Raw genomic sequence first — 144,179 nt, forward strand, 5'->3', positions numbered from 1 at the left:
TCTGGGTGTTAGAATAGGATTGGCAACAAAGGGATTAACATTTACATTTATGTAACTTCATGAACTTATGAACTTCATGAAGGACCAAGTTTCTAGAGCGATTTCCACAAACTTAAGCATTGCAGGTCCAAACTTTCAGGAGTCAAATATTTTTTAAGGTTATGATTGAAAAAAACACAACCACCAAAACCTCTGAACATATACTTAATTTGAAGATTGTGAGTAATCTCTTTTAAATCTAAAAGTGCAGGGTTTGGTGACTCCTGTTATATCCTCAAGATGGTTCATGAGTCAGACTTAACTGTGGCTCAGCATCACAGCTGTACTATAGCCAAAACAAAAGATACTTCCACTTCACAACATTTAATCAACACCAAAGTTTTTGTATATAAGCATACATATGTACACACAATATTATGTATATTAATATTTATGATGTATATAATATGTATATAATGTATATTAATAAATTATCATAATGGCCTTTTAACAGAACATACTTCATCTGAGACATGCAGAGCCAGGCAGCATTCATTAATTGTACTTTTTGTTTTAACTTTTTCTTTTAAAGATTTACTTATGAATTGAAGTACCACACTCCTGTTGATATATGCAACAAGAGAGTTTCTTTCCTCTTTAAACTAGTAATATCATCACTAAAGTGGAAATCAGAGGAAATCTCAAGCCAGGAGCCACAGCAATGACAGATCAGGCAGGTATTTCTGCTGCAAATGTTGCCACAAAAGTCCCCAGGGATCTGAATGGACTGGTTACCCTTTGGCTGCTTGGCATCTGAGTTGGTATAAATTTCTTTTTTTATTCTTTGATCTGTGACTAGCAGGAACTTGCATTCCTTTTTTTCAGATACCAAACACCTGCTGACCTGGCACTTCAGGATTCAACTGAGACAATTTGATTTCAGTCAGCACTGGACCAAGGAAGGGGTGTCTCTTCTAATTAAACAATTAAGACTGATACTTCCACTGATAGACTCAAATTTGCATAGGCATTACAAATTCTTCCTGATTAATCGCAGTACAGTGTGGTTTATAAAACCTATGACCTAGAATTACACATACATTCTACATTTCCAATCATAAAGCTGTCAGATACAAACACTTCAAGTGATTTAAAAACTATGGTTTGATCTCTCTGTAGACTAATAAAGACAGTTAATAGTACAACAACATTATGATCTTGTTTATAAGCATTTCAAACCTTGCATGTCAATAAATAGGAAGCTGAATTCCTCCATTGGCAAAAGCCATAGACTTTTTATTGCACTAACAATTTATTTATTTATTCAAAATGAATTCTTAGTAAAAGGAACAAGCAGGAGGAATGTGAACTAAGTATGGACCTAGCTCATGGCCAGGAAATACATTGCATATTGGGTGCATGTAGGCACCATGAAAACAACCAGAGATCACATCCTAAAACTTTACAGCTTGTGACTCTACCTGGTCTCAGAACCCCTGAGACAAAGCTGTTTGGTAGATGTTTGTTAGTTTCCTCAAACATCCACCTCCCTTTTTTCTTAGACACCCCTTTTTTTAGCTCATCCTCAGGCTGGGTATGTAAAATGAACGGGTCTGAGCTCAGTTGGGACTGTGCTGCTGGTGCAGCCTCTTGTACAAGAGCCACATCTAAATGTCGCTGCTCTACCTGCACAGTGGCAACTCTGGAACCATTCATGTTCTGTTGCTTGGTGCTAACAGGAGTGTAACAGTTGACAGAGGAGTTTTTCTGAGCTTCCCTTTTTAACCAGGGGCTGCTTTTCTAGACCCCTGGAGTGCTTACACAGTGTCTGTTGAGTGTAATGATACATTACCTTTATTTGAAATTTATTTGTCCAAATTACTATGTTAGGACTTTTTATCCAGGCTGAAAAATTGAATTGCAGAGAGGAATAAGTAACCAAAAGGTAACAATATATTATGTTTGCTTTGGGCTTTTTTGCTGACAATTCACAAGACAAAAAAACCACAAAGAAAATATACATTTAAAATAGAAACCAGTCAGTTCTAGATGAACATATGGCCACAGATACTGTGACTAATATCTATGTATTTAAAAGGAAAAGATTTGCATTAAAAAATAAGCGAAGTTCAATTTTTTTTTCAGAAAAAACACCCAAAACTAGTGGATCAAATATTCTGTTTTTAAGAGCCTTTTGAACTTCTTTAGCTTTTTTTTTTAATGAGAAGCAAAGCTGTAGGATCACACAATAGCAGGATATTTAAGCTGTTCTGTCCAACTGACAAAGCTAATTTCATCCTCTGCTCTAGTGCAATGAAAGAAAAAAAAATCCCATTTTTCTAATGATTTAATGGCAGAAGACTTTATAAATTCCCAAAAGATAAATATTTTTAACTAATTGCCAGCTCTTGCCTTTGTTCTTTTACTTTCATTGTCCTTGCTGCCCCAGGTGAGTGTATCTGATATTGCCAAGAATGACCATATTCATATAAATAGTATCAATCTCTGGAGTGTCCCATTGATTTATTTTTCATCTGTTGATCTTAAACTGCTCTACTGGTGATACACAGAATATAACTATAAAAGTACTTGCCTATCCAGACACCTTTTCTGCCTCCATATGAGAGAGGGTGCCTGTTTTGTGCTTGCCTCTGGCACAGAACGAAGGCTGAAATATCTTCCATCCATAAAGTAGAATATATCTCATGTTATTAGGATGGTATCTGAAATTTGAAGGCACCTTGCCCATCCTGGCCTTGAATGGGGTCAGAAGATTTGATGCTAAAAGTTTACCCATGTTGGACCTCTAATTTCATGCTTGCCTCTACTGTCATGAAGGGTCCTGAATTGGGGAGTTTTGGAGAGGGAAACAGATTCAATATTACATGAAAAAAAAAAGAATCTGAAAAAACCCCAACCCTTTCAAAAACTGGAAGTATTTACATACTTAGGGAAGGTTTATATGAAACAGAAGCCTGTTAGAGTTATAGAGTTAGGATATACATAGGTATGGTGATAGAGCTCAGGTTCTGGGCTAAAAAGCTTTATGTGCCTCATCCCTGCTATTGCTGGTCATGTCGACCTCAAAGAGCAAACAAATCTTCTGAAATGCCTGCAGAGCCTCTGCAGTGCTGCAGCTCCCTCCCTCAGAGTAGCTTCACAGCTCTTTTGTCTAGCAAAGCTTCTCATGTAAGCCAAGTAGCCAGCCCTACTGCAGGCCTGATTCATCTCCTTGTTGTTTATTCAGCTTTCCAAGTGACCCTGTGTCCTCCACTCAGACTAATTAGTTAAGTCCAGCTCTGGCTACAAATGAAATAATTTCATTATTTCCCAAAAACTCTCCTGTCTGAAACGTTTGAATAATCTGTGTCCTGGTTTCAGCTGCAATAGAGTTAATTCCTCTGAAGAAAAAGAAAATAATTTACTGCATTAAATTTCACTAAGATTCTTCACTAAAATAAACTACTGTTGTAGCTCATTGTCCAGGGTATAGCTGTAGAACTGCCTCTGTGCTTTGAAATAGCTTTGTATCTGCTGGCTGGGTGACAATGAGGCTTTCACTCCCAATGCTAGAGTATCCTCTTCTGCTGGAGGTAGACGCAGGCTGCAAGCAGAAGGTCACAGATCTGTATTCCACACCCTGCTGAGCTATTCAGCTGAAAAACTGGCCACAGTGCAGAACGATTCCAGGTCAAACCCATGGGCGTGGAGACATCATTTACAAATACCAGAGTCTTTCTCTGAAAGAGCACTAATCCTGATTTATCAGAGCCAAGCCTCTCTTTAGATGGCTATAGCTGCTGTTCTGGATTTCTCAGAGCTGGGAACTGAGATAGTGTTGAAACATCTCCGAAGTGAATTTGTAAAAAATGTTTTTTTGTGGAATTTTATTGCAGTTTCTACAGCTACTAGAGACTGGTAAATGGGAAAGCTACAACCTGGCTCCAGAGAAGCAGCATCCAAGGAGAGCAGCCTCTATGGAGAGAACAACTAAGAAGTCGCTAAGGGTAAAACAGCTCCAGAGGAGCAGTTTAGAGTCGTGTGTCTGACTAGACAGTTTGGCAGTCATTTAACTCCTTTTGGTTTAGAAATACTAATCTGTAGATTTCCTTGCATTAAAGCAAGGAAGACAAAAGTATCATCCCATTCAGTGATAGAATTCTGGAACAGAGCTTCTCTAACAGCTAATATAAGAGGTTACATGAGCAATTATATTTCGTCCTGACCACAACAGAGGAGAAAGTAAGGGCACATCAGTCAACCAATACTGCAGCAGTGAACCTTGCTCCTGTGCTCTTTAAAAGACGTACATGAATGTGGCCCTCACATGTTCTGCTCCCATTCCTGCTCCTTTTTTTTTCCTTCTGCCCTTAGCAGTAGCCAAGTGTTTCATTTTGCACATTCCAAGCACTAGTGTGCACAGACTTGTTATCAGGAACAATTTTTAAACTGTCCATGTATCCCTAGCCAACAGGGTAGTGGTGAGGAATGCCCTAATTTGAAAGAATTTGGAATTTGTTTGGAACTTGTTGACTGTTTATCATTTGCTCTGCTTCCTTGCCAAGATTTTATCTGGCTGTGTATTGGTTCAATGTGGTCTTTGCTAACATATCAATACTGGATTGTTTTTACCAACCAGAGGTTTCCCCAAAGAAGTACAGACGGACTAACACCTAAAATGATGGTCATTAGCAATTGTTTTAGAAAACTTCATGTACTTACAAGCATGAGTGCCACACTGTTGGGTCACTACTACAAATTCCTTGTTGCTTTCTCCAATATGCTGCATGGATGAGTGTGGAATGAAGGAAAGCTGCATTGCTGCATTGTTCATTCAGGAATAAAAGCATCACACACATATGAGAAGAGTTGGATTTGTGCCTTAGCATGTGTAGGATTTGCGAAGCCTGCAATGTCTTGTAGCACACACTAAAACCAACAAAAAACAACAAAAAACCACAAACAAACAAACAAAACACCCCAAAAACCCAACCAAAGACCCAGAAGAGATTTCAGCAAAATCTACTTGTATTTCTGGTACTATCAAAATTTAGATTCCTGTTTGCTGGTTTTGGCCTTTATGATGTTTCATGTCAACATTTCCTGAAAATATTTTCTTTCCACTCCTAAGTTGCTAAAAATTATTAATAAAAAGCAGCTATATTAGAGTTTCAGATACACAGCCAGAAGAACATTTGAGTAAACAGATGCTCTAATATCTGTGAGAAAAGAAAAAAATGCAAGGAATATTGGAAAAAACTGGTAGGAGTAAACAGTTCCCAAAACACAGAAATTTAAGAAGCCAGCTTTTTAATAGGCTGGCTGTTTTTAATAGTCGCAGATGAGTATTAAAAAATGAATGACAGAAAAGCTGTGATGTAAATTCCCCAGAATTATACATGGAAATGGAGAATGAATTCAGCACCTGAGGCTAAAAACCCTTCAGCTGGAGTTTATGTCTCATCATGTAAACCCACAGAATCTCATTTTTGTTTGGGAGAAGTGGAACCCAACTCTCATGGGGATTCTCTGATATGTCACCAGAGCTAAACTTATATTACATTATCTGTTACCTCCTACCCAGCTATTTACTCTGTGTGCAAGAATGTCATGAATTTGCTACCACAACCTTCCTGCCCTCTTTAACTCATATTGGACCAAATCCAAGGGGAGTTCTGGCAGGACACACTGTACTCACATTTATGCATGCATGGGGTGTGTGAAGAAGTCTTGATTCCTTAGTGAGACAACTTAAAGTCTTAAGAAATTTCATGAGAATTAGCACATTATCCCTATTATGGTGTGGAGAAAAGAAGCCCCAGCTTTCAGTGTAGCTCAGTTTAGCCCTGTTCTGTATTACACACTTCATCAGGCCTGAAAAAAAATTGCCTGTAGTTTTGGACAATGAATTAAAACCTTGAATTATCTTTTGGTCTTATTGTGCAATAAATATAGATTTTACTGTCCTCTCCTCCATTTATACAGTATGATGGGAAAGAGGATTAATTGACTGGTGAGTGGACTAAAAAACTATCTTTTGGTCCTCTACAGAGAAAATTATATGGTGACAGACTGATTGGACAGGAATTTATGTGTGTTTGTGCTTGGAAGACAATAAAAAAATTATTTCCATAGTCTTGAGGAAACAATCCCTTTTATTGTAGAGAAGTTTGTATACACAGATGCAATGTATTTACAACCAGCTTTTCTCAAACAGATGACTGCTTAACATCTTTCACAAATCTGTCAAGAATGAAAGAAAATGAAGCTCAGAAGCCCAGCCAGCCAGCACAACCCCCAAATTCAGATTAATTCCCAAAGATACCTGTAACGATAGATGGAATTATTCAGAAAGGAAAAAAATAGGACTGTGACAAAGATCAGTGGATGGATTTCAGGATTGGTTCATTCAAATGCATTGCTTAGCCTAAAATTTCAACAAGCAGATGGGGACCTGCCTTTTGCCAGGGGTGTGGGAAAGACAGGGAGAAAGAGTCTGTCCTTTCCTTCCCTGGTTTCTGTAAGAACAGCTCACAGTTGCAATCTCTGTGAAAAGAATTTGTTGGTCCTGTGTTCCCCTGGAAAGCTCTTTTCCAGGAAAAGTTCCACATTTCTTCAGTTGGCAGAATGGAGTCAATGCACTAAGGGTGAGGAGAGGGGTCCTCCTCAGGAGGGTGTGCACTCCCATGCCAGCCCAGCCACAGGAGAGATGGCACCTTGGGGTCTTCTGGTGCCCCTCCCAAGTGTGACTCAGCTCTGCACTGCCCTTTACCTGGGGTGCTGTGCAATGGCACCAGCGGAGCTTCAGCCTGTACAATCACCCCAAATGCAGAGGAGACAATGCAGAGGGAAAAAAGGAGAGGTAGAGACACACATTATATTCCCTTTTCATGTTTCTTTTCAATTAAAAGCAGAAACTTCATCAAAACAAAAAGTTACATGTGCAGGAGGCACTTCTCTAGAGAAGAAATAAATACCTCACACAAACATTCATGGGTGGATGAGTCCCATGGGAAAGATTCTCAGTACAACCAGTTCAGTCATAACAGGAATCTATACCCTCACATTGATGTCTATGAGAAACAGACAAAACATATCTGCTGATGCTCAAGGAAATTACATGCTTAAGTTCCCCACAGGTTGGGAACATGTATCTTAGAATCTGCATAATTTAGTTTACACTCAGCAGAACACTGCGATATTTACAGGCACATTCAGATGGGAAAACATTTGCATGTTGAGTGTGAAAGACACAGCTTTGTCACCTAATCATGGGACTTTAAAGCAGGGCTTTTGTGACCTCAAAACACTATTTGTGAAGTTAGTGGAGAGGAAAAGGGTGGGTAGGCGGGAAAAGAAAGTAATCAGAATTTGCTAACTTTGTTTTTTTTTTTTTTTGAGCATTAGAATGGTTTCAGGCTGGGATAAAGTGAGTCCATGTAGACCACAGGTTCTGGCTTGTTACACATAGTGTTTTGTCTGTTCTCATTTCCCATACTTATCCTTCCCAATTAAATATGTTTCCCATAAGCCAAGTTGATGAGAACAGTACATAAGACTAATTCTTCTTCTTGCAACCATCATCATCACTCATAGCATAGTAACTTCAAAAATACTTGCAGAAGAGCAATGAACTGGAATGTCACTTTTTTTGACTTGGTCTGCATTCTGAAGTTGATTGTGGGCATCTGAGAAACATATTTGTAATGCTTTGGAAGTTTCACAAATTAAAAAAATGTAAGTTACACTCAGAACCTGATTGAGAATGCCAAGTTCTACGTTCTCTAGCACTTTATGTCAGATATGGTGGAAAAAGCTATTCAGTGACTACTGTAACCCTAGTGCTACCCAGAATTATTCTGAAACTAGCTCACTAGTTTCTGAAACACTACTGTAGTTGCAGCAAATTATTAAAACTATCTACAGAATATGAGTCATACAATTTAGGTTTCAATATGTCAGCAAAAACAGCAAAGTGTAACCCACAGAGGTTATATCCTGGAAGTGAAATTATCAAACTATTGCTTCAATGTCTGTAAAGTAAAGCTATCCTCCCTAGGGACACAGCACTCTCACTTATGCTGACACATAAGGTGGTGGTGGATCTTTAGCAGCTCCATTCACAGGATCATCATATGGTGGTAACAGGACCTGCAGGAAAGGAAAAAAGTTTTTATTTTTAAAAAAGAAGTCAGATGATAAAATTTATAGAAAAGAAAACCTCTAAGGCTTTGTCCACAACCAACCAATCAACCAAACAAACCCCAAAACAACACCAAAAAAAACCCCAAACAAACCAACAGAAAAAAAAAAAAAAAAAAAAAGACAAACTTCAAAACCAAAAAAGAGTAAATTATTAAGCAGGAACAGAAGAGTTAGGAAAAGAAATATTAGCTTGAAGTTCCTCCTTTTCAATTTGTATACTGTTTTCATTATGAAAGAAAACAGATTTCTTCTCATTTCATAATAACCCCTTGATTTCAAGTGACAGCTTGATTTCATCCATTCGCTGCTGGTACCTGAATTTGTTCAATCTGGCAGTGATGGTGGCTGCTTCTTCTGCAGCTCTCCTCTGTCAAGAGTGCTAAACCTTGTCTCCTGGAGGAGTGCTCAGACTGCCAGAGTGAGAAAAGTCCTGAAAACCTCTCCTTCTGAGCCCTCCCTGGAATAACTAATAATTATTTTGGAGTGAGGAAAAAGAAAGTAAATGGAGAACAAATTACCCAATGTCTAAATAAATCTCCAGTTTTATACTTCTGGAGTACTCAGCCATGAGAAAGAAGATCTATACTCCAAGAAGCATTTCAGTGAATCCTTCAAACATCTGAGAGCAATTAGGAAATTAGGACAGGTTTAGTCATATATCAACCCCATTCACTGGAGTCCAGGCAGCTTTCTAGGACATGGGAGATGCAAGTTCAGGCCACACAGGGCAGAGAGATTTGAACCAAGATTCCTACTTGTTTAGGCAATAATGCCTAAACAAGCAATTTTTAATGGCACCTGCACTGACATTAGTTAGCTTGCATGTAAAAAGACAGAGGAGGAGCTGGTCTGTGAACCCCAGCAGGGACTGAGGATAAAATAGATGTCTGAATGAAGAATGAGTGTACATGTCCTAAAATATCCCAATAACAAGTAAGAATGTCACAGAAGTGCACTGGCTGAGATACTTTATGCAGTTGATGATGCATTATTCATAATGGAATTTCCAGATTTCTTAGCATCATTAAAGCATGTAAAGCTGATTGTCTAAATGTACAAAGGGAATATCCATAGGGACTTCTGCCATGAGAGGATTTCACCAGTTCTTATAGAAGTTGATAACCTGCCTGCTGCAAAGAAGCATCCATAATCATTCCTTTTGAAGCTCAACCACAACATACCAAATCAGTAGGAATTGTTCTGTAGATTTAAATAGACTTTGGAACAGACTTTTGTGGGATAGTTCCAAGTGTGATTCACATTATACTCATGTGAGTTTACAAACAAGCATTGATGACCATGTGTTCAAGTACATCTGTGCATGTTGTTAAGATTACAGAATGGCTACCTTGGCATCCTCAGCCCTTAATCAGAAAAGTTTCATTACTTAGAAAAGGAAATTGTCAGAGCCATTGCTCTTCATTAATACCATATGTTTTTGCTTGCAAATGCAATATTTTATGCACTACACAATCTAAAAACCCTTGTATTTGGAAAGCATTTAATAAATTATATCACCCTTAAAGGCTGCAAGCATCTTGTGACTATTTATCTAGTGAAATTAGGACAACATTTAGAATTTCAAATATATATTATGATAAAAATCATAAATATATTTTGCAATGTAATCTCAGTAAATCACAATGTTAACTGTGAAAAGCACTACAGATGAAATCCCCTCCCTAGCACTGATTGCTAGTTTAATAACAGGATTTCTAGTAAAATCCTCATGTTACTAAAAAAAGTTTCTCAAATATACTGAAACATGTTCATTAGTTTATTATGACACACCATAATTAGTAATTAAAACTGACCTAGAGATTACTCTGAAAATGAATGAAGTTCCCTTTGTAAAAATTTAGCTCACTGCACTTTTGTAATGCTAAGCCCCAACCTCTGATCCATTTCTTTAGGTTCAGAGTCTGTTTCATCAGATGTGACAAGAAGTGACAGCAGGTGCTGTCATGTAAAGAGCTGTCCATCTTCCAGCTGATAAAGATGAGGAGATAAATAATGGACGGGACCTCTTCCTGTGCTCTGATCCTCTTTCAAATCCGTGTGTCCTAAGACTACTGTGTATACATCAATATTATTAGTTCAGCATTGAGGTTGCTGTCATATCCAGTAGGTCTCCTGGCCTGGAGAATTAATGATATGAGTGAACTTCTCCATTCCCTTTACTCTTGTATGAAACAAAATCTGTCTGGTAGGAAAAGAGCCTCCTGGTGAGGCTTTTACATCTTGGGAGGTAAGCACTCTTCTTCGTTCTGCAGACCCAAACCTCATATATGGGTCAATGGCCCTAAGGGCCCTCAGAAGACACTTTCTCACTTACCAACAGTTCAACAAGAAGTGAGAGGAGAGAGGAATGCCCATAGAAGTCTGGACAGCTGTAGGTACACAGTTTGTGGTAACTGGGGCTGTGGCAGAGCCTCATCCCCAGGGGGCTGCAGCTGTGAAAAGCAGGTGAGCAGCACTGAAAGCAATGAGACACGGAGTGCCCAGGTGCACTGAGCAGTCACCAAAGGGAACAGGGCACACAGGGGCAATGCATGTAAGGTGAAAAATATAAAATGTTGAGCTAAAGAACAAGAAGGGCAGATGCTTGCAGCCTTCTGAAGTGATATGATGTCACTCTGTATGGGTGAATGCTTGAAGCCTTCTGAAACTGTATGGTGACACTCTGTGTATCATGGCCATCTCAACTGTGACACGTGCTGTGACAGACAGCAAGGAGACAAAGCATTGCTATGCCTCAAACACTAATGGCCATTCAAGTGGGCAAGTTGAAACAGAACATTCCTGGAAAGGTGGGACCATACAAAGGTAGGGCAGTCCCTTTTGTGAAACACAAAGCTGTGTTTCATGTCAGGTACATACAGGCAACATGTGTATTTATGATTGTAATATGTGTGAAAACTGACCGTGAGACAGTTATAAAGATGAATTCTAATAATAACTGACAAAAGTAAGGCGTGGAAGAAGGCCTTTGAACCTATCCTTTGTTTGCAATTAACCTTTATAAGTCTTAAGTTGATTTAGGAGCATTTGAATTAAAGCTTTAAGGATGTTGCTTTTTGATAGGAACTTTCTGCTTGTAATTAACCCCTTAAGAGTTTTGCAATAATAACCTTTTGAAGTGTAATTTTAGAATATTGCATGTAGTCAGGATCTTTGAAACTATAGCTTTAGAATATATAAAAAGGAAACATGCAGCTTGAGAAAGGAAGATGGACATCAACTCAAGGACTAACAGGTTCAACCAAGGGAAGCTGGACATTGCTGTAAAGAGATTTATAGCCCTTGCAATCAAAAGGTGGGCGCACATCTGGAAACTGGACTTCACCAGATGAAATACTCCTTCCTTCTTTTGGGAACCGGACCCCCACCACCTGGGATACTCCTTTCGGGATGTACATCTGTCCGGGACGGCTGTTGTTTGTCTCTGCCCAGACACGGGTGAGATGGGTTCGCTCCCCGGGCTCCAGAGGACGAGGCTGGACTCTCAGGTTCGGTCTTCAAGGTTGTTTATTATTTCTTATCTACAAAGTTTTCTCTCTGCCCAGCTGGGGTCTGTCCAGCAAGGCAGCCAAAGGCACTCTGACTGCCCACAGGGCGGTCGCATCTTTTTATAACAAAGACTATGTAAACTATATTTATCTTTTGTCCCCAATACTTATCATTTTTATTACCAAGTGTACCTTTACTAAGAACCTATCAAAAATATCTACGTCACACAGAAAATGGAAGACATGAAGAAGGAGGAAGAACCATGTGGCAGGCCCTAACTCCCTCCATCTTGTTTTTCCAACCCCCCTGTACCAAAATCTTAAAATCTGTGCTTTGACCTGTAATTGTGCTATTTTTATATCCTTAAAACACCAGTGATTCTTATATCCCCATATACAGGTGGTACATCTCTTGTAGGTCAAAGTTGAGCCAGGTACTTTTGGCAACTTTCCAAGGCTCCCGAGCCCCCCAAGGGTTCTCTCAGTAGCTCTGGGCGTCAGGAGAGGTGCGCTGAGTTCCCACATACATCCTGAGAAAAACTTAATCACAATAGTGTATAGAATTGTGACATAAAAATTGGGAATAGAAACTGCTGATGAGTAAAAATTGGAAATAGAAACTGCTGAGAAAGCTCATGAGTACCCCTATAAATACCTGTAGGCCCCAACCATTGGTGTGCAGTTGGAAGGAAAACTTCCCCCACTGTACCCAGCGCTGTATTGCTCGTGCTTTACCATATTAATTAATAAATTGATTGTTGCTTGAATATTGGCCTAGTCAAGCTTCTTATGTATAACACTTTCTAGAGCCAATTTTCTTGTTCTGTGGTGACCACACAACACACAGCACAAGTGCAGAAGCAGGGTCAAACAGTGGTCATGTTCCTAGAGAGGACTGAGGACCACCAAGGACCCCAAACATCCCCCGACTCTTTTTGGGAACTCTCCATCAGAAAACTCTGCGTGCTCCATAGTGTTGCATCAGACACAAAGAAACCCCTCCCTGGAAGGGATCTGGGTGCTCCTCTGCTAACTTGCAGGTACATAACCTGACAAACTTTTCGGTTTGTGGGTCCCTACCCTCAATGGAACACAATTGTAACCATTATTTTGATCACAGACATCAAAATTACAACAGTCAAATCTTGTCACTGGATCCACAGGTGGTTATGTCTTTCCACTATCTGCTCTTAACCATTCATCCATCCATCCATAATGGTCCTTCAAACCTAACTGAAAACATTTTATGATGGCTAATGGAAGCAGATAAGTGCTGTGAATATAAATCAGCATAGATATTCAAGCAGTACATTATGCTCTCCAGAGACAGAAAATGGAAGCCAGTGACTGAGCCAAAGGATGAATTCAGAAACTGGAAAAATAGAAATTCCCTATTCAGTCTTATCTATGAATCTGATTAGAATAGATACAGTCTAAATTAATAGACAAAGTACAAAAAATATGTGTATATTTCAGGTACATGGAACCCCAAGGCAGAATCTCCACTCAGACAGCTGACACATTTCTTTTCCAGGGCACTTTTGCATTTCTTTGTTTCTTTGTTGTGAACTGAGAAAAATGTACTTTAGTTGTCTGAGTGCTGTGGGAATCATGTTTGCAGAGTGTTTGAGATTGTCACTCACAAGTTACTATAAAAATTATGAAGGACACCCTTTTTTTGGCACTTGATGATCCCTATGTGAAGACATTCTGGATTTTTTTCAGTAGATCAGCAAGCAAGTTTGGAAGATTAAATAGCTGTAGAGTTCAGTCCTATAGCATGCCTAAAATCTAAAGGACAGAAGTTCCTAATTTCTTTCACAAGCCCTATTACTGCATTAATTTTATTTAAGAAGCAAGTACCATTTTAACACCATCCTTTAAAATGCAGCCAGACGTAACATCACTCACAGTTTGTACAATAGTCTGCTGTAAAAGCATCACAGAGAGACCCTGAAATCAGAGCTGTAGGGGTCTCAAACCAAGAGGGTTCAAACCCACAGCTCCAATCTGCCATATGAATGCTCCAGATGTAAGGTTTTCAGTTGGGAAGGGAGGGAGGGAAACTGGGGCTATGTAGCCCTGTGCTCAAGAGGGACAGGGAATGCTGAGTGCTGGGCTTTGTTCCCAATAGCATTTAAGCATTTTGTGATAAGCAGTCTTGTATAATATGCAGAAGTAATCCATAACTGACCCAAAAGAAATCCTGTTCCTGACTTAGCTGGTGTCATCTGAGTGGTTTGGTAATTGTATTGCATAAGCATCTCTATTATAAAGCACATGATACAGGATGACCTTCTCTGAAAGAAATAATTACCAACTAAGTTTGCCAATGGCTATAACATATTCAGTTAATATTAGCATATGTCATTTCATATTTTTTACATTCTGGTTAATCTGGTTTTGGAGAAAAAGTTTTTTAAGGCATTGCTTAGAAATATATCTGAGAAGAAACACAGGTAAATACTTGTATATTCAAACAGTTTGTAGCTAATCTTGTCCCAACAGTGGTTTGTTTGTTTGTTTCTTTGTTTGCCTGCTTTGGGGGGCATATTGCATTATTTCAATAATCACTCCTTATCTTTGCTGCTGATTCCACATTTACTTGAACTTTCAGGAGAAAATTTTTTTTCTTCAGCACAAGTATAAGTTTTCTCATATTGCTGCAGTGATTCCTGTTTGAACTCAAGCTCTTAGATCTCTTTCTAAAGGAGAAAATGTGCTTGGTTCTGTATGAGTAAAATAAAATATTTGATCAATTGATTATTTCTGCATTCTTACCACAACCTCACTGAACTCAACAGAAAACTTTATGCATCTCCAGACAGCTTTGGATTGCTTTTTCCAACAGCCATTTTTATTCTCCACTGGATGGAAGGGTACTGTTGCTGCAAAGAATCTTTGAGTTTGAACAGCATTCTGTTTGGCTGCTGCATGAAACATTTGGGAGCTCCCATGACAAAAAACCTTACTGATGTCTTGTTAGAAACACACACAGCTCTATTATACTTTTATCCAACACCTTCTTAAATGCCAAAAAAAGGCAGTGGATTAAAAAGGTCTATGATAAGTACTGATAGTTATAGTGAGCATTCATGATGTTTTCTCAAACTTTAGCTTTTCAGTAAAAGCACCTTTGCTTTATGCTGAAAGACTTCACGTTACATCACACAGATGAAATAAATAGTTGTGTGGAATTAGGGTCATTACTACTGCAATTTCCTCCTGGTCCTCTCCTCTTGCTATTGTTTGGATCTCTGACAAATTGTTTAACTTTGCCTCAGAAGGATCTCACATTTGTAAAACAGGTGTATTATTTGTTACATCCTAAAAGATGTTGGAAACATCCAAGGGAGTCAAAACTCCCTTGGATGACACTTGGATATGATTGTATGGGACAGGTGCTAAATTGCGGAAATATTTACAAACTAAATATGTATTTGCAGAAATTTCAGCCTGTGCCTGACAATGTTTATCCCAAGCTCTTCACCACAGCTCTGTATGTGCTGCACATAATTATTGTGGAGAAGTGACCTTTACATTTTAGACACCTAAATCCTTAGGGAAGGCAAATGTGAGTATGTGGGGAGGAGAAGAAGAGAGGGCAAAAGGAGCCCCAGGTCAAATACAAAGTGTCAGCAGGCTCAGGCTGTATTCTCTGTTTATTAAAAAGAGGAGGGAGAGTATCCACAGGGTGAATAGTGTTAGACAGATGGGAAGAACATGCCAGAGCCAGTGCTGAATGCAGTGCTGAAATATAGTCACTGCATGCCTTTCCTAATGCAGGGCACATTTCCTCCCTGATACAGCACAAGGCTGATGCATCAGTTTCAGAGACAACCGAACTGAAAGAAGAGGTTTTAAGCAGCACCTGCCTAATTGCACCAGCTCTCTGCTTTGGGTTCATTTCATCTCAGTGATTCCAGCCATGACCAACAACCAACTTGCACCAATCTGACACTGCTGTGTGCTTTGGAGAGACTTTAATGGTATGCAATCACATTTACTAATTTCATGTTTACTCCCCTGCTGTCCTGTCATTTCCCCAGCCAAGAGCAGTGGAATTTCCTCCCACAGCTGTGCTGCTTTGAGGAGCCATTAACTGCAACCTAAAGCATGTTCAGCTGCAGTGAAGCAGCATCCAGCCTACAAACAGCTCTAGAGGGAAGGCTGCCATCAAGACCACCTGTCCCATTCAAGACAGTCCCAAATGTACTGTTGGGCTCTTGACTACACAGATGTTATGAAGATCACCTGGGGAAAACAGCAGACATCTGTGAGCATACACAGCTATAGCCAGCTGATTGCTTCACTCTGTAGGCAGGAAAGGCTTAGAATAATTCTGTCTTTGCAATGTTTCCCTGTCAAGTTTGACAATGTGTTTTTTTTTCTGAGCAGTCTGAGATTACAAAGGAAAATGTAAAATTAAGGTATATTTTTTTCTTACTTTCTGAAATCCAAATCTCCTCAATTTAAGCTCTGTTGTGGAGACTCGAGCCACAAGTGGTAGCTATTTCCTATCGTACTTGGTGTGACAATGAGGCCTGGACTATATGTAAATCTCACTGATTATTTAATCAATTCTGTATTTTATTTGAAAGTAAATAAGCCTATTTATGTAGCACTTGTTTTATTTCCTCTACAAGATTTACTGGAAGCTACTAAATATAGTGATTTTATTGAGGCCGACCTTCAAAAGTTTTCAATGTTTCTCTGTGTAGGGAGAAAAGAAGTAGCATTTATCAAGAGTGTCTGAGAAATATGTTTTTCCTATAATGAGCTTCCAAGAGTTCACAGAATCATAGAACATCCTGAGTTGTAAGGGGCTCACAAGGAACACTGAAGCCCAACTCCTTGCCCTGCACAGGACCATCCCCAAGAGTCACAGCATGTGCTTTAGAACATTGTCCAAATGTTTCTTGGGCTCTGTCAGGCTGATGCTGTGATCACTTCCCAGGGGAGCCTGTTCCAGTGCCCAAACACCCTCTGGGTGAAGAAACTTTTCCTGATATCCAATCTAAACTTCCCCTGACACAACTTCAGGCCATTCCCACCAGTCAGCAGAGAGAAGAGATCAATGTCTGCACTACACTTCCCCTTGTGAGCAAGCTGTAAAACCCTGTGAGGTGTCCCCTCAGTCTTGTCTCCTCCAAGCTGAGCAGACCAAGTGACCTCAGCCACTCCTCTTACAGCTTCTCCTCTCATCCCTTCACCATGCTCGTGGCCCTCCTTTGGACACTCCCTAACAGCTTTATATCTTTCTTATACTGTGGTGCCCAAAACTGCACACACCACCCACCACTGGGAGAAACAAGAAGTATTAAACTAAATCCACTGAGAATTCAGTTTTCTATTTAATCCCTTACCACCAATTCACATTTTACACTGACTGTACCAAAAGGCTGACAGCCTTCAGGAGAAGAGGGAGCCTTCTTCCAGGAGTGAAGAAAGAGGAATAAAAATAAGAATAATAATTCTCTGGTGAGATGCAGTCAGATGTGGCATGCAAGGCAAGCACTGGAGACAGAAATAGGGATTAGCTTTCAGAATGCTGCAGTTAAGCACTTGCATGTAGGAACAGCTCTCCTGGGTAAGTTTAAATGTGCATCCAGATACAGTAATAAGTGGTGGAGGATAAGGAAACAGAAGTGCAAGACAGAACAATGAAAGAAATTTAGAAAGAGCAGTGCAAGCATATGTAGTTACAACTTGCCCAGAATATTCTCTAAACTGTCAGAAATTTGATTGTCAAGGACTTGCTGGGCTACTGGTCATTAGAGGAATTTTTCTTTCATTGACTTTTCTAGCCTGCATTTCAATCCATGCTGATCTCTAGCACTGCAATTCCCCTGGTAAGCAGCCCCACAGCTCATTTAGGTGTTCTTTGGTTTGCTATGAAACCTACCAGTGGCTGTTTCACTGAGTGTCCCCTAGCTCTTTTCTAAGTCAGTGAGCACCTCCTCTGCCACTCCTGACTCCAAGGACCTCTATTAGGTCCTCTCTTGTTCTGCCCTCTTTCATCTCACTCAGGATCATCACTCCCCTACAGGGCAGTCCCCACTTACTTTCTTCATACTAAGAAACTCACTTGATAGTTTTGGGTCCAGGCTGAAGGAGAGCTCCAAGAAAAGGTATGTGAAAGGTGCTGGGGAGGCAGTTGACCTGCATTTGAGCTCAAGAAAGTGGCAGGCACTTTCACCCACCTAACCTGGTCAGATGACCTTCCAGATGAAATCAACTGCCCTTTAGAAGCAATTCTTATCAGTAAATACTTAAAAATACCTGCTTCCCATGTGCTTGTTTACAATGTAAATGGATGCTTTGGTCAAATGAGTCCAGTCAAAGCAAATGTTTCTGAGGAAGTAATAGAGCAGTGTCTAAAAAAATGTTCCCCTCTTTCTCTTTTGCTTCCTCCCTGTCCCCAGACAAGAAGAGCCCTGGGTATAGGGCCAAAACCAAAGCTTCCTATCTGAGTAAAATCTTATTTAATATTAAATGAGAAATTTTTGACTTTGCTTCATACACAGATGCTGTTATGGTTTCATTTGGATGCTTTTGCTTGAAAAATCTGTCCAAAGTATGCTACTTAATTACTGTTTAAGGATTTCATTACATGTTGTCTTTCAAATAAATCCCAAGAAATCTTCCTCTCAACGTGGACAGGAAGTATTTTCATGTTTATATGTATCTATTTCCTTTAGAAACCACACTAGAACGATTACAGATGGAGTAACTGGAAGCAGAATAGCTCAGAGATAATTTATAACCCCATTCAGCAAAGAAGTAGGGTTCAGTGCTCCAAAATCATCTGTGCAAAGTTAGAGCTGGTATGCCTTTTCTTTGGCAAAACTGCTTGTTTATTCCAAGCTCTCCAAGACACTATTTAGGAAACTTTACATGAGTTTATGAAATTCTCTAATGAAGCAGCACAATGTTTTCAGCACTCCAGATAGATGAATAAATGCATATATTTCTAGGCTACAACAATATTTAGGGACAGATTGTGATTACCCTTGCATGGGAAGAAAATTGAATTGAGGAAGCTGTTGTTTTGTTTCATCATGTGCAGCCTCACAAAAGTCATCCAGTATAATGGTGAAATTACCCTCTCCATTCAGAGGCATGGAGCAACAGCCCTCCCCAGGTCACAGACATCTTTGCTACATCTTGGTCAGCCTCATACTGCTGCATCTCCAGCTGTACATCATGATTTTGTACAGGCAGGACAGCATTATTGTTTCAATTTTTCCTTTCTTTTGTTTTCAAAATGAGCATTTTCTGGATGAGCACATGCTTTCTCAGGGTATATTTGTCTACAAGTCATCCATCCAGAAGACATTGAAGCATACTTCTACTCTTTGTAACAAATGGTTCATGTCTTGAGTGCAGATAACTGTGAGAGATCACTACTCTTTCAGTGGACTTTTTAATTACTAAACTACCTCTCTTTCTAACCTTATCTTTTACAACTGCATCATGTATTCCACTCAAGTGTTAACAAGACAGAAAGCTGGGTACAGCTCACATGGGACACTCAAATTATTTAACAGGACTGATTATCTCCCAAGAGTGTGGTTATCACAGCCATGCTTGCATTACAGATGCTGCTGGAAAGGCTCCTGTCTGTATTAAAAAATCTATTACTGTAAGTAAAAAAAACCTATTATTGTAAGTAAAAAAAAAACTATTACTGTAAGTAAATCACAACCGGGAAGCACCTGTCAGCCAGAAACTCCCACAAACTTTTGCAGATCCTCTAAATTTGGTGGATGAATGCCCACTCAGCCTTGCCTTTTCTGAAGCTGTGTCTGTCCCTGAGTTAATTTAAAGCAGACCTTGCTTTCCTCACTGCCCATAAAGCAGAGGAGCAAAGCCACAAGGGCTGTGCAGTTTGGAACAGACCGCAGTGGACAGCCCTGTGTCCATAAAGAGTCCCAGGGGACGCTTGGGAAGGGTGCAACTGCTCTAAGGGAGCCACTAAAGTGAAATGCAACGAGACTCAGAGCCCAAGAGCTGACTGAAACCATGAACAACCACAGAAGGACAGACCTCCTGGCACTGCCCAGCACGGGCAGCCGGGTGCCCCTCCCTGGGAGGGAGCGTGGCCTCCAGGCCATCTCAGAGAACATCTGAGCGGTTTGTGGGGCTGGCAGAGCTTTGTCAGAGAGGCTTCCCCGGGGAGGGAGGCACTGGGATGTGTGAGGAGCTCCTCCTCTGCTTGGCCGTGCTGTGCTGGGCAGGAGGATGTGATGAGGTGACACCAGATGAGGTAGTGCTGGAGCTGCAGCAGGACCACGCCTGGGGAGAGCTCTGCAGCAGGGCAGGGCTCCTGCACAGCCAACTCCACAGCTACAAAGCCCCAGCATGGCTCATTTCTGCTGGCTCCCTGCCTCTCACACCCTGCTGCAACTCCCTGTTTGAGCAACACCTGCCCGAGCACATTCTCACCTCCCCCGTCCCTTGGTGCACGGTGTAACTCTGACTTGAGCCTGACCTGGGAAATTCACACACAGCTCAGCTTAACACCCATCCACCCTGGGCAATGGGGATTTAAGTTGTCACTGACTTTTGCTGCGCTGATATGCATCCTTGGAATTATACTGAAGGCTTTGACTTGTGTTTTGAAGCCCAAAAAGCAGCAGCTGTCAGATGGTAGTGAATCAATCCCATTAGGATAAAAAGCACTAAAGAAAGAAACACTGGAAATTTATAAACACTGTTTTTTTCCAACATTGCAACATACCCAATTAGTGAACCCAAAAAGGTTTGGAAGATTTAAATTACATGTCCCCATTTCATGTCTTCTTTTTAATCTAATTATGAACACTGAGAACAGATTTGTCCATTTCATTGTAAATCTCTCACAAATTGTCGCATACTAGTTCCAAATTTCAATATGACAACTGCAAATAAATACAGATTTGCAATCTACTTAGGAAAATAGATAAACTTGTATATTTTCAACTTGTAATTTAGCTCACAGGTAAATTTATAACTGCCATGACAAATGAAAATGTTTTGGAAATCTTATTTTTGAACTTAAAGAGGGTATTTGCCCCAAATTGACGCTGTTAATAGTCCATTCCAAACAGTACAGCTGGCTTCTGACAGCAGCTACCCAATAATACTTGAGACCCATAACAAGAAGTGCAATTAGCCTACAGCACTAAGCAACAGAGAAAACAGGCAGCATGAAGTAATTCAGACCACAGGGAATGCTGGATTTTAATTTAAAAAATCTTCCATAAACAGGGAAAAAGTGGAAGCAAGAGCTGAGAATAGATGGTAAGATGGAAAGTTAGAAAAACAATAGAAAAATAAAGGACCAATCTCTTCACTAAGATTAAAGGCCAGCTGACAAGGCATGGGACTTCACTGCAAGTAGAATATGAAATGCTGGAGCAGCTGAGGAGCTGTTCTTTGGCAGATACAGACCATCATGATACTTTTCTGCAGCTCAAAATCAAACAGACGAGGAAGAACTGCACATGTGGCACATGCATACTACCAAGATGTGAATGCTGGCATCCATGGGGATCTTGAGCCCTTTGAAAATTCTCTCATTAAAAGAAATTGCTTTTTGTTGTTATGTTTACAAAGTGCAAGTCTGAAGAAAAACAGCTCCAGCATTCAAACCACATTTCTAGGTCTCATGTAGACTATTACATTGGATTACTAATGAACCATCCCCTTTACTTATTGCACTGGGTAGTTCTACTTATATCCTTTATTTCTTGTCCCTGATTCTTCTTCCTCTTCTCTATGTCCTGCTTTACCTGCCTTTCCCCTGGCAGGTTTTACCAGACAGTTTCCAATAAGGAAGGTCAGGGGTCCTCTGCCTGGACTCCATTGGAGGTCCTGAATGCACTCAGTGAGTCCTACCAGGGATATTCATTTGTGGTGTCAGCCCATTTTAAAATATTTCCCTGCTTACTATTCACTGCAAAGATATTTGTGATCTAGTGGCCCAGCCACACAAGACCAGCTACCTGATGAGCATTGACAAGTTTGTAGGATTTTTAGGGCAAACATTATTAAAGCAGAATTTTTCTCTGAGCTGTCTTTTACTCTGACACATACCACCCCAAATCTGGCTCAGCACTTGGAAACCACAGGTTCCAGAGCACCAGTCAGAAATAAGAGCTCTTGCCGTGGTTTATCTGTCTCTGGGCTCCATCTCACGCTTCAGTCTGTTTAAATGGCATGATCTAAGGGTCCTTCCCTCTGTCCATAACCAAATTAATCACCAAATTAATAACACAATAATACGAAGAATGGCTCTTCCAACTTTACCAAAGAATTTCTTCCTCTGCTCAGAGAAATCATCCAGCACTGCCCTTCTCTATAGCTTTGAGAAAGGGAAAGAAAACAAAAGTGTCGACCAATTAATTCCAGGTTACTTAGTGGAGGTCGTGTCCGCAGAGGGAATATATCTGCATTTTTAAAAAGTAACTTATTAACCATTGTGGATAAGTGTGTGTAAGATAAAATCTATTGAAGCGATTTTATAAAGCACATAAAGATCTAAATCCCACTTTGAAGAGAGATTTACAGCTTTACATTTTATCCCCACTGGCAGCATGACCGGAGATGAAACTTCCATTGATTGGCTTCAGTGAGAGTTAAAAATAGTCAGACTGAAATCCCCTGGCTGTCCAAGAGCACAATAGAGCTGCTACTGCTCCAGAGAACAAATGTCTAACTTTGGGTTATCTTTTGCACCTGTACACTGGCAATTTTTCCAAACTGGATGAACATTTCCATGGTACTACTGTGACAGTTTGAACTTGTGTGGAAAATTAACCTTCATCCATGGTGTGTTTGAGAAGGTGGCAGGAGAAAGCAATCCCAGATTGGGAAAGTGGAAAAAACAATCCCCAGGTTACCATGGATTGGGAAAGTGGGACAAACAATCCTCAGATCAGCTGCAGGGCAGCTACTTTACTGCCATGCCAAAACCTCCTACAGACATCTCCAGAAATGGAGAGAGGTACTGGAAAAACACTTAGGAGGAGGGAGATCCATATTCCCAAGAGACTCTGCCACGACTAATGCTGGATTCTCAGGTGCTCAGGAGCCTAAGAGTGTCACATCTTCCCCCTGCCTGGGGTCCAGGCCATTCCCCTGCCCAGCACCAGCTGGCCCTCCCATGGTATAACACAGTCTGTTGATGGAGCCAAGCCAAGCATATTCATGTGGTGTCAAATTTTGATCAAAGGTCACAAGGAGGATCTCTCACCTAGTGGGCAGCAGGAGTATCCCATTCACAGCCTGCAGCAGGAGGAGGCATGTTTGCTCCAGATGGCACACTTGCAAAAAGGATGGCTTAAACCACTTACACTGAATGACAAAAATCAGATTATCTGGTAGCTGATAAAAGGTTAGTTACAGATCAGCTCTGTGAGCATTATTTATAAGAAACAGTTTGACCAGGGGAACTTACTGGGAATTTCTGTGCTGAGAACAACAGAGCAAATGGGTAGCATGAAGCAATTCTGACTACAGGATGGATTTTAGGACAAAATCCTTCTATAAAGAAGAAAGCATCCAGCTCTGGGGGCTTCATCATAAGTAGGACATGTAACTGTTGGAGCCAGTCCAAAGGAGGGCCACAAAAATGGAGAAAAGGAGGCTCCAGAGAAACCTTCTAGCACCTTCCAGTATCTAAAGGGGGTCTACATGAGAGCTGGAGTAGGACTTTTCATGGGAGCATGTGGTGATAGGACTAGGGGGAATGGTTTTAAATTGAGAGTGGGTGTAAATTAGACATAAAGAAGAAATTCTTTAGTGTGAGGGTGGGGAAACACTGGAATAGGTTGCCCAGAGAAGCTGTGGATGGGCCATTCCCAGAAGTGTTCCAGGCTAGGTTGGATGAGGCTTTGAGCAGCCTGGTCTAGTGGAAGGTATCCCTACCCATGGCAGAGGGGTTGGAACTAAAGGATCTTGAAGGTCCCTTCCAACCCAAACCACTCTGTGATTCTATGATTCCATAATACTTAAGATGTTTACTCTAAACTGTAGCAATTACAGTCTCATATTTAAGCTTAGATTTTTGTTTCCATTTGTACAGATTCTTTTAGCTAATGCTGATGACAAGTACATACCAAAAAACATCCCTGAAGATGACAGCATACCCTGAAGGTATGACCTGCAGCTCTGTTGGAATTCAGGTAGCAGGTTTGATTCTAAAAATGACATATTTATTTCAATAAAGAGGGCAGAGATTGACTCATATTTGTTAAGAAACTTGTAGCTCATGATTTAAAGGCATATTGGTATGAAGACACCCTGCTGAAAGAAGTTTCCCAGCATTCATAAAAATGAAATAACGTCATTTTAATACAAAAGTACACTTGAATGTTGGGAGGATATTACACAATTGCACAGACTGTAGTGACCTATCACAGCATTTCAGAATTTTGTAAAGTTTCCTCAAGAGGTCTAAACTCTCAGAGGTCCTCAGTATTTCACTTTCAAAGCCCTTTTCTTCCATGCTTCACTTTGAAACCATTTTAAACCAACAGAGTTGCACCTGCATTTTATCACAGTCATGTGGAGTGGGGTTTGTGTATGCTCAGAATGCAGACATACATGCAGAAAAAGATAATCTTCTTAAGTCTGTGATTCCAGGGGGTGAAGGGAGGGAAGAACTGTCTCCTGACTCACAGTGGAGAATGATGGGGATTTAACCCCACACACTGTCATTCCTTCAGAAGCTCAGCAAAGAGAAGAAGAAAGAAAGAGGCTGCTCAGGAGCACATCAGCTCCTCCATCACAGCCCTGAGTGCCCTGTGCTGGTGGGTGCCCATGGAGCTTGTCAGGGGAGGATGTGAAAGAGATGGATACAGATTGTGCCACCAAAGGGTGAAGGCACTCACCCTGACCAGAAAGGAGTAGCCAGACATGGGTTTGAATGAAGCTTGCCTCCACCTCAAATACATCATTCAAAACTCAGGCTGTTAGTGACTCTCCTCTTGCCTTCCTCCTGAGCCCTTCTGTACTCACAAAGAGGAAATTTTGAGTGATTTTTCTTGGTTAGCTGATGAATTCCCAAACAGCTCTTTTGCATTTAAAGTCATCTTAATGAAGTTCTTTAGAAAGATGCATCATACCTTACAGGAACAGATTCTCACCTGATCAAAATTAAAGAAGGGTAAATACTGGGGAAGGAAGAAGAGTCCAATGGTCAGAGCCCTAGCTAGGAATGCACAACCTTTCTCACAACCTGTTTTGCTTTAGATGTCTTCTAAGAGCAAGATAAGCAAAGTTAAATTAAAGGCTCAGTCCAACAATGTCATCTGTGAATGGGATAAAAGGGTTTCCTTTTCTCACAGAGACATTTGGTAATTACCAAGTACAAAAGTACTGAGAAGAGCTTTGGTAGCCAGGCATCTCTGAAAAACAGTCTTTTGTTTTATGAAGGCAGCAGTGAAGCAGGTGGTTTTAATGTAACTTTTAAAAACTACGTTTAGTGTCCCAGATAATCCAGCTGACACTCTCTGAGACTGCTGGCTCTGTGGGTTGTAGAGTTAACAGCATTTGGAGCTGAGTTACAAGTACCTACAGGCTGAACAAAAGAGCTATCAAAATCATTTCACATAAAATTCCTGGGTTTATTCAAAGTAGATTCCAGTAAAGAAAATAGTAATACTTCTTAGTTCTCAACAAATCCATGCTTTTATACTTAAATGTCCTGGTTGGCAGCTGTGATCATGGTCTGTAAAACTTTGGTTTTTCTTAAAGCTTCAGGTGTAGAAGACAACTATGCAAGAGTTACATCTTTCATGTAAAAGTAGTGATGGCTTTCTAAACCCTTGTGGCTACATGGGAAACATTCATTCCAAAGGATTATAGCTGACAGTCTAAAACCTCAGTGTTTGGAGACCACCCACAGTTAGGAAAACCTGAGCAGGACAATCCTGGGATTTTACCCAGACGATCCAGAGGACCAAGTTTGTGGTTCTCTCATTCTGTTATGTAAATGGTGTAAGGAGCCTTGTAACATCAGCCCGGGTCACCCCAGGGGCTGATCTGGCACAGAGCCCCTGGTGTGCAGCTGGGCAGCTCCATGGCAACACCACTGCCAACACAACTGGCTCCTTTCCAGAGACCCTTTCCTCCCGTAGTCCTCCGGTGCCTTCTGCAAAAAGCAAGACATTGCTTAGCAATCTCGTCTTGCACAGGTGCATGTCAGCATTAACTGCTATAACGTGAACCTATGCCTTCCATACGTTGAGGTTCAAATCAGTTCATTAATTTCTTTCATGTCGATCTTTGTTTCACTTGGTCTCCTCACCATACAAACCCCATCATGCACTGGGAAATGAATCACTGAACTTTTGCTGCCTTTTAGCTCCTCTCTGTGAGTTTGTAAAGCACTACACCAGATGTTAAGTGTCCTAAATCACAGTTTCTGTAGATAAATCAGAATTTCACAGCAGGTGTAGACCATGGCATCCTTGAGTTCTAATCAGTCCCTCCACAGTTCAGATCATCACACAGCCGGAGAGCTCAGGACTGGAAGTCATTCCTGGGCCCACAAGATGAACTGTAGTTTATGATTAACACAGATTCTTTAACAGATATTATGCATAAAATAAAACCAGCATTTTAGCAATAAATGTTATTTGCAACCATTGCACACCAGTCCCCTGAGTTTCAAGTCCAAACATCACCAAGAGATGAGGGCTGCCAAAGGAATCAAGGTGGTTAACTAAAGAGTCAGAAACATAAAATAAAGCCTTAAAGTGCATAATAGTATACAAATGTTTGGCATCTGGCATCCTTACCGCAGTGTCATTGGTGGTGATGTACACCAACACGTCCGAGTTGTTTCTGCCATTGATGTATCGGTAACAGTTCCACACACAGCTTATCAAGTATCCCTGCAAAGAAAAGGGATTTATTATTCTGTGCGGAAAATGAACCATGCATGTTTTTCTGATAGAGAATTTCCATTCTTTATGAATATGAACATCAACATGATAGAAGCATGGGACAGTCACTTCCCTGGTTGCAGTGACTGTGAGAATGCCTGGGGGCTCTGTGAGTCATTTCTTATACTGATAGAATTTAGAGCTCTTCAGAGTTGAAAAGGTTCTGGGGACACCTTACTGGCTTTCAATATGTAAAGGGGGCTTATTAAATCAATGTATTCCATGTGACTGGAATGTTCTGGGGTCTTGGTATTCTTGTCTGACTAGAGAAAATTGCCAAAGTAAAAGCTTTTATTGGCATCTGAAGTTATGTCTGATATTTTAAACATTCCAAAAAATACTGGGGTTTTTTTTTCCAGTGTAAAACAAAACTTCCAGTAATAGCACCAAAAAACCTACTGCAAGATCATAAACTTTACTGCTTTTGTTCTTGGAGCTTGGGTAGTGCTGCTTCCTGTCAAACAACTAGTTGTCTCCACTTTTTTAACTGGTGGGGCAAAATAGCCACCACCTCCTTCACAAGCAGGAGAGATTTCAGTTTGAGTAGCAGAGATGAGCAAAGTGCCTGGAAGGAAGATAAGAGGCAGGAAGACGTGGAGGAGCTGGAGTCAGACCCGCAGGATGTCGGTAACACAGCTGGCAGGACTAAAGCAGTTCTCTCTGAAGCTTTCTGCTTCCCATTGTTGGAGGTTAGGGTTTTTCCTTTTGTTTTCTTTCAAACCAAGACACTCATGTAATCACACGTGATGGTGATGAGGAGAACTTTGTGTTTTGATAGTGCCCAACTTATATTTTTACTTAGTAGGTCTGCACAGAAATTCTTCCATAAACCTAACACATGTAGATTAAGCTGCCAGCACAGAATTTTCATGTGTGCCTCACTGAGTGAGTCATACTTTTGTGACTCACTTGCACTGATGGCCTTCCAAAAGCCTCTTATCCCTTTGAGCTGCCCTATGCTTCCTCTGTCTCCAGAGCTGACACACATGAGCTGTGTTTTTCAGGATGCCACGTGACTCACTGATGGCTTGCTTGCAGATCAGGAAGTTTTATTTCCACCAGGGCTGAGCTGGCTAAAATCTGGTAAATTTGCTTCCTCTTTTTTCACAGCACCTTACAGACCCTGGATTGACTTACAGTTGTTGCAGACTTTGACAATACATTTGGCCATCAAATTGAGAGAGTAAAAGGCTTCTGGAGTGAGCTAAATCCCAAGGAAAGATTAGACAGGCTCTGCAGACCAAGCTGTGGGCAGTGCAAACCTTCCCCAGGCTACTGAAACAAGTAAAGGCACATACATGGAGAGCTGCATCCTTTCCAGAATTAAGCAAAATGTCATTGTTAATTTAAAGTGGCCATAAGTAGTTCACTAGCTTTCAGTGCTCAGGTACTATAACCTGGGGAAGCCATAAGAGCCAGTGCAGAGCAGAGACTGAATAAACCACACTTCTGTGGGGACACAGCCTGTCTTTATAAGAAACCCTTTACACTAAGCCTACCTATTTGCAAAACTATTTCTATACCACTTCTGTCAAAATCCAGTGATGGAAGCCCTGTTTTGGATAATACAATCCTATCTGGGAGAAGCTAGTGGGAGACTTTTAATGCTCTCATTCCACGTGGTAAATAAAGCACACTTAACCCCACAATGAACCTCTACAGCTTTCCCAGCTCTGAACCCTAGCTCTGCATGCACAGGCTGTTTCTCAGTGGGGGAGGTATGTTCCTTGAATTAAGGAGGTCCTCAGCCAGCTCACACCAAGGAATTGGCCCCAGGACACTGACCAGCATAGGGCAGGGAGTGGCAGCAGCTCGGAGCATGTCCCTGTCCAAGTGCTTTGGACATGTGCTGCTGGCCTGCAAACCATGACTCACAGAAACCTGTTTGCCTCAACCTGTAACTTTATTTAGCTTGTTCCTAATAATTATTTTCTACAATACTGCTGCACTGTTAAATGGGGCTCTTGATTCAGTTACCAATTTTCTTTCCTGAAAGACTTTGCTGAGGTTTCAAATACTGCTTTAAAAGGTGTGGCTAAACACACAGTATATAAATATATTGATTTTTATCTCAGAAGACCAATGTCCACATTTGAAACTGGCCCTAGATAAAAGGCCTCCCTTGGCCTAATCCATCCTGAGTGGATCTCCTGCCTACCACAGCACAGACTGGTGACAGACAGTGACACCTTTTGGGAAAGGCAGCCCCAAACAGCCAGCACGAGAAAGGACAGGTGAGTAAAAAGGCTGAATGTAGAAACAGGCACTGTGCCCACTTTTAGCCAGCTTTCAGCCTTCTCCTTTGGATGGTAGGAAGTTACTTGAGACCCTAAGGATCTGAAACCCACAAAACTTTGTCACACTGTCTCTCACTGTTGCAGTTGCAGACACACCTGTTAAGCTGCATAACAACAGAAATGAACTGCAGACCTAAGCTCATCATCCCGTTTGACTCCCCAGCTGCTTTGAATTTTCTGTTTACAGAGCTGGGATGGGCTTCAGCAACTGGTGAAAATGAGATAAAGATCTCTACACAAACTGAAATTTATATGAAGATTTCAAATGATGCTAATGGAAGACCAGTTGACCACATGTATTTCCCATGTTGGTGTTACAGAAAGAGAAACAATGGGTTGCTGTGCTGATAAAATCTGGAATTAAATTCTCAGCACACTAGAACGTGTATCTTGTGAGTATAAAAGAGTTGTATAAGAACAACTGCTTAGAACTGAAAGAAATGCTGTAATTGGAAGGAATTAATAATATTAAACCAAACCACTGGTCTGCAACACTTCATACGGCACCTTACAGAGGCCAGGACATCAGCTGTTGGCTCACAGTCACACACACTGAGGTGTGCAATTTAAAGCAAGTGACCCCTCTTTTAGAGATGGTTCTCCCATAACCATCCTGCCATCATCACTGCTGGGACTTGTCCTAGGCTTTTGTGGAACAGGTGGCAACCTTGTGGCTATGTCCTGGCATTCCTGGGAGTGGGGGTCAGAGCTTGGCTCTTGGGGCTGTGTTCATGGTCCCAGCTGCTGCCCCATCAGCCCTGCAGGAAGGTAGCAGATGCCAGGTGATGTGTTGCAGGTCAGGGCTCTCCCACTGCCAGGAAGAATGCCCTTGGACTGAGATACCAAATCTCTGAGGGTGAACACAGAACTTCTTTCTTATCCTCTCCCATCTGCTGAGGAGCAGGACATGCAGAGAGGTCTCACCTCTGGCTCAATGCCTTGGAGATGCAGCTTACAGGCATATTACGGAGAACACATCGCACTGGCAGCTACCTCTTCCTGCCCACTGCTCAGAAAGAGAAAGGCCAAGGAACAGGCCATACCCTGAAGTGTCAGAGTGCTTGGGGCAGCCTGGGGAAAAGGTTTAATCTGGTTTATTATGTTTGGGCTCATCTGAGCTCATTTGGGCCTAAGGAGCTTCCCCGTGATGGGGAGGTTGAAGCCTCAGTTGTTCTGTCTCAGAAGCTGGGCTTGGCTGGAGGAAACCAAGACCCTCTTTTCCAAACCAGCTGCAGAGGACACAATTCAAAAGTCCCTGTGTTGGCTATATGCAATTTGAAGCCCTGTGTACAAAAGTATAAATGCATTTGTGCTGATGGATCTCCTTTCTCAGCCAGATAGGAAACATCTATGTGTCATGATATGCAACTCCAGTTCAGTTTCTAGACAAAGACAGTGAATGGAATAATGTGCTTTGGTCTACTCTGAAAAGTGTTCTGTGTGAAACCACCTGAAATTCCCATCAGGTGCTTCAGATGCAAGTAAATGATAAGGACTAAAAAGGCAAATACTTGTGGTTAGCTGGCTTTCTTACCACCCTCTCTTGTTCCCAAACCCATTACTGCAAAACACAAATCCAGCATCTAATACTGCATAATCTTGCTTTCTGCTCAGTAGTGTTCTTTTCTGAGTGTAGCTTCACCCAAAACAATACCAAATATTTCTGAGGAATTAGGTGACTCTGTTTTGTATTTCCTGCCAGTTGAATGCAGCTTTTCCTACTGTAGCTTTTCCTAGGTCACAATGTTTTAGTTCCTCTCCAGAGGACTCCAGAGGGAGTGGAGGCATATTTTTTATACACAGTACCTTTCCAGTTTCAATATATAAATGTGGTACCATCTGTTAAGTCTATCAGAGATGAAATGTGATGCATCTGTTTGTGTTCAGCTTTTATTTGATGGAGCAGATTCTGTAAATCTGCATAGCAGCTCTTCTGGAAACATAAGAAATTCAAATGAAAATGCTAACTGGAATTTAGCATGTGTTTCTGTGTAAGTCACATTTTTTGTGACTCATTTATATGATAATACGTTGCTAGAATGAGCATTATGTAAGCCACATATACTCTTGGAAAAAACATGTTTTACCACTTAAAAACAAAAAAAGTCTTTGGCATTATTAATTTCTTCGTTTTCTTGTCTCTGTAGTAAGCATTTTTGCCATTCCAATTTTAGTTGCCTTTTTTTTTAAATAAGCTTGAAGCTTTCTTGACATCCCTAGTCAATGAAACACCAGACCCACGTGGGGTAAAAACAAGCTGTTGGTTGCATTGGAGAAATTTTTTAGAACACATTCCTTGTGGAACTTCAAAAATCTATGGATTTATTAAATTCACACATATTTCTTAGAAGTGCAACTAAAATCATCTGTATGGTTGTGAACATATAAGGCCAAAAAGCTAATATCTGTTCCTAAATCACAGCAGAAGAGTGAGCACAGCTTCCAACAGCACTTTAATACACCCTATCTGTTTGGTTTCTTTTCCCAGTTTTGAAGTAGCTTCAATAACCCAATCTACCTCTTTTGCCACAGTAACATTCCCTGTATATGTCAAATGCATTGTCTGGAAGCAACATCTTTGGTGTCACTGTGACTCTTTGGGACTTCTCTAATCTAATGCAAAACTGCTTTGCAGAGAGAGCAAGGCTAATCTGAAATAAAGTCCCCCACAAGAAATACAAAACCAGCAGCACTGTGCTGTGAGAAACTCATAGAAGGGTGCAAGGAAAGGGCAAACACACCAGCATATTTTCCAAGAGGTCCAATGCTCAGGGTACTAGTAGGAGCCACAGGTGACTGCTTTTCCTACATTAATTTGTCTGATCTTATTCTGAGCTCCTTTTGAACTTCTGACCCACAGCAGGAGGGGGCTGCTACACTGGACAGTCAACCTGGATGTGGTGGTTTCACACAAACCCTTTCCAGCTGCTCTGGGAGATGCTACATCTCCTCTTTGCCTGGTACCTGCCACCTCCAGCCCTGTCACCCACTAGCTTTGCAAATAAATTCTCATTCTCTGTGTCCTTCTGTTGCCAGGTCTGACAGTTCTTTATGGTGCTCCTCCCAGGAGACATTGCTTGGATTTATTTACCTGCTCTACAGAATTCTTTCTGAGACAGGACACCAGAAGGGAAGTCATGATGGTGGGCATCAGAACTGGCTAAGAAATTACACCATTTATATTTTTGGTTTTTCTATTCCTTTCTTAATATTCTTAGCATTTGATTTACTTATTTGACCAGAAATGAGCTAAACTGATATTTTCACAGGTCTATCTGTAACAGCTACACGGCCCCTTTTATAGGTGTCATTCCTACTTCAGAGTGCACAGCAGTATTTGTGAAACAAGAGCATGCTTCCTCAGTGCCCACTACTTGGAATTTTTTGCCACTGAGTTTCTCTACCATTTCCTTGTTCAGTCAGTCCATCCCATGAGATTCTCCTGCAAAGATTTCTTGACTATTTGTTTTCTCTGTTTTGAATCACATTGCAAGAAAGTGTTGCTAGATTTCCTTCCCAGATCTCTTATGGATGCTCTGAACTGCATGGGTTGCAGTGTTGGAAAGACTGATAATTTATCTTTATTCCCTAGCTACCATCAGAGAGGTGATCTTTTCTCTTCTCCCTACACATTTTAGAGTGGTCTTTAAAGTTTTTCACACGACACACTGCCAAACACATTCTGAAAAAACAAGAGGTCTGTTTGAACAGGCTCTCCCTTGTCCACTGCTTCAAAGGATTCATAAGCCATGAGTTCCTCCTACAAGCATCACACTTCCCCATTGTGGACTACATGTTCTTGTGTTTGTCCATGAGATTTTTCACAACTTTTTCATGATGTCTATAACTGTGTTTCTTTTAGGTATCAGGCTGCTGGGGGTGTAGTAACCCAGAACTCTTCTAAAGACAGACCTCTCACCAAGGGACATTCTACCCATGACCAGAAGTGGACTTTATACACAACAGTGCACTTACCTTGAAAGCCAAAATGATACTTATGAAAAGGAGGATAATCACAACCAGACACGTAGGGTTCACAGACATAATCTCTTCCTTGTAGGGAAAATTGTTGGGCTGTGTAAGCAAAAACAAGCAAAACACTGTGAGTCAATCTCAGAAGTCATTTAAGAGCCTTTCAGCTAGTGCATTCTATAATTAGCAGCTTACAAAGCTTTCTGTGATCTACTAAACCCAGAGCTCTCCCCACCAACAACCAGTTTCAGTAAGTGTGGCTACAACAGGCACTGTGAGCACAGCTGCCAAAGGCTCCCTGGAGGGCTGAGGGATTTGCTTTTTGCTTTGGATGTGGTGTGGGCTCTCTCTTCCTCTGCACACTGGGTTTGTATCTGACACAAGCCAGCAGAAGTCTGAGAGCTCTGCAGCAGGAATTCTTCCACCATGGGAAATGGCAAGCAAATCTCTTACTTACTGAACAATCATTACTCTGGCACTGGTTGCCAAAGAACAGTGGCAGCTCTTTCCGGAAAGTCAAAGCAGGAAAAACTGGACATCATAATCCTTTCACCTAATGTTTTATGACATTTCAAAATACCTTGAGTCTATTCTACTCCATCATGTTTTGGCTAAATTTGGACTACTTCTCTAGGAGCACTTGTTAGGGCTGCTAAGTGTGTGCCCCATGGAGTCATGGGTCCCACACGGGGCCACCTCATGATTTCAAGCTGAAATGTGGAAATCTGCCCCAGGCCCTTCTCTTACCACATACATGAAATAGAAGTGACAAAATTAATCTCCCTGCTTAGCACAGGCTCTAGTGATTTAGAGCTGTGGAACACTTTAGGATCAGTGACTGAAAAACAGCCCCTAAAAATGTTTTACTGTATTTTTTTATTGCTTAAAACTCCATGCCCTTTGAAATGAATGTTCCAAATGGTTCTGAAATACTGTGAGATACAAGTTCCTGTTTCAGTTAGAATAAACCATTGTTCACAGACAGAGCTGTTCTCCACAAAAGATAACTCCATTGCAACAGTAGCTCATTATATCTGAATGCAATAGTTCCTTCCACACAACTCCCTTTTCCCTTACAGGTCTAATTACTTAACCAGGCCAGCTCTGCATCCTTGTCAGGACAATTAACTAGACCAAGCTATAACTGTATTCTTGGCAATGATGGTGTAAATCCAGAGTAACCCCTTAATAACCCTTATTCCAGCACTCAGCCCAGTGCATCAGGAAATCATCTTTTTTTTGGACAGCTGCTACTGAGAATAGCTCTTTATTTAGCGCTTCCATGAACTGCTCAGAGTGGTTAACATCAACAGCAGCTGTAACCATTTGCAGCTAGATGTTACATAAGCACATTTTCTGCTTCTTGCCAGCAATGTTTCTGTTCCTCTACTGAATTCCATCACTGAAGTTTTTATCATGTTATCTTCTTTGTTGAGGTAGAGCTTTTGTAGAGAACTAGCTTGCTATAATTCAGTAAGTTACTGGGGTTTTTTTCCCACAGAAGGTTATTCTAAATATAGTGGATGCAGTCACCCAGAGACCAAGAAAGCAAGAGTATATGCAAAGAAACAATGCACTGAAAAATTAAACAAAAACTTTATATGCATAAAATTTAAGTATTAATGCCCCAACCTGCCCTCCTGATTGCAGAAGGGACACGATAAGTTAGGAGGTTAGAAAGTCCAGTCATGAAAGACAGTTACAGTAAATCTGTACCCAAATTATTTTTTCACTACTTATCTACTATTAAAAGAATAGTCAAAATAGTTTGTGAATGTAATAAAAAATTCCTATTAAGACTTTGGTTCTCAAAGAAGAACCTGGTTTTTGGGAACCAGTCACTGGTCAAAGACTGCATGACTGCATGCTGTGTTTCTGGCCATAATCTAATGGGCTGTTTCTAAACATCAGCTCAAAAGGGATTTACACAGGGGCAAGAAGAGGGCAGGCAAATGACCAAGAAAATTCCCAGTTCCTTGAAAAGCGGGAACATCTGCTGGAGCCATGAACCCTGGAGCCAAGTCTGGTGCGGGCTGTGCTGCTCAGCAGGGCCTGGCCTGCCCTTATATCAGCACCAGTGCTTCAGCAGACATTTCAGCAAAGCCAGGAGGGCACACGAGGAATGAATACAGAGGTTTGTCCCCTGCAGGCTCAGCTGCTTCCTGAGCCTCTGTCCTGAAGAGATGAAAGGTGCAAGCAGCCCCTGCAAGGCGGTGGGTGCTGCACCCACCCATGGTCACCCCCACGCACAGGTGCCTGGGACACCTTGGTGCAGGATGTGAAAACTAAAGTCAGCCTCTTCTGGAGCTTCCAGCTTTCAGTTCTCTGATGGATAGCCCAGGAGCATTGGGTCAGCATGGAAGAAACCCCTTTGTCTTTTTTGGGCTGGGCCAGCCTATGAGCAGTCTGACGTTAAGTCAGATACCTGCACCTTTGGCAAAGAAGCAGGAAAGATGGTGGGAAACATCTCTACTGGCTCCAGTCGCACACGGTACAGGGACCACGCTGGAACTGGTGCCATTAGGCAGCCCTTGGGGTCCCATCCCATGGCTGCAACTGTTCCCAAAATCTCATTAATGCCCACAGAAAACAGGTACCAAGAGTGGTTCAGATGAATCAAACCACTGGTCTTCACTGACTGCAATGATGAATTTAAATATTGATGTGGACACATGAGGTGGGACAAGAAATTGTGCTCCTGTCTGGGGAGTTTGTTCTCCTGTGGGAAGACCAGTAGCTGAAATCCTGCTGCTGGGAAGGTTCCAGGCACCAGGCTTGGTGCTGCAACTTCTGGAAAAAGATCAGTGTCAGATGTGGTGCAAGGCTTGATGAAGCTGGGACTGAAATACATCTGGGTGGGAAAAATTAAGCCTATCATTGGAAATACAGGAGTGGTTTTGGAGCAGAACATGATGAAATTTTCTATACAAACAAAAGGTAGTTGCAATGTTGTTGCACTGGCATGCTAAAGTTATAATTAAAGTGTCATTTATAACCTTGTCATGGACATGGAGAGGGCTGTGTGCATAATAATATACCTGATACACTTCAATTTAACACAAATACTGCTTATGCATATCAAAGCCCTATTAGACACTTTCAAAGACCCTAAAACATGCATGGAAAGTACATTTCTTCTGCCTTGGTATTGTACAAACACACAAGAAGAATAAAATTACAAAGGCTAAAGCCATTTCTCATTCCCTCAGCCTGCTTGCATGACCTTTCATGTCTTACTTCTCCTTGGATCACAAAAAATCCACTTTAAAATACAGTGTGGATTGCCATTCCAAGTTAAAATCCTCCAAGTATTGAAATCTTACAACATTGAAAGAAAACAGCAATGTGTCTGTAGAATTTGTAAAGCTCTGCTATGAAGTTTGTGGTACTTCTTTGGAATCATAAAATGGCATTAAAAATGTCAGAAAGGATATTTTGGTTTTAAGCTTTAATTTACAGGAAAAATTTCCTTAGGTTAATCTCTTTTATGTTCTCTAGGCATTTCTCCATAAATTTAAAAGCATGACTGATACCACCTGATTTGTTAGGCATCAGCATTGCAGGCAGTCCCACAGTAAAGCTACTTAATATACTTTGAAATTTTGTTTAGATGAAATGTCATAGTCCTGCACTTTGATTAGGAAAAAAGTTTGCATAACTCAGTTGCAGACCAGCCTGTTCTGCACCTCTGCTCCAATCCATTTCATTTGCTGTTATCAAATGACAGAAAATGAAGTGTTTAATTTGAAGGCTTTAAAATGCCCATATATCAAAGATTTAGTGGGGCTAAATGAAAGAAATGTGCTTTAGGTCAAACTGCTTTAGACCAAGAACTAAATTATTTTTATTTTACACATGTTGGATTTGCTGCATGCAAAAGTTTTTTCTTTTTAAATTACAATGATAATGACCAAGATATGCAGTGTAACTCTTAGAAACTTGTGGTGATCACACCATCACCACAAAACTTACTAAATGCAAAACTTGTAACATTTACTTATTTTACAGGACCCTTCAGGCTGAGAGGCTCTTGCAACCCATGGCAATTCAGTAGCACACCTGAGTGCAGCTGGATATCAAAAGGCAGCGAGAATTTTCCAAAGACACTGTTCCCAGGAAAGGAGGAGCCAGTGCAGACTGATGTTACCAATCCCCCTGTGAACACTATTGCAAGATTTCAGCTATGGCCCCGACCAGCTCATTGATACCTGATCATGGTCCTGCTAAAAGCACAGGGAGAGTTTCACAGTAGCTGAGACTCATCACCCACAGACTGACTCTGGCCAATGTAAAAGTAACTACAGTATGGTACCAAAGTAACTGTATAACAATACCAGATAATAATGTAGAAATGGTTTAAGAAACAGGGTTTTTCTCACCTTAGAGCAAACAAAAAGTTCTTCTGAGACAGCTAAATGTATTCTGTTACCAAATGCACACTTTCTTCCAGATATTCAGTAATGGATTTGAAGAACAGTTGGGATTTTTCATTTACCTTATGGAGCTGTGCCCCCTATAATATCATTTCCCAAATGCAAAGCAGGTTTAGAGGAACAGAAACTGTAAGAATGGCAGGAAGAAACACAACCCTTGTTTCCTGCCTACCCTGGCAGACCACTGCAAAGGAGATGAGGACAGGACAACCCCAGGGCTCAGGGTTTGCGAACCGCCCGGAGGGATCGCGCCCGCATGGCGCTGCATTTGTGATGTAATTGCTCACATTGATTTTCACCTTGTCCCATATCTGAGTACCTGATAACAGAGGATGTGCCCTTCACACCTCCCCTCTGCTCCTGCCCTCTCAGACAGAAGGATTCACTCTGAACCAAATGTAACAACCTCATGCCAACAGACGCAGCCCTTCCAGGTAAAGGCACAAGGGCCTCCAGTTGAGCCACTTGTGCTTGGGACCACAGCTCAGACACAGGAGGCATAATCAGCTTCAAAGCAGATGCAGAACAGCTTCAAAACTTTTTTGAACATTAACTGTGACAAAATTCATCACCGCTCTTGGTAGTTTTCCCCCATCACTAATCTGCAGCACAAATGATAAAATACAAACTAATCCTTGTTTCTAAATGAACTTAACCTGGACTAGCTTCCAGCTGCTCATTAGCATTATGCCTTACATTTAATTTAAACTGCATTTTAATACCTCATTATTTTGCATATGAAACCTCTAATGTCACTTCCTCTTGGGCTTCTTTCTCAGTAAATGAAGCAGGAAAAGCTGACTGTCTCTCATCATACTACAATATATCCAGCTTTTATATAGTTTTTTTTTTAGGAACTTCTCTGCATGTTCTCTGACTTTCAAGCCTTGTTTTTTTACAACCAGTCTCCATAAATAGATGAAGGAAATCCACACTACTGACAGAGAAAGGAAGTCTCCTCTCCCTTACTATTAATTGCTCTTTTTTCTGTCCACAAATTTCAAGACCAAATTTTGCAAACAGCAAAGCAACCCAGGGGCTCTAGTTTTGCCACTTGAATCCCCAGGCTGCTTACAGGGTCACTGCATCCGAGGCACAGTTGTCAAACCATGTGCTCATCTGTATTGCTCAGGCTTTTCCATTTCTTTGCATTTATCTCTGTAGCAGCTTTAGTGGCTGAACTCAAGTTCTCAGGCAGTCTAGCTCAGTGTCAGCCACAGATTTCATTAGAAGTGAATTTGCTGGGGAAAGTCACAAGTACTGCCACTGGGAAATGCAGAGATGTGCTCACTCTGGGCAATGCAGGGTAGGGTCTTCCAGAGGGTGACACAGAGCAGCCAGATTATATTCCTGCTCACAGCCTCCCACCAAAGGACTCAATCCCTCTAGACAATGAGCCTGGAGAAGCTGTCCCACGGCTGACATCAGCTTTTGTGAAGTGCCTCTCGGGGTCCAACATTATTAATGGAAGTCAGGAGGAGCATGAAATCTACTGCTGATTGCTGGAGACCTTCCTCTACTGAAAATAGAAACTCACTGGCAGATGGTCAGCTTGACCACAACCCTGTGCAGCCTGCCAGCTAACCTCTCCTAATCCATGTGATACATCCTGTATTGATCTGCTGCTTTATTGTTGCTCTGAGCATCATGCTGCGAAGTCAAACATCTCATCAAAGCCAGTTATGCCCCTGCCCATCTTTATTGATGGAGTCAGTAATCCTGTCAGTGAAGGAAAATGAGTTTGCCTGCAGGACTGATTTCTCATGAAACTGTGCTGGCAGTCATTAATAATTTTTTTCTGGTCTAATCCATTATCAATTGACTGTCCTCTCAGCCCCAGCCCTTCTGTTATTATTCTGCTTGGTAGCAATGTCAGGCTAATCAGCCTATAATTATCCTGGAAATCCCCCTTGCCCTTTTGAGCACTGACAGTTTAGCACTCCTGAAGACCTGTGGCGTTTCATTACCAGTCCAGAATATGATTTGCAACAGCAAGACAAAGATGTGTGCAACCAAAGATTCAGCACTCCAGAGCAGCAGTACAGATCACAGAGTGCTCCGCTGCAGCACCAAATCCTGTCCAAGACCTGCTCTTTCTATTTCTGCTATAGAAGGACATGTTATTTTTCTATCTAAAAGAAAATAAAGGGATGTTTTAGCACACATTTCAAGAGGAACAGCTGGTCTTTGCCCTTCCAGTGAGTCAGCTCCAAATGTAGCACCAGATTTTCAGCAGAAGAGCAGAGGCTTTTAAGTGAACATTGACCAGCCTGTTTTTGCCCCCATCACGTTCTTGCACAGTGACCAAGACGGAGTAAAATCTGGTTACAGCTCATGCTCTGGGAGGTGGGGGGAGTTCTGCAGCCACACAGATGCTCGTGCTGCCAGAAGAGCAGGGCTGGCACTGATGCAGCAGCAGGGGTCTGTAGGCAGAGGACAGGCAGGAAGGCTCCAGCAGGGGCAGTGCCAGCTGCAGCACTCCCAAACCGTGGCTGCAATTTGCTCTTTTCCACTCATATCCCAGAGAACCTTTTGATTTATGCTTCTGCTTCTCTTCCAATGCTCCATCAGCTGTGAATGCAGGTGGGTGTTAAATAAGATGAAGATCAGGCTCCTGATACACCCCAGCTCTCACTGGCATGACACATTGCCTCTTCCTGCAGATTTGTGTGGCTACTTATCTGTCTGCTGTTTCTCATTACCTGTTATTTATACCGGCCAGCTTTCCATCCACACAACAAAGTTCACAGCCAAGCTAATCTGTATTCAGGTTCTCAAGGCAGATTTTCAGAGACATTTGCAGCACTGGCTTCTCCAGAGCTCTGGGACTCCACGTGAACCCTGCTGGACGTGGGACGTGCTCCTGGGATGAGACAGAGGCTGGTGGGCTCTTGCCTTTGCTCTAGGGCCTCGTGATCCCATCTTCTACACTTATGCAATACTGGACACGGATGTTTGCCCAAAGCAGAGCAAGAGGGGAGACTCTAAATGTCCCCAGGACAGAATCCAAAATATTTTCTAGCAACACCAAACCTACACTCAATCAAACTCCTGCCTAATTAAATGTGTTATAGCTACCGAATAAATTAAAAGGAGCAACAAAATATCCTTGAAAGAGTACCAAAAATAAGCCACTGGATTTGAACACAATAACTCTGAATGCAAAAGCAATTCTTTATTATCTATATCTTGCAATACGAGTCTCATTCTAAATGAATGGTGCTGAGAGCTTTCACATCATTGCAAAACTGAGCTTTTCACAAATATTGTAGTAAGTTACTAACGTAGCCTGGCAAGGATGATGAATTCAGTCTGGCAAGGACTGAAAGAACTTCTCAAGGACTGTATGAGAAGGATACCACTGGCCAGAAATACAGCACAGAAACTCCACCTTATACAGGTATTTTCCCCCCAAAGGTTTGTGAACATCGAGTGATTTACCAGCTGGCGGAGGTAATCCTGAATTGTGCTGGGATAGACGAGCACACTGATGGCAACCAACGTGTTGAGGGCAAAGTCAAAGATCTGGTAACAGAAGAAAGGGATGATCCAAGCTGCATGTTGCTAAAAAGAAAATAAATTAGAAACTCATCAGCCATAAGTTAAAATAGAGGAATATATGTCTTTCTACAGGAATCTAAAGAATATTTGACATTATGGAGTATTAAATCAACTAAAAGAAAGATGACATCCAGCCAAAAGCTTTGGCCAAGGCAATTTGGCTGCTCTACTGCAGTCATAGGTGCGCTGCAACTCCCACAACTCGTTACATTAGGAGATTCAGAAACCACACAATACATTTCCTTTCTAATTAATAGGATTAACGTCGGGAAAAAACCACAGGCTTGGGAGGTAAATGGGAAAAAATTCCCTTAACTTTGATAAGTACAAGATTCAGTTCCCTGAATTCACCATTTGCCCAGAGCTCACTCACATTTGAAACTGCAGACAACCAACACAACTGCAGCAGGGGGCCCTGGGGTACCACTGATCTAAGCAATCAGTTCTGCTGCCCCTTCAACTTCTTTTCCCTCTCCCAATTTTCAGCTCAACAAGTAATGAAGCAATTGTTAGAAAACAGTTTTCTTAGTTTTGTTTCTACAGAGTTGTGTGGTTCACATTATTCCTGTCTTCCCCAAATGCAATGAATTACCTTATATGCACCATATGTAGCCATTGCACAGATCAGAATCATGAGGAGAGAAATTGCAGTGGCAATGCACATATCTGGAAAAGAGACATGACACGTCAAAAAAATAACTGCAGGCAAATTCAGAGCTTGGTTCAGTTATTTTGCCACCTCCCTCGTGCAGAGCATCTCAAAGGGCAGGGTGGGAGATGGGTGGAGATGGGGTCAGGGGCATTGTCCAGGCACTGCTGGGGGAAATCTCTGGCTTTTGTGGGGAACCTACTGAGTACAGACAGTGCTTCTATCTGTTCAAGGCTGCAGCATTACACTGTGCTGACACACCAGCACTGTGCAAACCACCACAGCCTCTATAAAACCATGGAGATGAATGTTTGTCTAGTTTTTCTAAGGATTTTCAAAAATCAGGAGCAGTTTTGACAGGACTGCTTGACTCGTGGTGCTGATATCTGTAGTGAGTGTCTGCTTTTCTGCACTCCAGATTGTTTCTTCACCAACAGCTGCTGCATACCATTGCTCATACATCTCTGTACTGGAAAAGGAGCAAAACTGGCAGATAAAGTCATCTTAGCAGAAATAATATCTTGAAAATTTTCATTTCAACCAATAATACTACAGAGATATATTTATTAATGAAAATGTATAACTGTCAGGAAAGGTAAAGCAGTAAAGAAACAAAAAGATTCTATTCTTTAATGTTTTGATTGGAGGAATTACAGGGCTCCTATCTTTTTATTCTACTGCTGATCAGCTTTCAATTAATTTTTCATTAGATTTAAGAAGTTCCTAAGCCATGAACAGTTGGAAGGAGATCCTGGGGGAAAAAAAATACATGTTTGGTCTTTTCATATGCACCTCCCTAGGTATCATTACAGACCACTGTCAGGAGATCAGAAGTGAATCTCTGAACTTGACCTTACAGTGAGTTTGGGAGTGCAGTGGAACATTGTGCCTATTTTCTGAGGTTAAGCCAGGGCACAGAGAGGACAGAGGACGTGGGGTATATGGGACATGGCTTTAGAGATCCCACCTCTGTTGGTCTCTGAGGTACTTGCTGCTCACATTGCTGTCACCAGGTTTCAACTGCCTGCCTTGGTGAGGTATGTGGAGGAGCTCTGAGATGCACAAAGACACCACAGTGTTCAGGCTGCTCACTGCCCTGACTCTGGAAGCATTCCAAGTGTAAAGATGGCATCATTTCATCACAGAGCTGCCACACCATCTAACCCCAGCACATGATGAGGAGCATCCCACAGCATGGACCAGCCCTCAACTCAGCTCCCTGCATGTATCAAAATCAGATTGTGGGTACATGCCCTGGAGCCTTCACCCAAGTCTCTGAAAGGATCTGGCAGCTGTGGACAGGTCTCACCTGCCACCACCAGGAAGCAGTGCAGGCTCAGCCAGGTGATGGCTGAGGAGGAAGGACAGGCACTAAATCTTGTCTATAATTATTTCCAGCCTACCATGTAGAGAACAAAAGAACCCAATCCTTGATCCTCCTGTGCCTGAGGGAGCACAAACTTTGCCCTAGATGGCACTAATCCAGATTTCTGCATGCAGAGAGGAACCTGAGACCTGTGAAGCTGGCGGAAAAATGGGCAAGAAGAGACTGCTGCTGGCAGGTGAGGACATGTCCAGGGCTGCTTGTGTTCTCTGGCTCCTTGGGCACTGCACCTACCAGCAGCAGGATTAGGACTTCAGAACCCAGGTCTGTCCTTTTCCAGAGCACTGCCTGTGCCCTAGGTTTCAGGATTCTTCTTCTCTCTCTCTTGCCCCCAAGGTTTGTCCTTGTGATTGCACAGGAACTCAAATGCCACGGAAAAAGTCCTGTGGCAGGCTATTTCCTAATTTAATGGATGAAATTTGAAGGCAAAAGTGCCCTTTCCTGGCACTTGGAGGAGCACATTCAAACCACTGTAGTCTGATGAGGCCCTGGAGCACAGATGTCCTTTCTCACAGCAGAATTTTTGTCTTATTGTCAAAAGAAGCAGGTCTCACCCAGAAGAGAGCCTGCACTCAGCAGTGAGTTTAGCTCATCCTGGCACTCCCTGCTGGCTTCCTCCAGCTCAGCTCATGGGTGCTACACAGTGCCATGGGGAGGCAGCTCATCATTCCAAAGGGAATGACATCCCAGTGCATCCCAAATTGCTCCTTTAAGGCACCTCCTTCTCCTCTTGGAATGTGTAGAGAATCCAGACAACCAGTGCAGTGTTTGAGCTGCATTACCTCAACCAGTCTCCAGGTTTTTAGGAGCTGTAAAGGTTGGGCTGTGCCTGTTGGAAGTGATCTAAATTCTGCCCTCAAGAGGAAGAAGTATCCACAAAATATACCTTTATTAATAAAAGGTACTGCAGCCTCTTAAGACACTTGTGGTTGTGTGGCCATTTACTCTGGCTGCCTACACACATCCTGTGAAATCAAAATGATTTTGAATAGACCAGGTGCAATTAAAGTAATGAAAGAAAAGTGAAAATGGCTGCTGTAGCCATTAACCTCAATTGAACCTCTTGTAAAAGAGCCTCATGGATCAATATTTTGATTCTGACCATCAGTTTGGAGGCACTGCTTATGTATTTGTTCTTGATCCCAACCACCCACTTCCTGCATCTGGGGGGAAGCTGCTGTCATGGTCATTTGCAGCAGATGCAGGAGCCACAGGTTCCACTTTGCTGTGACTGTGGCAGTACTGGTTCAGAGCCAGAGCCCAACAAACTGTGAAGAACTTGACATTGAAGATCTGCTCTGACACACTCCTGCTCCCTGTCTCCAGTGCCTCCCTAACTGTGCTCCACCATGCCAAGTCCTAGTTGGCTCAAGCTAGTTCTTTCTCATTTAAGGCTTCGTTGGGTTTTTTGAGCTGTGTCAGCTTCAATTAATCAGAGTGAAACTAGATATGCAGCACATTAAATGAGAAACAGACAGGGGTGTGTGATTTTTTCTCCAGCCACGCTGTGCTTGCTATGGCTAGAAGGTCTGCACTTGGACTGCTGAAGGGGTTATCCAGCCCATTTGTCCTAGATGGCTTTTTGAGTTTTCTCCTTGGGTTTAAAGAAAGCAGTTGAGTTTTTGAATTCTCATACCTTGCAGTGACACCCTATTTTCCTGCCTCTTTGGAGAGAAGATGCTGCTGGGGCTGGGCAGAGCTCCTGTCACGGGGTACTCGTGTGCACAGCAAGCTGCAGCTCAAGCTCCCTGAAATCCCCTCAGGAGTATTTCCTTGCCTTCCCCTCTCCCCATGGTGGGTGCTGCAGGGACAGGGAGGAGCAGCCAGCAAGGCCAGTCCCTGAGTGTGGAGTGATGAAGACCTCAAATCCTCATCGCCTGCCCCAGCCCTGGAGCTCATCCCTGCCCTCAGCTTTGAGAGCAGGGGCCAGAAAGCTGCTGAGCAGCAGCCTGCAGTCCTCAGGGAGCTTCTCCACTCTCCCAGCCTTATTTATCCCAGAGCCTCCTGACTGCCAGCTAAGGATTGCTCTCTCCTGCTTGTGCAAGCTCGGTGCCACTGCTGCCAGGCACCACGCAGCCCCTGGTCACACCTGCACAGCAGCAGCATTTTCTCCCTGGGAAAGAGGGGAGGGCAATGAGAAGGAAAGAGGATTCAGCACCTTTGAGCCCAGCACATTTCCTCTAGAGGGGAAGATGCTGCCCTGAATATCCTGTGCTGGGAGGGATCTAGCTTTTTGCCCTTCCCTGCATCTGGGACTAGTACTGCATAGGAGGTGTTGATGGACTGGCACAGGAATGTTACCCGCTCCACCACTTCCATTTATCCCCCAGCAGAAGTCCAAGCCTGTCTGTAGATTTCTTTATAAAGTTTTTCTATTTGAATTCATATTTTTAAGTCCTGGGTGCATGTCATATTCAGCAGAGAGACCCTCACATTATTGTCCCCTGTCCTGAGATGTCTGCCTGTCTTGTCTGCCCCATCCCAGGGCAGGGACACGGGCAGATTTTGACCTAAGCTGCTGATATGGGTGTCAAAGCTCCCCTCAGTTTCTGTAGGGCATGCAGAGGATTTCAATCCTTGCTGTCATGTGGCCTGTGAGGTATCACACACACATCTCTGACACTATGACAGCAGTAAATAAAACCAAGCAACACTCACTGCTTGTTTGGGCTGTTGACATGTCAGGATGATGATCTGTGTGTCTGAAGAAGCTGAGCAGAAGGCTCAGGCAAAACCCTCTGGGAAGTCAAAATGAATTATAGGGCTTTTCCATCTCCTGCTCTGAGATTATTAGTCTTTTAACAGCAACAGTATTGCATTGAGCAGCTCACATATTTCTAATTTTCCCTAGTCCAGCTCCTAAACTCCCTCAGGAAATAATAAAAAGAAAGATGAGACTAAATGGGCTCAGCTGAATATCCAGCACAGGAGGAAGCCCAGCATTTTACCAGGTTCTGAGAGCCACACAAACCACACACACTGGTGTGCACAGCAAGCTGCAGCTCGAGCAGCTCCTTCCCTCCAGTACCTCCCTCTGGTTAAGTCTTGGCAGACTTTCTTCCCCCTTGCTTCCTTTTCTAGAATAGAAGGGAAAATAAATAGCCTGGAGCTTTTTTCGAAGTGTTCAGGTAAATCCTTTCTCTGACTAATCAAACAGGTGCTTTGGAGCCTCTGGTAATGCCCTTGGAACCACAGTAAATCCTGGGATTAGAGCTGGGGTTGCACTGGTATTTCCAAGCAGTTTGCACTAGACTGGCTGTGCCTCTGCAGGTGGCAGGAATTTTTCCCACTGCTGGAACAGAAAATTGAGATTTCTCCATAAACCAGGCACAGCTAGAAATGAATCTGAATATGAATATTGGGGGAATCCTGGTTTCTTGGAAGTCAGGGGAAACCTGTCACTAACTTCATTTGACTACTGTGACATAGCTGATAAGTTTTTTTCCAGATGACGTTTTCAGATCTTTTATGAGGGATCCTCTTACAAGAGAGAGAGGAAGGGAGTGACAAATTTTACATGTGAACTCTGTGTCTGCATTTTTTTGTTGTTTGCTATTGATAGGAGCATCAACAGGAATGAGAATAATGACTTTTAGTGTTTGTGTCATTATTATTTGTCAGCAGAAGTACATATAGATAATAACTTTGGGAACTTCCTTAGCATAAAAAATTATCTATCTTCCTGTATTTCATACACGTGATTTCAGTGCATGCAGCTGACCTGAAAAACACTTCTTCAAAAAAGACAAAAGTAGGAAAAGAGAAGAGTATGTTGAGATTTCTCTGATGGTTTATTTCATAATAAAACATTACATTACATTTGAACAAATACAGTCGTGCTTAAAGAATAGAAAAAAGAAATTATCTCCTGCCAGCTATTTCCAGTAACCATAAAAGTCAGTAGCTTGACTCAACTGCCTTTACTCAGTAAGGCACCAAACCAGAGGGAGTCAAAGAATAAAAGGAGACATTAATTCAAGTGTTCATTGGTAATTTAACTGCCTGTGAAATGTTCCCTTTACCAAATGAAAATGAGGTTGCTTGGCCCATAAGCCATCCTTTCACAGTCTTGCAAGGTTCACTTCAGATAAAAATATACAGAAAATACAATTTTCAAGTGTAGATGGAAATCCCCAATGTACTTTATCTGACAGCTACTGCATTACAAAACAGAATTACAATTTGAAAGCCTTGGGCACTGGCAGGCCTCTGATGTCGGCTATATAAAACCACACTGACAGACAGTTATTACCAAGGTTAATCTCTGAGAATTAGGACAAGGCAGTCAGTTTTAATATGTCAGAATCAGCTAGGAGCCCATCTGTATCTACTATGGTCCTTACTTTCTTAAATCCAGTTATATAAAAAGATTTTTGGTCGGAAGTTGTAGGTGGGTTTTCAATGAAGACACAATAAAGTTGCAATCACCCCTCATCATTAATTCAGTGTAGACCCTCAAGGCATATTTGCATAAAGACCTTGTGGAAATAAGCATCCCTTAAATGATACCCAGCATCTCTGACACAACAATGGGCAATTTTTTCTCATGTGTGGGGCTATTGCTTCTCCTACAGACATTTTTATTGATTTCAGTAGGAATGAGGAAAGGACTTAGAACCTTTAGCTGTAGATGGGGGGATTCTGAGCAGAAAGACACCAGAGTGATTAGCAACAGACTTTGTTTCAGACTAGTATGAGAAATGTTGAATGTAACCATCTTGTGAGCAGAAATGAAAATAGACATTTTTATCAAAATCACATGGAAGGAAAACATTACTAGATATGAATTAAACAATTAAATCAACACACCACCAAATAATTTGGAAAAGTTATGGAACAAGGAAACATTCTGAAAGGATGGGAGGTTTTCTAGGAAACAACAAATGGCCTAGCTTAGCCTTCTCTGAAACCATATTGAAGATTTTCTATGATGCCTTTCAGTAAGAGAAGGAACTGCTCTGTGTTATTGCTGATATGCCTGTGACTGTACAGTTGATATTTGTATTTGCATCTACTCCAGCAGGTTTGTGCAAGTCATGCCACATGCACAGGGGTGCATGAATGCATCCAGCATGAAGGAACACACTCAGCTGCCTGAACAGCAGTGTGGGCTCTTGGGCATGGGCAGGCACTTGGGATATGGTGCTGCAAGGTGCAGACTCCACATTTCCCTCTGCCCTGCAAAATTCCCCTGGGGCTTTCAGCACCGTGCTCAGGGATACATCTCCCTGCCAAGCCAGGACACAGCAGGGCAGGTGGATTGATTACTAACAGGTAAGTGGCAGATAAGGTTACTACTAGGAAACAGCTTTGAACTGTGTCATAACACCTTTCACAATAAAAATGCATCTGCAAGATACAAAGGTGAAGCAATAATTAAAAGGACAGTAATTACTGAAGTGATAGGACAGTTACATAAATGCTGGAGCAATGAGTGCTAATAATTAGGGAATTTGTACTTACTGGCATCATCCATAAATTCAAATTCACCCCCTAATTCGGCACTAGTCAGGTGGTACTGGTCAGGATCAGTCAGGGCACTCAGCAGAATCAGCAAGACCACCGAATTTATGATCTACAGAGAGGAAAAAGGGAAAAGGATCAGTCTGTGAAAGTAATCCATGAAAAACCTCTGGGCAGGACATACCCACCATGCCTCACACCAGCTGATAGAGACTGTTTCCAGCTGTATAACTCTAGTACTTAACTAACACTGCAACTAATTTCCCTAAGTTGGTAAACAGGGCTTACTTCTTCCCTAAGTGGCAGCATGAAAATGAAACAAAATGTAGATTATTACTCTTTTCATTCCAACTCTCTTCCACACCAGGAAAGTTACACTGCTCTTTTAGGCTATAAAACATGTTAGCACATGTGCCAGTCCTTTTGAGATCATTACAAGTGGGTGCTGTGAGCAAGGACTATCAGCATGGCAGAACCAGAACTGGGGACAGACCCTGTAATGCTGAGATGACCACAGAGGAGCTCAGTGACTGGAAAGGGCTGTGTTCTCACAGGCCATGGGTGAGGTGTTGGTTCAGGTGAGCTGCTCAAGGAGGAAGCCTGGGGGCTGGGAGGAAGTGGCAATGTGAGCCCTGGGTCTGATGCTCACATTCCTCAGTCATGTGGCACAGATGGACGTTCACATCCACCAAGGCCTTGGCTATGAAATGCAGTAAGTGAATTAAATGCCCAGAATATCAAGTGATCCAGCAGAAGCGGATTGTCGAGTATCAGCTACGAACGGATTGGAGAGGTGGCCAAGAGCCGTATTTTAAAACAAATCTGAACAAAATGCTCATATTGCTTAGAAGTGAAGAGAGCTAATTGCAGAAAAGAAGATTGCTCAGCATGAAATAATGCAGCCAGGCTAAAAGCTTGTTCTACAGAACTAGGAAGATAATTGGTGAAGAAGAAAATGGAAAGAAGAAAGCTGAAAACAGTTCGCTCGGAAAGATGGATTTTATTGCTTTGCTTCTCACTTCAAAGTCATCCTAATCTGATCACAGGTTACTAACAGCAACAAGAAGGTGTAGGTGTAGCCCAGGTTATTTCAAGACATAACAGGCTAGAGAATTTCTCAGGTAAAATAAATCCTTTTTGATAGGTAAATTCCATCAAGTCCAGCTGATACCGGATCTGTTAGCAATCTTTGAAAACTGCTGAGAATAGATTGAGCTCACAAGACAAGAAAAGAGCAAGCACAGTTTATGCAATTTCAAAGCAGGAAGGTCATGTAATGAATTTCTAGATAGACTGGGAGAACAAAATAAGAACAGGTAATCAAGCAGTCTCCCCATTAACACTTCAAATCTGTATGGTGACAAGTAACAATCACCACGGGCTTGTCAAGGACAAACTGTAAGTAATTTATCTTATTTTCCTTCTCTGACAGAGCAAGAGGCCCTATGGATAGGGCAGAAGCAGTAGATAACATCTCTGCATCTCAACACACTTTTTGACATTATGAGATTCTCACAAATGAGCACAGAAAACCTGGTTTTGTTGAATGTGCGGGAAGGTGAATGCACTGCCAGCTGGATAACTGTACTGAAAGAACAGCTGTGACAGATTGAAGGATTCACAGCCAGCAAAGAAGATATATTGATTAGGGTTTTCCAGTATCATTGACAGACTTGCTATTTTAAGTCACCTGTAACCTCTACCTTTCTCTAACTTGCAGACAATGCCAAGTTGTGAGCACTTTGTGAAATAAGATTAAAATTTATCTTGACCAACTAGAGCAGAATTCAGAAAACAGCACCAAAAAGCACAGAGAAATATATTTGTGAAGAACTTCAGAAGAACATGAGGCAAGAATGCTGAGTAAGGGACACCTGCTCAGAAAGGAGTCTGAGCACAACTCAGGGGAATCCCATAAGCTCAGCTTTGCGGCTACATGGTGCTGGGCAGTGCTGCAGGAACCTGGGCATTAGATGCATAAACCATCCTCCCACTTGCCCTCCATGGGCCTCTGCAGAAAGGATTCAAAATCCTTCTAAAATGTACAAGGAAAAACCCCTGGGGAGGATCCTGCATCAGAACAGAGGTAGTCAGACATCTGGAATGTAGGACAGACAGGGAAAAAACAGGGATTGCTTAGCAAGGAAAAGGTAGGGGGAGGTGCTCTCAGTCTTTTATGAGCAGAAAGGTAGGGGGAAAGAATGAGGAAACAGATCCACTGGGTAAACAGATCTGAATTATAGCAAAAGAAAATTTAAGTTAGTGTGGTGAACAATAAGAAAAGAAGCAGATAGAGATTGTCTGGAGGGGGTTAGAGATTGTCATTACTGCATTTTGACACAGAATAGTTCTATAGCTTTGTGTGAGGAATGCTGTAGCATGATCTGTCTTGGCTTTCTCTTGGTTTTGAAGGCATCAGATGACTATCAAAATTCAAAGTTACATTCCATAAATCTAACTGGGTTTTAACTTTATGTATAATTCCATATCACAACCTAGTCCTTGTTTTATACTCCTTTGTGGAAAGCTAGGAGATATAAGCCAGTAATAAATATGTTACCTAAGAAGACCACTCAAAATGTCAGAGCATTCAGAAACCGTAAACGCATAGAGTGTTGCTATTTTAAAGACATATTTTTTGGGTAAAGATATAGCCACAAAAATTCATAAGATACTAACCTACATACTCTACTTTCTCCTTATGGATGCACCCTGATTCAGATTGTGTGATTGTCAGCATTGCCTTAAATTCTGTATAAGACATAGATTGTGTTTGTCTGACCTGAGGTCTGCTGCAGTCAGTAGGAATCTCTCTAATGCTCTTTAGTGCATTACTTTTCTGTTCTATCAGTTTGTTCTCTTGAGATCCTCATAATCATCTGAGCACTTTCCAGCTGTGCTGTCAGCAGTGCAAGTGAAATACACCACGTGATCGTTTGCTCCCTCTTCCTCCCAGAAATGTGTGCACAGTTGGGTGTATTGTGTTCATTAGGGTTTTCCTTTTGTTTGGAAAGTGATGTGACTGTTGAATTTTGAAAAATGCTTTAATGCATAAATTCTGTGTGTCTAAAAACTTCCTGATGTAATGTTTTCCAAGGACACACAATCAAGGACAAGAGCATAAATAATTTTTCCCTGTTGGTATATGCAGTTAGTATGAGAGTTGAAATCTCCATTCTAGGAAAAGCAAAAGAGATTCCTGTGCTTTTTTGATAGGGCCAAAATTTCCTTCAAGATGTTTTACACTTCTTCAGCAACAAATAGTGTAACAACCAATTAGCAATGCTTAGAAAGCATTTTAATTATGCAAAGTTGCAGGAAGCTGCTAAACCCTGTTCCTTCCCAGTGAGACACCCTGTCCTCCTTTCATGGATGGAGAAACTGAAACACATCCATGGCCATACAGCAGTGGGATTGGAGCAGGATGCTCTCCCTGGAATGGGGTGAAATAACTTGAACAGTGTCCTGTTTGCAAAGCTCTCAGTGGTAAACAAAGGAGGGGATTCATGCTGCCTTTGGTGCTGAACAATGGCTGAAGCCAAGTCCCACTCAATCCCCAAGTTAAACACTCTGATAGATGAAAATGTGGCAGCCCTGCTAAAATCCATGGATAAAGGAACAAACAAGTGCCACTGCTGATAGTTTATCTAAAGCTCTGAGCTGACACAGCTGGCCTGGAGACAGAATGGCTGACAGAGAATCACCCAGCTGCAAACCTGAACAGCAGGGTCTTCTACCACACCCCTTCCTGCAGTTCGTGTGTGGGGACTTCTCCCTTGAGTGGGGATGCCCTTCCAGGTCACCTTTCAAGGCTGAGTAAAAGAAACTGGCCCTTGGTCACTGATATGGGTGGGTAACATCGATCTTTTAATAATAATTAAATATCAATAATAATTTTTTTTGCTAGGTTTAATACAATTGTTTCAATATTGCTTCATGGTGTACTATAATAGTTGTTATATCTCCTATGCTGTGTAGTGAATAATTCTGGTTAGGATAGTTTTGTCCAATCATTATAATAATTTTAAAAAATCTATTTATTTATTTAAATATATCTGGTTTGCTGTCCTTCATCCTGTGGGACAAAGTTGTACAAAAGGTTCAATTATACCTACATAAGTTGTGAAAAGGTTCAGTTATACCTGTATAATCCTTTAGACCTAAACTGTTGACAAAGTCTGGAGTTAAGACTGGATCCAGCCATACCCAGACTCTGTGGGGAGTTTAAAAATCAAGGGGATCCTTTCTACACCCTGTGAGTCAACAGGAGGGTTTCTTTAATGAACTTCACATGAAGCTCCCACTCTGCCCACGAGAGGTGTTCAATAAGAATAAAATGCAAGACTTGGCGCTGTTAAGTCAGAACTGTGACCACTGGGTCCTACAGCTGATTGCAGCCCAGTGCTGCCAGGGGCTCAGGAGAGGAGCTCCAGGGACACTCACAGACCTTGTCTGACCTGCACAGCCCCAGCCTGGGCATCTCCACATCCCTGCCCACGGCCCAGGAGCCCACCCAGGTCAGCCAGGGGTCATCAGTCTGTGTCCCAGCGGTACAGAGTGGTTCAGTGTCCAGTCCCCAGTCGTGCTCCCTGCAGGACCCTGCAAAGGCATGTTCCAGTTGTGTCCCTGGTCCCAGCCCTCTTTGCTTTTGGTTGCCCCCCTGATTTATCCCCTGCCCTGCTGGGGCTGGTGGTGATCAGCCCCAATTCTGCTTCTGGGCTCAGTCCCTGCAGGATGGTGTTCAGTGCCCTAACAACACACTGGACAAAGAACCTACAGAAAGTCCTAAAAATGCCCAACTGTGCCCTTATTCTGATATGGAAATAAAATAATTATCTTTAAAAAATCCCAAAATCTTACTTCTCTGGCAGCCAGATGGAATAACATCCACTTTTTTAATCAATGAAAGGGAGGAAAATAACTGCTTTGGAGAGAGCACAGAATGTATGAAGCCAAGGGGAAAGAAGAAATATTACGGAAGAGACATCCAGATATTGGAGCAGCAACTGGAGTTCCTGCTGTGGGCTTATAAAACATGATTTCAGATTTGACTAGAAGACACTTTAAACAGCAACAGCTGTGTGAGGAAGGTGCATGCAGGCATGAGCAAGGCAGGCAGCAGGTGATGAGACTGGGACTGACCACCAGCCACCAATGCTGCTTTCACTATGATAAAGAACCAGCAGCTCAAGCACAACGTGAGGCAGTTCTGCTGGAGAGGATGTCCAGTGTTCAGGGTGCAAGGACACCCTGAACACTGGACATGTCTTCCACAGGCAGCATCCAGCAATTAGAAACTATAGAATGCATGAAAATTTCAGACTTCTACAGTCAGTAAGTCACCCTTTTCCCATGTCATTTGTTACAGAGGTCAGCAGTGAACTGCGGTGACCCACAGGAATAAAATGCACTGCAGCAACAGGTGATCAGAAAACAAGCATCACTATAATTTCAGACCTTTTGTAGAAGTGCAGCTGCATGGTATCCATCCCAGTTTATCTAAAATAAGATTAGTTCCAGTAGCTCCTAAGAGCATGCCATTAACACCAATCTGCTGGTGATTCCTAACTCAAGCAGACAGAGAAATGCCTTTGCCAGCAGCTCACATAAATGTCTGTAAACTCTGAAAGAATGGAGTTACAGTGGCTTGCCAGGAGTTACAATGGCTTTCAGTCAAGAGCCAAAATAAAATAGCTTTGTTAAAGGAGTTTAGAAGAGGAAATATTATGCTCACTTTAAATCAATACACTGCATTAAAAATACATTGGGGTTTCTATTGAAGACTACAGGTTCCCCTCTAACAAATATTCTACTACAGCTCTCCCAAGGCTTTCTAATGCAGTGAAGAGAGATACCTATATTCACAGGAAAAAAGAAGAGACCCCCTCCAGTTTTATTTCTATTGAGGTTTCAACATATAACTGAATCCATGCATGCAGCAGTCTGAGTGTTATGGGTGGTGAAAGATAATTGTACAGTTTTGATTCTGTGACTGCTTTCAGCCTCACTGAACTCAAGAGAGATCCACTTAAGCACCCCCTTTAAATCTCTGCTTTGGTGGAGAACTAACTCCCTGCCTGTGCCCCTTTTTACAGTCCAGAGCTGGTTTCATGACACTGGGAAGCCCTGTAATATGTAGGAACTGGCACACAGAGTTCTAGCATATTTTTAGTATCCCACAAAACTGGCATGGTTTAGTTTGTTGTCCTCTACAGAGATACTAAAGAAGCAAATTGCCAAGGACATTAATTTTAGCAGCAAGAAATCCTAAACATTTTTAGTAAAACTTAAGAAAATCTTAAGCAGAACCCCTGTACCCACTTCTCCGTTTGTCTCCAAGAAACTCAAGGCAATTTTCAGTCTGTTCTTTACAGAAATGATAGAAACAAAACATCAGACTTAAACTACTTTTGCTCCTTGAAACGAAACAAAAAAGTATTTTCTAGCACTTGGATATCTGAAGTCAGTATCACTATCAGAAAAAGTAAGAATGAATGGAATATGTCTATTTAAGAATCTCAATGTCTAATTCTCCCTATCTACCTTTCCCTTTTCACTAGGCATGTTTTTTTGCATATTTTCTTCATTTTTTCTTAAGGCATAGAAGATCTTAATAAAACCAAGAACACTTTTGTTCATCAAAAGGACAAAAGAACTCTACAAAGGAAAAAAAAAATCAGGTTCGAGATTTAACCAGCTCCTGGTAGATTTGCACTATCTGAGGCGCCTTTCCCAAACTTCTCTATTATTGCAGATAATGAATTAAGGTTTATTGCCCCATATAGGAAGAGTTTTCTGTCTGTTCTCTGTCTCCCTGTTAGGCAGTTTTGTGTTTGTTAGTGTTCGTTGGGGGCTTTTTCTGAACTCTCACTGGAGAAGAAACAAACAAGGAGGCAATTTTATCAATAAAGGTTTTTAGCTGAGTGCTGTGAAGAGCACTCAGCAAATAGCAAATAGCACATAAGGAACAAGAAACGAGATGTCCCTGCTGTGTACCCAGGTTTCTTGACAAGTCTCACAGCAGTGATTCAATCTCTTTCCCTCTGGGGGCTCAGGAGCTACATCTGAGCACACCAGAGCCACTGGTGTGAGCTTCAGGAGCGGAGGAGCAGGAGAACCCTGGCTGTCAGAGCAGGCACCTCTCTCTTTTTCCTGCTGTGTAAGATTTCTGCCTCATGATAATGAAAATGTTTCAGCTCTCCAGTGCCTGGGGACAAGGTGCAGTTGTGCCACTGATGCACAACTTAATGAGTGGTCCAAGTTAGAAACCCTCAACTATCTTTTCATCCAATGGAGCAAAACAGCCTGAACAGAAACAGAAAGAGGGACACTTGAACTTGGGTTAAAAGGGAATCCTTCACTCCTTTGACCAGTGAAGCTCATTATCAGGCATTATTACTGAAGCCAAAGGTTGAAAGAATTCAGAAAAGGATGAGCTGTTTATTAAAAGGAAATGCAAAAGTTTAGTCATATCACAAAAGATCTGAAAAACAAAATATAAGTCTTCCTGCTTCAGGTGACTGACTGCCCAGCCTTAACATTACAGGATAATAAAAGAAAACATTGTCCCTGAACAAGCTGTTCTTTCTCCCTGTGTGGTTTCTCAAAGCATGGTTCTGGCTGCTATCTGAAATACTGCACTGGAATAGGAAGGGCATTAGTCAGATCAGAAGTAGCAATTATGTTTTTATATTCTTTTAATTTGGAGAAGATAGGGTAGAGTCTGCAATTCTTGTCACTGTTTTTCCGTACTACTTATGAGAAGGCAAAGAATCATCCAGGCAGGCTCAGACTAGCATATTACAAAGTCCATATTATAGAGAGCATATAATAGAAAGCTGCATAAAATATTTCAATCCAACTTTATACACAATTTCACCTTTGATTGCTATGACACTCAACACTGAACTTTAAAGACTGTGCTGATTAAATTGATATAGGAAGTCCAGAATAATTTACCAGCACTCTTCTATACAAATGACTCAACTACTGCCTACTGCCAATCTTTTAATAAGCTTAAAACCCCAACCACAAGAGGTCTCTTATTAGTGAAATATGGTAATGCTTAAATTTATTTTTTAAAAAATAGATGGACAGGTTGTGCAATATGCACAAGAGGTTTCTGCCTCTCTAGAGATAGAGGTTAGTTTGTTTTATACTTGTGAGAGGCTGAAATGTTATGGTTTGTGGCTTAAATATTGTTATGAAGGACTTTTTGCCCATTAGGGCAAAACTGTATAAAGAAGCTGCAAGCACCAAAGCCCTCCTCTCCCTGAAGGTGCCTCCCGAGGGGAACTTGGGACTGTGAGTTAAGCTGCCTAAGGGACCTTAGGATAAAGGTGACACTATTGCTCAATCATGTCAGTTCCAGGGAGAAGGAGACAAGACTGAGGGAGGATGAAATATCCCCCAGAAAGCCAAACCCAGCAGTTGTCCTGAAAATCTGCTCTGGCTGGGTTTGAGGTGGGAAGGCCATAGCCCACAGACTCATCTGCTGAGTTTGCACAGACTCCCCCCAGCCAAGGGGGCAGGAGGAGAGTTTTGGGTGTGCGGCATAAACCAGAGACAGTGAGCAGCCATCCTCCCTACACCAGCCCCACGAGCCACATCCACGGGACATTCATGAGCTGAGGGGGTGCCATAATCCATCAAGGACCCCCAAAGTGCTCCCCAGGCTTATTCCTGAGGCCCTGCCCCAGAGCACTGCATGTGATGCAAAGTGATGCAACTGCTCCAGAGTCTGTGGCAAGAGTCTGTGCCAAGCTTGCTCCTGCAGAGGAGGTCCCTGGCACTCCCAGCTGGCCTGAGTGCACACTAACCCAATGAGCTCTGTGCTTTGCAGGACCCTCACCACCAAGAGGACCAGAAGAATGGGATCAATAGGACACCATCAGGATCCATGGAGTGGTGATATTTTCTACTTAATCTATCTCTCTGTCATGGTCTTCTTTTCCCCCCTCCTTTTTTTATTTCTTTCTATCTCTTTCTGCCTTTCATTTTCTGTTAAATAAAATCCATACTACTAACTTTGGCATATGGTCTTGCTTGCACCTTCATTTGGGCAGAGGCATCTCTTTCACAAGTTTAGTAACAGAATTGTAACATTATTTAATCTTAGTCCTTCCCTGGTTTCAGGAAATAACCAATTGTACACAAATTTATCAGGGGAGTCGGTTGCTTTTCCGTCATATTTAAAGAAAGTTGAACCTGTATCTAAGGAAAGTCCTGAAAATGACTGCTGAGGTCTTCTGCCCAGCAAGACCTCTGGGGAAATATTTATGGAGAAATATAATCACATATACATTTATATCATTGCCAGATCAACTCACAATTTCTCCTAAAGGTCATCTTGGTTCAGAATGCAGTGGAGAACTAGCAAAGAACTGGTATGCAATAAAACCTTATTGGAAAAAGGGTTGTTCAGGTGGAATTTGCTTGGTTTCTGCATTTCTCCTTGAATTCCAAAAATGCATGTTTGAGCCTGACAGCTGACTGTGAAAGCCTGAGGGCAGACCTGCTGAAGTGTGACTGTGATGTCTGGGCAGCTCCCACAGATCCAGACTTTTGTGTGGACTTGTGACAGAGGATGGGCCAGGCAGCATCACTGGTCCCGGTACCCACGGGCCCTGGGCAGCACACTGTGCGTCCTACAGCAGCCACAGCCCTGCCCATGCTCAGAGTCCCCTCCACCCTCCTGGACTTGGCTGCTGCACTGCTGAGAGGACTGCTCTGCTTTTGAGAACAAGCCACATGCAAACACTTCATTAAAAGAAACAACCTAACAAAAACCAACACCAAAACACACCAAATCTCTGATCCCTTGTTCTTGTGTACCCACCACAGGCAATACCCACAGAAGCCATACAAGTGGCTGCACCCCTGAAGCACTCTGCAGCCTGAGGCAGGGTTTAGTTATGCAAGGAAGAAGTGGAAGGATGGTACAGTGCAGATAATTACAGAAATAGTAAAGAACACCATCACATGTATCCTGTCTGGCTGGCCACAGCTGTTTCACTGTTGGGAAATGCATCTCTCCAAGGTGAATATCTCCCACAAATCTGTGTTTCTGCCAAAAGCATTTGTCCTGTCTGTTTTAAGCAGCTTAATATATCTCTGGATAGAACAAGACCTTGCTCAGCACATGCCAGCAACAAAAGGAAAAGCAGTGACAGCACTCTCGAAACCCCTCCCAAGGCTGAGAACCAGGATGGCAATAGTTAGAGCTGACTGAGACACCTGAGAGAGAGCTCAGGAGGTGCAGGAACAGTGTGCTGGGCTCAAGTCCATATTAACTCTTCAGGGATGCCTCCATGGCAATTCACCTCACATTGAGCAGGGGCACTCTGTGACACCTTCAGACACGAGTGTGGGTTTTTGTTTCTTATTCTGCTCTTTGGAGATTTGGGACTTTAAACCTCCAGCCCTGCTTGAGAACAGCAGAGAAATTGCCCTGCACATCTTCAAGCCTCGGCCACTTTAAACTTCCAGAGTTTTACAGTCAAAGCACAAGCCTCACAATAAAACAAGAGAAAAAGAAAGCAATCAAGGAAATTAATTCCTGGCTATTTTGCAACATCCGTTCCATATGTCCAAGAATATATAAGACTAATTGCATTTTCACTGACGTCAGTCTAATCAACCATCAGTTTAGGAAGCTTAATGTGTTCTCCTCTGGCTCACTAGGAGATGCATATTAACCTTCAACAGAACTTCCAAACACATTTTACTTGATTAATGTAATACCTCCTCTCCTTTCTATAAATATATTCATGATTTTTTGTATAAAAAACCAAATGTAATTACGGCATACTGAACTCTTAATGGGATTCTTTCCTTCAACATCTATGTAAACTTTGCTCCTCTTACAACCAACCATCTGTTTTCTCACTGGAGGGAATTTGTTATCCAATTGAAGGCCTTAATAAGAAAAAATGGGTATTTTACAAAGGTTTGCAGTTTCTGAGATGATAATTGTACTGATTACACGAGACAACAGTGTCATTATCAAAAGAACTGATGCAGATTATCAGCTGTCATTGCAATGATTACATACTCCATGAAATATCCTACTGTGGTATTTGGGGATAGAAGAAATACTGCCTGTGTTAGGGAATTAGAGCTTAAAGACATTTTCATAAGTCCTTGTGTTGTGTCACAGATTAATAAAGAGTTCAGTAAGTGCAAGAGCTGCCCAAAAGACATTTTCAAGAAATTTTATCCCTTCAATGACTTAAAAGGTTCTTGCAAGAAAAACCATTTTTAATAAATGATTTAATGTCATACTGATGTATGACAGAGTCTGGGACAGACTAATAAAATGCTGCTTCTATTTCTTCATGCAGCACAGGAAACACACAAATACGTTGGGGTTTTTTTCTCACCTAGAGCAGAAAGCACAGGTAAAATTTGGGATATGGTGTACCAGTGAACCCATCCTTTGTTCAGATGACCTTTCTGGCCTGCTCAGGGATGGATTCTGTCACACACACAGGTAAGTGATTAGGCTCTTTGCGAGCTATTTTATTGATTGTGCCATTTAAATTCCTCCCATGCAGCCCTTTATTTTGTAATTCAACTGAAGAGGGCCTGGAGCATGAATTGGAGAAAAAAGATGGGATAAGGTCCTGCACTGCAGAAATCAACCTGGGCCTGTGCACAGCAAAAAGAGTTCTTTAAGAAGTTCTCCTGATGCCATTCTTGAAGCTAATCCCTGTTAAATTATTTAACAATGTATCTCTAGAGAAGTTACAATCAGAATATGGTTATTGAGAAGGTCCTTCAGATAAAAATCATTTTGTTCATGCTAATGATCATCACTGGTCTTTATTTTTTGCTATGACATACTTAAAATTCATACATGTGCTTTCAGTTTGTTAAGAAAATACCATACAGGGCCAAGCAAGAATTTGTGAGCAGAATCAGTAATTTTTTTTCCCCCTGGTCTTGAAGATAATGAAATGGATGTGATCCAGTCCAAGAGCATACACCCTGACCCTCCTTTGACTCCAGTCTCAGTTGGATATTCAACATGTACATCAATCATCAGGGAAGCCTTTAAAAGGAGGATTAATATTCTCCTTTATTCACAATGAATTCCAAGTTTTCTCTCCACAATAGCAAGCATGTGCATAGGAAGAGTCTATTGAGTTACTTGGGAACATTACTGGTTTTGTTCCATGATCTTGTCTTTCATCTTATGAAGTACAGACAACAGAAAAACTAATGATCATTTTATAGACAAGGCACTTGGGACATAAACATTACATCAATTCAGCCATTTCTATTAGAAGAATTGGGAATCTCAAGTAATTTCACATTATGACACCTTCACTTGCTAGTGGAGAAATGTCACTGACTGCTGACACTGCATCTCCTGCCAAGGGATGGGAATTAGGAATGTCATTGGCACCACCAGCTCTTTCCCCTGAATGTGCAGCCCAGGCCTTGGCCATGGAGAGGAAGGACCTGGTGATTCCACAGCAGGTCCCTTTCTGCAGGAATCCTTTCCCCAGGGCCAGCAGTACTGGGCTGTCACTGGAGGTGGAAAGGGTGGTGCTGCAGGATAATCCCACAGCTGTATCCCACTGGCTCAACACTGGAAGTGACATCCCTGGGTGATATGAACTGAGCCTTCAGTGAGCTGGCTACTATGGCCCTTCATACAGACATATCCTTTCTTTCTAGCCCACTTCATTCCATAAAAAGACAAAGCAAGCTAATATTCTAAGTAAAACACAAGGCTGCATATCTGTATTCGTGAAAATTCCCACAACCTGACACTGAGATAACACCTCAGGCTTTCTGATTGTGTGATTTTGCTCTTTTCAGAACTTCAGTTCTTTTTTCAGTTTTCAAAATCTCCTGATTCTCCCAGGTTTGAAAATAATCAACAACTTCTTCTTAGAATTTCTTTCTTTTTCCTGAAAAGGCCTTCACAACCTGTGAAAGGGACCCTCAGTCACAGGTTTGGCGATGTGAGCAGTCTCAGACAGTGTAAAGCTTGCAGGAGAGTGGATGGAACAGCTTGGAAGGATGCGGTGCAGGGATATTTTGTTTACATGAGCAGTCACTGCTGATCTCTACCCCCTGCCAAGTAAGCCAAGATTACTGAAATCTTCTGACTGGTATTTAAGCACATTGCCATACATGCTGTTTTGCGTGAGGCTTGAAAAACGCCAGGACATAAATGTGGCCCCGTCACAAAATGTCCATTTGCACTCTGCTTTTGACATCAGATCAAGTGCACTCTACCGGTGTTGTCAGCGTGTTCAACCTTGAATCTGTGAGACCATAGCACGTGGTGCTTTTCTTTTCCTTTACAATATAAATCTACTACCAGTACATTTTTTCATCATTAGGATTCAATCCTTTTATTAAAAGATGACTGGGACAGAGATAGATATTAGACATGCTTTTAGCAAAAAAATCCAGAACCGAAATGTCACAACTGGCAATTCATGCTGAGCTTTCCACAAATAGCAGCTCAAACATCTAACCTACCTTGGCCAAAAACTTCTGCTCGCTCTATTTATGTTCTTACTGCACATCCTTCAGTGAGAGCCACACAACTCGATAACCTGTGGTTATAAAAGGTTCTCAGGCTCCCATTAGTTTTTATTTTTAGCCCCTGGCTGTCAGGAGCTCCGGGAGCGCAGAGGGAGGGCACGGTGGATGCACAGCACGCCCTGCTCTGCAGGAATGCTCTGCCCAGGGCCAGCAGCACTGCACGGGCACTGCAGGTGCCAAAGGTGATGCTGCAGGGTGCTGGGGACCTCGGGGAGGAGCAGCCTGTGCCCAGGGCTCTGCTGCCCGGAGACAGGCAGCAGGAGGCACTGGGCACACAGAGCTCAAATAGGAAAGCTCCTTCTTTTATTGTTTGAGTTTTTTAAACTGATACCTTACAATTCCATCTCGTCCCCACCAAAGCAATCAGAAATAATCAGAATTCCAGCTATCCCAGATGGTGTCAGTGGATCCTCAGGGCATGCAGAAACCCCACTCCCACTGTCAGGAGAGTGGAAAATCCTTCCATGACACTGTCAGCATATCTGATGTTCCTCCTTTGTGTTTTAGACACAGAAAGTGAAGTCCATTTCCTCAGGAAGAAGACAGGCTGTGTGTATACATGCTGTCACTGACAGGGGTGCTGTTATTCTGACTCACCAGCACTGACTGGGTCACTTGGAAACTGAAATGCCAGCTTCTCCAGACTCCAGCACCCACTGGAGATCACAACTGAAGTTGGCTCATTCCAGCATTGTCTCTGTTCTGAACAGCACCGTGACAAAATTCAGCTATGGGAAGTGACTTTTTAATTTCACTTGGTTTGTTTTTTTTAAATGCAAGACTTGTAAGGCTTTAGTGCCCCAAAATGTTTCTGCGTTACTGTTGTGACCTCTGATTTCATGTTATAATAGAGAGAAGTGGACAGTCTCAGATAAAACCTCAAAAATTAACAACCAGCCAAACCAAACTGGTCCTCAGGTTCAAAACAAACATTAACCCCCAGTCAGCCATATTGCTGACATTTTAATCCTTGGCATAATGTTTGTATTAAACATTGCAGCACCCCCTGTTAAGCTTTTCTCCCCAAGGCAGCACACTAGTTCTTGAAGTGTGGGCTATATTCTTTTCGGGAAATTTCCCCTGGCTACTCCACCCTTTTCACACTGAAGTACCTCAGTGCTCGGTGGCAGCATGTATATTGCATTATTATGCTATACTGAAATATCACACAGCAATGTGTTATACTGCTCTAGATGTAGTACCAATGGCTCTACCAGGAAGAAACTACTGAAACACAAGAGCCATGGAAACATTAATATTCTGTGATCCACTATGTTCTAAAATAAAGTTAAATTGTTATTTCCCAGCTATTGATACGTTATGAGACCATTGCAAGTGTCTGCAGCTGGAAAAGCTCTGCTCTGCCTCTCACTTTTGTGGGAAAACTCCCTCAACAGCAGCACTAATGACTCTGTGTGCCTTCAGCTTCCCACCCTCCCCACTATTTGTAGGACTCCAAACACGCAGTTAAAACATTAAAGCTAAATTAAAACATTAAACTTAAAGCATATTGATGGGGGGTGGGGGGCAGAATGTTGAGACACAGCCCTGATGCTGTGCCAGCCCTGCTCAGCAGCAGACAAAACACTGGTGTGTTATCAACACCTTTCCAACTCCCAGCGCACAGCGTGGCACGTGGAGCGTTGCTATGGGAAGATGAATTCCATCTCAGCCCCTCTTTTTCCCACATTTGCTCAGACATTAAATTCTGCCTCCTGAAATTATGCTAACTCAAAACTGGTACAATATGTGAAAATGTGCTAAAAGTCTGCCAAAACTTCTAAGCTACTGCTTTTTCCTCCTTCAGATTCTTCTACTACTGAATCATTGTATTCATTGTCATAGAATTAATAAAACTTACACCTCACAGGTAGTAAGAAATGAAAAAGCAACAAGAAAACTCTTCATTCTCAAGGCTGATGTTTTTCCTCAAGTAATTTCCTTTAAGGAATAATGGCAAAGCATGTATCAAATGCATGGTGGTGTTGCAAAAACTCAGAGAGGGTTTTTGAACTTTGAAGTAATGCTCCTAGGTCATGTGTGGTTTGGAGTAACGCAATCACACAAAATACATGTAGAGAAAAAAATGCCACCAGGACAACATCTATTTTTATGTTAATCCTTAACAGCACACGGTAATAAAACCATGTTATAGGTTTATATGGGTTTATATGTTATGTTATATGGTCTTATATGTTACATTATATGGTTATGTAACCAACCCATATTTGTTCTTCTGAAACAAAGAAATCCATTTGTATTTGACTTTATCAACCAGAACTTTCAACCAGGGCCATTCATTCATGGAACTACTCCTTCCTTACTTTTTGTTTCCCAACATAATAAGCAAAAAAAAAAAAAAAAAAGGTTTAGCATTTATTATCTACATGCATCTAAATATCAATTCTTAATGATTAAATTTAAAATTCAAATACTTGCAATAGGAAAAAAGCACAAAAAGAAATGTATACTGTATCAGATTGAAGTAATTTAGAAATCCACCCTGAAAAAGTTATGAAAGCAAAAGAGCCAAGAGGTGTAGATCAGGAAATACCTGCTCATAGGAAAGGAAATTTAAGACCAAATTTTCCAGTAAAATACTATGTGAAATTTGCCCACTGGTATTTAAATGTTTGTAACAGATTAGGTAACAGTCTAAAAAGCTATCAGACTTTTCTTTGTATCAAAGCCGAGGTGATGCACTTCCCTCTTCCTCAAATAACTTTAGGTCCACTGAACAGCTAAAATATCTGTATCCCTGTCTCTGTGGAGCTGATGTGAAAAGGCTTCGTTCAGCTGAAGGCAGAAAGAATTAATAAGCTCCCTAGAAGAAACGTTCAAAAGCTTTCAGGTCATATTACAACTTATCAAAACTTAATTGCAGCCAGGCAAAGGGAGGCATCTTTTACAACACTGTCAATATTGTACCACTGTGGATGTCGCTATTAACCATATTTTATTAAACCAGGAGCAAGAAATGGTTGAACTAATGCACGATTTTCTCAGTAGTGAAATACATATTTTACAGGACATAGAACATTTTATATGATTTCTAGGACATAAATGTCAACCTAGCTTTTTTATTACACGGGTTGAATTTATTTAATGAGCTGTCTTACTGTGGAGGCAGCCCTGCATTTTTCACTTGCTTCTGCAGGGAATTTCAGTAGTTAGCAAATAAGTCCGGGTCTAATCTGCTTCCGTCTGCAATCATTTGAGAAATGATGCTTGGCAAGCGGCTCTGCACAGCCTTGCCGTCAGACGGAGATTGATTCCTCACACCGAGAGCCGGAGCAGGCTGAGAAGTGTATCTACGTTACCCACAGCAAACAACCAGTTCTTTTTATTCTGAACACCCTGCGACTACAGCTGGACCAGCTCTGGGAAAACTGCTTTCCCCACATCGCCAAGGATGGGGAAACAATTGTCAGAGAGGAACTGGCTCCTCCTCACCGAGTCTTTCCCCGAGCCAAATAACTGAGCGTCCGACAGCCTTTGGTTACTGCTGGTAACGCTGGCGTCTCCAGGGTAAATTCCTCACTCATGTCCCGTAATCCTAGCAGAAAAAAGGTATCTTTCTAGTACCTGCGAACAGCTGCCTGGAAGGTTTCAGCTCCCTACCAGGAAAACGCTACTGCCAACGATTACCTGCCACACAGGGGACAGCAGTGACAAGAACACCCGAACGCTTTGTGAAGCAGCGACCAGAGATGATAAAACATGATAAAACATGAGTGCCCAGGGGCCGGGCAGCCTTGCTGGAGCTAATGCACCGGCGGGACCGTGTCTGCAGCCACCCCGGTCTGAGACCACCCCGAAGGTTTGGGGAAAACCCTCACCCCAGGGGTCTTCACTCAGCACATTTCCACCCCCCACACAGCTTTTGGGTTGAGAGCCTCCCTCGCCTGCCCGTGCAGTGTATCCTGTATCTGCTGCCCCGCTGCCCGGAGCCCCGAACACGCACACGCTCCGTGCCCCACTTTCGGCAGAGCCTGCGCCGGTGCCCGCCGGGATCAGCGGCGCGGAGCGCGGCGCTGCCTGCGCATTACGCCACTCCAACAACGCGGCTCCCTCCGGAAGCCTCCTGAGCTGCCCGGGCAGCCCGAGCCGCTGCGATCGGCATCCCCATCCGCGGAGCAGCCCCTCGGGCTGCCCCTGCAGCCGGTGCCGAGCGCCCGGAGCCGGGGGCACGCTCACCAGGTACCAGACGCCGAGGATGATGGTGCCGGTGCGGACATGGCAGCAGAGGCAGCAGCTGTTGGAGTAGAAACGCGCCCACGGCGAGCTCAGCATCTCGGCGGCTCCTCGGGGCTCCGCTGCTCCGCGTCTCTGTCCGCGCCGTTCCGCGGGGCGGGGCCGGGCTGGGGCCGCCCCTCCCGGCGGGCGGGACCGAGAGCGCGGCCCGGCCCGGCCCGGCCCAGCGGGGCGGAGGGAGCTCTGCGGTCCCTGCCGGCGCCTGTACCCGCAGCAGCAGCCCGGAGCAGCCGAAGCGCGGGAGGGTTTCGGGGGGCGCAGTCCCGGGCGTTCAGCGAGCGGCAGCCCGGCCCCAGCGCTGCCGGGCCAGGGCCGCTCCCCGCGGGATGCTCCGGGGGATGCTCCCCGCCGCGCCGGGAATGAGCCCGGGGACAGCGAACCGGCTCGGAGCTTCTTTGGCAAAGATTGTAGTTCTTCTCGCAATTTTTGAGTGGCAAAGTAGCAGAAATAAACTCAATTTTTCTATCATGGAAGATAACATCGGAGGAGGTCGTGGTATGGTTTGAATTTACCCCGAATTCTGCAGCCATGAACATTTGCTTTCTTTCACAATGCCCTCCTAATCCACTCCCAAAGTTGCTGCTATTGGGGTGCCTGGGATTTCCTCGTGTCAGTGACATACAAGGTGTAATATGAAATGTAAAGTAATTCATGCTTAGGTAGAAAATGTATAAAATAAAAATTGTAAAATCAATTAAACATCCAACGAGCCTCTGACCACGGACTACCCAGAGACAGATTACCACACCTAAATTGCGAATCTCCTGGTGGCAGCAGGAATGAATGCCTGGTTAAAAAATAAAAGAACGTGGCTGGTGCGGAGGTGGGCTTCCCCCGGAACCCCCCAAGGTGGGAGCACCCGAGGACGGTCAGTACTTGATAGATATCATCAATCGAGATAACCGAAGTCGTCAAGAACATACATCTGAATACGCGACTGAATACACGAGCAGCGCCTGCCACTACTCAGGAAACAGCGACTGTCCGGCCCTGTGGAGTAAAAAGAATCGTCATACATACGCGGGGTGACAAAAGAAATCGGGGCACCTCTGCCTCAGGCATAAAAAACTGTATAAAACAGCCCTGCTGGAAAGGGCGTTTGTGAACAGAGGGGGATCCGGTGCGATAGAGGTCGGATCTAGGTTCACACAGCGCCGGTCCCGGGCTCGACGCTGTCTCTTTGACTGTGGCTTTTGAGGACTGTGTTTTCGGTCACGAAAATAAAATCTTTCGCATTTATTAATTTGGCTTTCTCGTTGATCATTTCTAACAAAGGTAACATTAAGCTCGTAGCCACTACCTGTGTGAGAACTCAGCGCACCGCTCCTGACGCCCAGAGATACCGAGAGAACCTTGGGGGGCTTGGGAGCCTTGGAAAGTTGCCAAAAGTACCTGGTGGCTCAACTTTGACCTTTCGAGAGATGTACCACCTGTATATGGGGATATGAGAATCACTGGTGTTTAAAGGATATAGAAATAGCACAATTACAGGTTAAAGCACAGATTTTAAGATTTTGGTACAGGGGGGTTGGAAAAACAAGATGGAGGGAGTTGGGGCCTGCCACATGGTTCTTCCTCCTTCTTCATGTCTTCCATTTTCTGTGTGACGTAGGTATTTTTGATAGGTTCTTAGTAAAGGTACACTTGGTAATAAAAATGATAAGTATTGGGGACAAAAGATAAATATAGTTTACGTAGTCTTTGTTATAAAAGGATGCGACCGCCCTGTGGGCAGTCAGAGTGCCTTTGGCTGCCTTGCTGGTCAGACCCCAGCTGGGCAGAGAGAAAACTTTGTAGATAAGAAATAATAAACAACCTTGAAGACCGAACCTGAGAGTCCAGCCTTGTCTTTTGGAGCCCAGGGAGCGAACCCATCTCACCCTTGTCTGGGCAGAGACAGACAACAGCCGGCCCGGACATACCTGTAGTTAATGCCCTGATGATGGTGGGGTGTGAGGGGGACATGCACCATTAGGAGGAAGAACCCAGTTCTGCGTATTCAAGCACTGATGCAGATCTGAGCTGAACTTCCTACCAAGCAGCTGACTTTTCATGTTTTATTATTTGAGGCTTGCATTGTCCTGCAGATGAAACAATGAAGAAAATACTGTCAGAAGATCTGTATGTCTACCCTGACCCTAAGCATAATTTATTTACTGTCATCCATCTTGGCTTGCTACCAAGTTACACGATTTATCATCAAAATATAACATTGAAAATACTCCAGTGCTTCCCTGTATGGTTGCTTTGGGGCTCTTCATGATTTCATACATACATACATCTGCACAGAACAGGAACTTCTAGACAAAAGCTAACTTGGCACAGATGAGCATTTCTAACTATGCTTTGTCCCTACTTATAAAGCCACTATAGTAAATTAAGTTAAAAATACTTTATGTAGAAATTTTACATAACCTCTGTTCTTAGTTTGTCTATTTAAAACTGGCAAGGGGTTGGCAGGGATTTTTGTGTATAAAAGGAAAAGCCACATAGCCCTGAATTTATAATTTTGACTAGATTCTATGTACAAGCCAAATATTTTCAAGATTCTCATTCAAAAATGAAACTGAAATTCTTGTAAAATGAAGCATCAGTATTGACAAATATTCCAGAGGCCAAAGGAAAATCACAAACTGTGGGGTCTGAACTATCTCACTGATAACCTTGAGAGACCTTGTCCTTTAGTGCCAGAGAGCAGGAAAGTTAGAGATGAAACCCTTGAGTGCATCCCTTGAGGAAGGTGAGAGCATCTGCTTCATGAAGGCTATTGACCAAAGACCTTTTCAAAGCAGAGGTGGCAATAAATTAAGGGGGATTCCATAAACAAGGACACACAGATGCAAACCTGGTGGAAAAGGGACAAGAGAGACAACGCCAAAACCCGAAAGTGTCAGGTTACTGACTGATGGGCTACTGCAGAGCTTTGGGCAGGGTCACCTGGAGTTTGTCACTGATAAGAAGGGGCAAACAAGAAGAACAGGAGGGTTTGGCATTTTGAGGAGGACTCTGCAAAACTTTGGAAGGAATCATTAGAGGAAGTGGATTGTGAAGGAGCAAAGGGGAGGGAATAATTGGAGGAGGGGGATCGGGAAGAAGCAGAAGGAGGATCAGACAGAAAGGGGTATAAAAGAGGTCAGTCGTGTGCAGAGTCTGGCTGAGCAGACTGCCTGCTCACCCTCACTTATAAAACCTTTCTTAAGTGTCTCTCCGTGTAGTTTCCACCCTCCACACTGTCTGTGGGGCTGTAAGGAGCAAGTACCAGCTGCTGGGGGATCAGGGAGTGATCAGTGGGTGGGTGGATGTTATTTGCCTGAAAGCATCAAGCTGGACCAGCTGGTCTCTACTGGGATCTTCTGAGAGTCCTACGTGTAGGAGGCACAGATGAAGGCAGCACCTTGTCTGTGGCCATCTGTGCAGCTGTCCCTGCTGGGCTCCTGTGCCTGCCAACGGGAAAGCAGCAGCTGCATCCCTCAGCCTGGGATGGGCACAACAAGCTGGGCTTTAGCAGCCAGGCAGGAGGAACTCAGGTCCTGGTGCTGTGAGAGGCAGACACAATTCATAATATCCTCCAGCACAGCCCTTCTCTCTGTAAGGAGGGGTTAACTGCATGTCTGCTTTCACTTATGGTTTCCAATCAGTGGCTTTAACCCCCATATTCTCAGAAGGAAAAGGAAGAGAGAATAAGCAGCAAACACTAATCACTTCAGTTTCCTGTGTAATTATTAATTTCCATTCAAAAAGCCTGATGGGAAAGAGCAGGAAACATCAGGCTTCATGTCACTCTCTGATTTATAACGAGCTGCATTTGGTTTGCTTGGCAAGATTTTGGTAGTGGGGAGTGTTCAGAGCCTGAGTATTGCCACAGACACAGACCCTCCTCGGCACAGCCTCTGTAAGAAAAACTTCCTTGTCTCTCACTTTGCCTTACAAAGCAAGAAATGACAAGCACGTGTTACAGAGGCAGCTTTGAATCCAGAATACCTGATCTTACACCCTGATGGTGGAAAATCTTTTAAGGTGCAACAGGGGCAACTTCTGAACTGGATGAGACCTGAGTTTTGCCAAGGTTTCCAGAGGTACAGCAGATACTCGAGATTGTCCTCTTTATTCATGAAAACATGATCAGGACCTGTATCCTGTATCGCTGTCTTGCTCAGCAAGTGAGACCATCTCAAGAGAATGAACAGCTTACTTACAAGCACTTGTTTCAGCTGTGCTGAAGAAATAAATAATTTTTGCAGTGGGAAGATATGGTAGGAAATTTTTCCAAGGGAACACTCCATGCTGAAATGAAACACTGCACAGGGGCAAAGCCTGACACGCCCTTGCTCAGCCGCTGCTCAGCGTCAGGGCTGCGGGGTGTACCCAGAAAAGAAATGCAGGCTCACGGCTCCTGCCTGCCCCTCCCACCACAGCCGAGCTGCAGATCCCTGAACTCCATTCACACACCCAGTCATTCCCCACAGCACACCCTGAGAGCTCTGCTGGCCAGCTGGGAAGGGACACAGCCTGACTTGGCTGCTCTGCCCACTGTTCTCTGTGCTGCAAGCTGTTTAACAAAGCCCGGTGTACTCTGTGTCCTGCTTCTGCTCTGCATTCCCCATGTCTCCCCGTGATCTTCTCGCTGCAGGGACAACTTCTTCCTCCTGCCAGAGGATGCTCTGGTCCATGAACATTTTCTTGTGCTTTCACTAAAATTGGTTACTGCTACTTCCCAACCTGTGAAACACAAAGCTGTGTTTCGTGTCTGGTACAGAAAGGCAATGTGTGTATTTGTGATTGTGATATGTGTGGAAACCGACCATGGGACGGCTGCAAATTCTAATAATAACTGAGGAAAGTAAAGCATGGAAGAAGGCCTCTGAACCTAGCTTTTGTTTGCCATTAACCTGGATTGATTTAGGAGCATTTGAATTACAGCGTTAAGGATGTTGCTTTTTGCTTGTAGTCAGGCCTTAAAGGGTGCTGCAATAATAACCTTTTGAAGTATAATTTTAAAATATTGCTTGTATCCTTGAAACTATAGTTTTGGAATATATAGAAAGGAAATGTGCTTATCTCACTCCTTAACAAAACTGAGCAAAACAGCTTAAGAAAGGAAGATGGACATCATCTCAAGGATTTACAGCTTCACCAAGGGAAGCTGGACATCACTGTTGTGAGATTTATAGTCATTGTAATAACAAGGGGGACCCACATCTGGGGAGCTGGACTTCACCAGATGGGATTCATCACTGTTCCTGAGGAAACTGGACCAACATCTCGGAGGCTGCCACCACCATCTGGGGATCCTCCTTTTTGGGACGCATCCTGAGAAAAACTAAATCCCAATAGTGTATCGAATTGTGATGTAAACAAGTAGAAATAGAAGCTGCTGAGAGAGCTTATGAGTACCCCTATAAATAGCTGTAAGCCCAAATATCGGTGTGCAGTTGGAGGGAAAACTTCCCCCACTGTACCCAGCGCTGTATTGCTCATACTTTACCATAATTAATTAATAAATTGATTGTTGCTTGAATATTGGCCTAGTCAAGCTTCTTATTTATAACAATACCTCTTAATATCTGTCTGAAGAAGATTGCTGGAAGAGGGCAGCTGGCTTAGAAACTGCTTGTGATTCCCACCTTCTATCAGTGCTCACAGCCCACAGAGGTGGTGCAGCACAGTTCAACTGGCTTTGAATAATTCAATCACACTGCTGCCCAGCATTGCCTACAGCGCTTAAACAAAAGGGCAGCTCCAGAGAATCGCATCTTCTGCTTGCAGGATTAGCCACCTGCTCCAGAGTGAACAAAGGTATTGTTAATTGTTTTGTATTTGGCAAGTTAAGATAAGAAAAGGGTTAAACATTGCCCAGAAACCAAGGTCTGGGTATTGTCCTCAGGCACGGGGAGGTGACGACTTTGAGAAAGAGACTCTTGTAGTAAAGAGTAGTTAAGAGTCCTTTTGTTCAGCTTGCTTCAGAACCTGTGTTTCAGGACGGCTGCAAATGATTCAAGGATTCAGAGCTGTAGGAATATTTCCTGTAATGAAGTTTAAAAAATACCTGTACTCTCTAAAAGAAGTAAGCCCCCAATAAAAGTCTGACACTACCTCTCTGCCACAAAGACTGGCCAACATGCAATCAGATAGGACTGCTGCTCTGGTTCAAATTGGGTTCAAGGGGTCATTCATTCCCCTGTTTGAGTAAAGTGGATCGGAGTGAGAACAGGATTTTTCCCCAACACAGAGCCATTGCAATGACACAGCTTGATGTGCTTGCAGAGCCAAATTCTTGTGTTTCAGCACCAAACAATGGACAACAAATGGTTGGCGTTTGCTTTTGTTTGTTTTTCTTTTTTTAAATTTATTTCTTCTTTCTTTTAAAAGTTCTGTTTAAATCTTTAACATTTGTCGAGAGAAAGGCCTGGAACTTTTTAGCTCTCTACAGGGATATTTTGTCATGATTTGTCTTATAGAAGATAGTGATTCTAATTCCTTAGGAAATTTATATACTTGCCCATTTTCCTTCCTTGTGGTAAAGGGTACTTCTAACTCCAGCTTCCTTGGACCACAGCTTCATAATTCTACTTGAAGGTGGTGGTTTTAAGAAACATGTCATTAAAATATTTTGATATATTGCCCTGCCAAGAGCTGAAATGTTCTCCAAGGAAAAGCTTGCTTTACTGCATGCTTCTTTTCCCCCTTTTCTTACTTGAAAGCCTCTCAATTTTGGTCTGAAGAAGTGACTCTAGAGTACACTGAGATTCAGCTCTTTTTTTCTTCTGGCCTTCTCATTCATGCCAGCCTCACAGATTAATTTTAACGTTTTGGATGAGATGAAATCATCTGTGCTACATTTGCAAGAAACCTCAAAAATAAGCTGGGCAGTTATCTAATTATTGGCTTGGCAGCAGATTTGCAATTTGGTATCATGTTCTTGAAGCTTTCCCTCAGACACAGTTTGCTCTCCATGGGCTGCATTCTCCTCAGAGATCTGCTCCACATGGAGTGAGTGCCTGCTTCCAAAGCTTTGTGTCCACTCCTGTTCTCCTCTCCTCTGCCCGTGCTGTTCTTTCCCAATCACTTTTGCACAGGGCTGCCAGAGGTTCATATTTTCCTTGGAGAAGATGTTTACACTGGACTTACAACCTGGCTCTGCCAGTACCTTAACAAAAAAAACCTCTCTGCTTTTGCCTTTGAAGTCTGTACATTTCTGTAATAGTTTCAGTTCTCCTGGTTTTTCCCCTGCTGGCTCAGCATACCTGAAGGTACTGAGAAGTGCAGACATCACCACCGTTTGCAGCTGTTATCAACGAAATTGGAAGGTGCAGGTGTCCTGTATCCAACTAAAACTCATCACCTCTTCCTCCACCAGGGTAATGAGCCCTTTACCACCTCATATACTAATAATTTCTACTCTACATAAATTCTTCTCCAATTTTTTGATAAATTAACTTTCTGCTTATCAGACACTGCTTTCAGTCCTTTAAGTATGTTTATTTCTTCTCTCACTAGTGTGGGGGTCTAGACAGCTTTGTACAAGCTTTTAACACTGCAGGTATCAGGCATAACAATATTCACTTAATCAATGCACACATTATTGGGATTGTACCCCCATTCCTCTCCACTACCTGGATTAAAACATCCCCAGATTTACACTTGAACTTTTACAACACCAGCCCAGTGGAAGGTCACACTTGGAGCTTTTGGTCTTTTGGCTTGAATGCGTATGCTGGACACAGTATTAAACAGACTGGGACATTTTATCCATAATCTGTAGCCAGTTATAGAACATAAAGTACAGCATACAAGGATGAGACAGGACTGTTGGATAAATTGGTTGTTGCGTTGCCAGCAGCCTCAGTGCTTGCCAGATTGCTTGAGCAGAGGAAATCTCAGTGACAGTTTTTAATACTGAGTTTGCAGAGAGGTCACAGGTCTTTGATTGATAGGAGAGGCAAACCTTCTAAGAAAAGCTAATATACATCAAACAGCATTTACTTCCTTTTAGTTCCATTAGTTAGATTAGTTAATGTTTAATTTATGGATTCGAGTACGGCTCAACACTGGGAATGTTTCCAGATTTAATTCCCTTCTTCATTATGCCACTATGGGTTTTCCCCTTCTTTTAAAAGACCACCATTTTTTTTTGCTTTAATATGAAAGGATGTAGATATTCTCACCCCCCCCCCCCCCCCCCCCGATTTGATTGTCAAACATGTTTTGTTTACATACCTGCATACCTGTTTGGATTTTTTTTGTTATATCTAGCAGAACTTGTGGTCATTTTGTCTTCTATCAACAATCTCAGTCTAGAGATAAATCATGTCCTTACATTCTACTGAGAACCAATACTGATTTTAAGCACAGTCAAGAAGAATTGAAACAACACGTCTTCCATAACTGAGATTTATTACTGCCTGTAACTTACACAGGGAGCACTTCCCAGTTTCAGATTTTTAGATGTCAGTCAGGCTTCAAGCAGTAACTCACCACTTTACCTGGGGACCTGCTTAGACTTTGCTCCAGGTGCACTTTATTCTTCTGAATATTAAGCCAAACGTGCCAAAACCTGGAACTTTGAGCTACCACCGACTTTAAAGCAACTGAAAAGCATCAACATCATTACTTTGAATATCTATGGAGTTATCCCTCTTTTCCTGCTCTCTTCCAAGTCTGCTGGACTCTCAAACAAACTCCAGGGAATGCCATCCAGTTCATCTCAGCAGTGCTCACTGCAGGCAGAGGTTTGCCACGGAACATTATGGAAACTTTCAGTCTCACATGTATTGTTTTCTATGCTAAAAAAAGCACTTGACTTTCTCATAGTGTCACATCCTCTGCTTGTTTACCCATCCACTGCTGATTAGGGAATCACCAATGGAGATCAATTGCTTTCCAGCCAAGCCTGCAGAGCATGCCATAGGAGCTGCTGGCTTTGTACTGTGAAAATATCAGCTGGGTTTGCCCCTTCAGCTGTCTGTCCTGAATCCCCTTGATGATTGATTTGCTGAGCACACGATAGCAATGCAAACCCAGTCAGCCAAATATGGGCCTTTTTCTGCAGAGGCAAACTGCAAGTACTGTACATGCAATGTAACCTTTTAAATACACTATAAGTAATTACAAGTCTGTGGTGTGTCCTTCATGCAGTGCAGGGATACAGCACTGATGATATTACTACTTCAAGAGCAAGGGAAACACTTCTGTACAGTGCTGATGGTGCAGAAAGTTTAATTGGATTAAGTTTGTTCCAATTTATAAATCACTTGTATGTATTAGGAAATGCTAGGAAATCTAGATTTAAAGCTACATAAGATGGAGCCACCAATACCATGTGTATGTGTGGGTGGGATGAGACTGAAGCTAATACTGATCTAAAAAAAAATCAAGGCCGCTAATATTCTCCTAATTATAAAAACAAAAGATACTCTTGGCTTCTCTTCATCACAGTCTCCTACTAAACATCCTCTTAAGATACCTAATGCCAGAAGTAACTGTGATAGTTTAAATCATATCTCTAATTTTTCATCTTTTGTGTAGCAAATCACATAATAAATGCCAATGCAATTCTACTGAAATAGCATTACTTGCCAGCTGACCTCCGAGTGGAGTATAAACAGTTTCAAAAGCACATCTCACAAGCACACAGCTTTCTGCTGTGTCCCAATATAGCTTATCAATGTATATTACCACACTGTGCCTGTAAAGCATTTTATAGGCATGCACATGTCTGAACATGTTTGATTATAGCCTTAGGCAACTTTGGGAAATCCTGACTGAGCCAACATTGCAGAGCTGTCCCAACTCATAGTGGTGTTCAGTAATGGACTAGTCAAGGCACAGAGGAAGAGTAATTGCAGTAAGACACAATTGTAACTCATTATCTGCACTGCAATTTAGTGTCAAACATCTATGCATAAACCTTTGGAATACCAGAGGTTTAGTCTCAGCTTTCAGAAACCCCATCTCTGCAGATCAGGATGATACACATTCACCACTTTCATTTTTAATGTAAAAATCACTGATCACCAACATGACATTCTCCAAACCCAAACATAGTTTGAAAATGCAAATCTGTACATATTTCCCCTTCCCTTTTGATGTTTAATGTATATAGCCTTAAAGCCACTTAACTGCCAGGTGGAATGGTGTGTTTTGTATTTGTAAGACAAAAAGACTCCTCACTGTGAGTTTTACCATGCTGATGGAGACATCCTTAAAGCCCTGACAGAACAGCCTCTTGATAGCTCACTTCATTTGGAGCAGGGCTGAGCTGCTCATTTGCCATAAGAAAAAAATATTTAAAAGTGCAATTAGTAATTCTTTCTTCAGTTAAACTTCAGCTAAATTACCTTTTTTTGAGGTGGATTGCTCAAGAAATATTAGAGTTTAAAGCCTCCAACTGTATCATGTCCTCCATACAGCAGCAACACAAAGCAGAAGTGAAACACTGTGTGAAAGATAATGCATGGTGCTCTCAAGAGATGTTAACATTACACTAAGTGTTGACATAAGAAAATGTGTTCCAGCACAATGCTCCCTGGCAGCACAAATTCCAGTGGCATACTAGTGCAAATTCAAGATTTTTAGAGATGGAATTCTTAATGTAAAGTGAAGCACTTGCAGTCCTGCTTTCGCAGAGTGATCTTGTGCTGCGCAAGATGTTCTGCCTCAAAGTGAAACAGACAAAAAGTTATTTTCTTATGTGACACATATGACTTCTGCCTAAGTTTGATCATAGTTTAGCATTCACATGAAGTCATTGCAGAAATCCAAAACATATAGCAATCTTTGGGTAGGTAAAATCTGCCTCTCTCAGTCATCTGTGTGAGGCTTTGGAACCCTTCAGTTATCCATCTCTATTAAATATTTTTGTATTCAAGGAAGTACAAGTTAAGGTGTTTTAATAATTACAAAAACAGTCACTAAATTTTCTGTTTTGCATGCCTGCTAAGGGCTTACAGAAAAAGACATTCTCCTAAAACATCATGAAGGATTTCCTCAGTTAACAGCAGGCTGCATGAGTTGGATGACTTTGAACTGCATGTTTGCAGTATATGAATATAAAATAGCACAGTATTGATTTGCCAGCTCAATTCTATCAAGTGCTGATCCCAGTCCAGAAAAGCACTTAAATACTTCTTACTACTAGTACTACTGTTCAAAAATGTTCAATACACAGGTGAAGTTCAAGTAACATTATTTTTGTTTATTAAAAAGACAGGTTTTCCCTTTTTTAAAAAAATTAAATAAACACATTTGTTCGGAGCAGATTGCTGTTTGCACCTCCATCCTTGGAAAATGCAGAAAAGAATTCCAACAAAAATGAAGAAAATATTGAAAATATCCACCGATTAAGATTTTTAAATGTTTTTAAAGTAACCAGCAAATCATGATGGTGACAGATGGTATCTATGAAGGTGCACCTCAACTGTTAAATACTGTTGTGCCCATCTCATACTTAATGCAAGAATATTAACCCCACTACACAGGCCACAGACTTGACTTACAGCAGAAACACCAGAGAGCCAGCTGGAGTAAGAATAATTCTCAAGTATCATCACAGCCCTCCCCTGATTTAACAGCTACCTTTGCCCCTGCTGGAGGTGAGGCAGAGGGGCAGGGCAGGCACGGGTTAGGGTGAGCTGGCATTGACACTGCTGGCTGCTGGTCACTGCTCTGCAAGAGCCACCATGCAATCTCAGATTTGGTTTTTCTTGAAGTGGCTACTCAGACCATGCAGGCAAGAGTTCACGGAGAAAAAGTTTAATCTGAAAAAGTTTCAAAGCAATTGAAAGACTCCAACTTTGCAGCCAAGCTAAAGGGCAGTGTAACTAAGGCACAAAACTGGAACAACATACTTTAAAAGTCAAATGAAAGATGATGCTGGCACAGTAGGGTTACTTGTAACAGATTACTTGAGACAGGCACCTGAGGCAGCTGCCCTGTCCTAAACTGCCCCTGATAAAACTCAGTTGGGCCAAGACTACAGGCTTTTTTATCACTGAATTTATAGCCTTTATTCCCTCTCAGACTATCACCGATGGATTACATTCTGCCAAAATTCAGAAGCCATATGGTGGTGGTTATGAAAAGGATACTGCTAAACACAGCAGTAACCTATAGCAGTTAAGTCTTTGAAGAACACATGGACATGACAAAGTCTCAAACTTCTGGAGAAAATCACCTTGGTAACTGCAGAATTTGATTGATAGAAATACAATTCTTGAGATGCATTTCATGTATACCACAGGAAAAATCCAAACCACTTATGGAAAAGACAAGTAGCAGTGATGTAGATTTTAATTGTTGTCTGTTTTCTGTTCATAATTTTACTGCATTCAAACAATAAAGTATCTGACCAGCTTTATGGCATTGGGTGGTGCCTTTTTTTGTTTTTTTTTTTTTTTCATTTTACAGTACAGTACAAGGATCATCTGATCCAATCTTTGTTGGCAAAAGCACAGTTGAGACAAGATGGCCCAGGAATCTATTCAGCCGGATCTCAAAAGTGTCCAATGCTGGGGAAAACCACAACTTCCCTGAGGAGATTATTCCAAAGGCTGAATGTTCTCTTCATGAAAAAATTTCCCCATGTGTCCAATTGGAACCAATTGGAATAACTTTCACCCATTATCCCTTGTCTTTTCCATGTGGCTTCTTGCAAAAAGGGAGTCTCTATTTTTTCTTTAAATAGTGGAACATGGTGATAAGGTCTCCCCTAGGGTCTCTTTTCTCAAGGCTGAACAAACCCAGTTCTCTCAGCCTTTTCCCTTTGACAGGCCTCCCAGTCTGTGGCTCTTCTCTGTACCCTCCCCAGCCTGCCACATCTTTTCTGCACAGCAAGGACCAAAACTGAGCACAGTATTCCAGCGTGGCCTGATGATCTCTGAGCAGAGTGGGACAATGACTTCTGGATCTCTGCTGATGGTGCCCTTGTGGATGCAGCCCAGCACCCCGTTGGCTTTCTGTGCCAGCACGGCTCTGTTTGCTCATGCTGATCTGATTGTCCACCTGGATCCCAGGATCCCTTCCCACAGAGATGCTCCCCAGCTGGGGAGACGCCAGCCCGTGCTGCACGCCTGGGTTATGCTTTCCCAGGTGCAAGACCTGACGGTTGCCTTTGCTGGACTTCATCAGATTCTTGTTAGCCACTCTCCAGCCTATCCAATTCTTCCTGCAGGGTGGCTCTCTCTTCCAAAGCATCCACTTTACCACTTAGATTGGTATCATTGGGAAACTTCATTGTGGTGCACTTGATCCCCTCTTCCCGATCTCTTTCTGAGGATATCAAACAGAGCTGGGCCTGACAGCAATCCCGAGGGACCCCATTCGTGCCACGCTGCCCATTTGAGGAGGAGCCATTGACCAGCACCCTCTGGGTGCTGCCTCTCAGCCAGTTCCCACAACCACATGGAGCACTCATCCACACCACAGCCCATCTGTTTCTCCAGAGGGAGGCTGTGGGAACCCGTACTGACAGCCTTGGAGAAGTCCAGGAGGCAATGTCCACCCACCCCACAGCAACCAAGCAGCTTACTTTGTCACTGAGGGTGACCAGGTTTGTCAAGCTCAATTTGTCCTTAGTCAATCTATGTTGGCTTTCCCCAGTCCTGTTCCTCATCTGACTTGTGACAACTACCAGAAAGTTTTGTTCCATAATGGTCCCAGGGACTGAAGCAAGATTGACGGGCCTAAAATTCCCTGGATCCTCCTTTAGACCTTTCTTGTGGATGGGGTACATTAGCCTTTTTCAGTCTTCTGCCATACCCTCAAGTCCACATCATCCCAAGATGATGGAGAGGAGCCTTGCAATGTCGGCTCCTGTAATTGCTCACCCCCATTGCTGGCTCTGTGTTTGCAGCAGCCTGGATTTTGGTCCCAAGGCCAGGGGGGCCAGCAGTGCTGGTGCAGAGGTGAAGGAACTGTTGAGAGCCTCTGCCCTTTCAGCGTTACCAGTGACTAATTCTCCTGCCCTGTTTATCACAGGACAGTAGTTGCTGTCTGTTTCTGCTTGCTGTTTTTATACCCAAAGAATCCATTCTTGTATGTTTTGACGTCTTGGCCAAATTCAATTGGAGGTGAGCTTTTTTTTTTCTAACTCCATCTTTGCACACCCTGGCAATGTCCACATAGTTCTCAGTGGGTATTTATCCACATTTCCATCTCTGGTATGCTTTGCTTTTGAGTAGATTGCAGAACCTCACAGTTAAGCCAAGGGGGCTCTTGCTCCTCCTACATCCCTTATCTTTAAAGGGGATGAAGGTTTTGTGCTTTCAGAAGAGCATTCTTGACAAAGTCCCAGCAATCATTAGCTTCTTTACTCTCCAGGGAAGCTTTTCCTGAAATCTGTTCCTTTTTGAAGAAAATTAACACCACAGTGATTTCAGACATGGCTGCAGGCGTTTTCCACATTCACTAGCTGCCTCTGTGAACAGGTGAAAATGCGAGGTTACCGATCTTTCACAGTGCCTTTGAAGATTTCTGAGATCAGAATCAAAGCTTGCACATATCCCTTACACCCATGCCCAGCCCCTCAGCAGCAGAGGGACAGCAGTTGATACAGCTCCTACTCTTTTGGCTAACTGGCTACAGCTCAGGAAGGCACTGGTCTCCGGGGTCCCAAGCCTCTTCAAAAGACACATTAAAGCCTGGCTGTCTGAAAGCAAGTCCAAATTACAGAATCACATCAGAGAGGAATTCTCTCCCATCTGGAGCTTTGTTTGCAGACATAGCTCTAGGCATGACTTTATTTGTTAGCTACATAGGTAAGGCTGGCCAAGGACATAGCAGTCATGAAAAACAAACTGCGGCAGCCTTCATCAGAACAGCCTCTGAAAAAGCCCACCTCAGTAACAACATATTTGGTTTATACTTCACCAGGTATTTGAAATAAGGAATCACTTGAAGTCTGAGTCTATTGAACAGCTAAGTGGAAATACTGTTAGTACAGGACTTGCTATCTGTGAAGAAACAGGGAACCACCTCATACCTAGTCAGTTTTGAGTCCATTGTGGCAATCCGGTTCCGAGTGATCCATGACCAACCCTCTGCCATGGACTGAATTAAAAATACTAAGCCAAGTTAAGGGATCACTTAATGCTATGAATAAGACAGCAAATATGTTTTATAGTTGCAGATGTTCCTAAGCATGTTTTTTTAAACAGTATTGTATGAATTCCTGAAACCATGAGTTTCATGTTAAAAGTTTTAAATGCACTTTTCAGAATACACCACTATTAAAGACATCACAGTTTTAGTTAAAAAAACAACTTTCAGTGAACCAGAAACCTTCAGCTTGGTACAAATAGCCAGAATGACAAGAGCAGAAGTTTAAGTTTCTTCAACTGAAGGACCCGCTATGGAAATCAGACAATTTTTGTAATGCAACTAAGTTTCAACAGGAACAACCCATGAATCATTAATAACATGATACAGAACACAATCAACAATAATTCCCACCCTCACCCATGAAGAAACAGAAATCATCCCACCTTGCTCCCAACATCCATCCCAACTAACAGCAGTTCTGTTAGTCCTGCAGTGAGCAAAATTCATTGTGTGGCCACATTACTTTCAAGTTAAGAACTACCAGTCACACAGCCCTTCCTGCTCCTTCTCCCCCAAATTAATTTGGCTGATGCTCCTTGTTCTTAAATGAAGTAATTCACTCAGAATTTTAACAGTAAAATATTTCAAGAAGCAATCAAAATTTTCAGGCTTTGTCTCCTTCCAGTTACAGCAGAACAATGAAGAAATCTTTAGTACTGGTCTGAAAAACCAGAACTGTTCATTTTTACTCAGTGGTCACCAGGAAGACTCACAAGTACAAGTCTGTGAGGGACCTGCAAGTTTTAACAACTGAAATCTTGACTGGCAACCTAGTTGAGTTAAAGGCACAACAACTAACAGATGAAAGTCTGCTTAAACCATGTACTCTGATTTCTGCACTTTTCAAAAGCCTTATTCACAGGATAATCCCACGGCTAGGAATTATTATTGGGGCAGTTTCAAATGAGATACAATTCAGTTACAAAACAACAGTACTAGCAGTATTTCTATAAATTTTGAAATGCTTTTAATATGTACATTCTTTCTTAGTAAATATTAAGGTAGTGCTCTTCACTTGCACTTTTTTCTTTAGACTTCTAAAAGGGCATCAGAAATACAGTTTTCACCCCCCTCCAAACCAATGCACAGTTACCTTTGTAACAAGCACATATGAATTCTGTACACCTTCCCCTCCCCACAAAGGAAATAAAAATATGCCATGGCTATCCAATTACACATCATCACAAGTTTAAATTACACATACAAATAATTCCAGAGTATTTAGAAAAAAACAACATATTGGATTTATGAAACCATTTCATGCATTCAACAACAGAAAAAAAAAAGAAAAAAAATATTAAGCTTCTTTAAAAAAAATATTAAGCTTCTTTAAAATGGTGTTTTTTTGCTCTATCCAAGTACCAAAGTCTGGATTCAGTGTATCATTAAGACTAACCACTGCTTGAATCATAGAAACATGACAGTACATAGATAACCAAGTTTCTATTTATAGACAAGATGATATAGAGTTACTACCTCTTCAATGAATGTCAAATAAAGCAAGTTTTGCTTTCTAAGACATTGAAACTGCATATTAAGAGTAAGAGGTGCTGCTAAATAGGTAACAACATTTTGAAAGGATGGCTATGTATTTATATGACCCTGCTTAGCAGTAGCAGTTAGTTAGCAGGGTTCCTATGTTTTAGCTAGTTTGTTTCTTTTTCCAGAGTGACAAGCTATTTGACTAACCCAGAAATATCACTGATTTTATTTTCAAGAGAAAAAAAAAAAGAATTTATGCAGTGAAAGTCCTTGGGGGCAGTCTCTTTCATTACATAAGATCTTTGAATTTTCTATAAAAGAGGCTTGTAGCATAACATACAGTTTGGAAACAGATTTCAGACATACATTAAAAACCTGAATTCAAAGGATATTTTTTAACCTTTACTATGAAGTCAAGTAAAATTATAATATTATTTACATGCAAAGGACTCTGCATGATTTCATAATATCTTATTTTTCATGTTCACCTTCAGATACTCCTTGAAAAGCTGTACTTCAGTTCTAAATTTATTTCACATGAATCATGACAAATATCACTCTTAAACATTATTCCCTCCCAGTAAATAAATCAATACCATCAATATGCTCAATTTATTTTATCAATTTAGAGTGTCATGTTCCTGACATACAGGAGTTAATTAATACCTGTGCAAGTTAGTATCCATTTATTAGGAAAGTTCTCCATTAGCAGGTGCATTTTCAGTACAATTAAACCCAGCTTGCTGCATTATCTGCTCTTGCCTTGCAATACTGTCAAACTGTTGAGTATAGTAAGAGCACGAGATTGTTGACCAGTACCACGTGTTACAGCTGTTAACAATTCTATTTGCGCCACAAAACCAGAAGTCAATCATTTGAAAAGAATCTTGACTCTCTAACTGAATTTACCAAGTGATGTTAAATGCCATCCTTAGCAAACCAAATTTTGTAAAGGCTATTTACAGTGTACATGGCTGAGCATGTACCTTACAGACACAAACATATCTCCAGTTTAATACCACCTCATTACAGTGCTTGAAAATGACAACACATCTTCAATGCCATTTTAATTAACAGTTTCAAGTGGGAAATGCTCTTTATTTTACAACCGCTTTACTTGCATAATTTTTTTTTAATATAAAAACACTAACTCCTGTCCAGAAGTCTAGACTCATTCTAGATACTACAGGTTAAGGCAGTAAAAAACCGTGTTCCTGATAACTGTTTTTGACAATGTCAATTAAAGCTGTCTGAAGCTACTCCAGTTCCCCAACAGATCTTTGAAATCCAAATAATTTGTGAGTGAAAAATTCACTTTGATTTCTTCAGAGTTTTAGTAATATAGACAACAGAATTGGGTATGGTAAGTCAACAAGTGTTAGGAGAAGGAAAATTTTGATTTCAGTTCATTTCATGAGTTTAGAAGTTGAGAGAATAGTTTTTAGATGGGATCCTGAATCAACCAAGAACTGTAGGGAATGAAAAAGATAACCAATTTTATGCACATTACTGCATTCTTAAAAATATACTGTTATCTTCAATAATTCAAGTAAGGTAATAGACATTATAAAAAATAACTTCATGAACCATACTCAAGTTTCAAATCACATTCTCAAACTTTTAACCCAAAGCAGTTTTATTGTGTTAACTTCATATAATAAACCATGAAGGTCTGACTATACAAATGGTGAATGATTTGCTCTTGAGATTCCTGCGATAGCTAGCAGACTTGCTAACCAACTTACTGTAAAGATATGGCAGATTATGTATTGAATCAAAGCACTTTGATTAGGCATGAAACAAATTCAAATGGTTGACATTCTGTGCTTCTAATGCATCACTCATAAGAGAGGCAAGAAACACCCATTATTGTACAGACAATTATTTTTACAGAAAACCCCTCCTTGAAATTAATCTTTTATCCGCAGCTGTAGATGAGAGTATAATCTGTTGTAAACAGGGCACTGTGTTGTAAAACCAGTTTTTTTTAAATTAAGATCTCTCTCCAAAAGTTGGAAAAACAGACTCTTCAGAATGTCTTTCAAATGTAGCATGTTCTGTTTGCTATATCATAAAGTTACTTTCATTTGATTCCTTTTTAAAGATGTTTGTGTTCACAGCAGTTCTGTTTTTAAAAATTGTTTGAAATTTATATAAAATTCTGTACATGTTCACAAATTATTGCATAAACAGCATAATCTTCATGACAATATTCAGAAACACATGTCCATCTTAGGAAGTTCACGTTTCCCTTCTTGCTTTTTTCTTCTTTTTAACTTGTTTGGGAGATTCCCAGCTTTCTTCAGACTTTGCTAAAAAACAAAACATAATTATAGTGTTAGGACTGAGAACATTTACACAGAATTGGCTTTTAGACTCCTGGATAATACACACTGTATTATTACAAAGTGATTCAGATCTAACAACTGTAAGTTTTATTCACCTGCTTCAAATGAAAATAATTTCATTTGAAATGCATCTAACACAATACTTGCCAATTTCATCCTCCTTTTTTATCCCACAAATACTTAGATGTCAAAGGTCATTCATTTTGCAAATATATTATTTATAGCAGAGTCATTGTTATTTTCTGGCCTAGAAATAACATACATGTACACAATTGACATTAAATGCCCACTTTTACCAGATTACACTGCTCTTAACCACTACATATGAGTAGTTTTTAAAAGTACTGAACTATGTAAAGCTGTGGTTACATGGAATCCATATTCCAATAAAGAGGCACTACGTTCTTAATAAAACAGACTGCCTTAAAACATCCTGGCTGCCAAAAGTGGTAAAAAATGCTAAGTATTGTACATACTGAACCTAAGAGATGTTCTTTCAATTGCTGAGGCATGAATCAATCATAAAAGATTTCATATTTTAGAACCACAACAAAAAGTTTTAAGTTGATACATTGACTTGAAATATTCCATTGTTTCATATGTTAAAAGCCAAGAAGCCAATTAATGCAGCTGAATGAGATTTTGTAATTATAAAGTCATCATGTTTCTTCTGAAGTCATCAAAAACTTATTTAGTACTTCAACACTTAGCCAGCAACTTATTATGGATTGTCAGTATTTATTAATTTTATTAAAGAATCTGAATCAAAGCATCATTTTTTTTTCCAAGCAATACCTTTCATATCCTCACTTCCCTTCTAAATTTCCTGTTTTACTGTGTGAGTACTTCAAATGCTTTCGAGGGCGAACACTTTTGTCAAGTACAACAGAGGGTACATTTGACATTTCTGGACACAGCATATTTTCAAAAAACAATATACCTGCAGCAATTCAGCCAGGTCTATGTGCTGTTAGACTACAAAAAAAACTCCACCCAATATCTTTCTGCTCCCAAATAAGCAACTGTTTCCCGCTATAATTACATGGAAGCATATGGGAAAAGATGCTAATGAGCTAAATTGAGAAATCAAAATACCTCAGTGGGCTGAAAATTGAATTATTTGCATTTTTTCCCAAATTTCTGGTAGCTAAATATTCTGTCAACTGCAATGTTAGTAACCATCTGTTCTCCACTGAAGACTTGCAAGCAGCCCTTTGAAACAATGTTGGCAGAACTCCTTAGTCACAGCATGGAGCTCCAGTCCCAATGGTGATGAGTACATCCAAATGTCTGTTAAGGACTGGACAAGCCTAACAGATATTTTCAGTCATCCAAGCATATGAAGCCAATTTTTCATCACAATGAAAACAAAAATATCAAGGTGCTGTTACCTTTAAGGAAGTAAAAAATATGACAAGATGTATAAATAAGACACAATGATCTGATATGGCACTTTAAACTCAAACCCCAGGGCAAAGCATTCTGACTACACTTTATGGGGAAAAAAAAGTACATCCTAACTTCAGACAAATAAACTGCACTGAGAGATACTTACTCTGTGGAGGAGGCACACTGTTTTGCTTAATATTGGGACTAGAAACATCTGTCTCTTGCAGCATCTGTGGCACTTGGGAAGTGATCTTGTCAGAATTGCTCTCTGATACAATTACAGATGGCTCAGTAGAAACAGCAAGCAAAGGAGCCTCCTCAGACTATTTGAGAAACAAAAATAAGAGTTTCCAAAAGTTTTATAAGTAATACAAAAGCAAACACTCTTACATGGTGCTATTTCAGCAGTACACTTAGCAGCTACTGAGAAGATGGCATTGAAAAATTAAGCCAATATTAAAATCCTTAAAATTTTTGAATTGAAGCTGTAATACTATGACTGCCATCTAGTGCCATCATTTTTAATTGCACACAAGCAAAGATAAATGACACTAATTCTTAAAATACAGCACATGTAAAGAATGGGAGACCAATCTATAAATCACAAAGACCCTAAAAGAACTCTAGAATATTCAACAGAGATGTGAAACAGTGACCGATATGCATTTGGTTGCAAGGTAAACAGGCAAGTTAAATAGAACCAAATAGATAACTCAAATCCAAAACAAATCACATCTCCAGCCATTCCTATAAACCACTCGAAGCACTCTGTATGCTTACAGAATAACAAATATTTGCAACAGCAGTCATCAAGTATTTCAGTGGAACTTACTGCAGAAATAACTGCCAAGTAAAAGGTACTTGCCGTATTTTTTAATTATCTAGTTGATTTTGAAGGTTCCCACTACAGAGACAAAATGTAACTGTACCCTAGTGTGTAGCACTTACTGTAATTAAAATTACAGCAAAACAGAAAAAACCCCCATTTTTTCTGTTTTGACATTCCAATAGGAAAGTCAGAACATAAAAAACATAAGACCCTACACCAAGTCACCAAATTACAGAAGGCTTAAAAAAAGAATGTATTAGAACATAGCATTTCACCAAGCAATAAACCCCAAACTTTTAGGATGTTATTAAGAAATCACAGCTGTAGTTTGTGTCACCACAGCCGAGACCTGGAACTAAGAAAACCAAATAGCGAAATCTACATCCCTGGATGCAGATGTACAGATCCTATGTCACAGTCACCAGTTTTTACTGCTTCCATCACTATAATGAAAGCATCTCAAAAATTCAGTCAGAACATTCAAGAGAGCAAAAAAATACAAATTTATTTTTTAATCATATCATACTAAGCAAGAAATTAAACACTTTAGTTGAAAAAATCCAACACATGAATTTAAAGGATAGCAGTTCTCCGACCTTTTATGAATAGTTTGCTGTGTTTTTAACACATCAACTGAAATAAGTTTTTTTAATATCCATAATTGCAGCATTTCTCTCAATCTACTGAAAAATTAGTTATCTCAAATTTTTTTATACAGCAACCATGCTGATAAAATGAACTCCCACCCTACAGGAATTCTAAGCTTAGCCAATTCTAATGTTGCCTAATGGTTAGCAATCATCAGTTACATAAATAAACGAACTTAACAAACCGTGATTTCTAAAACAAAAGGAGGACACACAGCTTCTAGTGCAAGGTAATCAATTCAGTTTTGGCATCACAGTTTTGTTAGGACAGTCACACTTGACCAGCAGGTAAATCAACTCAATTAAGATTTTAATAGCTCAGCTGCCTCAGGTTGACTAAGAAACATGTTGCAGCTTGAGTGTTACAGTGTGCAGTATTACTGCAAATGTAATGATACAAATACATACAGCACTATCTGGAAATTTTTCCAAATAGTTCTGTCCAAATTTCAAATACAGGCAGTATTGATGAATAAATATAAAAATGTTGAATAAAGTGGGTAGTGATGAAGACATTAAAAAATGGATACTACTCTTTGCTAGATATACTCTCTGCTAATTCAGAAAGGAGGCCTGAAACAACAAATAAAGCCTATTAGATAATATAAATCGTTATGTGCATAACTCTATGATTCAATAATGAAGTAGTGACTTGTCTGTTACTGTTACTTCTTTTTCCAAGTATCTCTCATCCTTGTGCCTGCTGATAAAATGCAGAAGGTTTCAATGCAGCACAATGTATAGCACAGGGGAAATACCATCACCAGATACTGTGATGTGAAACACAAGGTTCAAAAATCAGCTGTTTCTGAGGATATGCTGACTAACAACTTGTTTATATTCAGTTTGTTTTTCCCTATATTTCATTCTCATGTTTTGGAGCATTTGCTTAAGACTAAACTATCTACCTTGGAAACTTAAGTCATCTGTTCCACACATCACTCACAGACAGTTTCTAAAACTTTTTACAACAGCCAGGTCAAACAATATTGGAAAGCATCTTTGCATGTGTGAAATTACAATGAAGCCAAATCTGATGTCAAGGAGACTTGATAAAGACTGAAAGACCATCTGCACTGTCAGAAACAACAATTCACAAGTTGTCCTTTATCAACTCTAGTTTCAGAGAATATTAATAATAATTTTGTTTGTCCTTTGCCCCCACACTAAGTTTTATACAGAACATGCCTTATTTCACAATTACCACTTATACAGCTATGCACAGACACATCCATGAACAGATTGAATTTAAGATTCAAGAGTAACAGAAGCCCTCCAGTTCCACAAAGAGTGTAATGTAGGTCTACATGAGATGTTGATGCCCACCTAGGAAGTTGGGTGTGATTATAAACAGTAAAGCACTGAGAAAAATCTGCTGAAACTGGGCTTGTATTTTGGCAGTGCTGACAGCTTGTAAAAAAAAAAAAAAACAAACTGCAGATATTTTTCAAACTAATTCAGATTTCTTAAGAGCAGAATCTGTAGCCTTCCAGGATGCACTATTATGCCTTTTTCTAGAAGTCAAAGGCCTGCCACCTTGATGTCACAATCCACGTTTTTTGTCTACACATTTTCAACTAAAGCCTCTAAAATAAAGCAAAAACTCACACTTCCAGGAGTTTGCATACACAGGCAGATGTCTTTTCAAATACAGCTTCAAAAAAAACTACCACAAAACCAAACAATACACTAGTCAGGACAGAATAAGCAGCTGTTGCCAACCTTGATTAAAGGTTGAACTCATCTAAACTAATCAGTTGGAATAAATAACTGTAGTAAAGCTCTACTTTTATAAGCCTTATATATGTCTGAATGTGCTTTTCAAGATATTTTCAACCAAAAAACTATTTCTGTAGTTTTCATTTGGTGACTTGCAGTCCCTTGTAAAAGATTTCATTCTGATGTTTTCATTTGACTCTTAAGACCTCATTATTTTTATGAAACTAATGCTTAGCAATTAAAAATTAAATTTCAGTATTCTGATACCCTCTGGTACCAAACTGCCGTGTCACTAGTGTTGTTCACTCTTTATGGAAATAAAAAACAAAAAACAAAGCCTCTAGAAATATTAAATATTTTCCACCTTCCTAGAATGAGATGCTTTGTTGGGTAGCAGTACCTAAGAAAGCTGCTGTTTGGAGAAAGATGAAAGAATTTTTATTGTCTAGAATATTTCAACTGTGAGCTGAAGCAAACAGTTTGTGAATTGGTTCAAATAAAACCTTGTCTTATTAAGCCATTAAACTCAGTACAGCTATCAAAAATCAATTTTAGACTGAATTTAAGTCAGAATATTTTAAATTAGTAACACTTCATTCTGTTGCAACACAACAGTAGAATATGCCACTAGTCTTGTGCTCAGACCTATTAGTTCTTAGGCTTCTACATTTCCAAGTTTTTGACCATTGCTTGAATATTCAAACAAGAAAGTAACTTGCCAGTGAAGAAAGTGACTAGTGATTTGGAAGATACTGCTTCACAGAGTAGACATACTTTTCAAAAGTCATAACTGACCTCCACCTAAAATTCAACTGTTCAATTGCCTTTATATTCATAAACATATAGCCTGAAACAGTATTCCTACTTATCTGCACAAATTAATCTGTCAAATGACCTGAGCACTTCCAAATCAAATCATAACATAAATCAAATTTTGCATCCCTACCTTAGCTGGTTCACTAGTACTTATGGTCTTCAAAGAAAAAGCTCTTTCCTGCTGTGCTTGAACTTTTGAGGTATCCGCCTGAAATTGCTCTCCAGCTTCTCTATCCAGTTCTTCAGCATCCTACAAAAAGGGGAGTGGGAGGGGAAAAAAGAGTCTGTGTTTGCAGTCAAGTTCTGACTCTTCTCCCCTGTGAATCAGTTTTGTTGCCATAATCAGCTTCTATAACTCAGAAAATCTATGAAAAAGAATAATTGAAGTAGTGGGCTCATACTAGCCTATGCTAACACTCAAAATGTATAGAACAACATAATAAAGAAACCCATATAATCCAATAAGGCCCAGAAAGCAGGATGCTTCATGCATACATACTAACAAAAATCCCAATTTCAGAATGAACTGCACTTCACACTCCTGTTAAATTATAAGAATGTGAAATAAGAATGAATTTACTCTACACACTTTGCAAAAGTATCACAATGACACTTTACTGTTCTTGGTTCTGTGCTTTGTTACAAGTTTTAAATGCAAGCTGTATAGTTTTCCATCCTTATTACGCTTTAATATTTTAGCAATGCAGTTTAGTTTACCATAATGCTTGTAAAGTAATCCTCAGTACAGAAATTGAAAATATATCCAAAGTATCCCAGAGTCTCAACCTTTACTCCTTAGACAACCTAAAGTGGAAAGTTTTCATTTTAAATGTGGAATTAGAGTAGTTACACTTGTTAGTGGCACTAAAAGAATCCTCTGGTTGTGAAAAGGTCTCTGAGTTTAAACTGGAAACACTGTTCCTTCACTTATCTCCTTATGAAAGTGCAGTCACAGCCTAAATCTGATTCCTGACAGGAAGGAACACAGCTTACTCCAAGCTCTTCAGCAGGTCTCTACTGCCTTAAACACTGAAGTCAAGAAATGAGTGTGAACATTAAAGTATAATCAGTGAGAAAGATGAAGATGTTTAAATGAACGTGTACCATTTTTAGAGGATAAGTACACACATTTTAAATGAGTTTGAAGTAGGACTGGCAAGCTAGATTACTAAACTGTTATAACAAGGGTAGCTTTTGTGAGCAGTTCAGTCTGTTCCTATCAAGCAAAACTCCCAATTCTACATAGAAATTTAATACAGATAAGTTCTTATCTGTAAACTGATGACTTCATAGACTGATGGACTGTAAGAAAAAGTAACAAAATTGAAATGCCTGGAGAACAATGAGTAGAATAACAAATCTGATCATGTTAATATAGAAAGTAGGACTCCACTTGACATATATAATTTAAAAGACAGCTCACAAGCAATGGGAAAAAATTCAGAATGCCCTCACTGACCTTAAGATTCATGTAGGACACTCACAAACAGCTGTTAACCACAACTTATTAATCTTGACTTATACTTAGAGTCATATAGTCCAGAACAAATTTCAGTTAAAAAAAAAGCTGCAGCCCTAGTGCTCCCAGACTGAATTTGCCTCAAAAGAAACAAGGGAAATCAAAACAGCTCCACCTTCACACAGACAACTTGAAAATAAAATTTCCTGTAACAGGAATTTAATGTTTTACACCTTTTAATAAACTTAATATGTGATAACCATAAAAGCTAATCCAAAGCAAGTATGACTGAAGTTTTTGCTTTCCCTCTCTAATTCAGTCTAATCCAGTCAGATTCCACTGAACATTGGTCATTTTGTAACTGTAAGGAATGTAAACTATGAATGGCTGTCACAATAAACACAAGCAGGATGCATTCTGGTCATTAGCTATTAAAAGCTTTCTCCCTCTAGCAAAGTACTTGTTTCATCTATTCACACATTATTCAATTGCAATGTGAACTGCAATCTGCTTTTCCTATTTTTACAAATCTGTTTCAATGCAATTCTTCAAAAGCTATTTAAGTAACAGAGAAAACTCCAACCATCTTCAGTTTGAAAATATTCTTTCCCTCATTGAAATCTGACTCACAGAGTAGCTCCACCAACTGAGCTTGAAGCAGTGGCACTGACCATTTCACATAAATCAAATTAAAACTATTTCAGAAAACCATTATACTCCCACACAATTGTACTTGAAGACAACTTAAGAGAAAACTTCAACTTCTTTTATTCTCCTAACTAGCTATATTTACCAAAGCAGCTGTCTTTCAAAGGACATGAGGGAAAGGCTTCCCATGCAGAGGACAATTCTACCTGGAAGCATCCCTACAGTACAGAATCCAGATTTGACATAAAATAAGTAATTCAGGATAAATACTTTCCATGTACTTTGTGCTTTTCATAAATCCAGCAAAACTACCAACTATCCCATGTTCAACTTGTGAATACAACAAACTAAGGAAATACTAGTAAAATAAGAATTACTTTAACTCTTGAGAAACAATTGTAGACAATCCAATAAAGAAATTAATTTCCCAAAAATAATTTTTGTCCAAGATGCTGATAGCCATAGGTAATGTAATTTTGTGAATTCCTTGTAATTGACTTTTAAACCATTAATATTTTACCTGTGCAGGAGAGTTAGCTTCTTCACCCTGCTTCTTCTTTTTCTTCTTCTTTTTCTTGGATTTGCCACTTGTAGAACTCTGAAGAATTGGCTCTGCTTTTTCTCTTTCATTATCTGAAATCTTCATATGGGAACAGAAGGTATTTAGCATTGAAAATGCCAGTGAAACATACCTTGTATAGATGAAACATAAGTCAATAGCTATAAGGAATATACATATACAAGTGGAAATGAACACAATCTTATTTATTCAGTTCATTCTAGAAAGAACACATTCTTTACATGCTATCTGGTAATACAGGCAGAGGAGTTGGGAATGGAAAAGGCAGCAGACCACCAGGCACTAGTGGAATAGAGATGCTGTTTTTCATACTGAGAATTAAATATTGTCAAGAAGTATTTATAAAAACAGATCTAAACCCTCTCAGTCTATACTGATAAAGTAGTCCTTATAATTATGGCAAGACAGAAAGGTTTAAGATGGAGCTGATTTTTCTCTTCTCAACAACATTCAGTGTTTTCCTTCTCTGTGTAAAGAGCAAACACAGTCGTGCTACTCTTATCACTGTAACTGTCATGAGAGATTACCTTTAGCATTACCCTTTTAGCTACTTTAAGAAATGGCCAAAGTGGTAAGGCCAAAGTCCTGGAGCTAAGGAGAAAATACCACCTTTTACCTTCTGAGTATCAGATCTCTCTTCTCGCTGAGGAACAGAAGCAACTTTTTCTTCATCTACCCAGTTTCCCCACTCTTCTGCTGGTGCATTCCAATCAGAGCTTGGATCAGCTGAAGAAAGTCCATCTAGAAAGATTAAAAGGTTTTTTCAGGAATATTGCTTTATTCTACAGGTGCTCATTTCCAGTTTAAAGATTAAAAAAAAAAAACCCACTACACATATATATCCACTTCTTGATATCAAGATATAAATAGCAATTCCCTGTCTTTCTGAAAAAATGGTAAAGACTTTATTGATAAGTGGAGGACTCTTTAAAGTAATGAGTAGGATAGTGATTTTACAGAGCCTAATCACAGCAGCAGCTAGCTAGATGCAGTTGCTTCAAGACTTTTTCTAAACTATATGAAGAGGAACAAACTTAAGAATTATCTGTCTTAAGCAGTTCTCTGTATTTTCTTTCTAGCTGGTGAAAAAATTAGGATGAACTGTAACATTGATCAATCTTGCCTTAGTAAGATTCCTTTACACGGTCTTTTACAAATTCTGAAACTGTAAAGTCATAACTTTGCCATTTTTAATAATTTTTTTTCCTAAGACTCTTAAGTCCATACTCTATATTGTTATTATTCATTTATGATAGAATTATAGGTTTAAAGGGTCAGTTGCATAAAAACTAAAAATATCAGAAGGGAAGAACTAAGCCTTACACTGCCTGTTTAGTAGAAAGTTGCAGCAAGCTTATTTTAAAACAGAATATGTTGTAAAAGACTGCATTTTCATTTCACATTCATATTAACATCACAAATATTTCTTCTTGCCCAGTCTACACCAAATTGAAGAACAGGCAAATTTGGTCTGCCAACCATGGTGGCATTCAACTTAAACAACTGAAAATAAAGTCAAAATAAAAAGCAGCAATAAATCCAATTAAATTTATTGGCAAATATGAAGCCCAAATACATTAAGCGATCTTAAGATTAGTTAGAACATTTAGAATAGTTAGAAACTTTCCTAATAAAAATATTACCTTAATGACACCTACTTCAGATGCTAAAGTTAATTGATTTGAAAAATATTACTCAACACTTTTTAGTTTACCTACTGGCCTCTCAGTAGTTGCTTAAGAAAAAAAATCCATTCTTAGTAATAATAAAAACTAGTAGCATTTGTAAATACAGTTAGTTTTCTTATTCTGATCCTGATAAAGCAGCAGGGTGTGTCTGTGTATCACTTTGGCCGAAACTTGCATTTGCCCACTTCTGTTAGTTTACTCTTACTTTACAACTATGAAAAAATTCTATTAACAGAAGTTTCAGCCATAAATATTCTATGCTCAGACATGTGAATCAATTATGCTTTTGATAAAATGTAAAACTGCTTACTTTTAAATGATTAACTGAAATGTGTTTCCTTATCCTTAAACCAGATAAAGAACAAAAGGTAAGTTTCAAAATTATCTGGTAACAGAGCAATCATGCCAACAGTGGTGGAGTCAAGGACTGCATGAATCTATTCCACTTTTCCAGTTATTTAACTGCACTAAGTTGTTCTTAGAGAGGAGGTAACAGGCAAGGCTGCTTCTGTCAACTTCTGGAACAATTCTTCAGGTCAATGCCTAATGAGATGCACTATGCTTTTTTATCAACAGGGAGTAAACACCAGCTCTACCACAACTCCCAAGTAATTTCACTTATTTCTACCCTGTATATGCTTCCTATATATGTAAGAACTTCTAATGTTTGCTAAATGAGAAAGCAAGTTAGATTAAATACAAGAGTCTGATGTTGCCTTAACTTTCCAGTAAGGTATGAACATGTAAAAACAAATTGATTCAAATTCTATCTACTAAATACATATTTTGCAGACTTGCAGTAGATTTTTCTCATCACTTGCAGCAAGACTGTTTCATTACAAAGATTTTTCTACCTTAAAATGCCTGAGCTCTCTCGCTTCCAAATTTGAATCTCCAAGTATTTTTCCTAAAAATGAACAATTTTCTATCAGAATTTTCTAAAATATTTCTTTTTAATTCCTTCAAACTGTCTAGTAGCTTACAGAACTCAAGTATTTCAGATTTTTCCTCAGATACCCACCATTGTCAAATACAAGTAGCTTATAGAAATAACTATACTTTAACAGTAATTAGCATTTTTTTAATGAACATTTTAGAGGAACATACTTAACCCAGACCATTCGTCATCAACAGGGGGTTGAGCATGACTTAAATCCCACTGAAAATCAGAAGTACCAGCCTGAGAAACTGATTCACTGTTGGAACCTGAAAGGGAATAGATAAAATTGTACTTGTAAGTTAGCAAGCTTCCTGAAGTTTCCTTGGGGAAGGAAGGCTAATCAAGGTAGGAAAGGACGACAAAAGGCTCAAAGAAAAATATCAGATTTTAAGGACTACAGACACAGGAGAACTAGTAGAGTCTTGTTCATAAGGTATATTCAGAAAACAAGGAAGCTGAAGAAGGAAGACAAAATAAAGTCATGAGAAGAACTCAGATAAGAAGAGTGAGTAAAAGTGGTCTGCTCAAACTGAAAAGCACAAAGAAATTTTATGGATAATAAAATTGTTACCCTGTATCAATCTCTTACAGGGAGAAGCTTAAAAGAAAAGACCACTAGAAAGAAACCATATCAATTATATTGCAGATCAAACAAATTATACGTTACTAAGAATCCACTTCTCATTTAAAGCAAAGGTTTCAAGAACATAAAAGCAGCAGGACAAACAACAGTAAGGCCAATACCATCATGAATACAGAAGGTGCTACACATTTAACATAACTGTTTTCAGAAAAATAAACAACAAACACAACTATTTCATTAAAAAGTAAACCAAAAACTAATTGTAAGAATTAAATAAATTAATATTTTACTGCATGATGAAACTTCTGAAATTCAGCATGGGTCTCTATTTTTCAAACACCTCTGCAAAAGATACCTCAGATGACAGAAATATGGACATGTTCTCATTTCTTTTGTGGTCACTTTGCATCACAACATTGTTGGCTAAGGCGCATCAAAGAAAACTATTTCTCTTGAAGTTGAAATGGTGGTATTGCAGCTGAACCTTAGCTCAGTGTGCCACCCTACTTTATTAAATAAACTGTCATAAGTTTTAGCTTAGAGACTGAACTTGGTTTCAGGTGGCTGCTTGGGATTTTTTTTTAAATTAAAACTCTCTGTACAATTAAGATGCTGGACACTGAGCCTTAAGTTCAACAGTTAAAAGCCTGTACACTACAATACAAGCAAATGTAGCCTAAGTGCATAAGCACTTGGCCAGCTACTTCTGAAAAGGAAACTGCCATGCCAAGCTCACAGTGTAAGCAAGCAAGAGCAAAAAACCTGCCATATGATCCCTTTATTGCATAATAAATCATTGTAGGACTTACATTAGCTGTTTAACACGCAAGATTTATTATGAAGACAGGTTTGTACTCTATAACACACAACCCTTCAACAAAGAAAACCCCAGAGCTTCAGCATTTCCATTTGTCATACAGAGAAAGACTCAAGACTTCAAATCCTGCCCATGGAATGTATTTTCAAAGTAGTGATTTAGTTCCTTTATGGGGAAGAACTCAATCATCAAATAAACTCCCTCACAGGACTGGGGTAAATGGGCTTTCCTAGAAAGAAATCTTCAGATCTCTAACTGGAAATACTGCAGTGCTGAGAAGCCTCTTATGCCCATTACTATAGACTTAACACAGAAACAAGGTGGCTAAATAAGAAATCACAGAATCATAGAATGATTTGGGTTAGGACATACAAAGATCACCTCATTCCAACCCTCTCTAGTTCCAACCTTCTTACTAATATTCTGTGATTGATCTAGCTTTTGATTATCAATTTAATACAGTTACTTTACTGCATAATTTCAGCATAAGAAAATAGCTTTTTAAGTGTCTTCCACCTCTTTGCAGTACTATTTTCAAAGAAAAATGAGAAAATGCATATTAGTATCACTTGGCAAACTCTACTCCACTTGGTGGAGTAGAAGAGAGTGGAAAAATGTTTTGAAAGGCACACATACCAGAAACTCCAGGAGTTAATCCAAATGAGGAGAAAGAAGTAGAATTCTGTTCAGAGGTATTAATCCTTGCATCCACATTCCAAGCAGCTGTGGGGAAGGGGAGAAAAAAAAAAAGAAAAAGAGCATCACACACTGCTGGCAATGTTGAAAATGTAGCCATTTAATTACAAATTGGATCAGAAAAACACTGGCTAGTCCAGCCATAATGACATTTCACGTAACTGAGGACATTAATTAGTGCTGATAGAGCTGTGACTTTATGAACACACAGCCTGAAACAATTTTCAAGCTTTCCAAGGCCATCTTCCCTTTACGGCTTTTTCTATATATAAGCTTCTCACAAAAGAGAAGTCAATTGTTCTTTGAGCCCAATACTATTATTCTTCCCATTACTGCAATCACTAAGTTTTGAAAAGTACCCATAGATGGAACACAGCTTGGAGTATATAATATATATATGTTAAAGAAGGGAATAAAATTCAGAACAATGAATAGGAGATGATACTGCTTCAAAATGAAGACATACTAGACTGTTACATATGTAAGGCAGAAAATAAGCAGAGATAGCCAGTAAAAACTACTAATGGCTTTTATTTAGAATTACATTTACTTAACTGGGGGAGAAGGTGATAAAAACCAGACAGGTATTCCAGATGTTGTCCAAAAAGTCGACAGTCACTAACCCCCAATTTACTGACTCCTGTGTTAATGCACCCCAGCATACTGCTCATGTCCTTTGCTACTAGGATCTACAGCTGGCTCACATCCACCTTGGTGCCCACCAAGACCCCTTATCCACAAAGCTGCAATCCCAGCAGTCAATATCCAGCCAGGGTTGCTTCCAACCAGATTCAGCACTTGGCATTTGTCCTCACTGAACTTCCTCTGGTTCCTGTTGGCCCATTACTCCCATCAGGTTTAGGTCCTTCTGGTTGGGATCCCTGACCTGGACTGTTTCAACTGATTCCTGCCCCCACATTTAAGTGTGATATAATCTGGAAACTGGATGTGAATGACATGGTCACTTATAAAGATGATAAACAGGACAGTTCTAAGTACAGCCCTGTGACATCCCCCTTGTCCAGCCTCCAGGGAGAGTAGGACTTACTGACCATTACCTTGGGCCTGATCAGTTTTACACCTGTTCTAGTTTGGATACAACAACACTGTGAGAAACAATGTTGAAAGTATTAGCCAAGTCATCATGAAAGCATTTCACTGCTCTCCTTCACCCACAAAATTATTCATTTTACCAGAAGCAAATCAGCTTGGTAGATATGATGTATTCTCAGTAACAAAACCAACAAAAAGTTGGTCAGTCACTTTCAACTGTCTTATTAGAATACACAGCAGAACACATCTAGCCAGAACATGAAAAAAGCCCTTCACTTCTACTTGGCAATGGTAAAGCTTCCAAGGGTATATCAGATCTAGCCTCAGGAACTTCATTTCAAAATATGCCAGAGAAATAAAAGAAGGTCTAGACTTCTGCAGATTATGGTTGGGGTAGGGTGTTTTGGATTTGTGCTGAAAACAAGGTTGGTAATACAGGGATGTTGCTGAGCAGTGCTCACAGAGTCAAGGCGTTTTCCACTTCTTGTATTGCTGGCAACAAGGCATCTGGAGCTTGTCTTCCCAACAAGAAGTTGGAAGAGAGACAGCCCAAACAAGTGACCCCAACTGGCTAAAGGAATATTCCCTACCATGTGGCATCATGCTCAGTATAGAAAGTCAGGGCAAGAAGGATGAAGGGAAGGACATTTGGAGTTATGGTACTTGTCTTCACAAGTCACTATTACATGTGATGAAGTGCTGCTCTCCTGGAGATGGCTGAACACCCACCAGCCCATGGGAAGTAGAGAAGTAGGGAAGTATTTCCTTGCTTTGGTTGCATGAACAGGTTTTGCTTTCCCTATTCAACTGTCCTTATGTCTACCCTGGAGTTTTCCAGCTTTTCTCCTCCCCATGTCTCCCCTGCTGGTGAGACAGCGAGCAAGCAGCTGGATGGGACTTGCCTGCTGGCTGGGGTTAAGACTCCACAAGTCTGAAGTAACACAGCTGACTACAAAGCAACACTGCTTTCCAGAAGAGATGAGGATACTTAGACTGAATAGTGGAAAGGGCCATGTTACAGCATTTACTAATAAGTTGATGACTGTTGCTCAGAGAGAAATCAAGAAATCTCTTCTCCATTATTACTATGGACAGCGCAAGAAAAAAAGGCAGAAAACTGTACTGAGCACTAAAAAAAACCAGTTTTGAATGAGAAAAACAGTATAAGACTAAGTGTCACAAGAGTTAAACAATGTTTATGCCTAGGGGCCTAAAAAACACCTGCCAAAATCAGACTCAATTGATTTCATCATGTTGGATGATGAACAACCTGGGTTTTAAGACATGATTTTAAAGAAATTATGCTTCAAAATGGCTTAGTAATCATCTTCAGAACTTTATGAAATTGATATACAACATTGCAATCCTTCACAGAAATAATTTTATCTCAGATAAACTCAAAAAATCCAGTTTAACTGTACACAGAAACATAGATGCTAAGCCATCAGCACTTGCAGTAAACAGAAATTGTTCAGTTAACATTTCACTAGACCATGTCAAGATTTTTTAATACATAAATATAAAAATATTTCAGAGACTATTTATGTAAATTGCTTACATGAAGCAAGTTCTTGGAAATAGCTTACCAATAGGAGTGAACAAAGAACGCTCTTTCCAGGGCCTGCCTACTAGGCTTACTCCCCAGTCCTTTCCATTTCCATTAGCATCTCCAGTGTCTTGGCCCCAAGCCAATGTCTCAGTCTTCCTCTTCCCAGCTGCAGTTGAAGGAACAGATGTCCATTTCTCCTCCCCTACACCAATCTGTGAGGAGATTTTTACAGACTTCTCATTCCAGCTTCCTCCATTTACTGTATGGCTTTCACTCAATCCCGGAGAAACTTAAATACAACAATAACAAAAGGATTATTTAAAATAACAACTGGATGAAGAATTAAAATACCATTATATGCACATTCATTTAATAAAAAAAACCCTGAATGAATGGCAGCTTTGCTACACCAGTGTGATACAGACAGGGCTGCTGCTCTGTCTCAGCTGATTTTCCAGTTCAGATGATATGCACCATCTGTCTACTAACTTGAAGAGGGAGGAAAAAACAGCACCAACTGCACTCTCTTTCTTCATCCCTTTCTTTATAGGGCTTGAACCCAGTGTTGGCAAACCAGTGTCTCAAGATTAGAAAAAGGGTGGGGAGGGTACTTTCAACACTGTCAGCTAATTTCTCTTAGACAGTATGGGGATGACTTGTGGAAAAACCCATGCACTAAATGGAGAGTATTTTCGGTTTCATAACTGCATGCAGCAGTTCTCCAAGCAGGATGTAGACAAAATTACCAGGTATTAGAAAATACTTCCCAACGCTACACGGGATTTACAAAGAGCGTAGATATCATACTGACCATAGAGTCCCTCACAGTGAGAGACAGAAATCACAGTGACACTCAATTTGTAACATATTTTATGTTTCACTAAGGTAAAAGACCACAACACTGCAAGAATCTCTGTTACATGTTACCCTCATGAGAAATTACTAGCCACTGCAAGTTTAATGCATTCTTTGAGAAGTCAGCAGTACACTGGGACAAAGATCATAACAGAAGTTTTTTAAATTTATGTCCCTATAAAATGTAAGGGCTAGTGCATCCAGTCTCCCTTCCTATATATCACAAACCTTTCTCAAAGTGCTTTGTATATCAACTCCCCTTTCTCTTTCTATATATGCAGTAGAAAAAACAGAAAAACTGTTCTTCTACAAGCAATTAAGAAATATTTGCATATTACAAGTGTAACACTTAAACAGTAAGCCAAACCCTTATGCACAAGTCAGTATCATATGCCAACAAAAAATACAGACCAAACATTTTATTTTCCAAATCAACTTGTAACTCAGGCAGCATCAACATGCCCAATTCAAGCTGGCCTCACTGACATAGAATTAATTAGGTGAGATATGCCTAGATTTTCTCAGACAAATCAATTCCAAACACAGACATCTGTAAGGTCACCATTGCTGTACAAAAACCACTGCCCTTTCTCTACAGCACTACCATTGCTCCTGTCAGTCAATGTCCTTGTAGCATAATATGAAGTCTTGGGGAAAGGCAACAAAAGAAGAGACAGAAACCAAAGTGCAGTTGCTAGAAAAACCTTTTTGCAACTTTGCAAAAAAGCAGCTGAGGTCCTGAAGCAGGAGCTTGATTATTCTCTGTTTATTATACTTCTCTCTTGTCAAAAACTTTAACTTCTAAATGACCAGCCAGTTCTCACTGAATCACAGAAAACTGAAGACTGAAAAGGATCTCTCAAAGTCACCCAGTCCCACCTTTTGTTCAATGCACAGCTAACTTCAAAACTATACTACATTATTCAAGCTCTGGAAACCATAAAGACTGATTGTCCAGAGATGTTTTGAACTATCTCATGAAAAGCTTTTTTCCTCATGACCTTCCCCTTACTGAAACTTGGTTATTTTCTCCTGTCCTCCCATTAGGCATCTCTGAAGAATACAGCACCCTCTTTCTGTGCCATGGTATAGGAAGTTTGTGTGTGAAGTTAAGCTCCCAAAAACAAGCAGAAAGGAATTCACTTTCTGGATCTGTGTGTGCTTTTAATAACTCATTTGACGACTTGGTTATTTATGCTAGTTATTTTTGATTAAAACAACACAGCTAATGTTGGCTATATAAAAGTAACAACCATCTTGATTTCATTACGTCAAACTAATTCACTTCAAGTATTATTATAGCAGTATCTGTTATTAGAAAACTGTTAAGACTTAGCAGTCAAATATTTTAAGTTTTGTGTATGACATATATCAAATATATTCTTTTTACAAACATGTATTTATATGTAAGAACTTTCAAAACAAATGTATTATGCATCTCAAAGGAGAATGTAAAGAACTGAGTAACTTGTATATTCAACCTGAAACAAGTGTAAACAATAATCAGGACTTGTGAGCTCTCTGCAGTTATCTATACCAGGGTTTCTTTGAGAAAATAATTAATTAACACAAAGAAGTGAGTAAGTCTGAAAAGTTAGGATAAAGAATTTTTCAGCAGAGCTTAAAAATAAATGTTACTGTTCTGTACATAAAGATTTTTGTAATAGGTAATCTACCTGAAAATTCAAAATACTGAATTGTATTTCTACATGTAACAGAGACTGTTTTCAACTTCTTAAGAAATAACTGGGACTTAGAAATATAATATTTGCATAGCAAGAAGACCCAGATGTTCAGTAAAGTTCCAGGTCAGTAACTCAAAATCCTGCAGCAACAGTTGCTATTTTCACTTCTGCAAAATACTCCTCTAATTACTTAGGATGACCAATAATAAAAACTTTTTACCTTGTGGAATTGATGACTCCCCCTTTGCAGGTTTAGAACTGTTAATCTGTGCATTCAAAAGTGCGTCACCTGATTAAGAAGAGGAAACAAAACTAGATTAAGCTTTTTTAAAAAACCTGTAAAAATCTTCTAACAATCCATTACTAATATTTTAAGAAAATAATATATTACTACCTTACAGTAAATTAAGACACTTACATAAAACTTAAGGATAAAATTAAAATGCTCTATTTTTTATTGTTTGTGTTTATGTTGCAGACAGAATGCTCTCAAAGTTACTTAGGACCCATATACCAAATAACTGCAGATTTCAAAGAACTTAAAACTACTTTCCCAATGAACAAAGAGCAAAAATCTAAAATACATGTTGTTATTTACAAGCAAAGAGTGGCTCCAAGTATTTCAGACCTGTAACTATTTCTAACGTCTACCTCACCATAAAAACACTAGCTACAGCTAAATTCTTTTTACATTAGTCTTGTACAAGGTAATACACAAGACAAAAAAAAAGTATGATACATAAAGGATTCTCACTGGAGAAGTTACAGTAGTTATGGTTAGCAACAGTGCATAAAGACAGGTGGAACTACCATTTCTTGAAGTTCTGTGTAAACTGAGGGGAAAAAAAAAAAGACAACAGGAAACAACTGATCTAGTCCTCAGGGCAACAATTATGCATTCAGTCAAGGTGCAAATGAGTGTCAGTGAAACAGGAGGGTGAGGGATACAAATTTCAATGAATTGTTTCAAAGTACCAGACAGTTGTTCAGCTCAGTCTTTTTGTGGCTTTGCTAGAACATCAAGTTTCATTTAATTAAAGCACCTACTTCTCAGTTTTAGTCAAACAGGAATTCCTGTGCATACACATGCTTTAAACCAGCCCATGCAATCTTTTGTTTCTCTAACAGCAGCAGAAGTATCTACTGAATCCTCAGCTATAGTAATTGACTAGTAAATCTCAGCCACATATGCCTTAACATTATGAACAGCTTTAGTACGGGATGCTACTAAATCTATGTTGGAAAAAAATACCTACGTGTTAAGCAGTGAATGATATTTTAAGAGCACTTCAGAGGCATAACCTTCCCACAAGGAAGCACTCAAAAAGTTAAGGAGTTGGTGCTGCCAGCAGCAGTGCTGAGGATGCCTCTGAAGTTTCTGAAAACAAAGGGCAGAGTCACAGAGCGCAAGGGAAGGAACAGGGACAGGCCTATGCAGCTGTATAGCAACCAACAGCGCACCAGTGTGGATGGAGGCCAGTGCCTTAGCGACTTGCTCCAAAACACTGAGTTTCCCCAAAAATATGTCTAGAAAAGGGGGAGTTTTGCACAATGAGAAAGTACTTTTACATAGCTTGAAATAATTTCCTCAAGAGTTTCACCTCCAAATATACCTAACATACATCCAAAACAGGATCACTATTTAATCATTCAAATAAAGTTATCTTTCTAGGACACATTCACAGACCTATCAAGCATCATACCTTTATTTTTTCTGAGACCAACTGGAAGTGATGGTGTAGGCATCAGCTGTTCAATGGATACAGTAACCGTGTTTTCCACGCCTTGGAGATTTGATTCTCCTGGGCCACCATCGTTCAGCACCTTGTCTCGTTTACGCTGCTGACGCTTCTCTCTGTTACTGATTTTTGTTTCCCAGGCTCCTAAAACATCACCCAAATGAAAACATCAACTAAGCCAGAGAGGAAGAAAAAATTTTTAGGTTGTATCATATAAAACAGAAGTCTGAGCTAACCAGTCAGCTTCAACCTTAGATTGAAAACACAAATGGCCAAAGGTAAGTTTTTATGTCATAATACTTGGCTTCACAGAGCAAAACATGAATAGCATGAACACCTTACTATCCATAGTTTCTCAGTTTTTAAAAGATTACTTTAAAAAAATCAGTTGAAGTTACTAAATACTGTTGTTTCAAAGACCATATTTCCATATATAATACGTATATAATATGGAGTTATGAGTTTCTTGTGTTTCTTTATGAACCAAAGATAAGTAAATCTTAAACAGCGTTTAAGCCATAATGTTTGCATTTTGTATATGTTTGTGTTCAGTACCTTCATCAACTTCCTTTCCATCCAGACGAGATGCATCCTGAACTGTTTTGGAATCTCCCTTCGATTTCTTTTTTTTCTTTGACTAGAATAAAAATAAAACATTTTCTTAATGATTACTTACTGATCACTTGCCATAGTGATTCAGAACTCCCTCCCCCCTGAAAACATAGGAATAAATTTAAAACAGATTCTCCAGAACAACCCTCTGTGAAAGACTTATGCAGCATAGAACTGGCAGGTGGGGGAACATTACTTATGCTGCAGAGTACAAAGCCAGGTAGAAGAAGCTATGCTGGCAGCATCACAGTCACAGAGGAGTAATGAACTGTTTAGCAGGCAGATGCCACTCTGTCAAAATTTGTTTTATGCAGAAGTATAAAGTTACCCATGGAGAAATAAATAATACCAGCAACTCCTTAAAAAAAAAGGTAAAAAAAAATCCAGCTTGGAAATTACTTCAAAACAAAGGCTGTGATTAGAGCCCATATACTCAAAACATTTTTTTTCCCTCAAGGTTTCATTAGTTATGACTTCTCAGATGCAAGAGCTAAGCTAAACAAATAGGAACAGACATGACTGCTTCTGCAAATAGTTTTGCTGCAACAGGTAGCAATATAGAGTGTTGAAAAGATAGTGTTGAGGAAAAAAAACCCCAAGATATTGGGAGAAAATATATTGCAGAAAGCCTTGGAGCAAATTGACTTGACTACCTTTTTAGAAAGAAAACAAAGTACTGAAAAGCTTTTCAACCTAGTGAAGAAAGGTATAAGAACTACCAGATAAACATGAATGAAAAACAACAAGACTTTAAAAAGAAATGTGGTTATCCACTCAAATGCTATAAGGGGAACTATTCACTTATTCACTGTCTCTGAAATAGTCTAAGAATGCTGGACGTCTTTCTGGAATACATCTGCCAGAGTCAGACTAGTAATTGCCAACTCATACCTGAGTTCCCACGATTTGGTTTTCTAGTCTTAAATGTCCAAGAAGTGTCTAACAATCCCTCTAGAATTCAGAATTGGTAACACCTAAGTTATTACTACATCTGCTGCAGGTATTCTATGGGCCCCACAATGGCATGCAGTTCATATGCCTTAGAGTTACCACATCCCCAGAGTAATCTTTATCTTCAATACAGGTACTGAGAGCAGTACAGCTTGTTAGTGCAGCAGAGATGATAAAAAATTCACTGCTTATATGCAATGCTGCACCACCACACCTATAACATTTAGAGAACTGATTTGAACAGCTAGCTCATGGCTTAATGCACATGGGGACCCAAACTACAGATGCACCCAAGCTGAATTTTCATTTGCTCAGCAGACTACCTTTGCCCACATACCAGCTAACTAACTTCTGAAAAGCCTTCAAAAGAGAAGGGCTGGTTTCAAAAGCAACCTGAGAAGAATTGGTTCTAAAAATATGAACAAGTCAAATTATTTGCTAGGGCAACTTCTAATGAAGGAATTAAAAAGGCAAGTGAGAATTAGCATTAAAATTATTTATAAATTGTCTCTTTCAAGCTCGAACAGAGAAAGATTACAAACAGAATAAGTTTGTACCTTTGTCTCCCATTTGCAGCTACATTGAGACTGGAACTTGAGACCCTAAAGTTTCTATCCACAAAGCTGTAACTAACCAACTGTCCTTTGGCACTAAGAGAACACCTGAAATTACTTCAGAAGGTTCCCAGACAATGGTTCAAGATTCCAAACTGCAACTTCAGTTTCCTTAAATAACTAGCTCCGATGGAAGTATTGCCATCAAATTTTATACTTTTCAGGAAAACACTGAAGATCAACAGCTCAAAAAGAAGTTTGTGATTAACAAACACTGTTTTTAAAAAGATCAAGAATTCAAATCTTGAAAACATGTTTACTTTGCTAAGCTGTGTTACCTGGTCTGAAAAACCAGAACCATCCTTTTTTATCCAATTAACCCACCACCTGCTAAACTTTGTACTGTACCAGTTGCTATCTCAGTGCTAAACTGATGGAAACAGCAAGAGATGCTAAAGCCAGAGCAAGCCAGCTGGTCATTCTGCAGAAGTCTATGCATTCAGTGTGTCACCTTCTGCAACACATAAAGATGCCAGCGTTGGCTCTGCCAACAGCCAAAGAGCACAGGAGGAATACTACAGGCCTGCCAAAATTTTTTAAGTCCTTAGGATGCATTGTGCCCCATGCAAGAACAATAGAAAAATAAACTTTTCTTCTTGACCCCTAGCTGAATAATCATTTCTAGTATTAAAGACAAGGCAGTTATGTGCTTGCAAACAGAATGGATGATGACAGTTTTAACTTCCCACAATCTCATCCACGGAGTCATTTCTTAGGGAACAGTCCCTTACACTAAACACTAAAAAACCTCTGTACTGTGGCAAATTACTAATTGCAGAATAATAAACCCTGTGAACAGCCAGAGTCCAGACATTACCCAAAGCTTCCCCCCCAACAAAGCAGAAAAACACCAGTGAAATTCACAACCCTGAAGCAGCCAAGAAATACAGAAACACAAAGGATGTGTGATTTTCACTGAACACATATATTGAAGCACAAAAAAATAACCATGTCCTTCAGACCACAGGTTATATGCATTCATATATGTACACACATGCACATACAACTTCAACTGCAGCCATTGTCATACACCATCCATCCCAAAGACGGTACACAAAGACACTTACACAGGACCCCCTACAACCTCAGCAGGTTTGTAATGTTACAAATGCTACAGATGCCCTGAGAAGCCTTACCAAATAATTAGAAGCCTGTACAGTTACCTGTAGTTCAAAGGAAGTTCTTAAGCATGCTTTTAATTGAAGGGTAACAATAATTTTTTGCCCAGGATCCCCCAAAGTGATATGAAACCACAATTTGAATAATCATCCACATCCGTTTAGTGGTACTCATTTCCTAGAGCTGCAGTTTCAGCTTCACATTTTAAAATTCAGATCACTATGTTTGCAATTTTAACGTGAAGTTGAGTTTAGGATTTAAACACCTAATCTACTTGAAAACCTGCAAATAGAGTTATTCATTCAGGTTCAAATTGTGGTATGTTCTTGGGAAAAAAAAATCAGCAAAGTCCATCTGATATGCAAAACACAGAGAAGAGCAAGAGCCACACAGCATGGAACTCTAAGGCAAACCTATTTCACAGAAAAGTCACTCAATCTGCCAATTGCAAAAACATTTAAAGTCCTACAGCAAACTAAAAGGATATAGTCTTTTAGCCAAAATACTAACCACAAAAAGTTATTGGAGGGTAAGCAATTGTATTTATTAAAGCTTGGATTGGAAGGGACATTAAAGATCATCCAGTTCCATCCCCAGCCATGGGCAAGGGACACCTTACACGAGACCAGGTTGCTCAGAGCCCTGTCCAGCCTCGCCTTGAACACTTCCAGGGATGGGGCATCCGCAACCTTCCTGGGCAACTTGTTCTGGTGTATCACCACCCTTCCAGCAAAGTGTTTCTGACTTTTTATACACAATCTTTTATTTTTCCTCAGTATAGTTACAACAAAAGCATTTTATTGAAGAAATAAGTCAGAAAACAATGACAGTGGGAAAACTTCATGCATAATGTTAGCAAAAGAACCAATAAAAAAAATTATCAAAGCCCCAAGCATATCCATGTTGCCCATAAATGACAGCATATATAATAAAAAAAGACGATTAGTCTCACAGTTCAAAAAATAACACTGCCAGTAGTAAGGTTACCTTTTAGATGAGATATTACAGATGGATGTCTTAAAATATATTTTGAATGTAGCTGTTTAATTTGCTTAACAAAAAAGCCCACACCAGACTTCAAAGCTCAGATTTATCATCAAAAATCAAGAACTCTAATTAGTAATGGATACATCTGGCAAAAAAAATAAGCAGGCACATGGTCTAAATCCTTTGAATAGTAGTCCCCCAATTGGTAGACCATTTACAAGGCACTTAACAATACTATCATTATTCTGCATCCCCATGAAGCCATCAAGATGAAACAAACTTCATTTCTGTAGGCTTAACACTGTCACATGATGAACAGAGATATCAGTGTTTAGTGGGGGGCTGGGAGTGGGGTTTACTTGACAAACATTCTGTGATAAGGCATGTCTCACAAGTTAAGAAAATACTACTTTAGCTCTTTTCAACTCCAAATTAGATTAGTACTCTTCACAGTAGGAAATCTGCCTCTTAATTCATATAAGTAACAGGATTTCAAACCAAAACCACAGTTATTAGATATTGAAATATTATAAATCAAACTTCAATATTTTCGCTTTGTATCCACAACTAACCTTTTCATTCTTCTTTTCTGTGTCCACAGGCTGCTTTACATTGTCTTTATGGACAGTTTGTATTACTTCATCTTCAGATACATCAAGGAAAGACCGTCCATTAGGCTGTGTAAACAATGAGCATAAATAATAAAAAAAATTAGAAAAAGCAGACGAAGCAAAGCACAAATTACACTATTATTGAAATGCAATTGTTGATGGAAAAATGCTTGTAAGATTATTGAATAGAGCAGACAAAATTGTGGATTGTTGTTCAAAGGATCTACTGCAATTCTGTATTTACCAAACACAGAAATGAAAAAGGAAAGAGAACCAGTCTTCAATCCAGGAATTTCATAGCAAATGGCAAATGGTAAATTTTGGAAATTTACCAGCTTTTAAAATTACCTGTAGCTGTTCTGAAAACTGATTCAGAACAGCTACAGTTCTACGTGCCATAAATTATCTAATTAAATTAACACAATTACCACTTTGTAGCAAAAGTTCAGCAAGAGGGCTAATTTTTAAAAGTAATTTCTACATCAACCAAACATTTGCAATTTCTCTCCATGCATATCCTTCCCAACTCACTTCCCTTACAAGTAAAGCTTCATAGTAGAACAGAAATTAGAAATCAAACATGAAGCATGACTAAGCATGGTAGCCCATTGTTCTTTTCAGACAGACTTGATTACAGGTGTTACCTTAGTCAACCATTTCTCCCTCACAATTAAAGAAAGAAAATTAGCACGTATTATTCAACATACAAAATTAAAACTCTGGACAATCATTTAATGAGTCTTTACATTACTTTTGACAGCAAAGGCATACATCTTAGCCCACATATTCCCCATAAAGAAATGTAGTAATTTAGAAATCATTTACTTCTAACAAAAGGTTATGACTGAAGTTACTCTGCTTAACTGCAAAAGAGATGAAAATATTATACTACAGTCAGCCATTCATTTCACTGCATGAAAAACAACTGTTAAGAATAGTAATTGATAGAGTCCACACAAATGTCACTGGTTCACGTTCAGAATGACTCAGATAAACGAATGACTGAAAACTAAATACGCATAAATAGCTACTTCAAAGCTGCTTTAATTCCTGCAATTCTTTCAAAATAAATTTCAAGCTCTATTACCTTTAGTTATTTTTTTTGCTATTAAAAACCCAAAAGCTACTATAACTCTGCATCACACAAACGTAATTGCTTTCAAGTAAAACAAAAGCCATATCACAACTTAGTGTGGCCTATTCCTTCAAATATTAGATCTGATCCTCAATTTAACTGTTGCAGGCATTTAAGTCTTGCCACATTGTATTTATGCTTACGAACCACCCCGGCATGATTCCACTAGTGCATAACATAGTATTGCTTACTGTAGTTAGCAAGGGTGCCAACTCCTTCAAAGTAACTATAAATAGAAATCGAAAGATCAGGTCACCTAACCCCTCTTCTCCTTCAACAACCAGCTTTAAACTAGACTTCTCATATCTAATATGCAGTACATTTCCCTCAGCATTCTGAAAACAAAGTATATTTTACAAGTCTGGTCTAGGAACTCTCTCTAGAAGTTCTTCTCAACAAAGTCCACCTTATTAGTATATTCCAGAGGGACACCAAAGAACTGATATTCAATCTTGAAAATAACTCATTGCCAAAACTCAGTTCTTATGCCTCACTATTTTCTCCAGGGACTGTTTAGAAGTAAAGTTAGATAACATATTTGATGCATCTAGTATTGGATATGTATCAAAAATTTTACAGCCAACTAACTTGGTAAATTCTGTACCTTGCTTCTTAGCTATTACATATGTACCTTAAATTTATTAACCCTTCCCAATTATTCAATAAATAGAAGTTTTAATCTTCAATTTAAAAAAACTACAGCTCTTTCTCTGAACTAATAAACTAATTCATATCCTTTAAAAACCCTCTGGAAAAATTCATCCACATGACTGTTCAAAATGTCTGATCATCTGATTATGTAAACAACAATCTTTAGAAACATGTTAGAAAACTTGGACTTAGATACATTTGGGAGAAATAGATCCCTTAATTGTAATACCCTCCTTTTCAGTGGAAGTGTTCCACATTTATTTTCTGCCCATAGATGAATTTTAACCAAAATCCACGTGACCATTTTTGTACATACCAAAGAAAGCAACAGAAGTGAGAAAGAAGAAAGTTTTTCTACAGTATTCAGAAATGTTTGATTTTAAAAAGACAACCACAGCCCAAAGTTTAAAACTTTGCGGGTAATAAATTAAATATCCACCGACAAAATTAATTAACTCAAAATTGTGCAATTTATTATTTGCCATCTTTTCTACCCTCATCTTAAAGCTGCCAGGCAAGATGCAACAAGGCAGAAGTAATGCTGCCAGTAACAGCATTGATTACTGAATGCTTTTTTTGCTAGAGGACCTTAAAATTCCAATACTTAAATAAACCTTTTTCCACACACATTCATTTGAGGGTGTTAAGATATACCAAGTGTAGATAAAGTTTTGCTTAGACTGTCAAAACAAAAAGTACTCTTTAAACATGGTAGTGCAAAGGATAACTCAGTTTCATACTTCAAACAGCGCTAATGAAATTGCTATCACCTCAATCTTACAACGCTGTATTAGCCAAAGTCCTCAGTCACACATTATAAAGACACCTCTGCTTAGAATATCTTGGCCAATGAAAGAATCTGTTTACCAATATTTTCTGTAAGCTTCTCTTCAGGAAAAAATTAAGAAATTTTCTCTATGAGGCCCAAAGAATCCTACAGCCCTACTTTTGCCATTTGACCACTAACATATACACAAACCAACACATGAGTATCAGCTGAAAGTATAAAGTCTTTACACAATCTAAGTGCAAATAAACAATAAACAGCTATAGCCCAGAAAGTTCTTTCATGCAGACCAAATATGAAACTTCCTCAAATGAATGCAAATAACTTTTACTAGAATGTGTAGCATTTTTTCTCCAGGTGCATGACAAACAATAGGAAGTACAAAGTTGATTTGGTATTTTCCACATCTACAAATAGATGGTGTGAATGGCTTCCTAAAGAGGTAGCAGAGCAGAGAAGATGGCTACTCTCAAATTTCTGTGGTGTTGGGCAGATTGCACAGAAACCATGTAAGAACAGCTTCACTTTTTTTCTGCTGAAGTAGGAGAGGCACAGTAATTATTCAGAAGGGGAAAGAATCAAAATTAACTATCAAGTTTTATGGACAGAAAAAAATAAATCTCAATGAGGCCAAAGACCTCTGCCTCTTCCAGGAGTTAAAATAAAAACAAAAAAAGGAAAAAAGCACCTTCAGGTTTACTGCACAGAATCTGATGTAAAGACACCATGATACCTTGCTCCAAGCAGCCTGAAAGCCAGAACTGGCTCTGTAAACTTTAATGTTAATGAATGCATAACAGTTTCAGCTCCATTTTTTTCTCAGTCTGTTTACAGCAAGTAAATAAACAAAATCTCATAGGTACTACTGTATTCAGTCAATGCAGTGTTATTCAAATAAACCTATTTTACTAAGAACATGTAGGGTAAGTTGTACCCTACTTATACAAGTACTGAATAAAGCCACATGCAAGGAAAAAAATTAATACTCTTCCTCAGAAAAGCTACAGTAAGGAACACTTCTGATCCTGACTGATGAGTGTTACACATCACCTGCCATACAGTGAGCTCAGGAATTCTGTATTAAAGTAACCCTACAGCTTTTAATCAGACATCTGTAGTGTGTTCTTAAAGTCACAGACCAGTTGCTCTAAGCTTTCTGAAATGCCCGCAATGGAAATCTAGACCCTGGCATGGCAAGCCCGGTAGTAAATCTACTGGTAATAGGCTTACTCTTTTCCCCTCCCAGCCCTCAGTATTAGCATCACAGCAATACAAACCACACAATGAAAATCACCAGGCAGCAATCTGTAAGAATTTTTGTTGCATCTTTAAGTTTCCAATGTTATTTAGAGAATTTCTCACATGTAAGTCAGAAAACATTGGGACATGCTAATATTGGTCTCTCTAAACTTATCTTGGAAAATGAGCACAAGGCAGGCCTATTAAACTTTGTCACTGGTATAAATTTATTTGCACTACAGTTAATGATTCAGTTTGTGCATTTCCTTTTGGAAGAAGGTAGGATTTTTTCCATCTCACCATGAAAATAATAAATACAAAGTACTATAAAAATAACTTTTAAAATCTTAATGATACAGAATGACAGCTTAAAACCTACTTTGCTCTTTTGATTACAAAAAGATTTGCTCCTACATTGCCTTAACTTTATTCTATGCCTACGTAAATCAAGCTCAATAGAGTACAATTATTTACATTCACAAAAAAGTCAGTTATTTTCTATATAAAATTACTAAATTTTGTTTTTATGAATCTATATACTACAAAGCATTGCCAAGTCAAGAGTGATATCTACCTATTCACTCAATCTTCTGTGGAGGCATTTTTTAATGTCTTCAACAATGACTTGCAAGAGTTTATTATTTGTTTTCATACTAGGGTTTCAACAAAATAAATGAAGCAAACTTGATTTAATTTAAAGGATTAGCCTTTGTTGTCAAAAAAGCATAACATACTTATTTAACCCTGAAGTATCTACTTCTCAAGATGGGAAAAAAATTACAACTTTAGCATGCCTTCTCCAAAATGGAGAACCTAGCTACACTGGAAAAATTCTGAATCATGTTTCCTCTTATTGGTGCTCAGCATTCAGTCTCTTCCAACTTCCAGAAACAACTTCGGTAGCTCAGTGTTCAAAGACAGGTTGGCGGCATAGGCAGACTTTTTTTTTTCTGTTTAAGTGGTTCTAGCCTTACACTCTCATTAAAAAGTTTCCCAAACCTCTCAAATCTTAATGCTGCCACAGACTCAAGATACAAACCCATTGTCTCTCCTTTCTCTCATCATTAGGGAAACAATTCAGGTTTTATAGAGCAAGATATAATTATACGACACAGTTGTAATAGGCAGGGGACATCTGTTACACTTTCATTCCTATAATCCATTTGGACATAAATAGGATTACAAACATTCTAACAATATAAAAGCTATAGAAGCAATCCCTTCAAGCCCCAAAACTGTGACAACTGTAAGCTTTAAAAGGACAGTTGACAATTTCTGCATTCTACTAATTTTCTCTTAAGTGGACGTATACTGTCAAAGATGGAAGGTTCCCACACTACACATTGAGGATTTAAAAAATATAAATTACAGGAATGATCTCTTTTTAGGGGGCTGCTAAGACACAGACTTCCTTATTAAAGGAGATGATCCTTACTGTAATAACTAAATCAGACACATTCCAACTGAGGCACGCTCACAGCAACATTGACACTAACGTGTTCCATTGAAAATACAAAGCAAAAAGCTTACTCAAGTTTGAATCATCACAGCATTTATAGGGCTCAGAATGCTTCTTCCAATAGTCTTTACCTGCCTAGACTACAACTCCTGGCTTGAAATTCTAAGCCATGCTAAGGACTCCACTACTGGTTGCTAACCCTATTATTCAGTGGAGAATAATAATAATAGCAGCTTTCATATGATTTTTGTTTACAATAAAATGCTTCCAAAAAGCCAGCCTTTTCCTCATCACCCAGGGCTACTAATGTGCAGTTTACTTGTGGCAACGCCGTTCCTCCAGGTTTTCAAAGTAACAAAGTAACACAGACGACCGGAGAGGGCTCCAGAGCAGTCAGGACACCCACACCCTTCCTTTCACAGGGAAATATCGCACGGCGGCTCGGGGAAACCTCTACGGCACCCAGATCCTTCCCACCGCGACAGGGCCCGGGGAGCGGCAGCCGGGCTCGGGGCCGCCCGCCCGACGCGACCCCCTCGCCTCCCCACTGGGACCCGGCCGGGTGCCACAGCCCGCCCGGTGCCGCCGCTGTCAGCTCGCCTTTCACCCCCGCCGCCCTCCCGGCCCTCACACCCCTCTTACCCGCGCTGCTTTCTCCGGCAGCTTCTTCCTGTTTCGCTTCTTTTGCTCATCGCCTTTAAGGTTCAGCTGCCCGGGGCCCGGGCCCGCCGACTTGCCCTGGCCCCCGCCGGCCGTCAGGCCCGCGCCGACCGCCTCGTCACCCTTCCTCACGGCCGCGCTCCGCGCCGGCTTCTTGCGGAGGCCGCCCCCGCAGGCCGCGGCCAGCAGCAGCCCCAGCAACACGAACCCCAGGGCGGCCGGGACGGCCAGGGCGAGCCAGGTGGGCAGCGCCTGCGGGTCGAGGCCCACTTCGAGGCCCAGTTCGGCACGCAGCAGTCCCAGCCCGCCCGACAAGGCGTCCCGCACTCGGGCCGCCGCCTCCTCAGCCCACCGGGCCGCCGCCTCCTGCGAGCTTCCCGCAGCCATCGCGGTCCCCGGCCTCGCAGAGGCCCGAACCGAGCGGGACGGCGAGGGCGCGCTTAGGCCGAGCGCATCGCGGCCTCGGGAGAGCCGCGCCGGCCCTCCCGAACCGGAGGCACCGGGGGTAGGGGTAGGACAGGACGGGACGGGACGGGGGACGGAGCCTCCGCCGGACGCGGCTGCCTCAGCCTCGGGGCCGCCCGGGTCTCCTCCTCTTCCTCCTCCCCGCCCTCCACCTCGCGCGCGACGTCACCGCCCCGCCGCGCGCCCGCCGCAGCGCGCCGCCAGCGCCATCGCCGCCATCACTGCCGCGCGCGGCGGGGGGCGGGGCCCGCACCTCGGCCTCCTCCGCCTCCTCCGCCTCCTCGGCACGCCCGGCCCGGCCCGGCCCAGCCAAGGGCGGTGCCGGCGGGGAAGGCAGCGAGCTCGACGTGGCAGGCAGCGAACGGAGCGGGAGCGGCGGGAGCGGCCGAAGCCGAGGAGTTGGAATCTGAGGTCATCAAATCCAACCTATGACCGAACACCACCCTGCCAACTAGACCTTGGCACTAAGTGCCACGTCCAGTCTTTTCTTTTAAGGGTGGGCAGCCCATTCCACTGATCACCCTTTCTGTGAAGAAGTTCCTCCTAATCTCCAAAGTGAAGCTCCCCCGGCACAGCTTAAAGTGATGTCCTCTCGTCCTGTCACTGGTTTCCTAGAAGGGGCCGCCCTCCTCCCCCCCAACCTGGCTACAAACCCCCTTAAAGGTCGTCGTAGAGAGTGATAAAATGACCCCTGACACTAATTTTTTTCCAAGCTGAACACCCCCAGTTCCCTCAACCTTCACAGGACTTGTGCTGCAGCCCCTTCACCAGCTCCATTGCTTTTCTCTGAACATGCTCTGGCGCCTCAATGTCCTTCTCGTGGTGAGGGGCCCAGAACCGAACCACAGGATTTGAGGTGTGGCCTCACCAGTGCTGAGTGCAGGGAGACAGTCACTTTTGTGGTCCTACTGACCAAGCTATTTCTGATAGAGGCCAGGATGCCATCGGCCTTCTTGGCCACCTGGGCACTCATTGGCTCACGTTCAGTCGCTGTCAGCCAGCACTCCCAGCTCCTTTTCCACTGGGCAGCTTTCCAGACGCTGCACCCTAAGCGTGTGGCATGGCGTTGCTGTGACCCAAGTGCAGGACCCAGCACTCAGTCTCATTGAACCTCTTAAAATTGGCCTCACCCCATTGATCTGGCCTGTCCAGAGCCTTCTTATCCTCCAACAGATCAACACTCGCACGCAACTTTGTGTCAGCTGCAAACTTGCTGAGGGTCAACTTGAACCCCTTGTCGAGGTCATTGATAAAGATGTTAAACAGAACTGGAGCCAGTACTGATCCCCGAGTAGCACCACTGGTGACCAGCTGCCAGCTGCATTAGTTCCATTCACCACCACTCTCTGGGCCTGACATTGAGCCCGTATTTCATCCAGCAAACAGTGCACTCACCCAAATCATCAGCAGCCAGGAAAGTGCTGTGGGAGACAGTGTCAAAGGCTTTATTAGAGTCCAGGAGACAACATCCACACCCTTTCTCTCTCTCATCCACTAAGTGGGTCACCTTGTCATAGAAGGACAGCAGTTAGTCAAGGATGCTTTAGTGTGGACTGTTTTCATTTTTCAGAAAATATTAACTGTTGTTGTTGCAAGTGGTTGCACATTTGAGTCACCCTAACATCCCAAATAATGTATTCTGTAAGCATTTTAAGCAGTTTAGGATGTTGCACTATATAGATAGAGGTGACAGAACAGTGATCATGTAGTTATAGTTCTAAATGCATCAATCAAAGAAATATGCCTAACAAATTTGAAGGCATCATTCAGCTGCAGTGAATGTTTTGCGTTTTGTGTATACATATATATATATATATATATATATATATACATACACACACATCTACATATACATAGAGAAAGAGAGAGATATTAAACAGAGGCCATAGAACAGAAAATCTTGTGCATTTTAAAGAATGCGCCGCAAGAACCTGGTGGGGCTGAATGCCACAATCCAGGCGGTTGACACGATGGTTTTCACTGCGGCGCCGGGGCACCACCACGTGGCAGCATCGTGAAGAGCCGAGCTCTCGTCAGAAAAACATTTCTGTCTTTAAAAAGAACAAAGGGAGCGGTTCCGCACCTGTAAATAGCCAGTTTCGGTTTGATTCGGCTGGCAAAGTAAGTTAATCTGAAAGGAATAAATATATTTTTATTCTGAAGCAGTGAGATAGAGCCATAAATAGGCGTACAGTTGTAGCAAATTGAAATATTTTGAAGAAAGTCTGTGTGACTCATTTAAAGAGTTGGGAACAAATATACTACTCTGGCTATACTTAACAAATAAAGCAAACATTTTATTTGGAACTAATTTCGACACATACTAGTCTACTATTAATCTTCAACTGTATTAATAGATCTGATCAAAGTTACCCCAAGGACTCTTCCATCAGTGCCAATATAAAGTATCATCTTTCTCAAGCCATTCTCCCAAAGATCACAGCATAAGATTAACACATTGCACATGACACACTAAAAAAAGAGAAAAGGATGGAAAAACCAAAAAGAATGGAGACAAACCTTAAACTTAATTTTTAAAATGTCAGCTCTGTTGACTGCGCAAACATTCCTTGTTTTACCACAACAGCTATTGGACATACCTTACACAGTACTGTACCACCATATTTAAAGCTCCATGGCCGGTTGCCATGGCATGAAGGAAACCCAACTATTGCTTTGCAGTCTCAAAACACCCATTTCAAGAGGTTTTAATGATTATCTTGAATGATATTGAAGCCATGTGTCTTGCAGCTGTAGTCATTCTTTAGATTAGAAGTCACATGGATATGGCAGAAGCAGATAAAGCCTCTGATCAGGTAAATAAGCAGAATCCCAATAAAAACACATTCAAGGTTGTTGTGACAGGATATTGAAAAAGTCTTGAACAATAAGCAATTTTGCTGTCTTATATGGATCGTGACTGAGTTGCTTTAAGGTGAACTCAGTACATAATTCACTGAAAATACTAAGTCATATACCCATTATTTTTATGGAAGGTGGAAGCAACAACAACAAGAACATCCCTGATCCAAGAATCACTGTCCTTGGCAATGTTAACAAGTAGCTGGAAAAGGGATGAGTAGTCTGCAGACAGAATTTGCATTGAGAAATTTCTCATCTAGGTCATGGTTGGATGCCTTGAGCCAAGACTCAGCCCAGGCTGAGGAATGGGCTTAGAGTTAAGCGTTGGATTAGGAGAATGAGGCTCATCATGCCTGGAAATGCACTTGGTGTGGAGTAACAAAGAGCTGCCAAAGAGGGGTAGAACATGAAAAAAATTCTTCCCCCCAGGCCATGGCTGGGCGTGTTGGAGAAGGCTCAGCTGATGCCTGGGATTAGGGTTAATGTTAACATTACATACCTGGTTGGGAGATAAAAACTGGGGCTACAGTTGGTGTGGGGCAGAAATGGAGCAGCTGCAGTAAGGGGTGGGCTGCAAAAATACTTCTTCCCTGAAATCTTTTTATTGTGGGTGCTAGGTGAGGATCTGGAACTAAGGCTCAACCCAACCTTTGTATTCAGACTAAGTCAGACTTTTAACAAGGCAGACCCAAGAGCTCCATTTGGATAAAAAGATCTGCTGTAGGAATTCACTTGTTCATCATGGCTGTGGCTTGGGGACTTTGGTTGGTTTCTGCAGATACCAGGTGTCGAAGTTGTGGCTACAATTAGGCTTAGGGACAGGAAACAGGCCAAGTTTGAATACCCATTTGGACTGGGGCAGGAAAGAATTATTCTCAGAGAGGTTTCCATCTGGTTGATGGTTAAGGGCTTCGGGGTGTCTCAGCCTGAACCTATGATTAAGGATCTGGTTACGTTCAGCTTTGGGAAAAGAGAGAAAGCCTAGCACTTCATTTGGTCAGGGATTGAAAAGGGATTGCCAAAGGAAGGGATGGGGGCAAAAATAATTGTTCCCTGAGGACATGTTCACCTGGGCTATGGCTTGAGAATGTTGAGCTGGATCTCACCTGACACCTAGGTTTGGGATAAGAGTTGGAAGAGACACAAAGAGTAGAGGCTCCAGTTTAGTCCATTTAAGCCTGGAAAGAGGCTGCTGAAGGGAACAGTAGAGTATCAGAAGAATTCTCTCCTGAAGTCTTGTGCTGTTGTCTTGATTTAGAGACAAGTTCAGGGGAAAAACACTCTGGAGTGAGTGTTTCCTCAAAAAAAAAAAAAAAAAAAGTCTCCCAAAATCCCTTTCTGTCAATAAGAAATGAATACTAGTGGATGAAAGTAAAAAAAAAAAAAAAAAAAACCTGAAACATCACTTAGTGGGGACAAAATGCCATGGATTTTCAGGGAAAGCAAAACCCCCCAGTACATTCAAGAAGCAGTTCAGGCAAACAGATGTGAAACCCGGTGAGTCTCTGACGTCAGTCCCCTCTTCACAGCAGAGGAAGCAGGTGAGCTTTCTGTTGCTGTCTCAGCTTTTCCCAAGATGTGAGGCTGAAATGGAGAGGCCCCTCATCTTTCCCGCTAGTCTGATCGCTGACCAAAACCAAACCATCCAGTTCACTTCAAAGTGCTGCTGAAGAATTGCTGCTGCAACCTCTCCAAGTCCAGGAAGGACAAAGAAAAATTTCTGTCTGGGCTAACAAAAAAATCCATGCTAGCCAAGCAAAAGCCCAGACCCGATGGCAAGGACACCTGTGGGTGAGGCTTTGTAAAAGCCCACTGAAGAGCTTCGAGTCTCCCTTTTCCCTCCAGACCCACCTTAAACCTACAGCAACCATTTTTGGGCATGAAGCATACAATCATAACTAATCAGCATAAAATCACCCCAAGACAGCTATGCTTAAATTTGCATGAGGACATGTTTATCTGAGCCAGAGCTAGGAATTCATGGTCTCATCCAACACAGAGTCTGTGGTAATTGGGGAAAAAGTCCCCGCATAAATTTGGGGTTGAGGGAGAGACAAAGCACAGAGCTCAGTTAGGAGAGAAGCTTGAAGGAGGTTGCTGAAGGAAAGTGCATGTTGCAAAAATATTGTCCCCTGAGAACTTGTTTACCTGGGACATGGCTGGTGGACCTGGGCTAGGGCTCAATTACCTTCTCAGAGTGGTCAGTGATTGCCTTCTCTGAGTGGTCAAAGCAAGACTTAGAATAGTTACAGTTTTTCTGATGCAGTGCTTCTGGAAGGACTTCTTTCCTAAGGGAAAAGGAAGAGTTTGTTACATGAGTAACCCATGTCCCTCTCTGACCTTCAAGTTCACCTTATTTTTTTTCTGTTGGCATGGTCAGCTTTTTCAGCTGAGACAGAATCCTAAATCAAAATTCACTGTTAAGGAGTAATGTGTTCCTCAAAGTCTTTCTCAATTTTACATTATTTTTCATTTTCGTTCACACTCTTGTGCATAATCATATAATTCAAATACAGAAACATTCTGCTAAAAATACAGAACTTAATTCCCTATACAATGGGTAAGTCTGTTCTCATTAAACCTTGCCATAAGTAGCGTTTAGTCATCAAAGCTAAGTTGTCATTATGACTGATAGAGCTCCATGCCTTGGGAGGTGAAGAACACTTTGGTAGACTATTCACGTTCAAATTTCTATCAGCCCTAAACACTGAGAAGAATAAATTGCAAAGACTTGCAACCCATCTGAGAAAAAAACTCCTTGAATTAATGGGAAGCAAACACCAAATTATAGGCCTATTAGCTCATATCGTTGGTTGTATGAAATTGTATTAAGTGTACATTAAATGTGTCCTGTAATATGAGTGTTGGGAGAGTTTTCACAGTTGTTTTTTTTTTTCATAGGCAAGACAGTTTTCCTAATACAGCATTTTAATCAAGAGGTGTTGCTGTTCATAGAAGTAGCACAAAGTTAACTTTAAACCATGTGGTTCATTTATTAGCAATACAATTACAGAATCCAGGCTCATTTACACATTTAGCCTGTAGCACAGCAGTCTGTATTGCTCTCTGTCCTGCTCTGTCAGTACCTGAGCTAGCAAGGGTCGGAAATCTGCTGGGATATCAGTGTAGACATATTCAAGCTCTTTTGGTATGTCCTACTCTAAATAATTTTGTTACAGGCTTGGACTGTTTTCTGTCATTCTGTGCCAGAGGTAGGTGGAAATATTCCAAAATACTAAATCAGCTCAGGGAAATTACAGTTACAAAGGAAAATGTCCCTCTTTCAGTGAGCTTTCAGTGCAGCACACCTTTGATGCCTTGTGTAGGATGACCTAGAACAGAGACTCGTCAGAGTTAAAGAATAAACTAGGTTTTGATTACGAGGCTTTAATAGATACACCTTGGGCAGCACAAGAGCCCAGCCAGGGCTACACCCAAGATGAACCCAAAATGGTCACAAAGTGGATGACTGGCTGTGGGATCTAACACTTTTGTAAGTTCTGGTCCACTTGCATATTGAAGTTAATTGTCTAATTACAGCTTTAGCCCATGAAGTCCCATCCTTCTTGTTTTTCTCTCTTCAGTCCACCGTTGTTTATGCTCTTGTACCTGAGATTTAAATCGTTTGTCCTTGGTCCCCAGCTAGAGAAGGAATCGTTTTGTCTCCCTGCTCTGTGAAGAGAGCTTACTGTCCCCTAATATGAAGCTGAGAAGTATACACTAAAGCAGTACAGAATCTGAAAAATATTAAAGCTAAAACCTGAGGCATCACCTTAGGCACACAAAGGGAGCCTAATCTCATCCTCTTCTCCCTGATGGCTCATGTAGCAGTGCGCTGTGAAGCTTGGGCACCCTTGGCTGTGAAGTCTACCACAGAAAAGACCTGTTCTTGGCAGCTGTAATCTTGGAAACCCAGAAAAACAAACCCCTTGCCTGAGGTAGAATATCATGTATTTTCCATCCCTTTTTTTAGTCAATGGAAAGCTGTAACGTCCAATGGGAGAAGGAAAAAAACCCACCAGTCAATAATGAAACTATGAATAATACATAGAACACACGTGAATTCAGTCTGAAATGTCAATCCTAGAGATGGTATTTCCTAACTTTTGCGCACTTGATTTGGCATTCTTAATTATTCTTAATTGAAAAATTTACATACAAATTAGACTTTTTAGAAAATCAAACAGAAAAAAAGTTCTCCTAGTTTTAAAATCTGCTTCAGAGAGACATTATTCCCATACAGAGTAAAAACTTCAGCCTCATTTAAAACTAATTGGAACCTGACTCTCTGAAAGACTGCAGTGTCTATAATATATGGTGCTCAATAAAACAATCCCAGGGATTGTTTCAGTTCCTGACTCTGGGGTGGCACACTCTGGCTCACACCCACACTGCTTTAACTGATGAACTGTGTCCATACTTAATAGGTTGTGCCTCTGGGCTTCATTTGGGTACCATGTGATGTTCCTATGACCCTGAGAGATAGCTGCTATTTTATTGTAGGTTTTTTCTTAGGTCAAGCTGTCAGACACAATGTGAGGGCTGTGTTTTTTGCAGCTTGCCAGAGAGAAGTTTTTATGGAATGAGATTGAGGGTTATGTGTTTGCTGTGTGCTGTAAGGGTCTGTGAAGATATTTCAACACATGAGGGTTGTGTAGGTCCAAACCACATCAACAGTGCTTAATGTAAAATATCCTGAGCATGCTGCCTGAGCTTTGGTTGGAAAGTTAGCTGGTGTGGTCCAGACCAAGCTCAGGATGCAAATTTCCTCCTTGTAATTGGCCAAGCCCAGCCTGAAAGTCTAAAGTAGAGCATGAAATACCACTTGGATTTCTATGGAATGTGTGCACTGGCTGCCAGACCAGTGCTTTTTGATAGTCATGTAGTTGTTAATCATTCTGTGTATTGTTTTGATCTAACCCAGAGCACTACTGTGCAAAACATTCACATTTAGAAATACAGAGTAAATTAAATTGGAGTGACCAATGTATTCCTATTGCCTGAAAGAAGCAGAGCTAATTCTGAAGTCTAATCAGGGTGCTCAGGCTTGCCCAATCAGGTTTTGAAAGTCTCCAAGAATGGAGATTCTTCAGGTTCTCTAGTTCCCATGCCAGTACTTGGCTACGGTCTTGTGAAAATTATTATCTTTATCTCCACCTGGAATGTCCTGTGATGTGGCTTGCAGCCTCTTATGTTTTTGCAGTGCCCATCTGAGAAGAGTCTCGGCTGCTTTCTCTGCCACTCTTCTCTAGTTAGCTGAAGATGGTAGTTCATTTCCTCTCAGCCTTCTCTTTTCCAGGCTAACCAAAATGGAATCTTCTTCTAAGGCATATGCTCCAGCCCTGAAAATGTAGAAAAATATTGAGAAAACAGTAAATTTTAGACTGACAAAATAGATTTTAGAGCCTGAAATCAGTATGTAAACAAACAAACAAACAAAAGAAAAGAAATCTCAGACCAAAACAGATACTTGGGACTGAAAACTAAACCTGGACAAAAGCAAGACTTCCTTTCTGCAAAGAAATTTTAGAATTTATGTATTTTTAGAGTTATTGATGTCTTTTTAGAATTATGTCTTTTGCTTAGTCTTTTTCTTGTTTTATTTTTTTTTAAAAACAGAGAATTTTATTTTGAAACAAAAAATTTTATTTTCAAGCTTTTGGCATGTCTGAACAGAAATATTTTATTGCAAAGAACTGTTTCAATCTATATGGATTTTCCACCCTGTCTTCCAACTAAAACTTTTAGTCATCTGTTTGACCCAAATTCATAAACACTTCCCTTTAGCTCCATTTTACCATATCCACTATTAATTCATTTTTCTGTGTGTTGAGCTTTAAGGAATATTTTAGAGCTTCCAAAGGTGAACAGGCAGGTTTCATAAAAAAAAAAATTAAGACCTAAAAAGTCACAGGTGTTGAATTCCACATATTTTTCAAGGCATTTCCATGATCATGAACCAGTGGGATCACTGGCACTCACTGACAGCTGCACACTGTATTTCTGAGCAGCATCCCAACTTTCTGCCTGCAGCTGTGCTCTCTCTGTGCCACAGAACCTCTTACTGGACTATGGCCTTTGACCTTAAGAAAACTCTGCATGTCCCCCTTCTTTCTTTCTTTTCATTCTATCCGTAAAGTCCCTTTGAAGTAAATAAATAAATAAAAAAAGACCAGTCATCTAACCTAAGGAATGACTTTTATGATAATTCAGTTTATTATGTGTCATTTGTGCAGACTATTCAACAATTGCTTCTCCTTTTTTACTGTGTCTAAAATAGTCATTCTGTTTCCTGTGTTAAAAACATACTCTCAAATCCTCTCACGAAGTGTAGGATATTCTTTTGGGAATTCCACTCAGAAACACTAAGAAAATATTCTCTGTACATCAGCAATCTGTGTGCATTAGGGAAGAAATAACATTTCTTTACAAGACAATGGACTCCTATTAAAATCCAAGGTGATACAGTTATGCAGGTGCCAAAATGCCTCCAACAGTTACATTTTTTAGAGTGGATATATTTATGGTGACTGTTTTTCTCTGATAAATCCTGAAGTACTGCATTTCTTGCAGTATCATTTGAACAATAATGGAGAGAGATTTTTTAAAAGGCCAACGTATTGTTCATTTATTCTACAGGGCACAAATAACATGCTGCATGCTCTTGAGTAGATGCTAGGAGTTTTTCCTTTCCTGTTGGTCCTGTTTCTTTTACTGCCATTTCTGCAACCTCCTCTGTTTATCCTCTGACTTACCTTCCTCCCAGACCTTTCAGTTCCCTATGACCCTGCTGTGTTTTTCATTCCAGAGTTATGCCTGCACTTTTGCACTTTTCTAATTCCATAGTTCCTGTAATTCATTCCTGGCTACTTCTTGTTATAAAATATATAATGCTATAATATATAGTACAACTGAATAAAACCCAATATAATATAGTTTGAAAGTTTTCCAGCCTTTTCTAGAGTTACTCCATGTGCATGTTACATCTACTTTTCATCCTATCTGTATCATCATAAATCGTCAGACCTGCTACAAGAGTTGCCTTAAGCTGGTGAAGGATTGCTGAGGCTGGTTGGGAAAAACATGAGCTGAGCCTCTTTCTTATCTTGCCCCTGGCTCAAGTAAGGCCTAACAACTGAATGATGTTCAGTGCAAAGTGGAGGCATCACTGCTCAGTGTTGGCCCAGTGAAGGACAGAGGATCACCTCCTGTGCCTCCAGACCAGCCTTTGGCTTCACCCCCCCTTTCACAGTGCCAAACAAGACTTGCTACAAATCTGGTCTTTTAAGGAGATAAGTATGCATGAAAAAGCTCTCTGGTGAATGTCAGACAGCCTTTACTGCCTCTTTTGTAGGTGGAGGAAGTGTTTATTTTACTCTTTCTTTCAACTATGAATTCTGAGTGAAAGTAGCCAAGACTGCCATGGAGCCTGGTTTGCTTATTAACTTTCACCCAGTAAGAATGCAAGTGAAAAGAGAACATGCCTTACATGTGTTGTTAAGTCACCAGTCCCCACCTGTAACATGCAATTGTTCCCTCCTTTTGGGACAGGCTAAAACTTATTGTATAAAAGAAGAGGGGTTTGGGGCAGAAAAAGAAAGAAAAAAATATAGGAGATGGGGGAAAACACCTCTGCTTGTCTGGGATCAGTCAATGGACTGTGTCTCTCCTCCTTCCCAAGGGGAAGCATTTAGGTGAACATCACTATCGGAGCAGTTCCAGGAATATTTATTTACATACATATATATATATATATATATACACATACTAACTGTCTGCAGTTAGTGCATTTACCACTGTCAATCCAGAACTTGTTTTCCTGTTTCTTCAATAAACCATTCTATTTGTGACTCTGGATCATGTAAGTTCTTACTGAACTTGGCCAGAGCTCCAGTATCAGAGTGGTAAATCACACTGTTCCTGAATCTTGCTCACATGCATTCTTATTGATTAGACTTCACTCATGCTGTTGAAATTGCACTACTTGTGAACCTGTGCTCATCAAAGTTCTTACTGAACATGACCAAACTTAGAGAGCTGCACTTGTTATAATCAGAAATTAAACACAGCAACACCCAGCCTCCCTGATCTCTGAGAACCAGCTGGAACACAAAGGGTTTATGTTCTGTCAAATTTCTATACTCTTAATGGAACAAGTGCAAAGTATTCAGGGCAGGTCAATATCTCTTTAGATGTATTATTTCAATTCTATTTTTGTGGGGTTAGGTACACCGGCATCCCCTTTATGTATCCCTTCTGGGACACCACTGCAAAATTGCTTTTTGTTACAGTTGTGAGGACTCAAACACTTGAATGGATCAGGCTGGCTGAGGAAAGGAAGAAAGAGGCTCCATCTGTTATATGATTTAGAGAAGAACGACATCCTGAAATAAGGAAAAAAATTTGTCTCAGTCTACTCCATTTTTGGCTCTTCTTTAGAGATCTCATATCAGTCTTGGCTCCTAGGGAGTACTTGGCACATTTCCATCCTGATTAAATTGTCTGTGTAGACTGATAACTATCCTAGCCTCAATAAAATTACAGCAGAAATGCAGCTTCTGGAACTGTCTTCTGAAGAAGTAGAGATCTAGAGTAGTTTAATCCTCAGGAGAAGGGAGAAGATGCTGTGGTACTGGAGAAGGACCAATCAGGAGAATGAAGAGTAGTCAGAGACTAGCAGTGCTGGAAAATTGTTTGGCACAGCTTAAAAAGAAAACTTTGATCTGGTCCCTTGTGCACACTTCACCAACCATGGTAGCAATACAATAGAGTGTAAGGGAAAAGTGACACCTGCATTTTGAGTAATAATGACATGAAAAATGGCTTATTTCATTTTATTATCATTATTCCTAATCAATTAAGTGACATTTTAATAAGAAGTAACTGATTAGAAACACTGGATGTAGTTGTTAAGATGCTGCAGCAAAGCATTAGAGAATAAGATCTCTAAACTTGGATCCATTTAGTGAATTTTGTTTGCTGTAAGAGTGTCAGCAGCTTTATCCTTTTTTTCATTGAAGAATGACATGGGTCACCTAGAAAGCTTTGCACTGTGGAGTCAAGTAGAAAAACCATGTGAGCAGCACCCAGAGAAAAAAGACCAAATGTTGGACTGGTGCAGTTCACCATGCCTTCCTTGCCTTAATTCCCTGAGTCATAAGCCAACAAAAAGAATAGCAGGACATCACACTTCTTTTTGTTTTCTGAGGAATGTGCTGATCACATTTGCTTTTTTACTCAGGACTAACAATCTGACAGTGTTAAAAATGTAGTCTTTTCCATTCAGCTTGTCTTTAGGTAAAATTCACGTTAGACTTGCACATTGAACATTAGCTGTTGCTGAACATTCCTTGCAAGTGCAGAATTTAAAAAGGAATAAAAAGGGGGCTACAATTTAACTACTTAAATGAACTTCTTATCATCTAAGTTCTTCAACTGCTTATTTTTTGTATTGTTAATTGAGTTCACTTGAGAAACCCAATAATATGTGTAATGTACAAACAGAAAAAAAGGACAGTTTCTGTCCATGAGACCATACTTCCTTTACGAGGAATATTAGTGGATCACCTTTACTACCTATCACCTTTACCTGGTTCAGAAATATTTTTTGAGCATATGATCTTTGGTCATGTTATCCTTGGTCCCAGGCACAACATACAGAAATCCCAAATCCTGTGCACATGCAGTCAGTTCTCTACACAGGTACTTGGTGCCCTCTTCCAGAAATATTTTTGCCATGCCCTTACCCCTTTTGTGCCTCTCTCCTAACTTGAGCACTTTGGTAGCTTTGAAAATTTGGCCTTACTGTTAAAAGCGTGAGGAGTTTACAACAAAGATGAACTACCCAGAGACCAAGGAATTGAAATGCTTCTTAATGGGGAGAGAGGCATAAAGACTTGCCAAAACCATGAAATCATACCAAGAAGAAAAATGTCACAAACCATCCCACTGAACTCAATATGGGTTTTTGTATTGGCATGTGCCTATGAATTTAAGCTCAAACATCCAGAAACTGGGCTACAGAGTAGCATGTTCCAAGTGACTCTAAAAAGGTTGTTTTTTTTTTTTTTTTGCTTTGCCTCAATGGTGCCAGCTAGGAGGTGGTGGTGGGGGGGAGAAATTTTATGCCTGGGGAATAGATATACATCACCCCACATTTGAAGGGTGTTTGTGTGATTTGGATTGTGTTTTCCTGACACCAGTCCAGGAGAGTGAATTATTTTTTGATCCTACCAAAAAAAAAAAAAAGAATAGTAAAGATATGTTCAAGATGTCATTATTTTTCTTTTTGGTTTTGTTCCTTTTTTTTGTTTTGACACTAATTAGCTGCAGTACATAAGACAGAGCTGCTATTGCACAGCACATCTTTTTCTGAGTACTAGGCAGCAACACCACAGGACTCTGCACTCTCACGAACCCGAGACAGGAACAGGCATGGGTGGACTGAGAAAGAAGAAAGAAAATAGCTTAGAACTTTGAGGACATTTTAAAAACTCTGATTTTGACCACTTGGGAAAGGTTTGATGCCCAGGAACCTTTGCCACCAGAGAGCAATAGAAGCCTTTAAGTACACACATCACCCACATAGTTTAAAAGACTCCCTTGTCTGTCACTGAATAACATGTGTTGTTCTCTCATATTTGCTCTGAATCCAGTGGAAAGATACTAAAGATCAGTTGTGGTACTGAGGCTCTCTTAAAAGTATAGAAACTATTCTCTAGATACAAGTATTTTAAGTATTTGAAATATTTGAAACATACATTCTACAGGACATTAGATATTTTATATGCAGCTTTTCAGGGAGCAATGGGTACCTATCTATTCTAAATCCACTCATCCACACATGACTAAGTATCCTTTATAATCTCGTGTGCATTTTTTCCTCTTACTCTTATGGAGATGAGCGTTTTTACTACAGTCTTCAGTGGATAGGGGCATTATGCAGTATGTCTGCATTATTTTCTCCCCTTTCCTCAGCTGCATGAGAAAATGACATCTCTCTATTGCTGAAGTCACAAAATAACTGATATTCTAATCATGGTTATTAAAATCTGAAAATAATTAATTACTAACGGTATATCAGTAGAGTGCCCCTGAGACCAATACGGTCTTCAAAAATTGTGAGTAAACTGGGGAGGGAACTCTTGCCATCTCTTTTCTCAACAAGGAATGTGTATGACCAGGGCCTGAATGGGGTTCTTCATATTATCCAGTGCAAGAAATGCAGCGACTTCCAGTCAGCCTGTGCTCACTGCCAGCTGCCCCCAGCTCTGCCCACTCATCTTGTCCTCTCCAGTCTGTGGTTCTCAATGTGCTGGCTCTCTAAATGTGAGTTTATATTTTTCAGCTCTCTTCATACCAGAAGAAACATGAAAAAACTTGAGGTTCATTTTTAAAGCAGCACGCAGTAATGAGGGTGGCATGTCTAAAAACAGTTTGAGATCATAGATCACTGTCTCTTCCTTCAGACCTCTCTCCCACTCTGTGAAGGAAAGATAACCTAAGAGAAATGCATGCATGCACACACATGCACAGCCTTCCTAAGGGCTGTGGAAATACTGGATATAGCCAAGGGAAAAACAGACTGTCTTTGATAGGTGGTAAGTTTACTGAATTAAATTCTTCATTCACCTCTGTTAAAAACACATTTTAGCCACAAAGAATCTGTTTCCTTTACTACACTAGTAGTAAATGCATCATCAGAGCAGATGAGTGAATGGAACAGGAGCAAAAGATAATGTGTAATGACATCACTTGGGGATACCCAGCCTACAGCCCATGCCTTAGAAAGTCCACTGAGACATATGTCCCATAGTAACCAAGGAGTCTTAAAACAAATGATGGCTGAGAATACTCAGTCTGACAAACTCCTCACCTGGTACTAATCTCTGCTTCAACTAAATCCCAGCTCTACTCCCACCCTGTCTCAGTGACTGGCCTCCTTTCATTCCTCAGCTTCTGTTTTCATGCTTGTCTTATCCATACTTTTTCTTCTCTCCTAACTCCTCATCTAGTCTTTCTTCCTCAGCTTCCCCATTCACAATGATTTCCAAGCTTCTCCTTTAGATTTGTCATCTACTCTTGGCTACTTGTTCTAGTGTCTTTTCCTTGACATTTACCACTATTTCCAACATATTTGATCAATAATTGAATCCATCTCCCTTTCTTATCTCTTTCCTGTCAACCTATTTGTTCATTTTCACACTCCTCTAGATCTTCATCTCAACCCCACCTTGAACTAGGTCTAAGGCAACCTTTTCTTTTCTCTTGATTGTTCCCATTCCACTTCTTTCAGTGCCTTGGCAACCCATCCCAACTTTCCTCTCATGCTGCACCTTCTGCACCTTCCGCACCACACCCACACCACGCTATCCGCAATTACCATAGCATTTCTGTTCTGGTCAGCTCCCCTTTTTTCTGTCCCATACCACCAGGATTCAATGTTTGGGCTGTTGAAAGTGTATCCTTGGTCTCAGATCAGGGGCCTGGACCAGCCAGCCATGATGTCAGCTTGGAGCTTGAAAGGCTGCGAAAGTAGTGTGCAGCCCAAGGCTGGAGTGAGCGGATGTACTGCCATCTCTACTGGAAACATGCTATGCAAAGGCTTCAAGGTTTGTAACATAGACAGGCTTTGATAAAATTTTGTGAAGATGGCAATAAGTTTACCTTTGATGAATACCCACTCACCCTGCAAACAGCAAGTCCCTGTACCAAAGGATGAATGTACTATAGCTATTAAAAGAAAAGGCTGCCAGAAGATTTTAACATGGTCAAAACAGTGTGTTGGTTTTGTTAGTTTTTTTTTTTTTTCCCTTAATTGTGTTTTCAAAAACAGCCAAAATCTTTTGACTGAAGTTTTCTACAAAATTGTCCAGAGGCAAACATCCAGCATGGAAAATTCCAGACTGAGCTATTCATGTATGGCAAAATTATATGCTGCTGATAAGAGGGAATTGGGTTCAGAAGTGATGGGTAATTGCCATAATAGTACTAAAGTCCTACTAGAGCACACTAATGTATTAAACAGGTAATGTACTGCTGCTACCAAAGTAGCAAAGGCAGTGTGCAGTTTCTGTTAGCTCAGGTAATTATAGCATTTCACTCCATTCATTCACATCGTGGAAATGTCAGTTTGAAGCCTAATGGAATACTTTCAAGGGCATTAAAAAGCACAGACAAATAGCAGTGTTTTGTTGAAATCCCAAAGATATATATTGTGGAAGTTTATCTGTATGCAATACATGTGTATGCAACAGTAAACAGCTATGTCTGTAATACCATTACAGGATCACTAGGTTTGATTTGATTCCCTTTCTAAAATGTTTCATCATCATGGTTAACTTAAATGCTTTACCTGTGTAAAATAAGAATACCAAGACCCTTTTCTGTTCAAATATGCAGTACTGCTGTGTTCTGTGTTTCTGGCAAATGATTACAGGGTGGATAGAGGAAAATTGCATTCTTGGAATGCTTTGAATAGAAAATAGGGTTTAGTGGGGTTTACTAACATTTCCCCCCCTTTTTTAAATTTTTTTTTTTCTGTAGTAGCAGTGGTAAAGTTGTGGGATACCATACTGAATAGGGGATTAGTACTTCGATGAAGTCTCTAGTCCTGTTCCATTAGATTGGTCTGGAAATAATTTTTGTTGTGACTCATTTCTTCACCAGTAAACAACATGTGAAGGTCTTTATTATACTGCAGATTGAATTTCAATTTCTCAACAACTTCTAGAATGCTGTTAATTCAATTTCTTTGTATTTGGCCACCTACCCAAACAATGCCAGCCTCATCAGTGCTAGAAAATATCCTTCCAGCAGATGGCAGGTATTGCTTATCCAATGTAATCCTGTCATCCTGATCAGTACTGCAGCCAAGGGACCAGGAACATCAAGAAAAGCAGGAGCTAAAACCTGAATAACTGATTCTCAAGACACACACATTTCAAAAAATCTTAGGCAGCATTACTAAAGTTTGTCTTGTGATTTACACATTTAGTTAGTACAGAATTCCTAGAGTGTGCTTTTCCTTTCATTATGGAGTATTTTTTGAAAAAAAAATTGAGTGAAATAATGATTAGGGATCTAGCTGTTCAACAATAGCAGAAACTGTTCTAATTTGAACATGTGTTATGATGTTTGAGTACTAATATTTCCTTTTACTGTCTTGCATGAAGAGCCCCTGCTAATGTGAATCCATCCAAGATTTAAAGCCATGGTATGCTTTACAGTGAATCTTGACATCTGCTCTATTTTTACTGCCATTCATCCCACTGTACTCATTAGTTCCCTCTTTCCTTTATATAAGTTCACAGAGCCAGAGAAGTTACAGTAAAGTTCACCTCATGGTGTAAGAAACATAAAATAGACTAGCTGATGGAGAGCTCTAATTTCACTACAGTGTGCTCCATTCTGTTATTATTTGTCTGCTGTTTAAGAAATATGGTCCAACTGGGAAAAGACAAGACAAAGGAAATAGTAGGAAAGAGCTTGATCATTGCAAAAAGTCACAGCCTGAGTTATTTTCCAGATCTGAGCTATGGTATGAAAGACCATTTTACTTATAAATTATATGACATTTGATTTCCATTCTTATTTTTCTTTGGTACTTTCTGAATCAAAACTCTCAAACTCCCACATTAGGAGATGCTGTTCCATCTTGGATTTTCTGCATTAGCTGTTCAGCTGATAAGATCAAAACTGTTCTTTCTTGGTATGTTAAAAATATTCTGCAAAAGACACTAGTGAGTTTTGTAATCTTTTTCTTTTTTTTTCTTTTTTTGGTCTCATGGGATTTGGGCTTCTTTTTCCTAGCTGGCTGGGTTATTTTGTTTATATGGTACTTTAGGAACCCATTTCTTTCCAGTATTTTATTTTAAAATTTCCTCTGTCCTGTTTCTATTTTTTCTTCTGTGAAACACCCTTTAGACAATGATCAGCTTCTGTCAGAACAGGGATCCTCTTCACTCTTAATGTGAAATATTAGTTAGTTGCTTAATATGGTTCTCTGAATAGAAATTGAAATGCTTCATGAACACCTCAAAGTAAACAGGTCTTCCATTTCTTTATTATAATAACAAGTCTCTTAGCAAAAAATAGATAATGTTAACTGATGCTTTGTTGATGTTATTATTACAGATGGTATTAATATGTTGGTAGGAGTTTTACCCACATCTAATTTTGAAGACATTCCATTGATCAGAAGGATCAAAAACAGATTGTTAAACCATCTTTCCATTGGTCATCTAGTGTAAGCTTGAGTGACATCACACTTATTTATGCTGAAGTCTGTTTAATATGAGTAAGAGTTTCAGAATTTGTGAACTAAGGGAATTTCCAAAGAAGTGTATGCCAAAGGTCAGGTTTTGAAAGTATGCACTAGCAAGTCCAACCTCCTGCTTTGTAACTTTTGTAACTAACAGAGATAACTATGTCCAAGAGAAAATATATTACTTCTTGAAAAGTCAAGCTTTCATGCCAGTGTGAAATACAACATGAAGTGTTTAATAGCACCTACATCAGTATGTAACATTGGACTGTTAGACTTCAAACATGAATAAGAAGAATTTAGTATTTAGAATTTAGAATGTAATAATTCTAAATTATCTGTGCAGTCCAATGGGGAACCTAAGTGTCGGTAAATTTACTTCAGGTCTTGCACAGTGTAATTTTTTGCATGATAAAATTTCTGTCGCATATAGGAAGCAAGTATCTCTTGATCAGAAATAGTTGCCCCAGGAGCATGTACATATATTTATAAAATATTATCCTTTATTCCTCTAAGTATAGTGTGATGTTGTGCCATTGTCCTGATAAGGATCAGGAGATTAGCCTGGGTTTTAATTTGGTTTGTTAAGAACTAACCATTGCGTGCTCTCCCTTTCATGCATCTGGAAGGAAGGAAAGACAAAAAAGAGAAAAAAGATAAGGCTGATTGACTAGAGACTTCTGCTTATCTTTCCTCATGCCCTGTTCATTGCTGTGGGTGCTGTGAGGCTGACACATAAATGTTTTTATGCAACAAGTGCAACAACAATCCTGCCTTGAGAATCTTGACTTTAGGAGGTATAGCTTTTCTTTCTTCATAAATCAAAACATAAAACCTTATGTGATACCAATATTCGTATATCTGTCACATTTATCATTTCACATCTAAGCATCTATACAGACCAAACCATGAAGGAAAATAGCAGGAAAATAACAGTAAGAGGAACTATTGAGGTTTAAATGTGATTTAGTGCTGCTGGAAGTTTCATTGAGGGATTATAATTGGCATAACTTTACATAAAGTTGTTTATATTATCTGATAAATAAAATTAGTTGGAACTTAATCATGTCTTGGACCATTTATTTAGGCATGAGATCTCCAAAGCATGAAGCCCCTATATCCCCACATTGCTGGAACTTTATGTACAATATGTCCAGAAGTAAGGAAGGATAGAGAAAGGAGAAGAGAGGGATAGCTGTGGAACTTCTCACAACTCAATTGCTCATATTATGAACAATCCAATCTGAAACCAAACGAGTGCTTGCAAGAAGAACACCACTCTTGTTAGAATACCCAAGGGTGCAAAGAGATAGGGTCAGTTTTCTCAGCCATGCTGCAAAGCACTTACATCATCAGTCACTCACATTTCCTTTCGTTGGAAGCTCTCATGGGATATAGGTACCTCAAAACTTTATCTATCAGTAACTTCATTTCTCTTAGTGCTGAGGATAGCAGCATGTTCTTAATTAACAGAGCTGTGAGTATAATTGTGCAGCTCTCTGAGTGAACAGAACAGAAGGCTATTTAAAGAACAGAGAGGGATACTTTTCATTGTCTTTGGCAGGGTTTTTTTATAAATCAAAATGGAGCAGTTGGAACCAAACTATGAGAATGAATTTGTGCTACAACTGCTATAATTGGAATAAAGGCTTAAATCAACCCTAAATATAAACAGAGAGCATGAAAACAGATTTGTAAAACTTGTTGGATTTCACTGCATGTACATTTTTTGTGGAAGCATTCAATAGCTAAGTTTCTTGTAACACTACTTTTCCTTCAGCTATCTGCTCTGCTGTGGTTTCCTTTTTGCTCTGCCCCCCTTAAGGTGCCCCTTTATCTTTTCTGAATTATTTGCAAGGAACTATCCTTGTCTTTTACTCTCTTTTTCAAGGAGATCTCAGATGTGAAACCCATGGAACCATGGAACTGCATGATAACACTAATTTTCTCCAAGCAATCTTTCCCAAATTATCCATACCTTTACAAAGTGTTTCTTCTTAATGTTTAATCTTGTTTGAATCTTTTAGACTTTAGCTGCTTATAGTCATTATATAAATATTTGCTGCCATTATTTAATGTTTTCCTTCTGCTACTTATCATTTGGTCGTCTCCCAAATTGTGTATAACATCTCCTAGGGCAGGGGGAGCATTTAACTGTGTTTCTGCAGGGCTTGCTACAAGCAGATTCATAAGTTTGTATGGCTATATATGCACAACTTAAGAGTCTAGACCCAGAACACTTGCACCTGGTGAGTCATGCTGCAGGTTTCTGTGTAGGCTGGTGACCTGGCAGAAACTCAGCACCACTGCAATGGAACACCCCTTGCCCTTTCAGAGGGAATGGGACCAGAAGCCAATTTATCAGAAACCAGCAGAGGAGAATGCAAATATCTAACTGCTATTTTATCTCCCCAGCCTGCTTTCTTATGGTGTTGCAGAGAGTGTCAGTGCAGTGCCACCCTAAGACAAGGCATCAAACCAGATCCCGAGGTATTTGTGAGGTATTTGAGAAGGCTTTTCCTTCCCACTTTGGCATCAGCTGGCCACGTGCTGAACTAGTGAAGAAGTGACAGCATGATCAGTTGCCCTCCTGAGTGAGGTGAGCCCATCTGTCCAGCAAACAGGGATCCCAACTCTCCAGTGTTCTCAGCACAGCATGAATGCTTCCTCTCAGTGCATACCATCTCAGATGAAACAAAGCTTGGCAAAAAAAGGTACAAACTGCATTCCTTTGCATCTGCTGTATGTAAACATGATATAAGAATCCCTTGCTTTTAATGTCTGTCTTTGCCATGGGACAAGAATCAGTTAAAACTGGCATTTGAGCTCTCCTCCTGGGTGGGAAAGATATATGAGTAGCTGTAGCTGATGGGTCGATGGCAGCTAATACTTGAAATTATGACTGTCTTTTTTGGCAGAAATACTAGTAATTATGGTTAAATTTTCAGCTTTCCAACAGTAAACTTCATGGAAATGGGCATCTCCAAAAATCCCTAATAGAAAATACAGGTTCCCTAAAGTGAGCTGAGGTGAGAAAACAATTTCTGTGTGAATAATCACAAGAAACCCCTCCAAATTTTCTGAAACCCCATTTGCTGCTATTCAATACACCTCTGTGCCACAAGGGTCTGCAAGAATGTTAAGCCCCAGTTGACTGAAGTCAGTGCTGGAGCTGGTGTCCTGCCATGGTCTCTGACAGCAGCCTGCCCACAGCAGCCTGTGTCCTCTCTTTGGAGCCAGGTGCCACACCCCTGACATTATCTGACAGAGGTTTGACACTCTGTTTATATTACTGAAGGAATACACAGAGCTACATTTGGTAACCTGTATTTTTGTATTAATGGCCACAAATCTGTACATCCATACTGTTACTGCCTCACTGTCCTAACCTTAACCTAATGATGCTCATTCTCTCATTTGTTACAAAGTTCTTTCTGCTACAACTCTTGTGTTGTTTATCATCTTGCTCCCCCTCTCTGCCTTCCACTTTCTTGATCTCAAGACCTCTCATCTGCTTATATAATTGAGAAGGATGGAAGAAAAAAAATTAAGATGTTTGTGTAAACTCGAAACTAAAAATAATATTAACTGCATTATTGCAAGAAAAACTTTAACACCGTGAACTGTTAAAAGTTTTTTAAATATTTAAATGCTTAACATTGAATCTAACTTTATTTCAACTTTGGATTGTAGTTTTTCTGTAGGGAGCTTACAGCATTCATACTGTAAACAAAGAAAAGCCAACACCAGCAGGACTAGCACAAATCGCATTACAGTCCAAAGCAACTCTACTTTGTACTCTGTTTTGTAATCTCTCACTTTTTTATCTTTCATCTTTTTTTTCTAAATTCACTTATTTGATCTACAAGCACTTCAACTTTTCATAGTTTTCCATACGTGAGACATTCCACAGGATCTGCTGATGTAAAATACACTGTGTTTAAGAGGCCCTGGTCCTTTTGAGCTGTTACACACACATCACACACATACTTACTTAGCCTGGAGTATTGCAAGAGATCCCCACGATCAGTGAAAAGTGATTACTTGTAAAAGCTTCAAAATAGGGCACAAGTACTACGTTTGTTTTGAAAATGCTATGGTGTTGTGCAGCTAAATAGACATGATCTGAGATAGTGGTCATAGCATTGCTATTCATGAAGTAATCACCATCATGTTTTCCTTGTGAAGCTATATTTAACCAATATACCTCATTAAATTCTGCCTTAGTTTCTGGTTATTTTTTTAAAAACTTTCCCTACCACAGAAGCATTCAGCGACTCTCAGTCATTCCTTGCAATGTGGCAGTGAATTTGGACAACTGACTGAAGGGTGCAATTGATATGGAGAAATTGTCATGAAAACTCAGTGCTACCTACATAAGCATGCTACATGAAGGCACGGGTTGTCTTTGTTCTGCAAGTTATGAGCTCATACGTCAACATGGGAAAACAGATGTTTAGATGAAAAAAATAATGAAAAGGCAGAATGAGGAACATGTCCAAGTTCCTTTGGCTTTTGTTCAGGTGTTCCACGGACAGAGCTAATGGGAATCATGTGGAGTGGCTGATTATCATTGGAATCAGATGGTCTTTTTGTAACTGTAAAAAAGAAAAGAAGCATTTTTACTCTGTATACACATATCTTTGATTTACTGGGCTTAGTTAAAATAGTCTTTCACTGCTTATTATGAGAAGAAGTTACTTGTCAGAATGTACTTAATCCTCCTCTGTGGAAGAAAAAGCTTGTATCATGACAGTAGTCGAAGATCACCAGATCTCTTTTGTTCCTGCCTGTGACTGTTGAGATGAAAGACCTGACTGTCTTGGCCTTTGCTCCTCAGGTACCCATCTGTGCAAAATGACAGCACTTTCTGCACATTTAATACAGACATAAGATTCTGCTCAATGTGCAATACCCTGGAAAATAATTTCCTATACTGTTCATTTGTTAATGCCTTCCAGGCCCAATTCTTAGTCCTGACTGAAGCGCAGCCATGCTCTTTTACTTCAGGAGATGTGTTCCCCATCTTCTTCTGCCTTCATTTCCTCCTTATGAAGCTGTGGGCCAGCTACTTCATGACCTATGATGTGATTTTTCATGTCTTTGGCTAGGAAATCCATGTACTCATAAAGAATAATTGTTTAGGGGTCTTCCCTTCCCTTCCCTTCCCTTCCCTTCCCTTCCCTTCCCTTCCCTTCCCTTCCCTTCCCTTCCCTTCCCTTCCCTTCCCTTCCCTTCCCTTCCCTTCCCTTCCCTTCCCTTCCCTTCCCTTCCCTTCCCTTCCCTTCCCTTCCCTTCCCTTCCCTTCCCTTCCCTTCCCTTCCCTTCCCTTCCCTTCCCTTCCCCATATTTGCTTTCTCTCATCAGTGTGTGAAATGCCCTCCCTGTTCCAATAGGTAGATATCAAATATTTTTTCTATTGCTCACAGTTTTGAAGAGCAAACAGAACTTCCTATCACAGGGAATAATTTTTATTATGGCTTTGGGATCCCAGTTTTTTCAGTTGCCATAGAGTCGTGAATCCTGATCCTCCCACACCTCTCCCATACAACCACTTTCAGATGCTATCTCAGGGCACAGTGTACCATGGAACATTCTGGTAGAAAATTATATTAAAGCAATCAGTTATATCACAGTCTTTAAACTGAGAGTTTCATGGAGCAAACCTTTCTAAGTTTTTTGAAAGACAGAATCTGCAGCCTACAAGGGACTGCTGAGTGCTTGTTCAATCAGGAAGTTTACACTGAGAAATGGCTTAGGTATATTTATAAAAAGGAATTGTTGGATAATCTGATCTAAAGCCTCCCTTGCTTGTCAGATTGCCAAAAGATAAGTTTATAGTATTACTTTAACATCATTTTATTTTATTAATTTAATTATTAAGTCATTTTTGCCTGAGATAATTCATACTGACCTTAAAATCAAATGGAAACAAATGGTGCCAGAAGTAAGAGTCACCAAGGGAAGGATGATACACAGCTGTCATCCATTTACCCAGAGAAACAATGTTAAGGGCTCAGTTGTCAGCTGCACTAAGGCAGGGCTCAGCCCAGTTGGGACTGTGGACATTGCTTTTGTTCCTGGAAAAAATGGTCCCCAGATTCGTTGGGACTTAATATCTATTAGATCAGCTTTGCACTTCCCCAAACTACCAAGTTTCTTTCTCAGCCTTTGGGGATCATATGCTGCTGCTCAAAATGATTTCAAGAGGAGAGAATAGTTTCTCAATTTCTCACTTGAAGTTTGCCAGATTTTCATTCTCTTTCTCCTCTTTGTTTGACCAACTGTGGCAACTTCCTAGTCTTCTGATATTTCTTATTTCTAGTTCTTTGGTTTAAAAGCATCCCTTTTCCTTTTGTCATCACCTCCTGACCCCAGCTGTCCTCAGCTCCTGGTAGTTGTTAGTGTCACGATGGCAGAATCTCCATTGGTCCTGGAGCAGAAGTCCAGAAGCCAGCAAAGACATACTTGGTCTAAAGTGAGTCTAACAATATCTGATTTGTCACCAACTACACCCAATACGTCTTTAGGCCCATCTCCACATGTTCTTTTTATTTCTCTGACTGCCCAAAGCTTCCTAGAGTGGTTGACTTCAGACAGTGTATGATTGTATTAACACTCAGAACTAGTTTGCTTGAGCATTTGGTGCTTGCCAGTCAGCACTCAGAACAAACAGCCCAATGCTGCCCTGCAGAAAGCAGCTGAAGCCACATTTGGAGGCATGGCAGCATTAAAAATCCAGTCAGCGACTGACAGTCTGGCCAGACTTGGGATGTGTCCTTAAGGGAAGTTTCCTTTTGGTTCAAAATTGGTGCATAGTTGCTTCAGGGCGATGGGAATGGCAGAACTATGAGAGACCAAAGTTGCAAGAAATCTTTGCTTCAGCTTCCTACCGGGGAGTAAAGACTGGCCTACAGGGTGCTCCATTCTGCCAGGAGAGAGAGAAGCTCTTCCTCTGCCACCACCTGAGAAAATCCAGCACACAAAACTGCATATAGAGGATGGGATTAGTTCTCAAGTGCTTAAAAGATGTAAAGCTACTCAAATGCCAGTGTTAAAGGATTTATATTCCCAGATGGCCGAGAATGAGCTCATAGAGTGTTAGTCACCACCTAAGGATGAAATCCATCTAATCTTAAGAAGAGAAAGTATAGATCTTCAGTGGGGGAAATTTATAAGATTAAACTTTTGCCCTCCTACTTGAAGGGCAGATGTGTACTCATTTACTGCACAGTCAGAGCATGTGCTCACATAGAAAATGCCTTCATGTGACAAGGCTATAGGACTAGGAAGGAATTCTGTGGATTTCTCCACCCTGTCTCTCTGTTCTTTTGCTCCTCTCTCTATCTCCAAAGTGAAATTATACAATTTCTGCTACCCTTGGAGACTCTTTGGCCACAGGATAAACGCGGGTTGTGTTTTAACCTAAATTATGTCATATAATGAACTACTAAGAGCTGGTTTTAATAAAGGAATTAAAGCAAATGAGACTGCTGACAGAAAACATGATGAACATTCTCAAATTCCTTCTTCAGTATTGATTTTATTCCAGTTTCTCATTAAAAACATTTGCTCGTTGTATACATAAACTATTTCTGCAACAGCTGAAGTCATCCAGTGAGCCACGCAAATCCAAATGTAAGTTCCAGGCCCCTGTTTTCAGCAAGCCAATTGTGTTGGATAGGAACCCTGGTGATGTCAGAGATTTAATATTTCAAAGCGGGAACAGCATATAAACATAAAACTGAAAGAATTTTGGAGAGACTCTGTGGAGTAATACCACCAAAGTAGTCAGCCTTGCACAGGAAAGTGAAGCAGTCAATGATTACCCTCCCCTGGCATCAAATTATTGACAACAGGATTATACATCACCTATAAGTATGAATATAAAGAACTGGTTAGTCCAAAGGTAGGCATCCTGTCCTGACAGATGGAGAAGTTCTTTAAAGAACATAAGAAATGATAGGCACAAAATGTTTTTTCCTTGGTAGAGAGGTTATTTTTCCTCCAAGCTTTGGCAATCAAGATTTGAATAAACTACAATGTAAATGGCAAAGGCCCCTGAGGGAGCCTGGCTTATAAGTGAGATATTGCTAAAGGAGAATGGGGCCATTCTTTTCAGGGAGTATTTAAATTTCAATACTGAGATTTGGGGGACAAGAATAGAGAAAATACAAAGTAATTTTGGCTTTCAAGGTCGGCATTTTTTATTTAAGAAGTAGTTATTTTCAAAGTATATGGTAATGGAATTCTGATTGATAAGAAAATTAGAATAATATTCCAATATTGGAATGTAAACATGAGAAAAGCATTTATGAATAACCAGTTTGTAGCTAGGACTTATTAATACTGTAATTTGTGTGGCAGTCTACTTGTATTATACTTTAGAGTATAATACAAGTAGAGTATTATTTCCTAAACATGAGAAATAGAAATAGAGTATTATTTCCTAAACATGAGAATTCAAAGTATATCTTAAGGAACACTTCAAACAGGGTAACAGAGAGCTGCAAGCAAAATTAACAATGTTTCTACATAATCACATACAAAGGTAATGTAGAGATTTCAAGAAAGATAGATGGAGACCATTTCATTATTTTATACGTGTTAATTGAATTAACACTTATATTTGCTTAGAAATTGATATGAAAAACATTGGCTTAAGATAAAAGATAAAATTAATTACCCCTCTGAGAAAGAATTTTTTCTTAAGAGACATTATTAAGACTAGAAATAAAAACATTTTTGACAAACTAATGAAAAAAAAAAACTGACAAAGACTGTTCCTGAGGCACAGGAGCATGAAGAGCTGACATGCTAGAGGACCACTGTGGTATTTATAGTATCAACAGTAGTTTAATCTGACAGATTAACCAATATTGAAATCTAATAAAAGGTAATAATAGAACTTTTTTTGGTACCACAAAGGTATTGTTTCTCCCTTCAAGAAAATATTTCAGTATCTTAATCAAATGATAGAGTTTATTTAAAGGTATTAAGGTTTGGAAAGCACGTACTGAGCCTCACCCTACTGTGCATTAATTATACTGATCAATAGAAGGTTTTCCAAAAGAAGTTAAGACTCCCCCACTATCACACAGTCTAAAGAAAATGAGGTGCTTATGTTTCTCATGTATCATCATTGATGAAATATTTATACAGAAACAGCAGCCATCCATTTAATAGACTTTACAACATCCTCTAAACCAACTTTGTTTCATGCAAATCTCCTGGGATTCCACTAGAAATGGAGCTTCTTCTGGTGTTTTCTACTTTTTCTGTTGGCTGCAGAGCAGCAGGTGTCAGCCAGCAAGCCCTGCAGAACAGATCCTTTTGCAAGGCCTGAACAGTGGGGCCAATCCAACAGTCTGCACATGTAGTGCTCCCACAGTTGTTACTGGGTGACAGACCTGAGTAAGGAGTGGAGCACTGTCTTATTGTACAACTAAGCCTCTCCCATCTATAGGAAAGGAATTTTAGATTTAAATCATCTTGGGAAGAAAAAAACTCAATCTAGGAAGAGCAGAAAAATGAAATAAGGAACTGTTGCTGGGAAAGAGGAATTGTATGTTCCTAAGACGTCAAACAAACTATTCTATCTACAGAACAAAGCCACGAAAAGTTATTTTTTGGGTACTGAGAGCAAGAGAGACATGTCAATGTGCCATTATACTTGTGTCAATCTATTAACACAATAATTATGCCTCTAGCTCCAAGCTCTGTCACTGCCATTGCCACCGCCCATGGCATCACACTCCATGGACCAGAGGAGTGACCGGATAATGCAGAAATACAACCAGCAGAACGCTGGCCAGATTTTCATGACCATAGGCTGATGCTTGCAAAAACACCCTGAAGAAAACTTCAGGTTCCATTTCAGCAAGGTTAGAGGCAAATATTTTGCCTTGCCTCAAGAGGTGTCTCAGACACACACTT

The 144,179-nt window shown here is 40.5% G+C and overlaps 2 protein-coding genes across 3 annotated transcripts; both read right to left on the reverse strand.

Annotated features, from left to right (window-relative positions):
- Positions 1–6,208: 6,208 nt before the first annotated feature.
- Positions 6,209–66,296, reverse strand: LAPTM4B (lysosomal protein transmembrane 4 beta). Its single transcript, XM_084203256.1, has 7 exons — positions 66,152–66,296; positions 48,389–48,500; positions 41,485–41,558; positions 40,773–40,895; positions 32,902–33,000; positions 26,483–26,578; positions 6,209–8,130 (listed from the first exon to the last, which is right to left on the reverse strand). The coding sequence occupies exons 1-7, from the start codon at positions 66,245–66,247 to the stop codon at positions 8,056–8,058; spliced, it is 675 nt and encodes a 224-aa protein (XP_084059382.1). The 5' UTR covers positions 66,248–66,296; the 3' UTR covers positions 6,209–8,055.
- Positions 66,297–83,840: 17,544 nt separating this feature from the next.
- On the reverse strand, positions 83,841–116,279 carry MTDH (metadherin). 2 transcript variants are annotated; one of them, XM_084204533.1, is made up of 13 exons: positions 115,634–116,278; positions 109,682–109,786; positions 105,382–105,463; positions 104,791–104,970; positions 103,308–103,376; positions 100,585–100,836; positions 97,886–97,972; positions 96,017–96,115; positions 93,838–93,962; positions 93,162–93,281; positions 90,665–90,784; positions 86,690–86,846; positions 83,841–85,098 (listed from the first exon to the last, which is right to left on the reverse strand). In XM_084204533.1, exons 1-13 carry the CDS (start codon positions 116,036–116,038, stop codon positions 85,028–85,030), a joined length of 1,872 nt encoding a protein of 623 aa, XP_084060659.1. In that variant the 5' UTR covers positions 116,039–116,278; the 3' UTR covers positions 83,841–85,027. The 2 variants fall into 2 exon arrangements, with proteins under 2 accessions (XP_084060659.1, XP_084060660.1); XM_084204534.1 differs by lacking the exon at positions 90,665–90,784 and having other exon boundaries at positions 115,634–116,279.
- Between the last annotated feature and the right edge of the window lie 27,900 nt (positions 116,280–144,179).

This window comes from Fringilla coelebs, assembly GCF_963513975.1.
Source record: "Fringilla coelebs genome assembly, chromosome: 1".
Taxonomy (NCBI): Eukaryota; Metazoa; Chordata; class Aves; order Passeriformes; family Fringillidae; genus Fringilla; species Fringilla coelebs.

Coding starts and splice junctions, on each gene's coding strand:
- LAPTM4B (XM_084203256.1), bottom strand. CDS start 66,247: ATGCTGAGCTCGCCGTGGGCGCGTTTCTACTCCAACAGCTGCTGCCTC. Junction 48,501..66,151: donor TCCTCGGCGTCTGGTACCTG/GTGAGCGTGCCC, acceptor TCCTCTCTGTAG/ATCATAAATTCGGTGGTCTT. Junction 33,001..40,772: donor AGGATTACCTCCGCCAGCTG/GTAAATCACTCG, acceptor TTGCTTACACAG/CCCAACAATTTTCCCTACAA.
- MTDH (XM_084204533.1), bottom strand. CDS start 116,038: ATGGCTGCGGGAAGCTCGCAGGAGGCGGCGGCCCGGTGGGCTGAGGAG. Junction 93,282..93,837: donor AGAGATCTGATACTCAGAAG/GTAAAAGGTGGT, acceptor TCCCATATGAAG/ATTTCAGATAATGAAAGAGA. Junction 90,785..93,161: donor AAGCTAACTCTCCTGCACAG/GTAAAATATTAA, acceptor CCCTTTTTGTAG/GATGCTGAAGAACTGGATAG.